This window comes from Malaclemys terrapin, chromosome 2 (genome assembly GCF_027887155.1).
Source record: "Malaclemys terrapin pileata isolate rMalTer1 chromosome 2, rMalTer1.hap1, whole genome shotgun sequence".
In the NCBI taxonomy this organism is placed as follows: Eukaryota; Metazoa; Chordata; order Testudines; family Emydidae; genus Malaclemys; species Malaclemys terrapin.
In genome coordinates this window covers 105237983-105382161 of record NC_071506.1, presented here as the reverse complement: position 1 = coordinate 105382161, position 144179 = coordinate 105237983, and the positions used below count along the sequence as shown (strand labels likewise).

The window sequence follows — 144179 nt, the reverse complement described above, 5'->3', positions numbered from 1 at the left end:
TTGGGTAAGAAATAAAGTTTATGGGACAGATGACTCCTGTTCAGTCTCAGAGAGCATGGGCAAAAGAGTTGTCCAACCCCAGCGAGGAGTGTTGCAAAAGGCTACAGTGGGTAACACTAGGAGAAATGCCAAAAGAACCACAAAAGAAAAGTGAATTGAAGGGTGGTTGGGTCACAGATTCAGAGGCTTTGTGTTGACATGGCCAGATTAAGGTATGGGCACCATAAATCCAGGCTGGGGCCCCTATGTGATCACATCAAAATTTCACCTAGAAAGAGTAGGAATGTGTAGGCCTCATGCTCGGAAGCAAAGCTTGAAAACGTGTCCCAAGGTAAGAAAGACAATGACATTTTCCCAAACCTGAAGAGAACAATAGCTATGAAGTGTGATCTTAACCTACCCATCTCTATAGAGTGTTAACTCCCAAGACGCACCTCTGGGAACCCTGCCAAACTATATCAGCAGAGCACTCTGTGTCTGGCAGGAAGAGAAAAGCACAGTGGCCCCAGTCCACCCACACACACACACATACTCCCCAGCTGCTGGAGTATCAGGGGGCACACTTGCTACTTCTAACAGGACAGGAGGCCCCTTGCCAATGGCACTCCAAGTGGAAGGCACAGGGGCAATGCCATGTGTATGAGGCCCTGATAGGCACCTTGTGTCATTGTATGCTGAGGGCCCTGGATTGCATAGATCTGACCCTGGGTGCTGGCCCTCTGCCTGTGGGTGAATTTCACCCCAAAAGATCTTACGTGAGGGTTTTGGCTGGTAGCATGGGCGTCTACAGCCCACTTCTTCGGATGCTGTAGTCCACGAAAGCTTATGCTCTAATAAATTTGTTAGTCTCTAAGGTGCCACAAGTACTCCTGTTCTTTTTGCGGATACAGACTAACACGGCTGTTACTCTGAAATCTAACTTTTTTGCTGCCCAAAGCATGACGGGCAGGCCGCCTTTGGCGGCTTGCCTGCGGGAGGTCCCTGGTCCCGCAGCTTCAGCATACCCGCCGCCAAATTGCCACCGAATCCACGGGACCGGGGCAAATTTACCTTGAAAACTCAGCTCTAAATCTTGGATTAAAAGATTTGAGATATAACATCAGAGCTCAGTGAAAGAGAGCAGACTAACACTAAACAGAATCCCTGCTATGCTATCAGAAACAACAGTATGTGTGATTTTGCCTCCTGGTTAATGCCACCGGTATGAAGACAATGGAAGAACAAGAAGATTCTACAAGGATATCTGGACAAAAATCTGAAAAGGCACCAAATAAGACCAAAAATAACCACATTTGATTCAAATAATCCTCCCCCTCTCCCCCAGAGACTGTAGTAGTAGTAATCATTTTATTGCCTAAGCAATGCTTCCCCGTTGAAAAACTATCCTTTCTGTGCTCAATCAACTGTGTCATCAGGGGATAACACACTGTAAAGTTCTCTCCTCTCCTTGACACGCCACCCTCATGCACACACTGCAATCTTTCTTCCACTAGGCAATTGATTTAAATGCAAGCAGGCTATACAAAAACGTTCTCTACCTTACTGATAGCAATGTATTACACAGGATTGAGTGTTAAAACTGTAATTCATATGTGGGCCCTTGTGCTATACCATGCACAGAGAACTCACGCTGCCTCTCCGTTTGTAAGCTCAGGCCTACCAAATTAAATTATAACCTTGCAGTTAAAATTCAGATACAAAAACATTGTTCCTCAAACAGTGGAAGTGCAAATGGAACAGACTTTATGAGAATACTATGAGACACATTAAAGAGGACACAAATCTACAAGTTGCACATCAAAACACACACACACACACACACACACACACACACACACAAAACCCAGACAGAAATTAATCTTATTCTACTTCCCTCTTCACAGAACACATGAGAAGTGTGGAATTAATGCTGGTCTTGACAGACACGTAAAGCACAGACGTAGCAGCTGAGAGTTATCCCACTTGTAAGTATCTAGGGAACTAAAGTGCTCTCACGTTTTAGACAGGGTTGGCAGCTGCTCTGCTAAAGAAAGGGAGACAAAGCACTTCATACATTTTCATTTGGGAATTTCACATATGTAACTGAAGCATCATTTAGTAAGTAAAGGAGAATGTTATTCCACTAATCAACAATTTATTCAAATACCTCGTATTTACTGAGTAAAATCAGACAAGTGAATTTACAATTTAAAAAAGAAACTTATTATGGGAGAAAACCACTACATTGACATTATTACTGTTATACAACCCCTTCTTACCCCAGATAACATCTAAGTGATGTAGCTGTAAATGTAGACATATGTGGTGCTAATTTCAATAAACAGACCTCAAAAAGCCACCTCGATAATTATAGCCCTGTTAATGAAGTCTGTTCTTTATCCCCTCCTACAGGAAGTTTAATTATCCCAGTATTATTCTGCACGCAGAAGTAATTTCCTGAAGGTGACCTTTTTCTAGGCAGTATCCATAGTAACAGATTTCCAACTGCTAACGGTGTGACACTGCTTGTACATCGCAAATGTTACAGGGAAGCTGAGGATTGATGTTTTAGCTTACCCACTAGAGACAGTGGCTGCATAAATACTCATAAATTGAAGAGTAGCATTGTTAAAAGAAATTTAAGACAACACTCACTGTTCCATTATTAGCAGTCCTTATTCCACAGGACTTTGACAATCCCCCCCCCCCCCCCCCCACAAAACTACAATAGCTAAAAACAGAACTTGAGCAGACAAATATGTGAAGGGAAAAGGAGAAACTGTCCTTTGCATCTTTCTCCAACATCTAATAGTACATCATTATGGATCAGTCTCTGATCTCACATACACTGGTGTAAATCCAAAGTAACTCCATGGATGCCAATAATTCTTTTGGATTTAGCCTGGCTGTAACAGATTAGAATATGGCATTAATGGGTCTTTACTCCCCGCATTAGCCTTAATGGGAGATATGTGAACCTGTCAAAGGAAGACTACATAGCCCTAAGATTATGTTTGTCAAAGTATGCACTAGAGCAGGGGTGGGCAAACTACGGCCATGTCCAGCCTGTCAGACGTTTTAATCCAGCCCTTGAGCTCCCGCCGGGGAGCGGGGTTGGGGGCTTGCCCCACTCCGCGTGTGCCACAGCTCCCGGAAGCAGCGACATGCCCCCCCCCCCGGCTCCTACATGTAGGAGCAGCCAGGGGGCTCCACATGCTGTCGCTGCCTCCGCCCCAAGTGCTACCTCCAAAGCTCCCATTGGATGGGAACCATGGCCAATGGGAGCTGCAGGGGCGGCGCCTGTGGACAGGGCAGCACACAGAGCCACCTGGCCACGCCTCTGTGTAGGAGCCAGGGCAGGGACATGCTGCTGCTTCCGGGAACTGCTTGAGGTAAGCGCCGCCCAGAGCCCGCACACCTGACCTCCTCCTGTGCCCCAACCCCCTACCCCAGCCCTGATCCCTCCTCCCGCCCTCCGAACCCCTCAGTCCCAGCCCGGAGCACCCTCCTGCACCTCAAACCCCCTCATCTCCAGGCCCCTAACCCCAGCCAGAGCCCTCCCTCCTTAACCCCAACCCCCTGCCCCACCCCGGAGCACCCTCCCACACCCTGCACTCCTCATATCTGGCTCCACCCCAGAGCCCGCACCCCCCAGCCGGAGCCTTTACCTCCTCCCGCATGCCAACCCCAATTTCGTGAACATTCATGGTCCGGCATACAAATTTCCATACCCAGATGTGGTCCTTGGGCCAAAAAGTTTGCCCACCCCTGCACTAGAGCTTACAACCATTCAGGAATTCTGTAAACCTACCAGGCATCCCAGCCCATCAGCCTCGCCTGAGAAAACTTCCATAAAACTCAGTGCACAGGGAAACTAGTGCCTGTTGATAGTTTAATTTCTTGCTGATGTAGTGACTCGATTTCTTAAAGAGTTGCTGAAAAACCCAAATCTCAGAATCACATGCAAGAGTGGATCAGTCACATGATCTTAAAGAGCAGACATCAAAGCTTAGGTGGGCAAGCGTCATTCTATGTAGTATCTCCAGAGTTCCTCAGCTTCCACAGCATTGATCCTTACCCACCAACGCAGGTGACTATCAGCATAGCAAAGCCAATGCAAAAAGCATAGAATCCCATTCTTCACACATTAATAAAACAGAGCTCTCAACCTTCTCTTTCTTAAGCTCATTTTTTCACAAAGGGGGGCTGAGGCCACGGTTTAATGAGCCACATATACACAAACCAAAACCCTCCACGGGTAATTTTGTGCTTTCTCTCTTCTTCTCCAGTCATCTTGGCTTAAACTGGAGTCTCCAGACACAACGTGAAGAATTTGCAGTGGACCAAAGCAGGGGGAAGCAAGTTCCCTCAGCTTGTTCACAAGCAGTTTTAATTTGTGGGTAATTTAGCACAATGTCACATACAAAGCAAAGGGTGACATTAGGGCTGTTTGAAATTTTACATATCAAGACAGATTTAAAACAGGGTGTTTTCTTCATTTTTGCGTAATTACAAATAACAGTTACCTTTTGACTGAAAAATTGCCCTGAGTTGTTCTGTTTTGTCCAAAACCAGAAAGCAGCCCAAACAAAAATCTGAACACCTCAAGCTTTGTGGAAGTTCAGATCCAGATCCTAAGTCCATGCATGGCCCATATTTAACCAATAAGCTGAACCAAAGCTATGAATCTAGTAATTTGGGAAAGTTTGGTTTTGGGTGGGAACTGTCTGGCTTGAGCCCATCTCTAGCCATAAATAAAAATCACGTGTCCCTGACAAAACTGCTTTACCATTAGAGAAAAAAATGAACTTGTGCATCACAGAGGGGCATCACAGTTGCTGTGATATTTTCCTGACCCTTGGGTATGTCTTGCCTTTATGAACAGGAACTTCTTATTAATCTCATCAGATTACTGTTTCCTCAGATGCAGAATCCTGCTTCTGACAGTGGCCAATATCTGATGCTTCAAGCAAAGATGACATTCCATGATGCACATAGAGTCTGACTCAGCAAGGTACTTAAGCACATGAGCAGGCTCAGTGAAGTCAATGGGACTTCTCATGCATTTGTGTGCTCTTAAATATCCTCTTGAATCTGTGTCCTCGTCAGTTCTTCAATTAATTCTTTCCTAACCCCTCTGGTGATCAATTTTCACCATGAAGCCGGAAATTTGATTAACCTGGTCCCTAAATGTTTGTTATCATAGAATACATAACTACAAATATCACTGCTCACGAAATTAGCCAGCTCTTCTAAAAATCCAACCACATTCCTTGACTGGTATTCGGGTAGCAATGAATTCACAAAGTTGACAGTATGCTGCAGTAAATATTATTCCCAAGGAGAGCTGAAGAAGGGAAGGAACTGAAGGAGTCTTGGAATTCAAGGGAGAAGTTAAGAAAGATATGGGGAGGGGGAAGGGCAGGGAAGTAACATCACATTTAAGGGGTTAAATTAGCACCAGCAGTAGTAGTGTTGTACATTGCTTTTCATTTTATTTTGTTCAGAAATGGCTTGAGCCAGAAAAGAGAAATAATGAGGAAACTTTTCTCAGTTGTGTTATTGTGTCTGGGGGGAGAATCTAAGGAGAATGTGAAATGGGCTGGGGGCTGTGAGAGGCTAGTGACAACAAAAACGAGAGGAGAACACATTAAAAGACAAGACGAGGGGAAAAGGCTACTGCCTTAATTCCCTTTCAATTAGCTCCAAAATGCCGCCCCAAAATGTTACTTGGTTTCCAATGAGAACATACGATGCCGGTGCATAAACAGCAGGAACAGGTAAGGAAAAGGAAACAGCGCTAGAGGCAAACTAAGCATATCCCCTGGTAGTAATGACATCAACCAAACCCAGGCGAGACCTCCCAAGGCACCAATCGCAGCTTTAGTATCCACTCATTTTCTTTCTTCACCAGCCCCAAAGCAACAAGAAAAGCAGTTTAATCTTCTTGGCATCTGAAACCAAAAAGATTGTTTTTCCTCCTTTAACATCTACCAATTTGCCGCCCAGTTCTTCTAGTACACTGCAATGTAGATGGCTGTATTGCAAGAGCCACACAAACTACCTACTGAAGTCAATGACATTGAGAGCTTCTGCCTAGTTCAGGAGAGTGTAAATCCATATTTACGACGAAAGGTGCATTCACCCATGAAAGCTTATGCTCCAATACATCTGTTAGTCTTAAAGGTGCCACAGGACCCTCTGTTGCTTTTTACAGATCCAGACTAACACGGCTACCCCTCTGATACTTAAATCCATATTAAACTTCCATAATGCTCCCAAGTTAGCCTTAGTCCCTATAGGCCACTTCTAGTCCAAATAAAACATGAAATGGTGGTGGCATAGCTGGAATTCTACAAACAGAACAGGCACTTTTTCCCCCTTGGCTATGAAGTGCTTGTGGGGCCTCTCACTCCACTCTCCAATACTTATTCTACCTTCAAGCAGCTGGAAGAACAAATCTGACAGATCAGTTCCATGATCACAGTTGCTCAAATATGGACTAGAGAGCAATAGCAGCAAAGTGGGTGAGGAAGGAAAGGGAGAGGAAAAGCAGACAGAAAGACAGCCATATTTTCCTCACCTTTCCTCTCACTGCAAGCAATGTTCCACTTCAGTGCATGGCTTTGAAGGCCCTCCATGCTCATCCTGCTCCTGCAGGTTTGGGAGCAATCACAGGATGGGAAAATGTGTTTTAAAAATGCTCTCGTCTATCCCTGCTAGTAAGCTGTACACATAGGTAGCCTATATAATTGTGTGTTCTTATTGTTACCATCCTCCTGCCTCCTCTGACATCTATTTGCCTGTAAACTCTTTGGTCCAGGGATTGTGCTTGCCTTTGTATATTTACAGCACCTTGCACAATGGGACTATATTCCTGATTGGGGCACTTTTGAGTGCCGTTGCAATAATGAACCACCACCACCATCATCTTCAGCCCTGGAGCCACAACAACATTTGCATTCAATTGCTCCTGGTGTTGTAGAAATGCATAGAGGACCCATTGTGCTAGATACTATACAAATACACAACGAAGATTATGCTTGGCCAAAAGAGCTTAGAATCAAAACAAATGCAGATGCCCTGACCCAGTGCTTTTCTGTACAGACACCAATCTGTGCAAGTGGCCCCAGACCCTGGGTCCCACATGCTTCTAAGCCATCTGTGTCTGGATAGAGCCTAGCCTCTTTCTACCTCTGATTCTAGGGCATGTTCCACTCAGAGCTCTTGTCTGAACCCTTCCTAAGGACACAGGACAACACAGTTCATCTGCCTTCGTGCCTGAAACCAGTGCCTCAGATTCCCTGAGCTCACACTCCCTCAGCAGTCTGTCTAGTTGTGTGCACCCCCAGTCCTAATTTATCCCTTTCAGGGACAAAGTGGCAACAAAGCAAGGAAAACAGGCTTAGCAAAGGAATTTCTTCATCACAGTCACTTTAGTCTTTGAAAACACTAGAGAGTTACAGAAGTTCACAAACTGACAAAATTTCCTACGTCTTACCTCCCCTAGTCTGCGAGTCTGAGGACTTGTCTGTCTTTCAAGCTAAGCAGACTCCCTCCTGACATCTCTCTCACTTTCCAGCCATTCCTGCTTACTTGTAATAATGGTCTGCCCTTACTTGCTCGAAGAAGCAGGCCCCCTTAAAATGCAGTCTCTCTCCCTTTTCCATGCACACCAGCTGAAAGACTGCAATCTACCACCTGTGCAGTCAGCCTGATGTAGAAAGTCCATTTTCCATGGGACTAGGTCAGCAGTTAAGATCAAAATTGATTCCTCTGTGATGGCTTCACAGTGACAGTCCTTGAACAAGGCATCAAGCACCTTCCCAGGACAGGGTAGCTGACTGAAATACATCATAATAGGTTTGTTTTAGGCAACATTAGTCATGCATTCACCACAATTGCACTGGAAAGAACGCAAAAAGGGGGAGGGGGACTTAGCAACCAAAATAGACCAAATTTGAGTGGCATTGTGCGATTCCTTGCACCAGGTTGCTACACCACTTACTCAAATTTGGCCCAACTAGCTCCCCACCATGATGGAAGGGTGGGTGGGCCAAATTTGAATGGCACTTGCAACCTGGTGTACAGTGGGCACTTGCAACCTGGGTCATAGTGCCACTCAAACATGGAGTTGCAACGCCATTAACTCAGATTTGGCCTGTTCACCTGCCATCATGCCAGCAGGGAAAGGGCTCCACCGCTACACCATCCAGCATTGGTCAGGGAGCAGGGAAGGGCAAGTGTTTCAAAAGTGCCCTCTCAACTCCAGTACATACCACAAAATGGAGATTTTGATACCAAAAGAGAGGTTACAGAATAAAATGGAGTTCACTATTTGGTACAGACCTATCCCATCCTCTCACAGTATCATCTTTACAAAAGCCAAGCACTCAAACACAATAAGAATATAGCTAAAGATATCGTAAATCTTTTCCACCTAGTAAACACATTCATTATTACCAAGTAGAAAGAAATCACCACAATACAGCCACTCTAACTATGAACCACTGATTGTGAGCTATTATTGTGTTATTTTTATCATTTGATTTCTAAATATTCTTTTCAAAGATATGGTGAAATGGGAAAGATCAGTAAAAATATATTAATTGATAGTGGTTTTAGTAAATTAATGTTTTATATGAATATATGTATAATTAATATATAGGAAATATGAAATTAAGGAGAAGTGTATGGTATGGTGTATGGTAAAAAAAAGTTCTGTGCGTGTTGCTTTTCTTTTAAGCAATATACATAATTAATCTGTATGAATATAACATATGCATCTTTTTCAGAAGGGTTCCAAGTACAGCTGCTTTATCATTTAAAAAAAAAATCTATTCCAAAATGGGCTAAAAATAAGAAGTTTTAAAAATTTCCCACAAAACAAAATTCCAGAAAAAAAATTCATTCTGATAAAACTGATTTTTTTTTTCTGATTTTGGCTTTTTTAAATTAAAAAAATTAAGGTCAGTCTTACATTCATCTCAGTAGGACTGGAAGGACTGCAAAAGGGGGGGGGGGGCAAGCAACCAAAAGGGGCCAAGCCTGAATGGCATTGTGCCAAGAATTTGAAATGCAGTCATTTCAAAATGGGAAATTAAAACATTCCATTCAGGAAAAAAGTCAAAGTGGATCTTTCAGCCTTATCAGAGCACTCCATTCAGTTTTTTTTTCCAAAATGATATTTAGTCAAATCAACACGTTCCCACAAAACATATCAATTTTGATTAAACAACATTTTCCTATGGAAAAATATTGTCAGAAAATTTCCTATCTGTGCTAGTTTTGAGTTGTGTTTATATTTGGAGATTTCTTAAGAAAAGTATTTGTTTTGAAACAAAGTTAAAGTTGTGAAGAAATATAACTTTCTTACATTTGATAAGGATTGTGTGGTTTTTTTTATGTAGGCAGTATAAGATTTATCACATCATTAACTGCTCATTACCTTGCTTTTAAGGGCTTGAGTTTTGTAAATGATGTGCTAGAGGTAAGTACACGCATCATTTAGCAATGTTAACGAGTTTAAGACAAAGGGTTTTTTTTGTTTTAGATTTCCTCATGGTTGCTCAACACAAATCCAACATATCTATGTTTGTTATACGTGGCCAACCATGTTCTTTCCTTTCAGCATACGATGCAATCACTGTTACTCATCCAAGCTAGTACATACACAACCTCCTCTCTGTTTCATCCTGTGCACTGAATAAGGCAGGAGTCCTATAGAAAACATGGCACATGGTCATGTAATTAAGAACTATCAGAATTCATATGCACAAGAGTGCAGAATGAAGGCTGCACTGGCATTTTTCTAACTTTTGCAACCTAAAACACTTTTTAAGGGCTTGTCTACGAACACTTAGTTCTCAGCAAGTTGGGGAGTAAATCTACTCTGCACTAGCCTGCCTGGCATTAAATGTCCTTGTGGACCCTGCTGCTGCACACTATAAGTTCCCTAATGTTTTTAATCTACTTCCAAACATACAGCAGTAGAATCTGAACCTGGAGCCCTCAGCATTTCAACACTGCTTGAGCTACAGGATTGCTATATTTGTTAGGTTTCAGAGTAGCAGCCGTGTTAGTCTGTATCCGCAAAAAGAAGAACAGGAGTACTTGTGGCACCTTAGAGACTAACAAATTTATTCGAGCATAAGCTTTCGTGGACTACAGCCCACTTGCATCCGAAGAAGTGGGCTGTAGTCCACGAAAGCTTATGCTCTAATAAATTTGTTAGTCTCTAAGGTGCCACAAGAACTCCTGTTCTTATATTTGTTAGCAGCAGGAGACAAATGTTATCTGGGTCTGGGGTCGGCCTGAACAGGTTGCTAGGGCTATGTGCTGGGTACTCTACAGGGAGAAGAGTTCATATGGGCTCTCCCCTGCTTCTCCCAGGGAATGGTCTGGTGTTGGGACTCCCAACAATGTGTGTGCTGCTGCAACACTGTGGACCCAGACTTAGATAACATTTTTCTATTCAGTTATTTTGGCATACTACTAAACTTTGACAATGCAAACAACAGAAGGAAAGTAGTAATTTTGAAAAGAAAGTTTATATCCCAAGCTAGGGTCGCTAACATTCTAGTCACACCAAACTGAACATCCTAGCCCTGCCCCTTCCCCGAGGCCCCACCCCTTCCCCGAGGCCCCACCTCTTCCCCGAGGCCCCAGCCCCCACTCACTACATTCCTTCTCCCTTGGTGCCTTGCGCTACCCACCTTCACTCACTTTCACTGGGCTGGGGAAAGGGGTTGGGTTCTGGGAGGGGGTGAGGGCTCTGGGCTGAGGCTGGGTATGAGGGGCTTGGGGTACGGGAGGGAGGTCCAGGCTGGGGCCGAGGGATTCAGAGTGCGGGAGGGGGCGGGTTGAGACAGACGGTTGGAGTGCAGGAGGGGGTGAGGACTCTGGGCTGGGGGTACTGGCTCTGGGATGGGGCCGGAGATGAGGGGTTCAGGGTGTGGGAGGGGGCTCTGGGCTGGGGCAGGGGATGAGGAGCTTAGGGTGCAGGACAGTGATCCAGGTTTCAGGGCCTCAGGGCCAGATCAGGGGGTTGGGGCTCGGGGTTGGGGCACGGGCTTACCTCAGGCGGCTCCCTGTCAGCGGCACAACAGGGGAGCTAAGGCAGGCTGCCTGCCTATCCTGGCACTGCGCTGCGTGTGCCCCGGACACAGCCAGCAGGTCTGGGTCCTAGGCAGGGGGCTGGGAGGCTCCACGCACCGCTCTCACCCGCAGGCACACACACACACCCAGTTCCCATTGGCTGGGAGTGCGGAGCCAGTGCTCGGGACAGCACGCGGAGTCCTGTGGCCCCTCTGCCTAGGAGCCGGACCTGCGGGCAGCTTCCAGGGTGCAGCGCAGTGCCAGCCAGGACAGGTAGGGACTAGCCTGCCTTAGTGCTGTAGCACTGCCGACTGGCCTTTTAACGCCCGGTCAGCGGTGCTGACTGGAGCCGCCAGGGTCCCTTTTCGACCGGATGTTCCTGGTCACCCTATCCCAGCCGCACCTGAACAGAATGTCATGGGACAAAGAAAAGACACTTCCCCAGCCTGAAACCATTCTCCCTGCCAAATTCGAAAGGCCTTCTGCAAATGATGGAGGTGTTAGAGGTGATCAAAAAAAGGTTGCAAGTGTAATTATTTCCATTATAAATGATATGATGGGGTTGCCTACAATAGAAGAGGATTGGACTATGACCAAGGAAGCCCCTCGCAGTTCTTTGTTGGAAAGTGGTAGACACCTAAATATAGTGGTTACTAGCAGGTCCTAATATAGAGAGTTTTCATTTCTCTCCTCCCCTCAAATAAAACTGTATTTGAATATGATGGATGATACACCCCTTTCTTTTCAGCTCCAAGTTTCACAGAAGTGTGAAGTCTCATGCAAATGTGGCGCTATGTGCGTTCATATAAATTAAAATATATATATTCACTGTACTCTAATGTCATGGCTAAGCTCAATATCAGAGGTATAAGCCACCCAAAAGAGAATGGAAATTCTTTTTTCCTCCCAAGTTTTCATGGGGAAAAATGTCCTTAGTTTTGCACAGCTCTCTGTATTTGTGTTACAGGAGATAGAAGTGTGTTCTTAAGGAAATCAAGCGACTAACAACATGACACCTGGACAGACCGCAGGAACCAAATGATGGGTTGACTTTGGTTTATTAATGTAATAGCAGCTAATGGCAAGAGCCCAATATTTTGGTTTTATTTTCATTTGCGTTTGAGAGAGTGTTCCAAAAATTGGTTTCCCCATAATGAAAATTGATTCACACACAATTTAATTCTATTTATTGGTCAAGGGTATTTTTTAAAAAAACAAGAAAGTGTGTGTTATAACTGCTTTGATTATTTTGGCATCACATTCTATGCCTTATCCTCACACATGAAGGAAAAAGCAGCCTTGAGAGCTGTGACCTGCATTGACCAACTTCAGCTGAAAAAGCTATGGAGAATGACGATATCATACTTCATATGTCAGGATAGGGGGTAAAAGGAATCCTTAGCCAGCTTTCCATCATGCGGAAAAGAATTCTGAGAATTACACATAGAGCATTCAATGAAAGTCACTTAATAGTTAAAGGAACCGACCCTTTAAAAATATGCATTTTCCATGTACCCATGTCTTAAAGCCACTTCAAATATCCAATAAAGGAGTATAGGACTAGTGAAATAAGATTTTCTGAACAAGGTTATGTATTTTACAGGTTTCCATAACACTTCAGACATTAGAAAGATGCACTAAGCTGTTTTAAAACTTTAGGAATAATCAAGGACACTGAATCCTCTACAAAAGCCATCAGCAAGCTGCACTATTATGAAACCAGTCTTGAAAAATATTGATTCCCTTAGTAGGACTGTAAGCCGAGAAGAGTCCCTGTTCAAATGCCCGAGGCCACCTCTTGGCGTAGTAAATTTTAAAAAAGAAAAATAAGCAGTAAAGCTTGTATTAAGTGGCTAATTAGAAGAAATATTTTGTATATTTCCCTTTCCCCCAACCCACACTCCCGCCTCAAGGTCAAAAAGTCCTCCAGGAAAGCGTCAACAAGATGTGCTGTTATGGAACTGTTCTTAACTCAGCTGTACTGTTTTGTTTTGTAAGACAATTATTCGGAGCTCTTACTGCCTAGATGACAAAGTCTTCTATTGTGCCTCTCCGGCTAACTAACAAAAAGTTGATATGTCAAGTTGTATACCAAATCGTGGAACATGGTTTCATTTGGAAAGGTTATCAACTTATTAAGTTTTGCTCTGAAAGCAAATTATGTTTCGGTCTACTTTCAACTAGGCATTTCAGCAATGTTTTTTCATAGTAACTCAGTGTTCCCAAGGTTACCAATCAATCACTGTCCCCTTGGTATGTCTGAATATATATCAGGCATACTGTCTAAGAAATACTGCTTATCACAATGAGTTAAAAGTGACTATGTATGTAATATTAGACCCCCAAAAAAGATCTGGAGACCCATTCTATGTGCTTAATATCCTTTGTTCCAAAGAATTCAGTCATGGCTCTCTCTCTAACTTCCTTTCAAAGAATTATATAGTGAAGACAACAAAATTAAAATACACTCTAAAGCAGTGGTTCTCAAAGCCGGTCCAGACCAATGGGGGCTGCGGGAAACGGCACGAGCCGAGGGATGTGCTGGCCGCTCTTCCCGCAGCCCCCATTGGCCTGGAGCGGCGAACCGCGGCGTGGGAGCCACGATCGGCCGAACCTACAGATGCGGCGGGTAAACAAACCGGCCCGGCTCACCAGGGGCTTTCCCTGAGCAAACTGCTTAATCTGAATTCTAGACTTCATATAATTTTAACAGGAGATCCACCAATTTTCCTTCTCTCTCAGACAAAATCTCATCCAATGGTCCTATCGGTCACCAAGACTGTGTATATGTATTTTATTTTGTGACCTATTGGTATCATTTTTATCTTGGTGTGTATATATATATATATATATATGGTAATGACAACCTTTTGTGGCCCCCTTAGACATAGTCTGCAGACCTCCAGGGGACCACAGGTTGAAAACCACAGCTCTGTGCCAATGGGAAGTTACCTAGATTGCAAGACAAAGTATTTCAAACTAAGGCACTTTATTCATGCCATGGTGTAGTTACAAATGTTGTAATTTATGAACGAGGTGTAAGCTGAAGGGCTCTTTGCCCTACCCCAGATCTTTGGTTTCTGTGTTACAAGTCCTGCATGTACCTTGTATTAGGGGGAAGATGGTTGTTAAAGTTATTGTGAGGCAACTCTAGTAATATCTGGAGTCCTCAGTTTTCCTGGACACAGGTCTGGGTATGGTACAGACATTGTACTTGTTGCCTATATCCATGATAACTCTTTGCAAGAGATGACCCAGGGTGCATGATGGCACTTTTAGATTTCAGAGGGGTAGCCGTGTTAGTCTGAATCTGTAAAAAGCAACAGAGGGTCCTGTGGCACCTTTGAGACTAACAGAAGTACTGGGAGCATAAGCTTTCGTGGGTCAGAACCTCACTTCTTCAGATGCATCTTCAGAAGTGAGGTTCTTACCCACGGAAGCTTATGTTCCCAGTACTTCTGTTAGTCTCAAAGGTGCCACAGGACCCTCTGTTACTTTTAGATTTGTCATCTGTCATGGGTAGCAGAAACAAACCAGATTGATTTTAACTAAAAATCTACTTTTTATTCAGCTAAATCTATTTGCCAAATTTGTTTCAAATTCACAAATCATTCTGGTGTCCCAAAACATGCATTTGGGGGCAAATTTACTATTTGTTAACTATTTATCACCCAACCCAATGCTCCTACTTACAGTCCATCCTATCCGGTGGTACATTGAGCACCAGAAGATTGGAATGTTTTATACTAACACCAGAAGGTGGCATCATAGTGGCAGCCAATAAAAGTTTGTCATTCCCAGAGTTACTGCCATTAAGAGTTCGGAGGAATTGATGGTAAATATATTATTTGGGTTTTTTTAAATCTAGAGGAGAGTGGGGAGAAGAAAGGTGAGAACAAGCAAAAGAAAGCCAGTCAGCTAGATAACAGCTTCAAGGAATATCATCTAGTCTCCCAAAGGCTCAGGAAGTGGAAACAGCAAAGTTGTTTCTGAGCCTGCATCTCTTGTCTGGCAGCTTAATTCACTATTGTTGTCTCGACACCTGCTTAACTGTCAATTGATGTTTAAACTACCATGGAGCCAATGGCTCCATCCAAGTTGATTTACCAGTAATATAGCCAATGTCCACATATTCAATTATGCTTCCAGTACCACTTGACTATTTATAAGATAAAAATGTTCTCCAATGACCAAATAATATATATCAAGTGTTATCTTTGTGGTACTATCTTTTGTGTGTGCCGCTGATTGAACCATATTTGGAATCTTCAAGCAGGGGCCTTCACTCACAGAACTGGGCCTATGCCTACCTGTGCCACACACTTGCTGTGAGACACTGTCTTAAAAGATGTAACCCCTCTCTGCCTCAGTTTCCTCACCTAAAATGGTAATAATCAGCTATGTCTCCTGGTCTTGGGAGATTTAGTTCATGAGAGTTTGTGAAGTTGTTTGCAATCTTTGGATTGAATGTGCTATCGAACTGCAGAAGAACTGACTATCGTACAATATTCATTTTAAATTAGCAGATTAATGAGTGGGGTTGCTGGGATTGGGGAAGAGAGAAACAATTTTCCAGGATGCTGCGGATCTACTGCCAATAATAATGACTTTACAATGATTTAACAGCGAAGAAGGAATGATGATTTATGAATGGAGCCTCTGGAGAAATATGACTTTCGCCCTGCTTGATAATTAATCAAACACAAAAACACCTTGCCAAAGGCTCCTGTCCTGACAGCAGGAGATTCATTAGAACAAGAGGAATCTCCATTGTGAAACCGCATTCAAAACAATTGTGTGGTGGAAGTAATATATTGGATGGGTGGCTGTGTTCTCTGCTAGTGAGACAAAAATACAGTAGTATTTTAATGATAAACAAAATATGATTAAACAAGAGTCCCCCCATTATGTGAAGTGACACTTTCATAAAATCTGGTGGGACAACTTCAGTACAGCTTTATAACACAGTAGCACTCCCTCCCCCAGGGAATACTACGAGTGCACATCTGAACATTTTCTGATGTGATCAGATCATACATGAGCTGACAAGGTACTAAAATAGTTCAGTTACTTGTTAAATTTAAATTCTCACTATAACTGGCCAACTCATGAGCACTATATCCCTCATGAAGGCTAGGTCTCTCTTTGTAGCAAACTAAAGGGCTCTGTTACCAATGGATATTAGATAGGAAGATGCCCCTCCACAGCTTGTCAGGCTGGTTTCAACTATCCTCACCCCACCCCAAATTCAGTGAGCTTGTGAGTCCCCTTCCCCTGCTCCCTCCCCCCCCCCCCCACACTTCCAAAATGCAACTGTGACCCTCCCATTTCCACCTGAGTATTCCTTCACTTTTAGATAAGTGACCGGTACTGCGCATTACAAGAACAACAAGAGATGCCCCAATCCAGCAAGGCACCTAAGCACGTGCTTAACTTTAAGCATCTGAGTAATTCCATTGTCTATGTTTAAAATATTTTGTTGGCTCAAGACTTGTACAGCTTAAAAAATGCAGTATAGTAGTTGTAAGAAGGTTTTACGGCTTTAACCATGCCAGTAAAGACTATGGGCCAAATTCTGTCCTCATTTATGCCTCTGCACTACTCACCGAAATCACTGATTTTGCAAATGTATCAATAGGTCCCACAGTTTTACACTGTATAGCCAGAAACAACACGTCTAGTAGCAGTTTCCACGTTATGTATTATAATAGCCATGTGATAAATTCAGTTCATTTATCTTTGACTGCCTCTGACTGCCCACTAGTCTGCCTCTCCAAGGATTTATTCCACCTCTTAGCACCTTAAAAGAGCAGACTTTGTTTCTTTCAAAATCAAAGAAAGATTTTCTCTTCCTGCCATCCCAAAGTAGAATTTTTCCCCTAAACTCACTTGAGTCCCAGAACAGAATATATCAATCCTGTACCAGTGGCAAAATTCTAGTCCAAGACCTCATGACCTCTTCCAGCTAGAAATAAGAACCTTAAGACCAGTGGTTCTCAGTCTTTTCAGATTACTGTATCCTTTTCAGGAGTCTGATTTGTCATGCATAACCCCAAGTTTCACCTCACTTAAAAACTACTTACTTACAAAATCAGTCATAAAAATACAAAAATGTCACGGCACACTATTACTGAAAATTTGCTTACTTTCTCATTTTTACCATATAATTATAAAATAAATCACAACCCCCAGGTTGAGAAACACTGATATAGTATATAAAGCAGTATAAACACATTATTGTCTGTATGAAATTTTAGCTTGTACTGACTTTGCTAGTGCTTTTCATGTAGCCTGTTGTAAAACTAGGCAGATATCTAGATGCGTTGTTGTACCCCCTGGAAGACCTCTGTGTACCCCCAGGGGTACACATACCCCTGGTTGAGAACCACTGTTTTACACCATTGGAAACTAAACATTTCCTAGCTTCCTAATGGACACATGGCTGGTGTTTCCAGCCTTGGAAGCTCCCAAGATATCAGAAAAATCACAATATGTCTAGAAGATGTTTTAGGCAATTTTTAGATTTTTCTAAAATCACTCTCATTCTCCTGTCTCTTTGAGGATCACACAGTGTGACAAAAGAAGCCTAGTTTTATGGGGGGAGGACAGAGATGAATAACACCACCAATAAAAATGGTCAAACTAACTTTTCATAAGAGTTCACCTTTTAAAAATGCATGGCACAGAGAAAATGGTGTGGTGTAGCATATAGTTTTTAATTATCACTACTCTGGGATTCAAAGTACCTCATTCAGGGCTTTAATATACTTGTGAGTAATATAGTCACCCTAAGTTCATACAATAAAACCTTTACATCACACCATCAACACACACAATCTCTATATGCGTACACACATGCATTATATAGAGAAAGCATTCAAAAGATGTAAACATGGAAAATGTGGGTACTGAGAAAGTTACTGAGCAGTTGTAAAATATGAATAGTCATTAAGCTTTCTGTTCTAGAGTTCAGGAATAACTGAGTAAATACCTTTGTTGGGCAAGATTTACATCTAGTGATCATTTCGGTTAAGTCATACGATTGGAAAAGGCAAATATAATGCCCATCTTTAAAAAAGGAAAGAAGGAGAATCCGAGGAACTACAGATCAGTCAGCCTCACCTCAGTCCCTGAAAAAATCATGAAGCAGGTCCTCAAGGAATCCATTTTGAAGCACTTGGAGGAGAGGAAGGTGATCAGGAACAGTCAACATGGATTCACCAAGGGCAAGTCATGCCTGACCAACCTGACTGCTTTCTACGATGAGATAACTGGCTCTGTGGATATGGGGAAAGCAGTGAACATGATATATCTTCACTTTAGCAAAGCTTTTGATATGGTCTCCAATATATTCTTGCCAGCAAGTTAAAGTATGGATTGGAGGAAAGGACTATAAGGTGGATAGAAAGCTGGCTAGATCATCGGGCTCAATGGTAGTGATCAACAGCTCGATGTCTAGTTGGCAGCCAGTATCAAGTGCAGTGCCCCAGGGGTCGGTCCTGGGGCCAGTTTTGTTCAACATCTTCATGAATGATCTAGATGGTGGGATGGATTGCACCCTCGCTAAAAGAAAGCTGATGAGGTTCAGCAAGGACAAGTGCAGAGTCCTGCACTTAGGACATAAGAATGCCATGCACTGCTACAGGCTGGGGACCGACTGGCTAAGTGGCAGTTCTGCAGAAAAGGACCTGGGGATTACAGTGGATGAGAAGCTGGATATGAGTCAACGGTGTGCCCTTGTTGCCAAGAAGGCTAACGGCATATTGAGCTGCATTAGTAGGAGAATTGCCAGCAGATCGAGGGAAGTGATTATTCCCCTCTATTCAGCTCTGGTGAGGCCACATATGGAGTATTGCATCCAGTTTTCACACACACACACACACAACTACAAAAAGGATGGGGACAAATTGGAGAGAGTCCAGCGAATGGCAACAAAAATGATTAGGGGTCTGTGGCACATGACTTACGAGTAGAGGCTCAGGGAACTGGGCTTATTTAGTCTGCAGAAGAGAAGAGTGAGGGGAGATTTGATAGCAGCCTCCAACTACCTGAAGAGGGGTTCCAAAGAGGATGGAGCTAGGCTGTTCTCAGTCGTGGCAGATGACAGAACAAGGAGCAATGGTCTCAAGTTGCATTGGGGGAGGTCTAGGTTGGATATTAGGAAAAACTATTTCACTAGGAGGGTGGTGAAGTACTGGAATAGGTTACCTAGGGAGGTGGTGGAATCTCCATCCTTAGACGTTTTTAAGGCCAGGCTTGACAAAGCCCTGGCTGGGATGATTTAGATGGTGTTGGTCCTGCTTTGAGCAGGGGGTTGAACTAGATGACCTCCTGTGGTGTCTTTCAACCCTAATTCTATGACTCTATACATTCGCTCTTTAAGTTCTGCAAGTACTCGTATAGCAGATATGACAATGGGACTCTGAAAAAGTATACCAATGAATTGTGTGTCACTATTGCTATGGGACACCAATCACATTTCTAACTGTTCTATTATAATTAACAACTCTCCACTGCCATAATATGAATTGGTATTCTTCTTTTGCCAATAAGCTGTGAAAGAGTTATGGTATTAATTACTAGTAATGAGACAGTTCTAGCCACCCACTGTCACTAATTTTCTAAATTAAGCACAATAAGATGAACCAATCATGACAGGTAATGAGTACCTGCCCAAATTCTGTAACTTTTAAAAATGAAGCTCTGGTAAGTCTAAGAAGTATCAATAATTAGAAAACTACATTCCTTTCCACTGAAAAGTGTAGCATTTCCATGTTATGTATGGGAGTTTCTTCTGAGTGTTTACATTTAAGTAGAAACATGTCCCCACATTACAAGAAAGCAGCCAGTCTATAAACCCAGAAAGGCAGTTAGATTTTGAGTTAAAGCTATTACAGCAGCCATCTCTTAGCCCTAATGGGCCTATGTATGGAAGCATCCCTGGTCCTTTATAAGGACACACAAAGGCATTAGCCTTTGTTAATTCAGTAAGAGGAATAATTTAAATAGCATTTTTCACAGGGAAAGGGTAATTAGCAACATTCCTTTAAAGAACAGATCAGGATGTTTATAAGAGGAGGATGCATTTTTCTTACAAATGCTTTTCCAGTTGAATTCTGCAGGATGGAGCAAATCCTTTTAAGCAACAACTTTTTAGAGTCTCTACTTCAGACCTAACTTGAACCAGAGACCTAGGACAATGGAAGTATGTGTGCTGCATCAGTGTAATTAATGTGCTTAGATATATGTCAATCTCAGATATTAAAACAGCATGTGCTCCCCTTAGGGGACGTGCTGAAAGTGGCTCTGAACATGTATACCAATCATTTGTGGGTCACAATTGCTATTGGGCAACCATATACTTGTGACCAAGATTGTCTCAAGGTATTATTAGTACTTTGCTGCCTTGAATATCTCTTTATGCAATGAATTCAAAGGGAAAGCAGAAGAATATCTTCAGGATCTCCCAACTTTAATTACAGTAAGATATTGCAACTGATTACTCTGTATACATCAAATACTGATTCCTGTACAAGAGAGTGATGTTTTTTTAATTGCAGCAATTTTCTGATTTTCTGCCCTGCACAGCTCCAGCCCTAGCTCCAGAGCAAGACCGCTCACCAGCTGATAATTGCTGGAGTGCTGCTGTGGTCCAGCCATGCCTTGCTGACCCCAGCATGCCAGAGTTGGGGTCAGGTGGCACAGAAGTCAACTACACTGTTTGTTTCCCAGGTGAGGGCTCCCTTTGTCTGGTACCAGAGGAATTCTCAGCTAGCCTGCGACACAGCCAGACTCAGTCTCTCACGTGAGAATGGAGAAGTGGAAAAGGAAGCGAGATCAGGGGTGGGGAATCTGTTTGAACATTGTCACAGTGCAGACATAGTTCAAGCCATAAAACTAGGGTCAGGATCTCAAATATCCCAAAGTTTGGGGTGGGGGAGGGCGGTTCCGATCTAAGGGTTTGATTTGGTTCATCTGTGATACTTTATTATAAAGATAGGCATCATTTATCAAATCCAAATCGGAGCAAGGTTTGGATTTCAGACCTCCCCTACCTCCAACCCATACCCCACCTCAAAACACACACACACACACACACACACACACACACCAGGATTGGTCTGAAACCATTCTAATAAGGTGGGGGGGGGTTAAGGCTGACATAATAGGTGTGCAAGTCAAATATACACTTTGTTTTTGTTAATATCCTAAAGTATCACCAACCTATGTACAGTAAATCAAGTTTGGCATATACTTATGTGCACAGTGAAATATGGGGTAAAGCATGTATAGGATGACTTGATAATGCACTTTTGGAAACAAGCAATCTGAAATTGCCACTATAATCCTTTCATTAAATATCTAGGGGAGTTAAGTGAATTCAAGAGAGCTGTCACTTTATTGCAGATCGTCACTGTGATCACTGACGAGATGATTCTGCAACAGTAGTGAGGAAAAGGGAAATACATCTGACAGACTCAGCTCACTCCCGCATTGCCACACATTCAGCATAGCCTACTAAAAGCAGGCAGATGACTCACCACTGTGCTGAGGGAAATGATCGCAGGGACAAAATGCGTCTTCAACACTCATCTGTGGTCAATTGAAAGGAGGCTTTAGTTTTATTTGTAGAACCATATGAGAAAACTGACGCAGTGTGTTTGTGCATGGAGGGCTTTTGTGAAGTTAGCCCAGGTAAATAATCAAAAGGCAGCTTTCCATATATCCTCAGTCATAGAATCATAGGGTTAGAAGGGACCACAAGGGTCATCTCGTCTAACCCCTTGCCCAAGATGCAGGATTTGTTGTGTCTAAACCATCCAAGACAGATTGTTATCCAGCCTCCTTTTGAAAACCTCCAGTGAAGGAGCTTCTAAAACCACCCCCCTAGGCGGTCTGTTCCATTCTCCTACTGTTCTTACAGTTAGGAAGTGTTTCCTGAGCTTTAATCTAAATCTGCTGTGCTGTAGTTTGAACCCATTGCCTCTTGTCCTGCTCTCTGTGGCAAGAGAAAACAACTTTTTTCCACCTGTATTATGGCAGCAAAGACAAAAGTAAGGTGCTACACTTAGGGAAGAAAAACCAAATGCACAAATACAGAATGGGGGATAACTGGATTGGCAGCAGCACAGCTGATAAAGATCTGGGAGTTGTGGTGGATAACAGCCTCAACATGAGTCAGCAATACAATGCTGTTGCAAAAAAAGCAAATGCAAATTTGGGTAGCTTTAACAGAGGCATAGCGTGCAAGTCACGAAAGGTAATAGTACTGCTCTACTTGACACTGGTTAGGCCTCAGCTGACGTACTGTGTCCAATTTTGGTCACCTATGTACAATAACTCCTCACTTAACGTTGCAGTTATGTTCCTGAAAAATGCTACTTTAAGTGAAACAATGTTAAGCGAATCCAATTTCCCCATACGAAGTAATGTAAATGGGGGGGTTAGATTCCAGGGAAATTTTTTTCACCAGACAAAAGACTAATATATATATATATACACATACATACACACATATACACACACATATATCCATACACAGTATAAGTTTTAAACAAACAATTTAATACTGTACACAGCGATGATGATTGTGAAGCTTGGTTGAGGTGGTGAAGTCAGAGGGTGGAAGAGGGTGGGATATTTCCCAGGGAACGTCTTACTGTTAAATGATGAACTAGCACTCGGCTGAGCCCTCAAGGGTTAACACATTGTTGTTAATGTAGCCTCACACTCTACAAGGCAGCAGGAATGGAGGGGAGGGGAGACAGCACAGCAGACAGAGACAGACATACACCTTGTGTGTGGGAGACAGAGATGCACACTGCCCCTTTAAGTACGCTGACCCCACTCTAAGTCCATTGCCTTTAAAAAAATCAGGAAGTTGAGACAACAGCTGCAGCCAGCAAGCTCTCTCCATCCTGAGCCCAGTCCTGTCCCCACCCTTCTCTATATGGAGAAGGGGCAAGTGGGGAGCAGGAGTAGAGGGGAGGGGAACACCCTGACATTAGCCCCCTTTCTCCCCCCTCCCCTGCACAGCAAGCAGGAGGCTCCCGAGAGCAGCTCCAAGGCAGAGGGCAAGAGCAGCACATGGCAGTGGGGGGAGGGCCAGCTGAACTGCTGGCAATTGGTAGCCTGCTGGGCAGCTGCTGCACAGGGAACTTAGGGGAGTGGGGAGCTGACAGGGGGGCTGCTGGTCCACCCTGGTTCCAAGCCAGTGGCTAAAGCAGGCGGCTGCCAAACGACGTTAGAAGGGAGCATTGCGCAACTTTAAACAATCATGTTCTCTAATTGATCAGCAACGTAACAACGAAACAACGTTAACCAGGACGACTTTAAGTGAGGAGTTACTGTATAGAAAGGATGTAGAGAAACTGGAAAGGATCCAGAGGCGAGTGGCAAAGATGATCAAATCCATCTCCTTTCACAAGCAATTCACCATTTTTAATGTAGACACAAAATTTGTGCTGCCAACAGCATTCTGGGTCTAATTTTCTATAGTGGGAGAAGGAAATAAAGTTGATTCACCGTAATACAACTGAGAAGGTGTTCATCAGGCCAAAAAAGAAAGAACTACTTGTTTCCTATGCGCAACATGATTGGTAAGAGAATGACCACAACCAGCATGTAACAATCGATCACACTCTCTATTTCAATTAATCCGTGTACACTTAACACAAGTGAATTTATATATAATCTTCTACAATCATATTGTGTTATAAAAATGCAAATAAAAGCAAGCTCATACTCCTGGCTTGCATCTATATTTGTGATAAAATTCTGTTCTCAGATCTGCAATGTACACTTCACCTTCAAACATGCGGCTCTTCCACCACAGCATCTTTTGCAGCAGGGTGAAATTCACCCCAAAGCAAAAGGCCCACCCAAGACTCTCTATACCACTTCAGTCTTTAAGGCATCTAAGAAAATTAAAATACCCAACAGATCTTGACTGTGATCAGTCTGACCGCAGATTTCCGCACCCCCCAGCCCCGTTGCTCTACCAATTAAACAAGGCCTGATTTTGCAGCATTCACTCATGTTCGGTAGTTCTGTACCTTATTTTGTGAATAAGTCGAACTGTTCCCATAGTAGAGTACTACTCAATACCAGTAAGAGTTGCATAATCCAGCCCAGATTAAAATATCTGAGTGTGTTATTTGAGATGTTCACTTGCTTTTCTAAATTATATCTGCATTTCTTAAGCTTATATGGGGGGGCATATATTTGTAATCCATGCAATTACACTATGCATTTTAAAAATGTGCTACAGTCCTACCCACTTAAGACTCTTTTCTTCACAACTTAATCTAGTATTTACACTTTTGATTTGAGTTTTTAAAAATCTATTTTCACATTTCATAAAGCAAAGTTGAAGTAGATGGCACCTCCAGGAGTACATATCTTGGCTCATCACCCAGAATGTAATCAAGAATATCATGGGAGCAGTCAGAAGTCAGAAACACATTTGTGGTCTCTGTGACACTTCAAGGAAGATTTGAACCACAATCTTTCTCTTTCATCCCACAGCATATCTGTAGACAGAGGGAGCACTGTCTCCATTCATTCTTGTCCATAGCTGGTTGTTCCATTAAGCCCAGCGTTTTCATATCCTTGTGTCTGATGTCCCACCATTTAATCTGGGGTCAGGCTGACCTTGGTTGTGTTTGTATTATTTTCTTTGGTATCCTATCATCTGTTTGTCTTCTACCGTGTCCCCACCATCTTAATATTTTGACTATTGCCAATCCCATGCCTTGATTTCACACACTACTATAACTTATTAATTTTTCTGAAAATCATTCCACTTTATACCTGCCATCTTTTGACGAACTCTCATCTCTATTGCCTCCAGGCTTCTGATGTCTGTTTCGTTCAATGCACCTGCTTTCAGACCATGCAGTAATACACTGGTTTGATATATTTTCACTTTGGAACCAAACAATAATTTTATCAGTCCATAATTTCATCAGTTTCTGTGCAGCACTTATCACTAAGGCACATCTCCTTTTAACTTCAAACTTTAAGGCCAGAAGGGACCATCATGATCATCTCATCTGGCCACCTGCATATTGCAGGCCACAGAACCTCACCCACCCACTCGTGTAATAGGTCCATTACCTCATCCTTGGTGGAACCACTGATCAAGCTGTCTAAGTAAATATAAGATTCTACTTGTTCTATGATTTCACTGCTGCTGTATTTCAACACTATCTATTGCCCCTCTTCCAAGATACAATAAATGCCAAGATGATAAAGTGGTACAAGTCAACTACACCAGTTTTCCAAGGTAGTGAAGAGTATCATGGTTAATTTAAATGCATCTGGTAGTTGTACGATGACATCTGCATAAGCGAAGGAGCTTAACTCTAGATCATCCAATGTCATGCCTCCAACTCATGTAAATATGCTTAATATCCAATTTAAGAACATGACAAAGAGCAACAGTGATACCATGCCTCCTTGTCTTACATCAGAGTTTGACTTGAACCAGTTGCTTAAATTTGCACCAATTTTTATGGTATTGTAGGAGTGACCATACACAGCTTTAATAATTGCTATTATCCTATCTGGAAATCTATATGATCTTACTACTTTGCATCCTTCCAAACCAAATGCCTTCATAAAGTCTATGAAAACAACAAACATCTTTAATCCCCATTCTCACTTTTTATCTAATCAATGCAACTTCGGCCTGGTCTCAAGCAGCACTGTTCCTCGCCTACTACTTCTAAAACTGCCCTTAATCTATTGACAGTTAATTTCATCATGATTTTTCCCAGCGCTGACAATAAGCCAATACCTCTTTAAATATTCAGGTAAGAAGTATCTCCTTTCTTCAAGACTGGTACAATTATTGCGTTTAGCCAGTTTTCTAATGCTCTGACAGCACTTGTCCACCCAGCCTTTAGCAGTCCAGCAGTTACATTGTCTATTCCTACAGCTCTCACATTTTTAACTACTTCACTGTTCTTTCTATTTCTTCTTCTGATGGTGGTTCAGTGCTGATATCCATTCTGCCTTGCAAGCTGCCCTGTTTATCTAGCATGACTAGAATGCTTGCATCTGGATGAACTGCAGATGAACCACAACAATACAAAGATGATGTATTTATTGTGCAAGCACTTTCAGAAATCCTATAACAGTGGATTAGCAGCTGCAACAATGCTTTGGATACAAAGCTTATTTATTCAGCCACAAAAGATGCTGTTGCACCTGCAACTTGAAGGCACAAGTTCGCCTTCACAATTATTTGACGTTCAAATTGAAGGCCACTTAAATAACAGCTAACTACACCTGCAAGTAGAGATGGATGAAATTTTTTGGCGGAAACATTTTTGGTGAAAAATGCAGATTCAGTGACACTGAAACATTTCATGAATTTGCGTCAGTTTCACCAAATTGCTTGTGTCGAAAAAACAAAAAATTCCCCCGAAGAGTCTAAATGTTTCATTCTGACCTTTTCGAAATGAAGTGTTTTGATTTTTGGTTCTAAACAACTTTTAGTTTTTCAATTTTCTTCAAATTTAATTTAAAAATGTAATAATGTTCAAAAACATTTGAAATCAAAATGTTTCGTTTGACCTGAAGCAAATTGTTTACCAACTTTTCAATTCACTGAAAATTTAGAACAATTTCATTTTTGGTTCAACAAAAAAAAATTTTTTCCCCAAGTTTTCAGAATGGTCAGCAAACTGAAAATTGTTACACACATAACATTACCTTAGGCATCTCTGGATGCTAAATGGCACCTCCCAGGTTTTTTGCTTGCCATGTTGTGAACCCCACAACAGAGGCTTGCGTTACAAGGCTCACCATCCCAGAGCATTCCCTTACAGGGAGGCACTTCTGCCTCAGTTTTCCCACAACTATCTTTGGCCTACTCCCTTCATAGAGGTGACTTGGCCCTCCTGCCAAGTCACTTTGAACCATTCAACCATTTTTGGTGCAACAGGCTCCTTTAGTCCAAGTCCAAAAACAACATCAACAACATCAGCACTGGTCTCAGCCATCAACCCCCTTCCTTACAGTCAGGGTCCCAGTGGCCACAGTCTGTCTCACTGACTAATCACCAGCTCTTAGGCTCCAATCAACTCAACCCTCCAAGACAGGTCAACCCTCCTACCAAGGGTCTCTGGCAGGCTGTAGGCCTCAGCAAGTTCGTAGCTTAAGCCCAACTTCTTGCCTTACAGCTGCTCCAATTTGAGGAGACTCCCATGGCTCTTTTCCTTAGCTGGTCTATCCTGCATCCTCCCTCCAGGAGATCCTGGCAGCCTTCCCCAGGGAACTCCCCTTCTAAAAAGGGGTAGCAGGCATAGGCACCAACTTCTACTGGTGCCGGTGGGTGCTCGACCCCCCTCTGCCCCCGGCCCCGCCCCAACTCCACCCCTGCCCCTCTCCCTCACGCCCCCATTCCAACCCCTTCCCCAAAGTCCCCATTCCTACTCCTTCTCCAACCCTATGAGCTTGGGGATAAAACTGCTGGTTGGAGCCAGTTAGAAACTCAGCCATCCAGAGCAGATGTAGCATAACTTCAGATAGTGCTATCATCATCTGTGCCCCCACTATTTTTTATATATTTTTTTTAATTCTGGGCTTCTGATTGACTGCTTGCTCCAGCTCCCTCCTGCCCATACCTCAGTCTCCACTTCAGCCACATAGACACCGATTCTCCCAGAGCCGGGGGTCTCCCCTGAAGCATTCTGGGGGACATGTCTGTTGGACAGTCAGGAGTGGGGTGAGAAACTGAAGGGTCAGTGCTAAGGGTTGCAGTGATAAGCAGAGTTCTAAAACTAGAAAAATAACAGGTAGCTACTAAACTGACCATTTATTTTTTCTATTAATTTACCTCCCGATGATTTTATCTACTGGGAGAGTAAAGCCTTGAAAACTGTTAATACCATACTTACCTGAGTAGCATCATTCACGATACTGGTGATTGCATTTTTGATGTAAAGTCTAGAATAGGTAAAGCAAGTTCTGTTTTTCAAAAACTTAACACAGTATGGAAGTCAAATAAGATAAGTTTGGTATTTTTGCTAAAGATCTTTAGAAGCAACATCCTAAGTGTCTTCCTATATGGAACAGAGTCCTGGAAAAATAATAAAAAGTCCATCCAAAGCAAACTGAACAGCTTTCAATGCAGCTTTCTAATATTCTTACTTAGAATATTCTGTGTATTGAATATTCTAAGTAAAATGGACTGATAGAATAAGTAATGAAGAGGTCCTAGAATGGGCACAACTACCAATGACAATACAAGTAGTATGGAGGAAAAGATGGACATATCTGGGAAATTTTAAGAATGCCTGATAATGAGCTACCTAAACAAGCATTTATATGGCAATCTGAGGGCAAGAGACAGAGGACAACCTAGAGACCCCCTCCATAGCAAAATGATGGTTTAAGTGGCATTATTTCATCTTAATATAGTACTCCTGAGGGAATTCTGTGCCAAAATAAAAATTCTGCATACAATACTTTAAAATAGTGCAAAACTCTGCAAATTTTATTTGTCAGTAAATAAGTATGGAGGCTCCAGCATGGCAGTGGGGAACACAGATCACTGACTGCACAGAGGTGCAGTTCCTTAATGTATTAGGCTTAGACTTGCGTGTTTTGTTTTATTTTGCTTGGTAAGTTATTTTGTTCTGTCTGTTATTACTTGGAACCACTTAAATCCCACTTTTTATGCTTAATAAAATCACTTTTGCTTATTAATTAACCCGGAGTAAGTAATTAATACCTGGGGAAGCAAACAGCTGCGCATATCTCTCTATCAGTGTTATAGAGGGTGGACAATTCATGAGTTTACCCTATATAAGCTTTATACAGAGTAAAACAGATTAATTGGGGTTTGGATCCCATTGGGAGTTGGGTGTCTGGGTGCTAGAGACAGGAGCACTTCTTAAGCTGTTTTCAGCTAAGTCTACAGCTTTGGGGCGCGTGGTTCAGACCCTGGGTCTGCGTTGGAGCACACTGGCATGTCTGGCTCAACAAGGCAGGGTTCTGGAGGCCCAAACTGGCAGAGAAAACAGGCTCAGAGGTAGTCTCAGCACATCAGGTGACAGTCCCAAGGGGGTCTCTGTGACCGAACCTGTCACAAGGGTTCTGTGTGGGGCAATCTGGATGTGAATGCCTTGGTGGGGGGGTATCTGGATGAACAGGGGTGTAGACAAAATGGGACTCTACAGGGGGGTCCAGGTGAAGGTGGTTGGGGATCAGCAGTGGGTGTGGAGTGCTCAGCAGGAGGGGTCCAGGTGTTGGCTTGGTGGGGTTCAGTGGGGTGGGGATCTGGGTGCAGGGGGCTAGTCAGGGTGGTCCAGGTGCAGGTGGGATGAGGTTTGTTGGGGTGGCGGTTTGAGTGTGAGGGGTGGTCTCAGTGCAGGGGTCTGGGTGCAGGGGGGCTCCAAATGCAGAAAGTGAGTCTTGTTAGGGTGTGGGTTTGGGTTCAGGGGTGTCAGTGGGGAGGATCTGGATCCAGGGGTGAGGCTTGGCAGGGTGATCTGGGTATGAGATGGGTCCAGATGAATGGGGGTTTGGCAGATGGGGGAGCAGCTCCCTGTACACTGACCCCTGACCCTCCCCCACAGCTGAGGAGCGATGGAGGGCAGGAAGTGGGGGGATGATGCAGAGCTTCCTGCAGCCAGAGAGGTTTCTGGGGGTGGGTCTGACCCAGCCCTGGCTGCTCCTTGCAGGGGAAGAGGAAGTCCTGTTCTCCCCAGCCCAGCTGGGACTAGCAGCTTTGCCTGGCACAGGGTAGGAGCCACTGGGCCGGGGCATCCCCAGCCCTGTCTCCCCTCCTCCCCCACCCCCATTCCCAGTGATTTACCTCTCTGCTGGCTGCTCTGGGTGCCCAAAACAATGCACCCGTGCTGCTCGGGAGTGGCACATGAACACTCTTGTGGCTTCCCTTTGCTTCCCGATCAGAAAGTCATTTTTCTGTGGGAAGCAAAGAAATCTGCGGGGGACATGAATTCTGTGCGTGCCCAATAGCACAGAATTCCCCCAGGAGTAATATAGGAAACCTGGAAAAACAAGCCCAAGAGAGGAGCTACTGGTACTCTTTGACTTCTGCCTTATGCATCTAATGGTGCAGGTAGAATGAGGATGACTAAATAGAGATGTCCCTTTTCTTCAGTCTTACTGCTATTCTTTTCCAAGCCTATTTGCAGTTGCTTCTTCTTCCTAGCATATGTGCAACATGCCTCATGTGGCACGTGACCAGGATTCAGCACCGAATCCGCTGGTTGGATCATTAGCTTCCCCAGGCTGGGCCGAGATAGTGTTAACATAAAACAAACCACTTTTTTTGCAGGAAGTTGTGAGTCTGTCAGTCAGAACACTGAAGTTAGTGGCACATTTTTTGATATCTGCTGAAAGACTCTGGTAGCTACCTGTTTGAGGGCAAGCAGTACAAGTCTCTCTCACTTGAAAGGTTTCAATCAAGTGTGCATGTCTTCTGGAAAGATAAGTTCCCAGAAGTTCCACCCAATACAGGAATTACTAGATGAAATTCTATGACCTGGGTAAGAGGAGATCAGACTAGATGGCCAGAAGGGTCCCCTCTGGACTTAGTTTTTGAGGCCATGAAAAAGCAACCTGGTAAAAAGTGCCAGAAATTCAGTGCTTAATGGCCATTTTTTCCATTGGTTCATCTATGTTTAACGTCAGGGTCAGGGGAGTGAGAGGCCTCCTGACGTTCAATTCATCTTGTTTCCTAATGTAGCTGTCACATAAATGTGGGCTCTTGCCCTGCAGATTTGCTGGTTTTGGTCAATGTTTCTTGACTCACATCTTATTTCTCTCACACCAGTGTCACAATCACACAAGAGACAGGTCTTTCGCAATTATTTTCTAGTCCCATTTCTCTGGAAAAATTGGGCAGCCATCCTAAATTCTTATTCTCTAAATCATATTCAATCTCTCTCTCCCCTAGAAACTGCCAACATCTGAACTTTACTCACTGTAGTCTATTTATTGTAATTTATTAGTTCTAGCAAAATGGGTGCTTCAGTAGAGAATTTGAAAAGAGGGACAAATGAGTACTGATATATGGACCTTCTTGTGAGGGAATCTATCATCCCTGGTCTAAGTTTTGTCTCTTATTAGTGGTTGGGGACTAATTAATTTGCAGTTGATGGCAGAATTGGCTATTTTGGGGGAATTTCATTTTACCCGACCCACACACACACACACACACACACACACACATTCCCCAGTATAAGTAAAGTCCTAGCATTACACGGTGAACAAATGTACCCCATGACATCAGAGAGCCATGTTTCCGTACACTGGTATTACAGGACATTTTTAAGTGCAGTGATTTTCAAAGCACAAGGCTGGATGAAAATGGGATTATTTCAGTAAAAAGATACGGTCAGAGCGTACACATGTGGGTGTCAGTGAGTAGCTGCTTCTGATTTCTCTGCAAAAGCACCCATTTCAGCCACAAGGTCATATCTCAGAACAAGGTGACCATGACAAAAGAAACTTTAAGTACCTCATTGAAAGATATATCCTAACAGAGATTTGAACGTTTTCTTTAATATCAGACTCCAAATATCATTTCAGACAAGTACCTTAATTCCCTTTTTATTACTCAAGGCAATTTTAAGTGCATGCAGGTTAGTGAAACCAAGCCAGGTTCTGTGAATCTAATATATTGTGACTGCAAACAAGAATGAACATCCCAACCAATACATTTCAGTATAACAGATTTTCATTCCAGACAGTCAACAGTATATTTAACCGCTGCTGGACTTCCACTGAAAGGGACATCTTTTCTAAAGCAACGAATTTTAAACTTAGTTGTATGTCAAAAGTGACTGAAGATCACTGTATTATCATTCACAAAGCGTTTCTCAATTAGTGCATGAAAAAAGGATCAGAAAAGGAAACTGACTGTTCAAAAATGTGAAGTCATCTAATCTTAAACAAACAACTGGGTACAATACAGAGGATATAATAGGTGTGCCACAAAAAACAGGCATTTATGTGAGCAACACTATTAATTCTGCATACAAGAGGGCATTGATATGCTTAGTTTCCCCAAGTGGCCACAAATAGCACACACTTTTTGAAGCCTTCCTTGAAAAAAATCTTGCCCTAAGCCACTTTGGTTTGCTACCTAAGGTGGCTTTACAAGACTGGTACATAACATTTTACCTACAGTACATGACATTCTTTTGTTCTTTCTCAAGCAAAACCATCCATTGATATCTATGGAATTTTTGGTTAATTAAAGGATTGCAGGATTTGTCCAACTATTCATTGAACTTAAATATTTACTATGGTCAGCAAATCACCACACTGACTGTGTTAGGGTGACCATATTTCTCAAAGTGAAAACAGGACACTGCATGGGGCTGGTCCCAACTGCTCCCCCAAGCCCTGCCGTGAGGGGGCTGGCGTCATCACTCACCCCCCTCGAATGTTCCTATGTACTCCATTAGGGAGGCGCACCCCACTTTTTTGGCAAAACTGAGCATTTGTCCCATTTGCTCTTGCTAATTGATGATCAGTTGGCATGAGCAAACAGGACAAATGCCCAGTTCTGCCAAAAAAAAATGGGGACATCCGGGACACAGCTTAAAAAGGGGACAAACCCAGCCAAAATGGGACATACAGTCACCCTATATGTGCTGGGATGCAAAGTGGCATTTTCTGAAACAAACACACACAACTTTTTCTTCAGTTGAACTGCAAGAAGGTTAGTGAAGGTTCTGGGTTTTTTAGTCTGTGAATGAATTTATTATTTCTCATGGAAGCAAGAGATAACAGATCATAGAATATCAGAGTTGGAAGGGACCTCAGGAAGTCCTCTAGTCCAACCCCTGCTCAAAGCAGGACCAATCCCCAAAATCCCTAAATGGCCCCCTGAAGGATTGAAGTCACAACCCTGGGTTTAGCAGGCCAATGCTAAGCTATCCCTCCCCCAAAAAACATACCCTTGCATTGGCTGGGAATTGAACACAGGTCAACTTTTTGGAAGGCAGCTATGCTCACCACTATACCACCAATGGATTAAAGTAGGTATGATCACAGGGTGGCACTATGTAAACCTTACAAACACATAGTTCTCCCCTGGAACAACACTACTATTCCACTCAACAGCTAGTCCAGAGACAAGACTGCAGTTATGTCAATGTGGCTAAAATTAATGCTACCCCAAATCTCACGCCATAAAGCATCTGTGTAAATAGATAGGCACAATTAGTGCCATCAGTGGCATTGTGACTGTGACACTGAAAAAAAGTGCTAGATGAATTCTCAAAATTGCCTGAATTAAGATTCCTCGGAGAGGAAATTGGATAATTTCCCAGAAAATATTCTGAGTTTCTCCTATTATTGTGGCATGGAAATCAGAAGGAAGAAGTTACCATATTAAAGTATACTTGTGCTCGGTTGTAGGCTAGGTAATGATATATCTAAAATGGCTAGCAAGGAAAAACAAATCCTGTCCCTACGTCCGTGTTGAGATGAAGTAACACAGCACATCAATCAAAACAGCAAGGAAATATATACTGAAGAGCTAAATTAACATATGAAAGGTATGGGTTTTCTTCCTTCTATTATTTGGGTGCTAATAGTACCTAAAGGACTCAGCTGAGATTGAAGTCACTGTGATAGGTACTAAAAATACATAAACAGTCTCTTCCCTGAAGCTCTTACAATCTAAATAGGCAACAAACACAAAGGAAGAGTTTTACAGACTGGGAGTGACACACAGACAGACTACATGATTTGTCCAACGTCACACAGGAAGTCACATTTCCAATATATCATTTTAGTTTCTTAGCCACTAGACCAATCTTCCTGTCATCTTTAAGTTCAGGATCTGTTATGCTTGAATTTTAATTAAATCCACTGAATTTGTTCAATTTTTAGGTAGCATAATGCATCACCTCTAAGTAGAGCCTCTGTTGGAGTCAAATTAGTACTTCCCTCAGACAAAATGCCAACGAAGATCAGACATCAAGAGATATCTGGAAATTACTGTACAGCACCAACCAAATCAAAATATTGCATTGTTGCCTTAACGGCTACTGAGAGATTGCAACTATGTCACAATAAATCTTACAATCCCCTATATTATTCCAGAAGAGAAGAACATAATATGAACTGCAAAGCTGGAACCACAATGAAGGACGGTGTTTTGTTTTTTTAATTAGGAGTTACAGAATTCTAGGCTTTACAGCTGGTGGCTGGCGAAGAAAAAGAATCAATACTTGTGTTTTAAATGTAAAGCTTCTAGTTGCAGCTGTTAGATTCAGATCAATGTTTGTATCTGATCCAAATCAAACTAAGACTTCCCTCCTGGCATTTTGTATTTACTGGGTAATATAGAAAGATCCTCAGTGAATCTGCAAGCAGAACTGGAATTCTCTACTCCAGTTGCTACTTATAACATTTGACCTTGCTATTTTTTAAAAGAATTAGCCATCTAGTCATTTAAATAGAATAAAAATATTGATAGATAATAAGAATGAAAATGTAGCTCTTCTTTACCAGTTACATTTTAAAGCGATTTCATATGCTCATTATCATTGATACTGACTTCTCCATGGCACAAATCCTGGAGGTCTTTACTCAGGTAAAGTTCTCATTTACTTCGGTGGTAATTGTATCCACGTAAGAACTTCAGGACTTATCCCCATAAGAATACATGCATAGAGAGGAACTGAGGAGGTCCACATTGTGATTGAACTAGGGTTCAGAAAGGAACTCCTATACCTCTTCCTAACTTGAGGTATGCAATGCATCTCCTTAACTAGTGCTGTAAGAGTTTCCCATCGTTAGGGATCTAGTTCAAAGGAGCCACAACCTTACAAACTGTTTTCCCAGGATTATAGCACAAAACTGCAGAGAACGCATTACATTTCTATCTTCATGAATGATAAAAATCTCATGATATATGTTGTTGCAACAGATAAACCATCCTGGGCTGTATCCAGACTGGATCTGGAATTAGACCCTTTCTTGTTTTGAGCCCAACAGAGAACCAAAACAATAGGGGTAGATGAATCTGAACGAGCCTCCAAATTTCAGTGGAATGCAAAGTTTCATTTTGGGTGCATTTATTAAGACAATTATGTATATTATCCATGTATATTGGGACAACACATGTATGTTAATGCACCAGACTATCCAATTTCAATTAAAAAACCCACATATCCAGATGGGTAGGGGATTTGGGCCAAGAATTCCAAAATGGATGCCTCAAAACTGAGATACCCTAACTTGAGACATCTTAAAGGCCCAATTTTCAGAAAATGCTGAGCATCTGTCCTCAAAAAAAATCAGGCTCCTTTAAGTCACAAGCACTTCAGAAATATTGGCCTTTCGGGGTCAGCGGTTATATAAAATAAAGCTTTTTGTCTATTTGAAAGGAATGAAAAGTAAAGGCCAAATACAAACACATAGAAAGGAAGAGCCAACAATATTTGGGGAGACATTTTTTATCAAAAGATTTTCAGTGAAAGATTGCTATTCTCTTAGAATTTTAACAGTGGTTTTGTCAGTGATCCCAACAAAATGTCAAACTTCACATTTACATGGAAATAGTATAGCACACAGGTGCTTGTTAGAAGTAGTTTGGCACAGAAAACCAACACTGTACTCCATATATATAGTATTAGAACTGTCAGACTCCCTCGAGAGGTCATAGAGTCCAGTCCCCTGCCCGCATGGCAGGACCAAATACTGTCTAATCCTATGGGTAGACAGTGGGATTCTGCCTGTCCCTAGAGGTGGAGAACGAAGGCGAGACAGGATGATGATCAACAGATGGCTCAGGCAGTGGTGCAATAAGAAGGGCTTTGGGATGTTTGACCACTGGGAGGCATTCATGGATAGAGGACTGTTCTCATGGGATGGACTCCACCAGAGTATGGAGGTTGGCACAACTCATTAAAAGAGCTTTAAACTAGGAAGTCGGGAGAGACTGTTGGGAGATGTTCACGTAATCTCCTCCCTGATTTTAACATTGAGAGGGAGGAAAATCAAGTAAGAAAGGATACAGCAATGAAAAAAGGATCAGCGGGTAGGAGAATGGTCATTAAGAGGAAGAATAGTGCTGATAACAGTCAGACATGCAACACTGTATGTACAGAATGACTGTACCCAAACGGGCAAGGAATGTGGGTGAAGCCAAGCAGCAACAGCTAAGATGTTTGTACACCAATGCAAAAAGCCTGCGTAACAAAATGGAGGAACTAGAACTACTGGTGCAGGAACTGAAACCAGATATTATAGGGATAACAGAAACATGGTGGAATAGTAGGCATGACTGACGTACAAGCATTGAAGGGTATGTGCTGTTCAGGAAAGACAGAAATAAAGGCAAAGGTGGTGGAGCAGCATTGTATATTAATGATGAAGTAGATTATAAAGAAATTAGAAGTGAGGGAATGGATAAGACAAAACCTGTTTGGACCAAAATCACTTCGGGGAAGAAAACTACTAGATGTTCCCCTGATATAGTGCTTGGTGTGTACTACAGACCACCAGGATCCAATTTGTATATGGACAGAGACCTCTTTAATGTTGCTAATGAAATAAATATTACTGGGAATTGTTTGATTATGGGAGACTTTAACTTCCCTGATATATATGGGAGGACAAGTATTACCAATAATAGTAGGGCCTAGATTTTCCTGGATGTGATAGCTGACAGATTTCTTCACCAAATAGTTGCTGAACCAACAAGAGGTGATGCCATTTTAGATTTGATATTGGTGAGTAGTAAGGACCTCATAGAAGAACTGGTTGTAAACAAAAACCTTGGTTCAAGTGATCATTAGCTAATTCAGTTTAAACTAAATGGAAGGATAAACAAAAATAGATCTGCAATAAGGGTCCTTGATTTCAAAAAGAGCTAACTTTAAAAAATGAAGGGAATTGGTTAGGGAAGTGGACTAGACTGAAGAACTCAGGATCTGAATGTGGAAAAGGCTGGGAATTACTTTAAGTCAAAGTTGAAGAAACTATCTGAAGTCTGCATCCCAAGCCAGGGGGAAAAAATCATAGGAATGGGTTGCAGACTAAGCTGGATGAGCAAGCATCTCAAACGGATGATTAAGAGAAAGCAGAAAGCCTACAAGGAATGGAAGATGGGATGGATCAGCAAGGAAAGCTACCTCTTGGAGGTCAGAAAGTCTACGCATAAAGTGAGAACTGCCAAAAAGGAAGCAGAATTGGACCTTGCAAAGGGAATTAAAACTAATAGTAAAAAAGACTCTATAGCCATATAAATAAGAAGAAAAGAAGGAAAGAAGAAGTGAAACCACTAAGCACTGAGGATGGGATGGAGATTAAAGCTTATCTAGACCTGGTCCCACAGCTAAACAAATACTTTGCCTCCGTTTTTAATGAAGAGCTTACGGGTAGTGGCAGGGAGTCTAATGGAAATGAGGCTATGGAGGTCAAAATTATGGAGGTCAAACTCAAACAGCTTAATGGGACTAAATTGGGGGGCCCAGATAATCTCCAGCCAAGAATATTAAAGGAACTGGCATATGAAATTGCAAGCCAAATAGCAAGGATTTTTAATGAATCTATAAACTTGAGTGCCGTACCCTATGACTGGAGAATTGCTAATATCGTTCTTATTTTTAAGAAAGGGAAAAAATGTGATCCAGGAAACTACATGCCTGTTAGTTTGACGTTAATTGTATGCAAGGTGTTGGAACAAATTTTGAAAGAGAAAGTAATTCAAGACATAGAGGTGAACAGAAATCAGGATAAAATACAACATGATTTTACAAAAAGTAGATCATGCCAGACCAACTTGATCACCTTCTTTGAGAAAATAACTGATTTTTTAGACAGAGGAAATGCAGTAGATCTAATCTACCTGGATTTCAGTAAGCCATTTGATATAGTTCCATATGGGAAATTATTAGTTAAATTGGAGAAAATGAGGATTAATATAAGAATTGAAAGGTAGATAAGGAACTGGTTAAAGGGGTGACTACAACAGGTCATACTGAAAGGTGAACAGTCAGGCTGGAAGGAGGTTACTAGTAGAGTTCCTCAGAGATTGGTCTTGGGACCAAATTTTATTTAACATTTTTATTACTGATCTTGGCACAAAAAGTGGGAATGTGCTAATAAAATGTGCAGATGACAAAAAGTTGGGAGGTATTGCCAATACAAAGGAGGACTGGAATATCATACAAGAAGATCTGGATGACCTTGTAAACTGGAATAATAGAAATGGGATGAAATTTAATAGTGCAAAGTTATGCATTTAGGGACTAACAACAAGAATTTTTGCAATAAGCTGAGGAATTATCAGTCGGAAGTGATGGAGGAGGAGAAAGATGTGGGTGTATTGGTTGATCACAGGATGAATCAAACTGGAATAGGTGCAGAGAAGGGCTACTAGGGTGATCCAAGGGATGGAAAACATACCTTATGAGCAGAGACTCAAAGAGCTTGGCTTGTTTAGCCTAACCAAAAGATAGTTGAGGAGAGATATGATTGCTCTCTATAAATACATCAGAGGGATAAATACCAGGGAGGCAGAGGAGTTATTTAAGTTAAGCACCCATGTGTGCACAAGGACGAATAGCTATAAACTGGCCATCAACAAGTTTAGGCTTGAAATTAGGTGAAGGTTTCTAACCATCAGAGGAGTGAAGTTCTGGAACAGCCTCCCAAGAGGAGCAGTGGGAGAACCTAACTGGCTTCAAGACTGAGCTTGATAAGTTTATGGAGGGGATGGTATGATGGGACTGTCTACGATGGCATGTGGCCCATTGGCGACTACCAGTAGCAAAAATCCCCAACTGCTGGAGACCGGACACTAGCTGGGGTAGGCTTGGAGTTAGTACAGCAAATTCTTTCCCAGGTATCTGCCTAGTGAGTCTTGCCTTGATGCTCAGGTTCTAATGATCATCATATTTAGGGTCCGGAAAGAATTTTCCCCTGGGTTAGATTGGCAGAAATCAGGGGGCGGAGGGGGTGCCTTCCTCTGCAGCATGGGACATGGGTCACTTGCAGGTTTAAACTAGTGTAAATGATGAATTCTCTGTAACTTGACCTCTTTAAACCATGATTTCAGGACTTCAGTACCTCAGCCAGAGGTTAGGGTGTATTTCAGGAGTGGGTAGGTGAGGTTCTGTGGCCTGCAATGTGCAGGTCAGACTAGATGATAATGATGGTCCCTTCTGACCTTAAAGTCTATGAGTCTATGAGGTCTGGGAAATTTACTCAGTGCCACAGCTAAATACAAGACAGAACAGTTTAACTTAAAATTAAGTGTAATCTTAACTTTTTCAATTCCATCTGTTCCAACTTGTGTTTAGCTGTGCCACTGAATAAGTTTCCCAGACCTGAAGAAGAGTTCTGTGTAAGCTTGAAACCTTGTCTCTCTTACTAACAGAAGTTGGTCCAATAAAAAAAAATATTACCTTACCCACCTTGTTTTCGTTTTGCTGTAATAAAGCTACACTCCGGTTTGATCTTTGGTTAGTTGTTCAAGACAGCTGGATAGACATTGCTGCAACTTTGGGATAGGGAAAGATCTGTCACTTTAAAGAACCAGAAAATATAGGGAATGGGACACATGACCTCTAAAGGACCCTGGCATGACCAGTCTGCTACTGACTGATTTAAAGATCAGATAATTTAAAAAAAAAATCTAGGAATAGGAAACAAAAGGAAATTTTTAAAAGCACAGTTTAAGGTGGAAGAACATATGAAATCTGCAAAGATCTGTATTTGGGCCACATTTTTTTGGTACACAAATGCCCTTTTTGAAAGTACATATTTATAGCCTGATACATATCCAGATTTGGTAAAAGAATTGTCCAAGTCTGGACAACCATAAATACAGAAGGCTAAAGTAACAAATTAGGAATTCTGGTAGGTGGATCATACAGAGTATGCCATGCAATGTAAACAAATGAGATAATGAAACCAAAGGCAAAAATATATACATGCATGCACACTCACATGCATACACACTCACACAAGCAGTTGGAGTTGCTTCCACGGAAATACAAAACAGATTACAGACCAGAAAAGAGACCTCAGAGGATGAGAGGTGATCAAAATATTAGATTACATGTGCACAGAATATGCAGGTAATAAAAAAAAGGCAAAGAAGATCTTGAAACGTGCAATATCTGAAAGCATTTTGAATAAGAATCAGGCAAAAACTGATTTGACAATATGAGTCATTAAGGATCCAGACAGAATAAAACACTGTATGTGAAACACTATAGGCAGTTCATGTTATGACATCAGTGTTGTTAGAGCAAATTACGAGAGCAGCTTGTTGTATGTAATCTTAGCTTTATAAATCTATTAGTGTACTATTTCTTATTATGCAACCCTTGGAAATAACCCAATTTCTTTTCAACATCAGTCCTCTTCTCCTTCCTTTGAGCATACGTGATGACAAAGCAATCACAGTACCAAGCCTGTACCAAAACAAAAATCATGGCCTGATTATCCCCACAAGGAGACCAGTGTAAAGTGAATCCTCCACACACATCTATGCATCTCAGAGGCGTGTTTGGGGGCAGCAGGAGTGGGAGAATCAACCACATCTGTGGCAATGCACTTCTAGCTCAGATGTACTCGTCTAATACATCTTGGTAGACTAAAGAAATGAACCCTTTGGTGGTCTTCCACTTCTTATCGTTGCTCCTATATTTTTATCCAAATAGACGAATAGCCATGCAAATCAGTATGCAGAATGTTTTATAACTCTATCCTGTGAGCAATTTTTTGCTCAGACATTTCATGGCATTTGATGATTCATTTGAAATATCTGATTATGCACATTTTGATGAGCTTTAGTCACTGAATAGACTTGGAAAAACACCCACCAAGCAAGTAAATAGCTTCCCTCATTCTTCAGCGACAATATTATGCTAATTCTCCAAAACCACTCTATTTTTGGGAGAAAAACACTTGTTTTGATGATGATTTTCAACTTCTCTAAAACCTAAGTTGCAGTCAGTTCACCTGCACAAAATAACCAAAATAGACTATACATAAGAGATTTACTCCATGCAAAAACAGCCTCCTTGCATTAATCCAACATTAAATTTGTGAAGTCAAGCACATTAAAGTCAGGAAATACAGTGTGAAGGTTGAAAGCTCCACCTTAATTCTGTAATCCTGGGCTAGTGTTCTCTTATAAAGCATTTGTTAATTAGCATAATACAATACTAACTTCTCAAGGTAAAATCCTGGCTCTCTGCACACAAAACCTAATAAAAAGGTAAAACAGAGACACTGTTGGAGGGGAATGGAATCTTCTTCACAACCCTGGGGCAGGGCATGGGGTAATTGGAGATTCTGCAGTCACTGCCCATCAGGGCAGAACCATTGAGCATACTCTACCTCTCCCCAGGCCTATCCACATACAGTGCTACGGCTCTCAGGAAGCTACAGAGTCCACTGTGTGGCCTTTTTCCTAAACACTTGTGATGGGGTGTACTCCCCACACCAGCCATGAAAAAGATGAAGTGGGCCAGGTGGGCCAAATCAGCCAATTAAGCTGCAAATTGGGAAGATTTGGGCTGTGTGGAGGGAGATAATTAGAAAGAAGCTCACTTGTGAGGGAACAAGTGGGGCTTCTATAAAGCCAGGAGGCTGGCAACAGAGCTGGCAATGGGCGTGGGGGGGCGGGGCGGAGGAAGCTTGCAGTCTCTCTCCCTAACTAAGTGAGAAAGAAGGGGGATAGGAACCCATGAGGAAGGGTTTACCTAGTAGGCCTAAGAGAGAGGTAGTCCAGGGAAGAGAGCAATAAGGTTGGTGAGGACCCAGACCTTAACTGCTTGCTATAGGGCCCTAGATTGGAACCCAGTGCAGAGGGCAGGCCTGGGTTCCCCTGACATCCACTGCAGAGTGGTACTGCTTGGGGGCAGTGAATGGGAAGACTGTGGAGTGACATAGTCAGGGCAGCGGGCATGAGGACTGCCTGATGCTGCTTGTGTAGAGAGACTTGGAAAGACTCCCCCTGAAGGGGAAACACAGTGTGACCTGGCCGGTGGGCTGTACTGCGACTCTGTGAGCAGGAGAAGAGTGCAATGGTGGAAGAGAAGAGAGGGGCCATTGAACTGAGCAGATGTCATTGCCAGAATTGGGCGCCATCCAGCAGCAAGTACACCCTGACAATGCCTCAACCCAGTGGAAATGTGGTGTTATTGCTCAGTGTTGGACCTTCCACAGCTGCTGGATTTGGCTCCAAATATATTGGAGAAATTAAAACAAAACTGCCTGATTGTTTAACACTTGCTTATTCCTGCAGGTATCATCTTTGACACAGTGAAGAATATGGCCATTTAATAAAGTATGAAAAGTGTATTTGCCTCTTGTTGCGCAATGCAAAGTTACTGAAGTTCAGTCAAGCCCCATGGGAAAGACTTGCGTGCTATCCTGAAACTGTGCCAGAGTCATTTCAAGTTGCTTCTGTACACAGCACACTTGTTTCTGGCACAAACACTGTTGACCGACAGAGTAAGGTATTTGCTGGACATGTGAGGAACAATGCAGAAAGACTAGTTAAAGCACTGGGCTGGGTCTCAGGAGATCTAAATTCAAATCACAACTCTGCCACACACTGAGTACATGATTTTGAACAGAATCTTCCTATCCCTCAGTTTAATCATCTAAAATGGGGCTAAACACCCCCAAAAGGGATCAAAACAATACATCCATTCTACATTTACTGATTCCCAATTCAAAGACACTATGCTTTTTCTCTGGAGTAGACGGACCTAGAATGCTACAGAAAGTTTCTCTTAGACATTGTCAGTAACATGTCACTGAGGATTATTGAGAACATAAAGTTCCTTTTATTGACATTAGGCTTCAGGTGACAAAAAAAAAAAGGCACAGAAGTGTCTGTACAAGCAAAAATAAAGAAAACACCCATCACACCTTGAAAACATGATGGTGAATAATAATACCCATCAAGAAGGACAGGAAAGAGCATCTATCCTCTTGATCTTAGTCTCACACTACATTTTTAATTGCAGAAATGAAAGAAATGTCCTTTCACAGGGAAAAAACAAAACTACACATGAATAGAAACCTACCGAATTACAGCCCACTAACATTATATCCGGCAACCGCAGAAGAGTTATTAAAGAAGCCAAACAACACCTACAGAAAATTAAAAAACAAAAACACATTAGGGTGAACTAAGGTCACCTCAGCTGTGACAGTGTGCATGCCTAGTTGGGCAGGTAGTCAGCTTCCAGAGAGAATGAGAAGGAGCACAGAATACAAAATAATGAGATGTTCAGCTTTCAGGTGCTTTGAGGAAAAGGGCTTTTTGTTAACAATCAACATTTGAGTATTTTTTTTAAACTTTTGCAAGTGCAGCAAAGCACTGCATTTCCAAAGTGCTTTTTCACCCAACATTAAGCAATCATTTCTATGGGCAGACTATCCATGAAAACTTAAAAATGAATAATTGATGATTTTACAATCGGAGGCAATGGAGTCCTTTTAGAACAGGGGTCGGCAACCTGCAGCACGTGTGCCAAAGGCGGCACATGAGCTGATTTTTGTGGCACTCTGCTGCCAGCCGGGGTCCTGGCCGCTGGCCCCGCTCAGCCCTCTGCCGGCCTCGATGGATGGAACTCCGGACCGGCAGCGGGCTGAGCGGGGCCAGTGGCCAGGACCCCACCTGCTTCCGGTCTGGGGTTCCATCTGCCAACCCCGCTGCCGATCTGGGGTTCCATTCACCGGCCCCTGTAAATGTAAAATGTATTACTGGCATGCAAAATCATTTATTTACTGTAAAATAAGAAGACTTGGCACACCAATTCTCCAAGGTTGCCGACCCCTGTTTTAGAATTTCACGTGGACTAGCAGAACAGCATCGTGAGCTTAGATGGCACAAATGGCTAGAAAACCCCAGCTTCTCCAGCAGTTGGAGTCTTTATTGACTTGTTCCATTTTTAGGTGGATAAAACAAAGATGAATTCTTGAAGTGAGCTGTTGCCAAGTCTATGAGAAGTTCCTTCTCTGAGACAATATGAGCTAAGTTATGGCAGCTTCTGAATAGGGGCAATAGGAAGGAGAGGGAAGAAGGAGCCTCCTTTCCCAATCTGTACCAGAGGCAACCAAATTACTGCTGCCTGCACTCCAGAGGCTTAATGCGTGAGTGCTCTGAAGCCAACAACACTGCACACCGCTCCAAAGAGATTACCTCTGGTAGGGTTGTGCACCAGCATGCAGGACTGTACTAGAGTGGCACTGCCCAACTAATGAAGCCAGATTTCTAATTGGTGCAACATGAAGTATGGAAAAAAATTCTGCTACATACATCGCCCCATGCTGTGCACAATGGGAGTTGTGTGTACAGCAACAGGGCAGCAATAATGAACCAAGTTTTGCTCTGCTTCTATAGAAAGAAAACACAGCCATTACTTCACCATTGTAAGGTTCTTCCAAAACTTTAGTATTTAGCATAAAAGTGAGCTATTTCCTATTCACAGATATCTGGGGACTGGTCTAGACTAGAAACTTTTACTAGTATATTAAGGCTGCTTAGGGATGTGATTTTGGTCACATTTTTATTCTGAGAAAAGCCCTTGTGTAGACACAGGCCAAAAAAAAAGTCACTTTGCCAATATGGCTTCTTTCCTTTGGGGAACTAGCATAAGCTATACTGGCAAAAGCACTTTCATACCAGTATAAACTGTGACTATAGTAGCAGGGTTTGATGTTATAGCTATACCAGCAAACCTTTTCTAGTGTAGACTTGGCCTAAGATGACACCAGACAACAAAGTATTTGATCAGCTAAGTCACTGAACTGACAACTTACAGAATAAAAGTCACATAGCTACAAGTACCATGCACTGAAGAGGACTATTCTGACAACCATCTACAGTATCCTTCCCTAGAATGGCAGCCACCTGGAGTCCCACCATTTCCAGTTTCCCATATCTTTCTACTTATGTTCACTTTTCATTATGATCATCGTCTCCCTGGGAGTGCCACAATGAGAATGACAAAGATGCTACGGAATGTAGTAGCATGACTTTTAGTTCCCTGGCTTGTTACTGAATGTGTGCTCTTCTCACGGGAATGCATAAAAGTTGTTAGCTAGGAAGAGGCGGAGAGAACCTTTAGTTCTAAAAGCCTGATTTTAAATGCAGTTGTTACGTCCCTTTGAAAGAGACTCGCTCTATCATTTAGAAGCTTCTCATTATTTGTAGGGCCCAATCACAAAGGGCTTGATCCTGCAAACACAAGTATATGAATAACTTAGCTAAGTGAATAGCCCTAATGGAGTTAATAGGGCTTTTCACATGCTTGATTGGTTGCAGGATCAGGATCATAGTTGTTCCACATGCAGAATTTCCATTCTCTGAGTACCTGTATATGGCCTTCATAATGTCTGAGCAACTCATTGAGTTCCATTCACAGATCAGCTGTGGGATAGAACTCATACAAAGTTGTGGGGGTGGGAATCATAGAAATCTAGCACTGGAAGGGACCTCAATAGATCATCAAGTCCAATTCCCTGTACTGAAGCAGGACTAAGTATTATCTAGACCATCATTGACAGGTATTTTTCTAACCTGTTCTTAAAAACCTCCAGTGTCAGAGATTCCACAACCTCCCTAGCTAATTTGTTCTAGTGCTTAACTACCCTTACAAGTTAGGCAGTTTTTCCTAATGTCTAACCTAAATCTCCCTTGCTGCAATTTAAGCCCATTGCTTCTTGCCCCATCCTCAGTGATTAAGGAGAACAATTTAGCACGCTCATCTTTATTACAAACTTTTATGTACTTGAAGATCATTATCATGTCCCCACTCAGTCTTGTCTTCTCAGTCTCCCAGGTTTTTTCAATCATTCCTCGTAGGTCATGTTTCTTTACTAATTTTTGTTGTTCTTGGACTTTCTTCAGTTTGTCCTTCCCGAAGTGTGGTGCACAGTACTGTACACAGTACTCCAGTTGAGGCCTCATCATTGCTCGGTACAGCAGAAGAATTACTTCTCGTGTCTTGATTACAGCACTCCTGCTAATACATCCCAGAATGATATTTGCTTTTTTTTTTTTGGCGGCAACAGTATTGCATTGTGGACTCATTTCATTTGTGATCCACAAGAGCACCCCTTCCAAAGCAGTCATTCCCCATTTTGTATTTGTGCAATTGGTTATTCCTTCCCAAATGTAGCACTTTGCACTTGTCCTTATTGAATTTCATCCTATTTATTTCAGACCATTTCATCAAAATCATTTTGAATTCTAATCCTGTCCTCCAAAGCCCTTGCAACCCCTCTCATCTTGGTATCATCTGCATATTTTATGTGTACTGTCTACACCATTATCTAAATACTTTATGAAGATACTGACTAGAACCAGATCCAGGACAGATCTCTGCAGGCCCCCTCTCAAGATGCCCTTCCAGCTTCACTGTGAATCATTGGAAAACCATACTTCCAGAGAAGTTATCAATCAGTTGTGCACCCATATTTTAGTAGGTTCATCTAGGCTATATTTCCCTAGATCATTAATGAAAAGGTCATGTGAGACTATCACAAGCCTTACTAAAGTCGAGATATATGACATCTACTGCTTTCCTCCTATTCACAAGGCTTGTTACCCTGTCAGAAAAAAATATTAGGTTGGTTTGGTGTGATTTGTTCTTGACAAATCCATGTTGACTATTACTTATCATCTTATCTTCTGGGGTAGCAATGACCACTTCTGTTCCAATCAGAGTCAGTGGCTACTTCAGTGTGAGCAGGATTGGGCCCTAAGTGAATTTGTGGGCCAATCTAAAGTCCACTGAAATCAATGGAAAGATCCCTGATGAACTTCAATAGACACTAAGACCCCAAAGAGTGCAAAGAGTGAAAAACACTTTTAAAAAGTCTCCAATGCACAATGCCCACTAATCAAATAAACACCCCCCTCCCTCCCCAAAAAGTCTGTAATTAGAGCTGGTCCAAAAAAAAAAAAAAAACAGTAAGTATATTCCACAAAACATTTGAACTTTCTTGAATTCTGTTTAAAAGAAGTGTTTATGGGAGAAAGACAAAACAAAACACCACCACACAAAACACACTTTCCCCCTTTTTCCATCAGTGAGGAAGGAAAAAGAAAGAAAGCTGGAGTCCCCACCGAAACTAAAAGAAATGTAAGGGAAAAAATGAAAAATACACTGAAAATGTCTAACAAAACTAACTCATTTTATCATGAAAAAAAATATTTTCTCAAAGGCCTTTTCCATTAAAAAAGAAATTTGGCTATGTCCTAACAGATAAAGGACAAGATCGGGTATTAGTGTGTGTCAGACACAGACCACAAAATCACAGTTTTTAAATAAGGTGACTGACTTCTTACATACCTATCAATAATTTGTAGGGTGGGGGTAAAGTGTGAGATCATGGGGAACTTCAAATTGAGTGATATATGCTGAACACCTCATGCTACCAGTAATAAATCATTCTTGGAATTTCTAATTATAGATGACAATTTCCTAACCCCAAAAGTGTTGCATCCACCTCATCTTGACAGGTAATGAGGAACTGATCATAGAACTAAAAATTAATGGTAGCTTAGGTACAAGTGATCATTGCTTGATCACACTTATAATGTGCAAACTGAATAAAAGTCCAGACCATAATATATATATATATATATACTTGGAGCTTTAAAAGGGCTAGTTTCACAAAGCTGAAAAGAATTATGAGCCAAATCAGGTGGGAAGAAGAATTTTAATCAGAAAAATGTGAATGCTACTTGGGATTTGTTTAAGAATACTTTGCTATGTGCCAAAAAGCCACCATCACACAATCAAGGAAGGCCATATTGGTTAAAATATCAACCTGGTTTAGAGGGGAAGTGAACACAGCTATAAAATATTTTTATATATATAAACAAATGGAGGAAGGAGAAGTTGATAACAATATAAACAGAAGCCAGGCATTGTAGAAAATTTATAAGGAAAGCAAAGGGTCACAAGGAGAACTCTATGGCCAGCAGAGTTAAGGACAACAAGGAGGATGTTTTTTAAGTATATTAAGAACAAAAAGAATCCTAGCAATGGTATTAGTCCATTGCTAAATGGAAATGGCAGAATTAATCATAATGCAGAAGAGGCAGAAGTGATCAGCAAATATTTCTGTTTTGAGGGGGGAGAACAGATGATGTGCTGCCATGTGTTGATAACACTCTTTCCATTCCATTAGTATCTCAGGAGGATGTTAAAACAAGAGTTATTGAGTTAGACATTTTTAAATCAGCAGGTCCAGAGAACTTGCATTCAAGAGTTTTAAAAGAGCTGGCTGAGGTGACCCCTGGACGATTAATGTTGATATTCTACAAGGCGTGGAACACTGGGAAAGTTCCAATAGATTGGAAGAAAGCTAATGTTGTGCCAATATTTAAAAAGAGAAAATGGGATGACCTGAGTAGTTATAGGCCTGTCAATCTGACACTGATCGTGGCAAGATAATAGAGCAGCTGATCTGAGACTTGATTAATAAAGAATTAAAGGAGGGTATTAAATTAATGCCAGTCATCATGGGTTCATGGAAAATAGATCCTGTCATATTAACTGGATATCTTTCTGATGAGATTACAAGTTATGTTGATAAAGACAAGTGTTGATGTAATATACTTAGACTTTGTAAGGCATTTGACTTGGTACCACAGGAACTATATAAAAATTATATAAAATTAACATGGCACATATTAAATGGATTGAAGGCTGGCTACCTGATGGGTCTCATAATGTAATCTTAAACAGGGAACCATCATCAAGCAGGTGGGTTTCAAGTAGGGTCCCGCAGGGTTCAGTTCATGGCCCTATGATATTTAACATTTTGATCAATGATCTGGAAGAAAACAAAATCAAGACTGATAAGATCTGCAGATGACACAAAGATTGGGGAAGTAGTAAATAATGAAGAGGACAGATCACTGATACAGAGTGATCTGGATCACTTGGTAAGCTGGGCACAAGCAAACAATATGCATTTTACTATGGATAAATGTAAATATATACACCTGGGAACAAAGAATGTAGGCCATAATTACAGGATGGGGGACTCTATCCTGGGAAGCGATGACTCAAAAATATTTTGGGATCATCATGGATAATCAGGTGAACACAAGCTCCTATTTGTGGCCAAAAGGGCTAATGCGATCCTTAGATGCATAAACAGAGGAATCTCAAGTAGGAGTAGAGACCTTATTTAACCACTGTAGTTGGTATGGGTGCGACCGCTGCTGGAATACTGTGTCCAGTTCTGGTGTCCGCAATTAGAGAAGGATGTTGATAATTTGGAGAGGGTTCAGAGAAGTGCCACAAGAATAATTACAGGATTAGAAAACAAGTCCTTTATAGTGATAGACTCAAGGAGCTCCTTCTATTTAGTTTAAAGAAAAGGATAAGGGATAACCTGATTATAAACTGTAAGTACCTACATAGGGAACAAATATTTGATAATGGGCTCTTCAATCTAGCAGAGAAAGGTATAACATGAGCCAATCGCTGGAAGTTAAAATCAGACAAAGTCAGATTGGAAATAAAGCATAAATTTTTAACAGTGAGAATAAGTATGCATCTGAAGAAGTGAGGTTTTTACCCACGAACGTTTATGCCCAAATAAATCTGTTAGTCTTTGAGGTGCCACCAGACTCCTTGTTGGTTTTGTAGATACAGACTAACACGGCTACCCCCTGATATTGGAACAATTTACACCAAGGGTTGTAGTGGATTCGCCATCACTGACAATTTTTAAATCAATTTACATTTCTAAAAGATATGATCTAGGAATTATTTTGGGGGAGTTCTATGGCTCGCAGGCGATCAGACTAAATGATCACAGTGGCCCCTTCTGGCCCTGGAACCTATGAAGCATAACCAGCTCTACCTAAAGTTCATACAGAATAGGAGTCAGGTCCAAAAATCCAAATCACTATCAAATCACTAGGCTAGCACCGAGAAAGCCAAATAGATTTTTCATGTTTACACTTTTGAGTAAGTAGCACAATCTGAGCTTGATTGACATCTTCAAAATGTAGAAAAATATTAACAGAGTGAAAAAGATTACAAATGGGACAACATTTATTCCTGCTGTAAGGAACCTCACACTTTATTTATGCGTACAAATGAGAGCTACTAAAAGGATGATTTATAGATGACATTAAATTGGGAGGAAGAAAAAGTTAAAAAGCCACCTGACAAAGGGTTTGGATCATTATACACTGTAGGAGGGCCTAGAAGACAGACAATGCAGATAAGTAAATGAATGTCAAATAATATGATGAGTATAGGAGGACTTATCACAATGTCATTGACTGAAACACCAATCTTCAGAGGTGTGCTCTTAGAGGAGATAAGAGACAATCTCCTAACATACAGGCCAATGGCAGAAAAACGTTTCCATTTTTAAGTGGTCTGATGGCCTGAATTTTGGCCAGATACCCACTAAAAATCACTATTAAGAACACAGTTGCATTAACAGAGGTCAGAATACTGGAGTATATACATTAAATGGACTATAAAACATATAGGGAGTGTCAACATATCAGTGCTTAGACCTCACATATGGTGACTAGAGCGGGGGTAGTAATTTATGAATAATTTAGCCTTTTTCTGTTTGCAAAATACCAACAAGCAGGATCACGATTTCCTGACATTTACTGTATTCATCATTTGAAGTAACAAAAATTTGTTATTGCAATTTAGGTCTATAGATGGATCACAACCATTTCTCTGCACGTATTCAATATCCAATGGTAATTAGATGGGATTATCCTCCTAAATCAGGTCTTTCTTTGGTTTCTTTGACTGGATAAGTGTGTGAGCAATTCTACCAAATACTTGCCCATGTAACTCAAAATTAACTAATTTTTCATGAATGTTTGTGGTAATAAAACTAGATTACATTAATATGTTGATAATCAACATTAAAAGAGACACTAGAACAGCCAATCCAAATTAATATATAGACTACAGCAAATAGTTGCAGAAAATTTTAGTGTTAGCATATATATAATGCTGATAGAGATTGCCATAATAAAGGTAACAATGCTCTACTTGAATAGGAATTAATAGTACAAACATTGGGGTATTTGGAACTCTGAGAACCCTAACATTGGATAATATTTTCCATACACATTTCTAATATTTTTATGGAAAGAGATAGATGCCGTGATATTAACCTAATTGAAGTTTTCAAAATTGTAGAAGAGGATCAGATAAAGCCTGTCCATATTCAGACAAATGATAGCAAAGGAAACACTTGGGCAAACATGTTATTTCATGGTAAGTATGATCAAGATACGTACAATTATGGAAAAACATTTTGCAGCTAACAGCTATTGATGAACATCAGGGTGAGGGAAGTGTTTAAAATTCGGCTTTAGTGAGTAAGAGGTATAATAAGGAAAGGTGAATGTGGCAACCAGTAAAGAGAGAGGATTTCCTAACATTGGATAATATTTTCCATACACATTTCTAATATTTTTATGGAAAGAGATAGATGCCGTGATATTAACCTAATTGAAGTTTTCAAAATTGTAGAAGAGGATCAGATAAAGCCTGTCCATATTCAGACAAATGATAGCAAAGGAAACACTTGGGCAAACATGTTATTTCATGGTAAGTATGATCAAGATACGTACAATTATGGAAAAACATTTTGCAGCTAACAGCTATTGATGAACATCAGGGTGAGGGAAGTGTTTAAAATTCGGCTTTAGTGAGTAAGAGGTATAATAAGGAAAGGTGAATGTGGCAACCAGTAAAGAGAGAGGATTTCATTTACACCAAATATTTAGTTTAGTTAAGTAGCAATCCTGGGGGACTGTTTGATTTACAGAAGCATCCTCCGGCTGCCCTATGGGCCACAGAACTGCAAAGAATCTCGACAGTGCAGAGATATGCATTCAGCACGCCACTCCCACCTCAGCCCTACCCCCTACACCAGGGTTTGTGAACAGGGTCATTGGAAGGCAACTTTCCAGCATCTTTTACAATGCCTATGCTGGGAGAACTCTACCTCAGCTGAATCTGGAAGTTTCCGGATCCCTTTATGCCCCTCTGCGCTTTCACCTGGCATGAAGGTGTTGGAGCAGGGGTGAAGATTTTACCAGTTAGCTTTATTTTTCTTTTTTGAAAAAAGGAAAAGGTTAGATGATTAGAGATGAAATAAAAGACTACATACATCTGCATTAGTACACATTTGTATTGCTGAAAGTTACCAGCAAGTTACCACAACCCTCCTGGTACCAAAGAAAGAACACATCTGTTTTAGCTATTCGCACTTTTTACTCATGAAAAGTCAGAATGAACGAAAATTAAATAGCAAACATCTGATGCAGAAAGACTTAGTAATCTTTAGTAAATTTAATTCATTCTTATGCCTCCTACACTCCTAGTTATTTCACTTGCTCTAAAAAGGCCTTATGTGAAGAGACAGAGGTGACAAATGAGTAATATGCAAGAGATATTCAGATGTGTCATGGCACATAGGGAATAAATGTACTATGATACAGAACTGCAGTTACATTCACAATCATACTGTCACCTGATCTGTGATGCCTAAGACATGAGATATTTAAAGAACCATCAGTCATAAGCATATAATCCTCTCTACAGTTACAAAATATTTAACCACAAAACAGAGTAACAAAGAAGTCTTGAGTTAGCCATAACTTTTTATATTACAGCCTCATATACTGACTAGACCATTACAGAGATAGGAGGATACAAATTCATAGTCAAACACTGAATTCTCCTAAAATGGGCACGCATATGACATGTTAAATATTTTTGTGCTGAACCACTCTGAATATTTAGTATTTTAAATCCCTTAAAATCTCCCATGCCTTACTTGGACAGGAAGAAGGTTTGGTGAATGCACCCTGGGTTGCAATATACCATAAACATGTTATCTCGGAGAACACTTGCTTTTACACTATCTGAAGGTTGTACACCCATTTCTCAAATTAGTCTATTTATTCATTTCTGTGTTTCACCTTTGAAATGGAATTGGAGCGTGCCACTGCTACAAAACAGCACAGACATCATGCCAAGAATGAAAAGTAAAATTTGGCAAAGATTGGGGAGCAAAAGCATAATGCTAATTTTGAAGCTGGAGGGAGGGTGGTTTCTCATATTTTGAAGTCAACATGCATTTCCAGCAAGCGACTGCTGTTGTACCACATGTGAAGTTGAAAGTATGACTGGAAGAGACATATTCACAGTTCTGAACCTATAATGGCTTTTTCCCCCAGATGTGTACTTGTGAATACCAAGTATTTAGTCATTTCAGTAGTACACTGGGAAGATATGTCAGTAGAGGACCATCAACACCTCTGAGACTATTAAAGTGTAAAAAGAATTATTAGAGAGTGAAGAGACAAGAGTCATGAAGGTTACTCATCCCAAGCAAAGGGCAGAACATTATAAGTCATCAATAAAATAGAAGTTGGATGTACACAGGCTTATTTCTTCGCTCCCCTCGTTTGAAAGTCATCTTGTCTTAAGTTCAGAAAAGAAAACAATGTGAGCCCTGTGAAACAGGAAGGAAGTGTCTGGATACCCAGTCTTTTCCAAACTGGCTCATTTTGTGTCTGTGGGAAAGAGACTAATACCTTAAAAAACTTGAGATCTTTACGAATTAAGGGAATATGAAGTTATTCCTCCAGGTTATAACCAATGAAAGCAGCAATTTTTATATGTGCTGATCTATAAATAGTTCAGCACATTCAGTACGGACATGATGTACAGGATAAAAACAGACAGCTGTAGCTGGCTCGGAAGCAAGACTATGGAGACAAAAATTGGGACCACTTAAGATGTAATTAGGTGCTGTCTTGGGGAAAATACTGTATTAATAAAAGTTAGATTCCATCTTCCCATAGTCTTTTCTTGTGCCCTGATGTTCTTCAGTGCTAAATGTGCTATTGAAGGAGCCAACCTACTATGGCTATCTGGTAAAGTTCCACAGGCAATGCTGCTGATGGCAGAAGATATCTTTATTACAGCATGATAACAGTCCAAAGTAATCTGTCTATGATGGACATGAAATGCTCCTAAGTATAATTCAATTCTTCTGCTATCTGAAATTCCTGCAATATTACCAGCTTTTGGCAGGAGGCAAGAGAAGATGAATCCTATTCTGACCAAGAAATGCCAAAGAAGCCATAGGCAATAACACAAAGGAGAGAGAGAGAGAGAGAGAGAGATAAATACAATGAAATACACTCTAACCAATATTAGAGTGTGTTTTCTGAAGAAGGGGAGCTAAAATGATGAAATGCAGATTTGTATTTTCACTGACCATGTTGACATTGCAATATATTGGAGAGTTCTTGCAATGCTGTGCATCAGTCTTGTGTTTAGAGATCAGATGACAAAGCTTTTATCACCCATAGCCTGATTAAAAATCAGTTCCTATGGTGATTCCAAATGTTAACTGAGGAGGTTCTCTGAATTTATAATTTTTCAGAGGCATTCTTTCTTATAACTGTTATATATATTTCCATATGACCCACCTACATGTAACCACACTGAATTCAATTACAAAAGAAAAGATCTCAAGGATCAGAGAATGTAATTTCCAAGTTAGCTTTTGTGTGGTGAACAGATTAATGGTTTTACTGAAAAGTCTTACATTATCTGCACAGGGAAGAGTGGGCATAGCACTACTACAAGAAACCAATCTGCTTATGGAAAATAAATGCACAAGAGAGAAACAAACTGTCTTTGTTGCTTAACATGATCCTGTTAGCACCAAAAAAATGTGCAGCGATGGAATATTTGCTCATGCCTTTGCTAAAATATGGCCAAGGCAGTTTATGCAACCAAACATTTGCAGTAACATCTCACTGTATTAAAAAGCACCACATCACAATTACGGGAGAGAATCCAAATCCAGAAAAGTATAGGATTCTGGATAAATGTAATGAAACACATAATCAAGTGGAAAAGTTCTCTCTATGGATGTGTGAAGATCATAATCTAAAGGCCAGCTGGAGATTTTGTAATATTATGTAGCGGGATTATACACAGTCTACTTCCTGCTCCCCTCCTGCAGCAACTCACACATATACACACTTCAGTAATTACCTATATTGTTAAAAAAAAGCCATACATAGGGTTCTCCCATGGGTGTAGGTAATCTATCTCCCTGAGAGACATGAGCTAGGTCGACAGAAAAATTCTTCTGTCAACCTAGAAGCATCTACACCCGGAGTAAGGTCGGGATAGCTACATCAGTTGGGGGTGTGGATTTCTCACACCCAAGATATGTAGCTATGCCAAGGTACATTCCCAGTATAAACCAACCCTGAAATTCCAGTTTTAGTCTATTCTAAAGTCGCTGCTCTACAGCATCTCTCCAGTCCTTTGTGAAGAAAAGAAGAAAAACCACCAGACAGATAATTTACTTTAGAAAGAACAGGTCTTGACTTAACAAATCTGAAGGCCATTTGAATCCATCATAAAAGAGCAATAAAGGACCCAACTTCCCACCACCCCGTCTTCAAATAAAAACTTTCATCTCTTTATTTGGTATGTCAAGACTTCCAAGAACTCAAAGATTTGCTAGCTGGTTGAATTAATTGAAAAACTGTACAAAATTAAAAAAGAAAAGAAATGAGGAATATTTTTGTAAGTTAATTATGCAGGTATAAGGTATGCAGAGATAGATTAACGGAGTCAGAGATTAAGGACAGAAGGGACCACTAGATCATCTAGTGTGACCTCCTATCTATCACAGGCCACCAACATCACCCAGCACCTGCCCACTAAACCCAACAACCAAAATGAGACCAAAGTATTACAGCCCACAGGAGACCTGACTATTATGTGCCATGGGCAGCGAACTGGAGGGCCCAAGGTGAGTCAATGCTTGAGGCCCCCACAATGGCAGGGGAATGATTAAGTGAGATACCCAGATAACCTTGGCAGGTAATCTACACCCACTCTCTGCACAGGAAGGCAAAAGAACCCCAAGGTGGCTGATCTGAGGGGAAATTCCTTCCCAGCTCCACACATGGCGATCAGTTAGACACTGAGCATATGAGCAAGTACCAGCCAGCCAGGCACCGGAGAGAGAGAATAATCAATATCATCTCAGAGTCCTGACCCTCCCCACCCAATGTTCCATCTCCCTCCGGGGCCATCCCTGATGCTTCAGAGGAAGGAGATAAAAAACCCTTCCAGAATACTTGGGTGGGGGGAGGGGAGAATCCTTTCCTGACACCTTGATGGTGGCCATCTGAAACACTGAAGCGTGAGCTTCTAGGAACACAAGACATAAACTGGAAGTGAGCCCCAGGGCTGTTGAGCCCTGCCCCCTACCATAACAAACAACCCCATCGTACAACTGCACTCATAAATTTGCCTTATTCTCTCTTAAACCTAATTAAGTTGTTTGCCCCCACAACTACTACTGGGAGGCTGTTCCAGAACCTCACCCCTCTGATGGTCAGAAACCTACTTCTAATTTCCAGCCTGAATTCATTCAAGGCCAATTTATATCCATTTGTTCTTGTGCCAACATTGTCCTTCAGCTTAAATAGCTCTTCATCCTTCCTTGGTATTTACCTCTCAAATGTATTTATAGAGAGCAAACATATCCCTTCTCAGCCTTCTTTTTGATAAGCTAAACAAGCTAAACTCTTCCAGTCTCCCCTCAGAAGATAGGCCCTTCATTCTCCTGACCATCCTAGTAACTTTGCTGTGCACCTGGTCCAGTTTAAATTTATCTTTCTTGAACATGGGTGACCAGAGTTGAACACAGTGTTCCAAATGAGGTTCTACAAATATCTTTGTACAGTGGCATTAATACTTTTCTAACCTTACTGGAAATGCCTTGCCTGATACATCCTAGGACCCCATTTGCCTTTTTCACAGCTGCATCACATTGGTGGCTCATAGTCATACTGTGATCAACCCACACATCCATGTCTCTCTCCGCCTCTGACCTTTCCAACTGATGAGCCCCTAGATTGTTGCAGAAATTATTATTACTAGACTCTAAGTGCATGATCTTAAACACTGTACTATTGAATTTCCTCTCACTCCAATCTTCAAGGGCATTCAGATCTTCCTATATAATATTCCGATCTTCCTCTATATTGAGGATGCCTTCCATCTTTGTATTGTCAGCAAATTTCCTTAGCACTACTTTTTCTGACAAGTTCATTAATAAAAATGTTGAATAAGATTGGCCCCAAGACCAATCCTTGAAGAATTCCATTAGTAACATCCCTCCAGTCTGATTATTCACCCCTCAGCACAACCCACTGTCTTCTCCCCTTTCACCAATTCCTTATCCATCTTACAATGCTTGTACAGATGCCCATCTTTCCTAATTTAACTAATAATTTTCCAGGTGGTACCATGTCAAATGCTTTACTGAAGTCCAAGTATATTAGACCTACTGCACTTCCCTTACGTTTAAAAAAAATCAGTTATTTTCTCAAAGAAGGAAATCAGGTTAGTCTGTCATGGTCTACCTTTGGTAAACCCGTGTTGCATTACATCCCCCTTATCATTTATCTCTGCAAATCTGATTATTCTTTCCTTCACAATTTTCTCTAAAACCTTGCATACTACTAAGGTCAGACTAGCAGGTCTGTAACTTCCCAGATCACTTTTCCCCATCCCTCTTCTTAAATATAGGTACACCATTCATACTCTCCATACTCTCCAGTCATATGGTACTGCCCCCATATAGTTTTATTTAAAATCCTTGCTACTGGACTAGCAATTTCACGTGTTAGTTCTTTCAGTATACAAGAATGGAAATGCACTCACAGTGGGGGGACCAGATAATTAAGATCTTTACGTTCCTCTTCCACGTTAGCCATGGTGATGTCCATCTCTAGACACTCATTTCCATCAGCCATACTGCCTTCATGCACAAGTTCCACGTTATCATCATTATTGAAAACAAAGGCAAAGTATTCATTTAGTTTTTGGACCATATCTAAATTATTTTTCATCTTCTTCCTATCCATATTGCATAGCAGCCCAACCTCATTCTTCCATCTACTTTTTATTTATATAAACTAAAAATCCTCTTCCTGCTTATCTGACAAGAACTAGTTCAGCTTGACTTTTAGCAATTCTCACTTTATTCCTACATTTTCTAACCTCCATGATGTAGCTTTCTTTGTTGATCAACTCCTTTTTCCAATCCCTGTAGGCTTGACGCTTACTCATAATAACCTTTTTGAGATGATTATTCATCCAGCTGCATCTGGAGCCTTTCCCTACAAGTTTTTTCCTCTTTCTTGGGATGAAAATTTCAGATAATTTTGTATAGTTAATGACCTGCCATTTCCATTTCATTCAATATACTTTAATCCAAGGACATATGTACGTGGAGATCTAAAGGAAGCCATCTGTATGCATTTTAATGCAGAATATGTCTCATAACTTTGTAGCATCATATTTCACATAATACCTAGCTCTTATGTAGTGTTTTCCATCAGTAGATGTCAAAGCACTCTACAAATGGAGACTTGTATCATTATCCCCATTTTATATATGGGGAAACTCAGAAGCAAAGGAGATGTGAGTCTCCTGAGATCACACAGCAGGTCAGTGGCAGAACCAGAAATCCCAAGTTGCAGTCTCGTGGTCTATCCACTAGGACCCACTGCCTCCAATTAATCAATTCATAATTTTTTTTAAAACACAGGAAGCTAGAAACTAAAGTTTAGGGGACTGATCCTGTGGTATTTCCCTAGGTAAATGTGCACTACGTTCTTCTGTATTCTTTTCTTAGGGCACACATTCCATGTAGTTAGTAATTTCCTCAGAAAAACATAGTGTGGGGAACCAAAGAGGAAAGGTATTCAGTAAAACTTGATAAACTTGGGTGAAACTCAATCCAATGCCAGGATGTCCTATCCCTTCTATAAACCATTATGCATTCTGTTTCTTGATTGAACTAGCACTGCTGTAACCTGGTGCAAATAAACTCGAGATTCAGCATACAGTGAATGCCATGAAAGAGTCAACATTTACCCAACACAGAAATATCCAAACTTTTTAATCGTTTTTGCAGCGCTGTTGCAGAGGCTGCCTGACTTGACTTTCCAGGATGCTACAGTGGGCAATGAAATAACCCACCAATCCTCTGGGCTGTGACAAAGTGTGCAGAAAGAGACTGCTCCGGTAGTATCCCCTTCATTCCTTATGGTTAGGCCTGGAGACTAGTGCCAAGTCCCCATACCCTGAGGAAGTGCACATAATCCTTAGTGTATCATGATCCCACACATGCAGTGTAGCACATAGATGAACATGTCCTATATCAGTCACCTTTGCCACAGCGTCCCTACAGACAAAGCCACATATAAACAAATGTGTGATCATTCCAGGGATTCATTTGTGCCATTGCTTACATCATTACAAGGTTTAATACACTTGGAAAAAGGAGCTTTAATATTGGTTTGAGGTTAGAGAATGAATTAGATGCTATAAAATACAATTGCCAGGATGACTGCTGAGGAGCTTGGTCTGACAATATTTCTTGCCTGTATAAGCAAGAATGTGGTGCTCTTGCAGGAGATTTTCAAGTATAAACATCACAGATCTATTTACATTTGATATATAACATGAGTCAGTCACCAGTCACAACTACTCAAATACAGACTTTTATATGGGGGGGAAGAGAGGGGAGAGAAGAGGGAGGAATTTATCACACAATACTGTAGTTGTTTTAACATTAAAGATAGATGTATAACATATCGTGTACTGCTAGAAAACAATATTAAGAGGCAAAATAGGCATCTTGATGCCATCAAGCTATATTGGGCCTGATTCTGAACTCAGACTGTTTGTAATTCCATTGACATCCATTAGCTATTTTATCCATTTTAAATTATACTAGTAGCACATACTGCTGGGGGAAAATATTTTAATTCTTATGTTCAGCCAGTCATAGTACTTAAAACAGTACTAGTAAGGACATAACGTTCAGTAGTAGTCTGATGCTAACCAACTATATAGCACTACAAAATTCCCAAATCTGGTTGTGTGACCAGCATGCTCTCTGACCTTCCTTACATCTCTTTACATCTGTCAAGTATGCTTATAAAAAAAAAAGTACAAAATAGGACCTACCCGAAACCCACATTCTGCAAATGAGCTGAGTCTTCCTGCAAAACTACATGGCAGCGGTAAACTTGTTTTTAAATAAAAAAAATGTTTTGTGGATAGAAAACCCCCCAGCTGCTATCACACCTTCTAATGAATTTAATTTACTGGCATATAATAAAATTTATGGGTGAACCAAAACTGAAATATTGGATCTCAGAACAGGTTCTGATGCAGCCTATATTTCTTAAAACAAAACAGTGAAAAGGCAATGTTATTTCAGCAGGATCTGAAGGGGACTACAGAATCAGTTGGTGAGCTGAATGCTAAATTTAGCACTGCACATAGGAAAGCCATCACCTCAGAAACAAAAAATGCTAAATCTTGCAGTGATTAAGTGGTGGATTAGCAGCCTGAATGCTTCATCAATTATAACCTTGTTTTGCAAACATTACATAAAGAGAGCCTCCGTGTGCAGTTTCTGCCTTCCAGAGATGCCTTGAATATCAACTCTACACTAATAAGCAGAGTACAAATTAGGATCCATGTAATTTCTCTGTGGAATCTGACAAATAGGATTTTAAGTGTCAAGATATTAACGTAAAATGTTGCCATATATTTCTCTTCACTGGACGACTATCAACTAGACAGTAGGCAAGCCCTCACCCAATCTGATCTCTTCTATTTCAGTTATGGAAAGGTAATTTGTGGCTGTCAGTTCCATTGATCCTTTTCAAACCAGAAATGAAAAATGAAGTGTATAAATAATGGAGCCCTAATAACACAATTAGTTGACCCTGTGACAGTAGTTTCCATGAGATTAGCCAAAACCCACAGGATTAGTCCCCAAGGAAAACATAAGGATGAGGCAATAAACACAGACTTCAGAGACTCACTGACTAGTCAAATGAATAATTACCTTATGTTAAGGTAATTAACTGGTCTTGCAGGAGTGGATGATGCATGCTCTTACTGAGAGCAGAAATTGGTTCATTCAGCCCTGGATTAGGAAGGCACACTTGCAGGGACGTCAATCCCACAAAGGCACATTTTTGCTCAATTTCACATTATAAGTGTACATGCCCATTCCACAGGAGCTGCAAGATTTCAGAATACTTCTATGGTAGAAGCCTGATTATACCCCCTGGTGTGGGAGGTAATTGCCAGGCCCACCAACCTCTCTTATCAGCACTTCCTACTCTGATTAGTCATGTTGGGGGCATAAATAGCTTCCACCACCAAACCCATTGGGGAGCTGCTAGAGATATTTTACTAGGCAAGCACCTAAAGGTAGAGCTATACCACTGCTAACCTAATAAAACTTGAGAAGAGCCATTTCTTCTTGAAGAGCAGTCGAGAGCAGTAGAGCATCGCAATAAAACAGTGCGGGGGGATTTTATTTGAATACTATTCCACTAGCCTCAAAGGGAGTTGCTCAGCTAAAAAAAAAAAAAAAAACCTACGCAATCCTGTACGCCTTGTGTAGAAGCTAGTGATAAAACCTTCTGTTTAAAGGGTGTGTATGTGTACACGTCTGTGGCAGTTGCAAGGTTAGGGAGTAAAGACAGGAACCCACACAGCACAAGCCTGATTCCCCACGGCCTGGCACTTCATATGAGTCATTTTACACATGCTGATTTTACACTCACTGTTCACAGTCAAGTGACTACACGCAGGGCAAGACAGTGGAGCCTGCAGCCTTTTTGTTTTATTTGCACCTACAAGATATTGTGACAGATTCTGGTGAAGTTCTGTGCCTTGATGGGGAACCAGTATTCCCCTGCATTACAACTGGGCTTTATCTTCTTGTACCTATGGGTGGGGAGGAAGAAAGTCAAAATTAAAACATGGCAGCAAATAGAAAGCCATGGAGATCCTCACAGAGCACAAAAACAAGACAAGATGTATGTACTGTTATGTGAGGACAGCTTTTCACCCAGCAGTGAAGCACTTTTAAAGGCTCTTTAAAAGCAAAATCCAATAACTCAATTTTACTAGGCAGTAACCTCTCAAAAGAGGATAAGAGTTCCTCTTCTCCCTGCTATTTTTACTTTTTACAGTATTTTGGAAAACAGCATGAGAGGTTGCTTAGAAGAGAAAACTTGTTTGCAGGATCATTGCTCGGCTAATGGCCACTCTCCCCCAGCAGGGCTATTTAAACAAGTGAGCTGTATGTTGTATCATGAGACAGAATTCAATCTGAATGCACCTCAGCACTGTATCAGATGGCAAGAACTAAGTCACCTCCCATTCCAGGCTGCTCTTTTCCAACAAGCTCATTTCACAGTACGGTTAACATAGCCGTTCATGTTAAGGATGATTGCTCACAGCACTTAGGGCAATGTTGTCTTAACACAGTATCTATAGCGAGATGGAATGTAGTTCCTAGGAGGAGAATGGTTTATAAAGGTTAGTGCTGTGGAACAAAAACATCAAACCTTATATCAACACTTTTCTGTAGCTGAAAGTTCCAATTATGTCTCTTCATGTATCAGACATATCCCAAAAAGATGATGCTTGCACATTGCATTTTATTTATGGAACATATAATCACTTTTTACAGGCTAATTCCCAGTATAACGGTTTCATATGACAGATCAGCAGACTTTCTTATTTCAATTCCTCAGCTATCTAAATACTGTTGATGTTTTCTACCCATTTTTAATCTGGTAGCACTGCTAGCTCATTTTCATTCCCTTGCAAATGAATCCAGTTGAGATTAGCTCCCAGAAAAAAAGACAAAAAACCCACCACATATCAATTCACTTGATTGAATCAGTGTATTTTAAAAGAAGAAAATTAGATAGAAAACATTATTAAAACACAGATTTCTCTAAAAACAAAATATTCTAGAATAAAAAGGAGCATTCTACTTTCATTTCCTAGAAGCACATTGTGCCGCAAGTCATAAAATTTGAAACTAGATTATGTCCCCCTTACCCATTTCAAGTAGCACCTTATTTCTCCAGTAGACAAAGAATTAGATTTTTTTAAGAGCATCTAAGTGACCTTTGAACACAAGACCCACTGATTCTCAATGAAACCTGTACTCAAAGTCATATAGCCACTTCTGAAAAATCCCACTTCCATCAAACTATAATGACACACTAGGTTTACTGCCTTGTGGATCCACTGACCTCTTTGCAGGTCATTACTTCAGTGATCCTGCAAGAAACCAAATGAAGCAGATCTCATCATGTACATATTCGTTCTTTAAATACTGCACTGGGCAGAATATAATCAAGAAACAATGTGTATTTTGGTGGCTTGATTCATTAGCTACATTTCTTTCATAATGTCAAATAAATATGAACTCACTATATTTGTCTATGTACTTACTTATCCTTCCATGCCATTTATTTTATGTCATCCGTCCTGCTCCATATTTCTTTGTAAATTTAAAATCAAGCATTTCCTATTATGTTATTCATATTTTCACCCTCTGGTTGTTAAAGTCAGAAGCACATAGCAATGCACACTATTAAAAAATGTAAGCGTATGAATTGTATTTGAAGTCAAGAATCATCTTAGCTCATGTGTAGTTATTTGTTGGTGACAGTTATTGAACTGTAGCCTTGAATAAGATACCTGGATGTATCAAGTGGAAATGTACATTGAGATGTCCAGATTGCTTCGGTCAATACTATCTTATTGTGTCAATGAGTACTATAAATTTTACAGAGGTTCCCTATCGCCATGTAAGAGGGGGGGGATGTGAACATCAGAGAGGATGTTGGATGGAAACACCTGCTATAGTACTGTGTTCCACCCACATGGGGGGGAAAAATTGCTTTAATCTCAAAACAGTTATTTGGTTCTAATGTTTTCCCCCATCTTTTAAGAGAACCTGAACACTTTATGATGGGCAAACATCCACAGGTTTGAAAGGATCAAAAGTTGTGTCTAGTAAACACCCAGTGGTTCAGATGCCTATAGTGAGATTCCATTCTGAAAAGGGACACCAAAAATGGCCTTGTCTGGATATATGTTTGTCACTCAAGGATTTCCACATCTTTTACCGTAAAAGAGATGTGGGGCAGTGGGGAAGAATTCTAACTGCCACCCCAGAAAACTCACCCTGGACTCTTTGGATCACTAATGCCTAATTCAATGCTTGACACAAGAGACAGATGCCTGTACTTAGGCACTTCAGCATAGTTTATTTACAAGGTCATAGTGCCTACAAGCAAACATTGGATCTCTATGTAAAATGTGCAGTTTCTTCTAACTGTTAACTCAGTAATGACTAAGTGAGGAGTTTTTGTGTGGTTTATTCCCCATAAGAAGAGGCTACTTTAAATCATTGTTCTGGGTTTTGTCAGTGTCTTTATAAGGCGAATGAAAAAAATAAAAATAAAGAGAGAAAAGATGTTTACAAAAGAACATAAATTGGTCTTGTTATTAGTTATTAGATTGCGGCTGTCTATTCAGTTTATCTATGTGGTAAGCTATTTTGCACACACGCACACACAAAATGGGCAAAGAAAATGGAATAGTAGAGTAGATGCACTGAATGTCAGAAGCAAAATAAAAAATACTGTTGGAAAATATAAATTCAGAAGAGGTAGTGTAGAAGAACTCATTTACAAGTCTCTTTAAATGGTCAAACAAGTTTATATTTTTTGCTCTTAAGTTTTTATTTAAAGAATTAAAGATTGTCTTGCTTGGGTCATAATCAAGCTGGAAGAGGAATCCCTGCATTGGAGTCCCACTAGAATTAAAGTAACTGTGCTGGACAGCTACTCAACAAGTTCTACTATTTCAATTACTCCAACAAGGAAGACATGCTCATGTCTAAATAATCACTTAACTTTAATTGCTTTTGATTATTAACATGGTGATAATTTGGAGTTTCTTTCACAGTTACGTCAATGCAATGATATAAACTGAATCATGAAGTTTCCAGAGGAAACGGAAGTCCTACAAAAGCCTATGTGATTCATTCCATAATGTCTTGCTATTTCTGGGAATTCAAATACTGCTATTGACATTCATGGGTAGTGAACAAGTCTGACTTGTCAACTTGAGTTTGTCAACCCACTAAGCTCAAAAACAATGTAATTTTCTGTCATTCATTTTTGCACTGCTCATTGGCTGAGAGGTTGTTAGGTAGGAAACTAATGAAATTTTGCAACATTTTTCTCTTTGTAAGTTACTGAGGCATCTTCTGTGTTGTTTACTGTTCTCTAGATTTCTGCATTGTATGGCTGGCTGGATCCAGTGTCCACTGAAATCAATGGGACCTTTTTCCCTCATGTAGTAGGTTTGGATAAGGCCCATCCTTAAAGATCTAAATACTCATGCCTAAATGGCAGCTCTTTCTCTCCTCTGTGTTTCTCAGCTTATAGATGAAGCTACCTTTTTTTCCTGGCAATCACATTTGCAGGAAATGCAGCTACTGTTACATGGAGTATTTATAGAGAATGCACCAAAAATGTTCCAGACTGAGAAGAAAAAAGGTTTTATGAATACAAAAATCTAAGCAGTATAAGCACCTACCCGTACCGTGTTCAGAAGGGAGTATTGATATTAATATTTCAGAACAAATTAAGAGATCAAAAGTAAAACTTATGTTCTTGAATGTAAAAAGAACAGGAGTACTTGTGGCACCTTAGAGACTAACAAATTTAAATTTAAGGTGCCACAAGTACTCCTGTTCTTTTTGCGGATACAGACTAACACGGCTGCTACTCTGAAACCTGTTCTTGAATGTGTGTATCTTATAATTTGAACTCAAATGGATACAAAGGACTACATTTACTCACACTTGTGTAACACAGAAACTAGTGTTTTACCATCCCACACTCATGCCAATAACCCCATCACATTTTATGTAGATTTATTTACACAGTACATTACAAACATATTATGGTTGACATTGAAGCACAAGTCCAATGCCAATGTGAGTGTCAGGTTTTACTCTTACTTAATTGGAGAGCTTTCTATGGCTGATGTAAGATGAGTGATAGATAACAGAGGTGGTTTCAAAGTGTAATGGGGAGCTCTTTAAATCAATGTACTGAGACTCAACTGGTTACATAATCTTTGAGCTTTACTGAGCAGGCCTGTACTATATGAGTGCACACAAAGCAACAGCTAAATCTCTTACCCTGCTATTTGTGTAGCCATTTGCTCTCAGCACCAAATCAGAAAAGTAGTACTTTATATCACTTTACACAGGTGTATGTGACTACACAAAGTGGAAAGCAATGAAGAATTAGGCCCTCAAAGTTTTCTCCAAGTGGTTGAAAACTGGGATGGATTCTCTGGAGGTAGTATCCTATTTGGTCATCCAAAAATAAGGGTGGGAATCTAGAGAGGATGTTTCTGTTCTATTTGGGTTCTGTTACCACCCTCATCACAGTATAGCTGAGTACCTTCTGCGAAAGTAGAATGAATTCTATTGTTAAAATAGAATGGATTAAAGACATGCTGTATGTTCCTTTAAACAGGAATAAGGAATGTTGAAATATAGTTGTCAGGAAGAGAAACATTAAGGTATGAAACAATGGGTCCATTTAAGCTAATGGTGGGACATTAACAGGAGATTGGTAATAGTTAGTAAGGAAATAAGTTTACCTGAGGCTAGGCATACATATCTTATCAGGTTTCAGAGTAGCAGCCGTGTTAATCTGTATCCACAAAAAGAACAGGAGTACTTGTGGCACCTTAGAGACTAACAAATTTATTAGAGCATAAGCTTTCGTGGGCTACTGCCCACTTCTTCGGATCTTATCAGTTCTGCTTCCTTTTGTTATCTTGTTAAGTTCGGGCCCTTTTATCTGTATAAATAAGATTGTTTGAGTCTTGCATGGTGCTCACATTATCTGGGTGTATTAGCAGAGCGCTTTGCTAATAAACAGAGTGGTCTGACAAATTGTGAGTCCTGAGTCTGACTTTGACACTTTCTATAGTGTATTAAGCAACATGACAAACATCCATTATATATACTTAATTTCTTTGTTGGGACAGTTTGCTGTATGTGTAGAAATTGCATTACCCCCTTTCTCCCCCCCATGAATGAGTCACAATGACTTTCCTGGTCATCTTAAAGTATTCCCTTAGCATTACCGTAGGGTTCCCCTGTCCTGGGGAGAGAGAAAGCAATGGACGGGAGAGTTTCTCTCTCTCAGGTAACACACATGGCTGCAGACTGTAGTTGAAGATAATACAATTTCAATCATCACCAGTTGCATTTTCATTTGTTCTACTTGACTCCAATGGAAGTTGAAATCAGCAGCTTGTAAGACCTGATTCTGAAATTCTTGACAAAAACCAAGTCAAATAAGATATTCTATTTCCATGATTTGGATTCTGGTACAAGTGCATTCCCTGCTTTTTTCAAGCCCCTGCTGATTTCCATTCTCCTTTCTCTAGTCCCCCTTTGGCTTCTATTACAGGGCAATATACAAACCAGTAAAATCAAAGAATCATGGGATTAGAAGGGACTGCAAGAGTCATCTAGTCTAACCCACTGCTAAGGTGCAGGATTTGAGGTGTCTAAGGCATCCAGGACAGATGGCTATCCAGCCTCCTTTTGAAAACTTCCAGTGAAGGAGCTTCTACCACCTCCCCAGGCAGTCTGTTCCATTGTCCTTCTGTTCTTACAGTTATAATGTTTATTCTGAGATTTAATCTAAATCTGCTGTGCTGTAGTATGCTGAACACATTGCCTCTTGTCCTGCCCTCTGTGGCAAGAAATAACTAATTTGGCAAAATTTAAGTGAGTTAAATGTTACATTTCTCTGCTCAGCCAATTATAGCAAATCTATTTCCAGCTCATTGTTAGAATATGACTGTACACGAGGTTCATTGATTGATGAAAAAACGTGAATAAGAACAAAAGCAACACATACCATAGAAATATGCTCAGGGAAACTTGATAGATCATAAGAATGTTGAGATGTGACTGGAGAAAGTCTTTGAGAAAACAAGCACAGAAAAGACAAGATAAGTGACCCTTGAGGGAAAAAAACCTGAAACCAATTAATTATAAACACAAAAGAGGTCAGTAAGAGGACAGCATGTTTGCAGCAATATTAAATTAATTCATAAATGCGATGATACCCATAAATGGTGTTCAGATGATTTTCATCATGGCAAGCAGAAATAAATGGGAGCCAAGGCTGAAGTCAGTAAATCAGATAAAAAGCACAGAAGTCTTGGGTTTGTTCATGTTACTCCTTAAAATTATTACAACCTGGAAACCATGGAAGAACAACAACAACAAAAGAACACAGTACAGAACTTCCCTACATTCACATTTTTCTGAAACAGATCAGAGCATCCATACTGGGTCAGATCAATGATCCATCTAGCCCAGTATCCTGTCTTCCAACAGTGGCCAATGCCAGGTGCTTCAGAGGGAATGAACAGAACAGATAGTCATCAAGTGATCCGTCCCATCGCCCATTTCCAGCTTCTGATAATTATGAACTGCTAGGATAAAGAAAAGGGTATATTGAAGTGTATGAAGTCTTTAGGTATACATCTGCCTTCATATAGAGGGAGGGATGGAAATGATGACTAGATCTGAAACTCCAGCTAAATAGTTGAAAAACAACTTTCAGAAAAAAGAAGAACAGGAGTACTTGTGGCACCTTAGAGACTAACAAATTTATTAGAGCATAAGCTTTCGTGGACTACAGCCCACTTCTTCGGATGCATATAATTTAAGAAGTGGGCTGTAGTCCACGAAAGCTTATGCTCTAATAAATTTGTTAGTCTCTAAGGTGCCACAAGTACTCCTGTTCTTCTTTTTTGCGGATACAGACTAACACGGCTGTTACTCTGAAAGCTTTCAGAAAGAAAGATTTCAAGTAAATAATGACAAATAAACACAGGCTGGCACATTATCTCTTAAGTGCCTGTGACTATTGGGTGGCTGTTGAGTGGCCTCCATGAAGTTAATCAAACTGCTAATGGATAAGCTATACACCTAATAATAGCTACCATTACAACTAGCATGAATTGGAACCATTAGGCACCTTAGCAGAAAGCTAGACCAAAGATTTTCACTCTTACAGGGGAGATTTCCACATAGCAAAGAGAAGCTTGAATTACTGGCTGCATCTAGTCCAGGGATACAGAAAGGCCTTCATTTTTCAAGGCCATTGATACCGTACCACTCACTAGCATCCAGAGAAGAGCTATACAGTTAAAAAAAAGTGTTTACAGCTTATCCTGAATGGTTAAAAAGTTAATTTCTCATAGACTAAAAGGTATTGATTTCTTCCTATTATTTTGTAGAAGGAGAGTGATGGTCTTTGGCTATTGGGTCAAAATAACAGACCAAACTTATCGGAGGGAATGATATAAAAACACTATATAAGCTGTGGAAATGAAATGTGTCTACCTGTGTTCCAGACATCACTTACTAAAATGCAGATTAACCCCCAGAGATATAAAAAAGGTGCCAGTCGCACCACTTCATATCTGGGGTAAAAGGAACAGAAACTGGCAGGACTGAAGGCAGCATTCATTCCCAGGATAAAGCAGACACCAATTACCTCAACATCTCCTGAAGACATTCCACCTGAGAAATCAGCTTTAAATTTTGACTGGAGCTCCATAAGAGAGAGACAAAAATTAATGCATCTCCCAGCCAGCCCAGCCTCTCCCACTTTTGGAGCTACACAGATTAACTGTGGGCCACTAATTGGCTGATGGTTGTAAATAGTATCTGTGTAGCCTCCTCTTCAGGCAGAGTTTTTGCTACTGGGGACACTCGGATTGGATTCTGTCCCCTTGCACAGGCAGAGCCCAATGGATACAGCCAATTATCTCCAGAAAACACAGCAAGCATGTACGTGCATCTCGGCCCACCACTTTTCTCTAGCAACAACAGCCAAGATGTGACCTTACTGCTGCCTTCTGCTTTCTAATTATTAATTTGAAAGAGTACAAGTAAATCCACTAAACTTAGAGAAGAAACTAGAAATGGATTCATACTGTGAAGTTTAAATCCAAACTTCCCCACAGTTTGGGAGAGGCTGGATCTGGGATTTTGAGCTTGGGCCCCCATCTTCAGGGACAATGTCAAGGAACAAGCATATGACAGGTTTATGCTTAATAATATGCCTTGTTTTAAAGAGCTTAGAATTAAATTAAAATAGAATGGGCCATAGAAGAAAATATAGGTCTTCCAAAGAGAAGTGGATATAGCCTGCCTGCTCTTTGTAATTTTGTCTGTCACTGTAGATGCAGCTGCTTTTCCACAGTTTTTAAACTGTGCCTGAATTGACTTGCTCGGTTGCCAGGGAAACTGACAGGATGATGCTAATAGACACTACTTAGGACACACTGTAAGAAGCTTAACAAAATTGTCTGACATGAAAAAACTCTGTGTCAGAGGCAATGCAACTTAGTTAATGGCTACTGTGACTCTTAGTGCAGAAGTGGGAGCTGGCTGGGATTGTTAGGTTTTAAACTAATCTACATTAATATATGGAGTATACCTATCTCATAGAACTGGAGGGGACCTTGAAAGGTCATTGAGTCCAGCCCCCTGCCTTCACTAGCAGGACCAAGTACTGATTTTTGCCCCAAATCCTTAAGTGGCCCCCTCAAGAATTGAACTCACAACCCTGTATTTAGCAGGCCAATGCTCAAACCACTGAGCTATCTCCCCCTTTTAAAGTGTTGTTTCATCTTCACATAGGCTTATGATTCCCTGCATTCAATGGGTTGACAAGGTATAGAATCCTAACTCTTTAATAAATGGAGATATACCTATTTCATAGAACTGGAAGGGATCCTGAAAGGTCATTGAGGCCAACTACTGAGCTATCCCTTCCTCTTCTTCCCCCTGACATTTCTTATGTAAGGTGTTTATTGGTATACATACTTGGACTGTCAGGATCACTTTGCAGCAATTTTTCTAGCCTGAGTTAGAAACACACCTATCCCAACCATCAAGAATGACCTTGGACCTATAAACTGGCTTCTAGGATTTTTAAGCAATAAATCTTGTTCCGAGTCACAAGTAAGTCTGTGAATGTTCTCCAGATTTCGGAGAGATTTTAATTAAAAAACATATTTGATTTAAAATGTACCACCCATTTTGCTCTCAAACTATAAATTATGGAGGAGGGATCACGGGATGAGTGGCAATTTGCTATGGAAGATTTGATTTATTGCTTCAGAAAGCATTTTATACCAGATGTGGCAGTACTTGTAAATTAAACCCTAGATGTTATGTATTATTATGCTTTCAGGAACACGAGTTTGTCAAAAGTGTTATGCAGGTGGAATCATAAACTCTCCTGGCAATTTTTAAAGGGCACATTAAAGCTGTTCAGTAAAATCAGGTACAAAATAATCTAGACAGGGCTCACATATCTTTACAAAATGCCACTCTTTTGTAATAGCCCTTTTATGTACTCAGAACAAAGCAATTTTTTACATGAAGAAAATCTCCATGAAGTGTAAAATCATTTTGCCCTTTTCACATTATTATATTCAAACAGCAACCTCCCTCCACCTCTTTCTCCACATTACTTCAAAGAATTTCTGTTACATATCTGGCGCCAAATTCTAGTCTCAGTTACATTGGTGTAAATCAAGAAGAACTGCATCAATCTGAAGCTATTCTGAAAATACAGCAGAGTAAAGTGTGATTAATCTGTGAACAAAAGTATTGTCAAGCTTGAAATGAACAAAGGTATTGTCAATGTTAGGCCTCAAACTTCTGCTTTGCAGAGGTAAAAAGGGCACGCTTTGCAGAGGTGAAGAGGGCAAGCTTTGCAGAAGTAAGCTAAGACTTGGGTCAAAACGCGCTGCAACCAGATAACACATTCTATCTCCTATAAAAGGAGATAAATTGTGCCCCCAGGCACAGCTTGTCTAACCCACATTTAAAACAATTGGCTACAAGGAAATAAGTAAGCATAAATTATACAGTCAAAGCGATGCAAGGAGATAAGTAAGCATAAATTATACAGCCAAAGCGACAACGCTAACCACATTAAAAATTTGGCTGACCCTAATTGATTGGCCTGTTTTAAGACACGGCCGACAGATCAGATAAAAAGTACAAAGGCATGGGAGTGTGTGTGTGTTTCGGTCATAAGGGAAACCTGACCCACATCCCCTGAACCGAAGGGATGTGCACTTGTCGACTGTCTGTACCTGGCCAGTGCAGAAAATGGCCAACTGAAGGATAAAGTATTTTCGGACGAATTCAGGGTAAGTTAATGGAGTAAAGAAGTCTGGTTGCTCAAGATGAATTGATCTCAAGTTGTATAGATACTATAGTGTTAAGAATAGTAGTAAGTAGCTGATGAATAACAACTTTACATGTACTTGTGCTTGTCTTCAGTATAACTTGCCATTTATATTCATCCTTATTCAGTGTTGTTCTTTATGCTTGCTTTTCTTATTTTGTCTGTGTTGCCTTTATAGTCAAAAGTCATTAAAAACCTTTTTTGAGGAATAATCAGTAGTTTTAATTTTTCTTATATGGGCACTACTCAACCTCATTACATCTGTGTTGGGTGGTGGGAAGTAGTGATCACCCAGGGCCCAGTTAGGGTCCTGACGCCTGCCTCCTTCTTCCTTTATCTCTGCATAAAGGAGCAAGTCTGAGGAATGCGTTTACAGACTGAGGGCCTTAGTAGATATTTCCACACTGGAGTTGTTGATGCTAAACAGTCACCAGACCATATTCCCATATAATCTTATATCATGCAAAAAAAATTTCACTCAAGTGTAGCTGCAGGATGCTCCTAAAAACTCACTGCTTGGCTTGTTGAACTTGGCTGAAGACTACATTGCCCCCTGACACATACAGGGTGCACTGACCTTAAATACACTGCTTGCCATGTCTTATTGCTTAATAAGTATTAAGTAGAGGCACCAAACTTAAGCTAGTAACTATCAACATTTGCTGGGGAGGGTCAGCGAGATGGAAGGGAATTCCAAGCAGTTTATAAGAAACAATGATTTTTTCAAACTCAAAGTCTCATTAAAAGTGAAAATATATCCTGGGTTCTCTTTCTCATGTCAACACATGGGACTACGCTCACTTGTGCATACAAATCAGGGATGGGAGTTTAAATACAGTGAAACAAAGTTCAGTGAACTTTTTTCCATCCTAGGGTATGTCTATACTGCAATCAGAGGTGTGACTGCAGCACATGCAGACATACCTGAGCTAGTTTTGATCTAGCTAGCTTGAATAAAAATAGCAGTGAAGCCAGGGGAAACCAGGCTTTACCTGTGACTCTAGGTGGGTCCTTGAGCGGCTAGCCTGTGCTGCTGTGGCTTCACTGTGACTGTTATTCAAGTTAGCTAGATCAAAGCTAGCACAGATACATCTACACATGCTGCAGTGTAGGCATACCCCCATGTTAGGGGGAGGGGTAATTTCGTTTAGCAGGGAGGGAGTTTTTTGTCTCTTCTATTTGCAAATCCTAGTCAGACTGGAAATGTAAACACCGAAGAATCATGGGAATTACTGGAAATACACTGAATCGAAGCACGAAGTACCTGAACTCTCCTCAGTTTTCCAGCTCAGTTTGAAGAGGACCTGAACTTCTGAGCGCTTCTCTGAACTTAGGCCCAAGTCCACAAAAGGACTTGGGTGTTATGACACTTAACATTCCAATCCCCTGGCCCAGACTGGATCCCCTCCCACACCCTGAACCTCATTTCTAGCCCCACCCCAGAGCCCATACCCCATCCCATAGCCCAACCCCCTGCCTCAGCCCAGAGTCCCCTCCCACACACTGAACCCCTTAACCCGGAGTTTACTCCTGCACCAAAGCCCTCGACCCCACCACCCAGCCTGGAACCCCCTCCTACACCCCAAACCCCTCATCCCCAGCCCCACCCCAGCTGACACCCTCACCCCCTCCTACATCCCAAACCCCTGCCCCAGCCCAGTGAAAATGAGCTAGTGAGTGAGGGTGGGGAAGAGCGAGCAACGGAGGGAGCGGGGATGGAGTGAGCAGGGGTGGAGCCTCGGAGAAGGTGCAGGGCAGGGCCTCAGGGAAGGGGCAGGGAAAAGGGTGGTCGGTTTTGTACAATTAGAAAGTTGGCAACCCTAGAGCTAGGCACTCCCTTATTCTCTGGGGTTTGAGCCACTGTGTATAAATACTTAGAGAGAGTCACGTGGGGGGAGGGGGAGAAGAGAGACAGAGAAATGACTCTGTAGCCTGATGTTCAGAGCATCCACCTGGGACGTGGGAGACCCAGTGTACAGTCCTCCTGCTCCAATGACTATTTAAATATTTATCCAAAATGGAACAGCTTCAGTGGGAGAGACTGAAGGAGCCCCACATCAGAATATGCCAAAGCTCAGTGGTTATAATATCCCTTAGCTCTTAAGAGGTAGGATTTTAATAGGGGTCCAAGGCAGAGGATTGTCTGTCTTCCCCTGCTTTGTGGATCGTTCTGGAGCATCAGCAGGAGACAGGCATCCAGATGCCTAAAATGAAGCAGCAGTGTGCATGCCCAGAGGCAGAAACTTAGCTACTTAGGGAACTTTTACAACCAAAACATAGGTGTTAAGTGAGTTTTGGCACTTATGAGGTTAGGTGGTAGCTGAGCCGGAGTTGTGGATTGGAGTGGTGCCTAGAACGGGACTTAGGCTATGTCTAGACTACACAACTTTCAGCAACACGGCTGTGCCGCTACAGCCAGGCCATTAGAAAGGCACCCAGTGTAGCCGCTGTTTGTCGGCAGGAGAGAGCTCTCCTGCCGACAAGGAACTTCCTCCCCTCAACAAGCAGTTAGCATTGTTGGCAGGGGAGCCCTCCTGCTGACAAAGCGTGTTCACACCAGCACTTGTCGTCGACAAAACTTTTATCTTTTGGAGGGCGGGAGGGGAGAGGGCGTTAACATCTCTGAACAACAAAAGTTTTGTCTCTCAATTGTCAGTTTAGACAAAGCCTTAAACACCTAAGTACCTTTATGGATCTGGGCTTTACTACTTAAAGTTTGTTCATCACATCACACCCCCATCTGGCATAAATTAAGACAAGGCACGTTCAGATAACCCTAGAGGACTTCAGACTTTTCAGTTCCAGGTGATTTTCTGCCATCCTTCCATTTCTCCTCCACCTACTATCCCTTCCGAATACTAGCAACTCTAAAGGGCTGTTCCAACTTGCTGAGGCAGCAATAGCTTTCTAAGGGCCATTCTGTCTGATCATATTTTATTGCACCCCTTAATCTACATTACGTGCTATTTATTCTGAAATTATGTAGTGGTCCTGTGTGTATGGAAAATGTTACACCTTCTTAATAACCCAACCTGAAACAAGGCTCAGGATGATGTTTAGAAATTAAGGGATAAAACAAATTAAAGAAAAATAAATACTAAACTACGGGACTATTGCATATCAAGCAAACATGAAGACTGTAGACTATCTTCATTCCATGCTCCTTTTCCAACCCATTTACAGACATTCTTTCTCTTGTGTTGTTCCAAAATATAGAGACCAAGCCTACTTAACACATACTAGTTAATCATCTTTGAAGCACAAATTTAATTCCATGGCTGGTATGATATTTCTGTTATACCTAGCCCACAAGTAATAAAGGTTGCTCACCTTCTATGTTGCGGTAACATTCCACCACAAAATGATTCACGCAAACTCAGGCCACACCATAGTAGTTTGCTACATAAGAACAGCCGTACCGGATCAGACCAAAGGTTCATCTAGCCCAGTATCCTATCTACCGACAGTGGCCAATCCCAGGTGTCCCAGAGGGAGTGGACCTAATAGGCAATGATCAAGTGATCTCTCTCCTGCCGTCCATCTCCACCCTCTGACAAACAGAGACTAGGGACACCATTCCTTACCCATCCTGGCTAATAGCCATTAATGGACTTAATCACCATGAATTTATCCAGTTCTCTTCTAAACGCTGTTATAGCCCTAGCCTTCACAACCTCCTCAGGTAAGGAGTTCCACAAGTTGACTGTGCGCTGCGTGAAGAAGAACTTCCTTTTATTTGTTTTAAACCTGCTGCCTATTAATTTCATTTGGTGACCCCTAGTTCGTGTATCATGGGAATAAACAAATAACTTTTCTTTATCCACTTTCTCCTCATCACTCATGATTTTATATACCTCTATCATATCCCCCCTTACTCTCCTCTTTTCCAAGCTGAAGAGTCCTAGCCTCTTTAATCTCTCCTCATATGGGACCCATTCCAAACCCCTAATCATTTTAGTTGCCCTTTTCTGAACCTTTTCTAGTGCCAGTATATCTTTTTTGAGATGAGGAGAGCACATCTGTATGCAGTATTCGAAATGTGGGCATACCATCAATTTATATAAGGGCAATAACATATTCTCAGTCTTATTCTCTATCCCCTTTTTAATGATTCCTAACATCCTGTTTGCTTTTTTGACAGCCTCTGCACACTGCATGGACATCTTCAGAGAACTATCCACGATGACTCCAAGATCTTTTTCCTGACTTGTTGTAGCTAAATTAGCCCCCATCATATTGTATGTATAGTTGGGGTTATTTTTTCCAATGTGCATTACTTTACATTTATCCATATTAAATTTCATTTGCCATTTTGTTGCCCAATCACTTAGTTTTGTGAGATCTTTTTGAAGTTCATCACAGTCTGCTTTGATCTTAACTACCTTGAACAGTTTAGTATCATCTGCAAACTTTGCCACCTCACTGTTTATCCCTTTCTCCAGATCATTTATGATAAGTTGAATAGGACTGACCCCTGGGGAACACCACTAGTTACCCCGCTCCATTCTGAGAATTTACCATTAATTCCTACCCTTTGTTCCCAACCTTCTAAGCAGTTCTCAATCCATGAAAGGACCTTCCCTTTTATCCCATGGCAGCTTAATTTACATAAGAGCCTTTGATGAGGGACCTTGTCAAAGGTTTTCTGGAAATCTATGTACACTATGTCCACTGGATCCCCCTTGTCCATGTTTGTTGACCCCTTCAAAGAATTCTAATAGATTAGTAAAACACAATTTCCCTTTACAGAAACCATGTTGACTATTGCTCAACAGTTTATGGTTTTCTATGTGTCGGACAATTTTATTCTTAACTATTGTTTCAACTAATTTGCACGGTACCGACGTTAGACTTACTGGTCTGTAATTGCCGGGATCACCTCTAGAGCCCTTTTTAAATATTGGCATTATATTAGCTAACTTCCAGTCATTGGGTACAGAAACCAATTTAAAGGACAGGTTACAAACCTTAGTTAATAGTTCTGCAACTTCACATTTGAGTTCTTTCAGAACTCTTGGGTGAATGCCATCTGGTCCCGGTGACTTGTTAATGTTAAGTTTATCAATTAATTCCAAAACCTCCTCTAGTGACACTTCAATCTGTGACAGTTCCTCAGATTTGTCACCTACAAAAGCCGGCTCAGGTTTGGAATCTCCCTAACATCCTCAGCCGTGACTACTGAAGCCAAGAATCCATTTAGTTTCTCCGCAATGACTTTATCATCTTTAAGCGCTCCTTTTGTATCTCGATAATCAAGGGGCCCACTGGTTGTTTCCTGCTTCTGATGTACTTAAACATTTTGTTATTACCTTTGGAGTTTTTGGCTAGCCGTTCTTCAAACTCCTCTTTGGCTTTTCTTATATTACATTCTTGCACTTAATTTGGCAGTGTTTATGCTCCTTTCTATTTGCCTCACTAGGATTTGACTTAAACTTTTTAAAGGAAGTCTGCTTCTTTTACATGGTTGTTAAGCCACGGTGGCTCTTTTTTATTTCTTTTACTGTGTTTCTTAATTTGGGGTATACATTGAAGTTGGGCCTCTATTATGGTGTCTTTAAAAAGCGCCCTTGCAGCTTGCAGGGATTTCACTTTAGTCACTGTAGTTTTTAATGTCTGTTTAACTAACCCCTCATTTTTGCATAGTTCCCCCTTTTGAAATTAAATGCCACAGTGTTGGGCTGTTGAGATGTTCTTCCCACCACAGGGATGTTGAATGCTATTGTATTATGGTCACTATTTCCAAGTGGTTCTCTTATAATTACCTCTTAGACCAGCTCCTGCACTCCACTCAGGACTAAATCTAGAGTTGCCTCTCCCCTTGTGGGTTCCCGTACCAGCTGCTCCATGAAGCAGTCATTTAAAGTATCGAGAAATTTTATCTCTGCATTTCGTCCTGAAGTGAAATGTTCCCAGTCAATATCGGAATAACTGAAATCCCCCACTATTATTGTGTTCTTAATTTTGATAGCCTCTCTAATTTCCCTTAGCATTTCATCGTCACTATCACTGTCCTGGTCAGGTGGTCTATAATAGATCCCTAATGTTATATTCTTATTAGAGCATGAAATTTCTATCCATAGAGATTCTATGGAACATGTGTATTCACTTAAAATTTTTACTTCATTTGATTCTACATTTTCTTTCACATATAGTGCCACTCCCCCCCGCATGACCTGTTCTGTCCTTCCGATATATTTTGTACCCCGGAATGATTGTGTCCCATTGATTGCTCTCAGTCCACCAGGTTTCTGTGATGCCTATTATATCAATATCCTCCTTTATCACAAGGCACTCTAGTTCACCCATCTTATTATTTAGACTTCTAGCATTTGTGTACAAGCACTTTAAAAACTTGTCACTGTTTATTTGTCTGCCCTTTTCTGATTGTCAGATTCTTTTTTATGTGAATGTTTATCATCTGATCTGGCCCTTACATTATCCTCCTCCATCTGACTATAACCTGGAGATTCTCTATCATTAGACTTTCCCCTAAGAGAAGTCTCTGTCTGATCCACATGCTCCTCTGCAGCAGTCAGCTTTCCCCCATCTCCTAGTTTAAAAACTGCTCTACAACCTTTTTAATGTTTAGTGCCAGCAGTCTGGTTCCACTTTGGTTTAGGTGGAGCCCATCTCTCCTGTATAGGCTCCCCCCATCCCAAAAGTTTCCCCAGTTCCTAATGAATGTAAACCCCTCTGCTCTACACCATCGTCTCATCCACGCATTGAGACTCTGAAGCTCTGCCTGCCTACCTGGCCCTGCGTGTGGAACTGGGAGCATTTCTGAGAATACCACCATAGAGGTCTTGGATTTCAGTCTCTTCTCTAGCAGCCTAAATTTGGCATCCAGGACATCTCTCCTACCCTTCCCTATGTCATTGGTACCTACATGTACCACGACCAGCGGCTCCTCCCCAGCACTACACATAAGTCTATCCAGATGCCTCGAGAGATCCGCAACCTTCGCACCAGGCAGGCAAGTCACCATACGGTTCTCCTGGTCATCACAAACCCAGCTATCTACGTTTCTAATGATCGAATCTCCCATTACTAACACCTGCCTTTTCCTAGTGACTGGAGTTCCCTCCCCCGGAGATGTAACCTCAGTGTGAGAGGCAACCCCAGCACCATCTGGAAGGAGGGTCCCAACTATGGGAAGGTTTCCCTCTGCTCCCATTGACTGCTCTGCTTCCCTGGGCCTTTCATCCTCCTCAACAGTGCAGGGGCTGTCTGACCGGATGTGGGACAATTCTACAGTGTCCTGAAAAGCCTCATCAACATACCTCTCTGCCTCCCTTAGCTCCTCCAGTTCCGCTACCCTGGCCTCCAAAGTCCGTACATGGTCTCTGAGGGCCAGGAGCTCCTTGCACCGAATGCACACATACGCCACCCGCCCATGGGGCAGGTAATCATACATGCTGCACTCAGCGCAATACACTGGATAGCCCCCACTCTGCAGCTGGGCTTCTGCCTGCATTGTCTCCTAGTTAATGAAAGGGTTGTTTAAGCAAGAAGTTTTGAATGTAGTTTGGTTTTTGGGTTTTAAGGGGAATAAAGGGAAACAGATAGAACCAGCAAGGGACCCCCGCTCCCTTCCCACTCCCCTGCAAAATCCCTGTTAGCAGCCTCTGTTCGCAAAAGCTCCCTGGTCATTTGTGCGCTGCTTTATAAAGTCCTGGCCTGTGTGAATGCCCCGCCCACTAATTAAGGCTCAGCCAATTACCAGAGGCTCCTTTGAAGCTCACAGCTTCCAACTGCCAGCCACAGCACACAGTCCTTCAAACAACCAACCAAACAAACAGACTGACAAACACAAGCTCAGCACACAGCAAATAACCCCCAAACACTAGCTAGCATCACTTTCTAACCATAAAGGAAAATTAAATTTGTGAAATGGTCCAGATTAAGTATTTTACTTAGAGCCAGAATTAGACATTAAAAACCCTCTCTTCTCACGTCTACCCTGGTCATCTTTCAATCTCTTTTGTAGTCTCTAGAGAGAGTCCTAAAAATGAGTGATGGATGTGACATTTGTATGGCCTATGAAGTTTAACTGGCTCTCTTCTTTGTCAAGAGTGAAGATTGTTTTTATTCCTCCTATCACTAAAAGTTAGTTCACTCCAATTATGGCTTCAGCAGAAGTAATGTTGCCCTTCAGGGAATACATTGACATTTCAAATTAAAAAACATTCCTACTAACAAGCCTATAAATCTTTCCAATTAACTGTGTTTTTCACTAGTTTATGAGTCTGTTTTCCAACTGACAATCCTAATCTCCAGGGGTGGGTGGAGAACATCTTTGGAGGGATCTTTCCTTTTCTTGCAGCAGAAGAGAGAACTGAGTCCATCAGTAATAAGCCATTTATTTCATGCAAGCAGGCTAAACTGCACATCAATTGGAGAGAAAGACCTATTAAAACTAGGTAAGTGTCCTCTTTGCTGGTTAGGGGGTCTGTAGGAAAGTTTGAGATCAGAGTCAGCCTGGAAAGAGCCAGCATAGAGCAAAGTGGGGTGAGTTGTGCCTCATTGCCTTAGGGGCTAGCTTGCTTTTTCTCCTTCTCTTTTTGGCTACTGTGTGTGACTGTTCTGGTTTCTAAGAATAAAAGTAGTGTTATGTTGCAACCTTCCAGCAAGAGTACTGTATGTTTTTATCTAACTTCTCTGTTGGTATCTTGTGAACATAACACATGTTCTTATTCCAGAATAAGAGTCCCTTGTCTATACAAACCCTTAGGGTATGTCTACACTGGCAGAGTTACAGTGCTGGCAGTTACAGCGCTGTTCAGAGAGCGCTGAAGGGAAACACTGTCAGCTGCCACTGGAGCGGTGATTTGCCTCCCACATCTTGTGGTAGGCATTCCGCAGCTCCTTCACTTTGACCCTGCACTGCAGTGTGTCCCAGTTATGGTCCCTTTCTGTCATGCATCATGAAATCTGTCCATAGGTATCATAATTCCTATGGCTGGAGCGCAGCTGGGACTGCACAGCCTCCTCTCCCCAAATGCTGATGAGGTCCAGCAGCTCGGCATTGCTCCAAGCGGGGGATCACCTGGTGCGTGGAGCAGGCATGGTCACCTGGAAAGATGCGCTGAGACTACTGCACACCTCACCAAGCAAACAGGAAGGGGACTTTCAAAATTCCCAAGGAATTTATGGGGTGGGGCTCACAGTTGGTCACCTGAGGGCAGGGCAGTAGAGTTGAAACCGATGACCAGAGAGGCGAGAACAGGCATTGTGGGACACCTCCCAGCGGCCAGTCGCAGCGCTGTAATCGACCAGGAGGTCTACTCTGGCACCACGGTGCTGTAGCCCCAGGGCAGAAAGCTGTACGCCTCTCATCGGGGTGGTTTTTTTTACAGTGCTGCAACCAGGGACGGCTCCAGGCACCAGCCGAGCAAGCTCGTGCTTGGGGCGGCAGATTCTACGGGGCGGCATTCTGCCCAATCCTAGGGTGGCACGGCTGCTTTTTTGTTTGTTTGTTTTTTGTTTTTGTTTTTGTTTTTTTGTTTGCCGATCTGACCACCCTGTAGAGGGTGGCGGCGCGGAGGAGGGGAGCGCCCTGCTGGGAGCGGGCTGCGCGCTTTGTCTGCCCCAGCTGGTGCCACGTCTGTAGCAAGCCCGGCAGGGCAGCCAACATCCTTCCCTCCCCGCTGACTGGAGCAGCCTGGAGCCCTCCCGGCAGGCGGCGCAGTGGTCGGGGCTGCGTGGCGAGCGCCCCGCTGAAGCCCTGGACGCTCCACTTCTCTCTCTCCCCCCGCTCCCCCCCCCCCCCGTTTTGCCGCTCCGGATGCGCCACAGGTTTTTTGGGGTTTTTTTGCTTTGCCGTTCTGGCCGCCCAGATTTTTTTTTTTTTTTTTTACTTGGGGCGGCAAAAAAGCCAGAGCCGACCCTGGCTGCAACTGTGCCGTTTCTGTGCACTAAGTGGCTTGGCAGTGTGTACACCTCAGGAGTTACAACACAGAAAGCGGCTTTCTTGCACAGAAACTTGCCAGTGTAGACAAGGCCTTAGTTTGCAACAAACTGGGTTGTTTACCTTCCCCGCAGTAGCCTGCTGCAGATCAACTGGGTGGACCCTGCTGACACACACTAACAGTTCATTAATGTGCACTGATCTAGTCCTCTTTGAAACAGGACTAACAAAATGAAGTAACATAGGAATGTGCATCAGCATGGTCCACAAAGACATCCGAAGAAGTGGGCAGTAGCCCTCGAAAGCTTATGCTCTAATAAATTTGTTAGTCTCTAAGGTGCCACAAGTACTCCTGTGTTTTTAAAGACAGATAAATCACCACAGATTAGTGCCAGGTAGATGCACACCCCAGCTTGCAGCAAACTAAATGTTCATGTATACAAGCCCCAAACTAGCTTAAACCACTTTGGAAGTGGACTCAAATGGTAAATACTTAATCCACTTTAAATTCATACCCTATCTTATTACAGATTAACTTTCATGTGTAGACAAACCCTAAAATGCAGGGCCACCAGGCCCATAAAGTTAAAGCAATTTCAGCCTGCTGAGAATATGGAATAACTGGGAGCCAATATGGTTTTGTGGAACATTTTGCATGATTCCTCAGAGCGAAAAACTAAAGCTTTTAGAAACACTAGCTTTGATTACAAGATTAGTGATCCTCCGTTGGGATTGGCTAATGCTCTTCTTACTCTGGCACAGGGCCCAATTCACGAAAAGCCTAACAGCTTGGTGCCTGGTCCTGTCGTGGAAAAAGTCATCGACGCATTGATTTTAGTTCACAGACTCAATCTTGAGGCCAGTTTATTGCAATACATTCCAACGCGTTGGGATAACAGTCCGAAAACTGTCACAAATAGCACAGCACGCAGGCTGCTTTTATTCCGTCTAACCGCAAGCGTAGTACAAATTATATGTCATTTGCGTGAAATAAGAGTTGGGGTCTGTCCCCTGTTCCCAGTACCTTCCTCATTATTTACGAGAATTGGGTGCCTATTGGGTGAGGGGTTTCTTGGTGGTTTTTGACATGGGTGGTACTTGGCACCAGCGGGGGTGTTGTTTTTCATCAGGGTACATATTGTTTTCCGGGGGGGGTTATTACAGGATGCCCAAAGATGATATATGATTGGCTGGTGGCAGGTAGCTGGAACTATAGGAGGAGCTGGCCTTTACTAGAAGCAATTTCTTCATATAAGCCGTTACTATGTTTCATCAATAAGCAGTTATCATGTTTTTCCATCAACAAGCAGTTATCATGTTGCTAAGGCCTTTCGCATGGCTTCCTTGCCCTCCCTCCTCTGGTCATGGCCCATGACCGTATTTGGCAGGGGATTGCATAGCCTAGTTTTGTTCAGGTTCTGGCCTGTACTGTTTTATGTAAAGGCCGTTTGTGTAGTCCGCTTCTGTCAGAGGGCCTGAATTTGGGCCTTCGGTGTTACTTTGGTTGTCATTAAGAAGGCTACCTACCCTGTTTCCCTGAAAATAAGACATCCTCCGAAAATAAGGCCTACTTACAGTTTTGCCTCTCGTTGTAATATAAGGCATCCCCCCGATAATAAGACCTCCCCGATAATAAGGCATCCACCGATAATAAGGCATTTTTCATTTCTGAAAAATAAGACATCCCCTGAAAATAAGACCTAGCGCATCTTTGGGAGCAAAAATTAATATAAGACACTATCTTATTTTCGGGGAAACAGGGTAGTTCTTTTTCCCCACAGTCCTAAAACCCTTACTACACAAGCTGCATTCCAGGAACAAAGTACTGGATCCTGAAGATGTCCGATCTGCAGAGCTAAACAGTGATAGACAAGTAGAGTGAGGCCAAGTAGAACAAGATCTTGTCTACTCTAGGCTTTGTCCAGCTCGTGTCCAGAGCAGTGGTGATAGGCATAAAGGATAGACAAGGAGTGGGCAGCCACTAGCACATATGTTCTGTAGATCTGCACTGAAAAGGTTTAGATGGCACCATGATTAACATGCTGCCTGGAGCCCTGCCTATGCTGCAATCTCACTGCTCCTTCCACCTATGGAGCTGCACTAGTGTCTGCAACAGCAGGAAGTGGTTCAGAGAAAAAACTGGTGTAAACACCCCCTGAAAGAAGAGACAGAAACAGGCTAAGAAAGGATCCTCGAATCCTCCGTGTCCAAAACTAGTAATCTGAAGGCGAATGACACAAAACAAGGAAAAACCAAGTACCTGGTTCTCAGCTGCCACGGGAAAGTGGAGGAGAACTGAAAGAAAAAGTGTTCCTGGAATCGATGGGGAAAGAACATTAAGAAGTTTCCACAGATGGCCGTTAGAGAGACCGAGTGTTTGGGGGAGAAGGAGTTTTGGAAGGGGCATAGGGAACAGTTTTGGAGGTAAGGATCCAAGACTCAGACTTGAGAGTGTAGAAAGAAACATGGCAAAAGCCACTGTGCTTCAAATGAAGCAGTTAAACCCTTGTTAGAACCATTACAACATCCCCTACAATGAAAGACAGGAACAAGATTGGTCTGTAGTTGTATGGTGGCACAAAATGGGGGTTGAGCTGCAATGGAATACGGTACAAGAAGCAATATCTGACATGAGTCCACCCAAAATTTTCATTTCTCACACACACACAGAAATAGGCTGAAGACCCAACCCGACAAAAACACTATTGATGGCCTTCTCCCATTCTTAAAGAACATTCACCTGATGCAACAAAACTAAACCCCCTAAAACATGCTGCTGTACTATAGGGCTGTGGAATCTCTGAGAAAGAGAAGAGATTACACCAATTAAGTGTCTGCCTCCCATATATTGCCATGCTATACGCTGAATATGAATATTTTATTGACACCCTCCTCCCCCACCCATCCTCAGGGACGCACACAAATCTAGCTAATTTAATACAGCTAACGGGAACACTTGAATCTGATGTTACAGTCAGATTAACAGGCTTTTGCCAGGAGGAAGCAGCCCTTTAGGTCTATGGTGCATTTTTGGAGGACATCTGCCAGTCTGCATCAAGGCTCTCTACTATAAAAACAAGAAAAGTCCTAGTACCACAAGCACGTTTGCAGACCAGGAGCAACGGCAATGCAGCTGCTGGCTCTGCAAGAAATCTAGAGATCTCTCAATGAGCACAGAGAGAACCTGAAATTAGAAACATTCATCATCTTTTTCCCCTCCCATATTTGTCCTTATTAGAAACCATGACTAACATTATTTCATTAAGTACAAAAATAGAATGCATTATCTGAATATAGACTAGTAACAAAAGACGAATCTCATGGTCCCTAAAGAAAATTGAGACAATAGCGTAGGGTTGCCCTTACTACCTACAGTAGTAGAACACTGGCAAAGGTGCCACTCAGCTTCTTTGCAAAGATTGGCAACCAGCTCTTCTCTTTTATCTAATGGGAGGTCATGTGTCTAGTAGTTAGAGCAGCAACCTAGGATTCAGAGATCCTGAGACCTAAGGGCCCTGATATAAATTCACCATGTGACCTTGGACAGAGTCTCTTAACCTCTCCAGGCCTCACTTTTCTTATTATGCCCACTTTACAGATCAATATTCTCTACTTCAGAGTTACTGTGAAAGTTAATTGATTAACATTTAATACAGTGCTTCTAAATTTGGCTCAGAGATGCTATTTCTGTACAAGCATGATAACCTGCCCTGCCCTGGTTACTCACAGCAGCTAATCCATGCTCCAGTCTGATGGACAGAAGGATATAAATGGGTGAGCAAGACTCAATTTCAAACAGTATTTTTAATGAATAAAAATGATTTTAAAAAGAGATTAGAAACAGCGAGTGCACCAGTACTACACAACTGATACAACAACAAATTAAAATAATGTATTGCTTAAAATTGGAAAATAAAATAGGATAAAATAAAGGGAATGAATTAAAACAACAGAGTAAAACAATAAGGCAGGGAATTGTGGAAAGCTGCCATTATGAAGCAGTACTGGGACCTTTACACAGCATGGATAACAACGCAAGCAAATTAGATGGTTAAGAGCAACAGTAGGATGGCCCGAAGCCATTACCTCAACAAGCAGGCTGTTTATCAGGGTGTTAATTCCCTGCTGAGTGGGTGTCAAATGGAAGCACAGAGGGTATTTGGAGAATGGAACTGTGGAAATACTGAACTACCCACCAACCTCTGAATAATAGTGCTCTTCACGCTTGAATCTCAAAAGTGCTTTACAAAAGGAGGTAAGTATTATGCCCGTGTCACAAACAAGAAAATCGAGGCATAGATGTGAAATTACTTGCCCAAGGTTATACAATTGGTCAGTGGCAGAACTAGGAATAAAACCCAGATTCCCCACCACCGCAAGACTCAGTTTAGTGCCTTATCCACTGGACCTCACTACCTCTCTTAAATAAAGGCAAAGCACAGTTTTCTGTCATCCAATCCTTGTAAAATAGCAGAAGAGGGTTAAATTACACTGACCACCATCATACAGAAGGAGAGGGCTGTGCTTCCAATGCTATGAGTGTTATAGTTTTGGGACTGTTCAGTGGCCAAAGATTAAGAACTGGGAAGGAGAAGTCCCCTTACATAAGGAGTTTGGGTTACTAGGGAGGCTCATAGTAATGAAGTGAGCCCTTCTGTCTCTTAAACCTGAACGGCAATCCCTTAAAGCAGGCAGATGCTAGCTTCAAACATGCCCAAGCAGACAGTTAAGCAGCACCCTCATCTTGACCACGCTCCCCTTCTCCCTCAGCTCTGCACTACTGGAGTATGCAAGAGGGATGGTAGGGCACAAAAGGATGATTTATTAGGGGGAGAGACGTAGGATTTTGGTTACTCAGGACTCCCCCAATTTTGACACAAGCTTTCCTCCCTCTATAGCAATCTCATTAATGGTGCCCCTCTTCTGTCCTGACCCAGCAGTATTTTTGCTATGGATCCCAATGCACTGCTCCTTTTCAGTGCTGCTCACTATGGCCCCAGTTCAGGAAAGCACCATCCCAGTTCAGCAAAGCCCTCGAGCACGTGCTAATCCCCACTGACTTCAATAAAAGGGCTTTTCCCTATAGCCCTCTTTCCTGGGGTCTTCGAAATGCAGAGAATTATACAGTCACCACTGAAATCCCAGTCAAGTGACAACAGATACACTCTTCAGCAAGAGGGTGCCGAGTTTAGAAAGCCTCCATTGTTTAGTGTGGCTTATTGGCCATATGGGGTAGTCAATAATGCTGCAGCAGCTACTTTTCTCACTGTACAGAAACCTGCAGAGCAATAAGAGCCCTTCCAGAGATGAACCAAAATGAGAGCGTGTCTGCCTCATTAACTGGGAAACAATATCACGCTCTAATTGGTTCAGAAGAGGAGGCAAAAATAGACAACATATGTCTTCACTCTTACAGAATCATTCAGTTTTAAAAAAAAAACATATTTGCTTATGTTTCCACTACTGTCTAGCAAAGTCTGTAAGCATTAGATGCCTCACAGAACATTCACCGTCTCCTTCTGGAGCCATAGCTCACAGAGACAGTTCGCGCTCTAAAAGATGTTAGAAGTGACAAAGCCTCTCAGACACATGGCAGAGGTGTCAACTGTTGCCAGGAAAAGCTAGACGAGATCTTGTTGGCTATCTGGAAGGAGTGGTAGCCACAAACATCTGTGCACTTTGACAAGGAGCCCCCTTAATGGGTGTAAAAGAGAAGAGCCACACAGAACATAGAAACATAACTGCCATAATGTATTAAGAACATAAGAATGGCCATACTGGGTCAGACCAAAGGTCCACCTAGCTCAGTAGCCTGTCTTCCGACAGTGCCAAAGCCAAGTGCTTCAAAGGGAATGAACAGAACAGATAATCATCAAGTGATTCATCCCCTATCACCCATTCCCAGCTTCTGGCAAACAGAGGCTAGGGACACCATCCCTGCCCATCCTGACTAATAGCCATTGTTGGACATATTAGACCAATGGTTCATCTACTCCAATATTCTGCTGTCACCAGCACTCTCCAATACCAGATATTTCACAAGATAGACAATTATGGGATAACCTGTCCAGACAGGTTCCTTTCTAGCTTCAGGCAGATAATTGTGGTTTACACCCTGAAGCAAGACAGTTATGTATCTTAGTGCTATGTAAAGTAACTGTGATGGTTGTTTTTCTGACAGAAGGAAAAGCAGACATGCAAAACACTGGTTTTAGTTAGTGCACTGATTGTAATTTGAGCAGTTTTTCCCCACTCACTAAGTACAATGCAAGTATTAAATGTTGTTAATGGCAAACGTTTTGGAATGATGTTAACTCTTAAACAAAATTGATAAACTAGCATCCAGTAACCATTTCAGAACATCCTTGGTTCTGGATTAAAAAACTAGCAAGTGTAGTTTTCAAAGCTCTAAGTATACAGACAGGACCTTACAAGGCCCAGTTTTGCACTTCCCACAGTCAACAGAGAATGCAGGATCAGACACACAAGGCCCAGGTTTGATCTCACATCACTGTAAGATACCAGTAACTCCACATAATGGATTTACATCAATTTAAAACCTATGGCTATGTCTACACTACAAATTACTTCAGCATAATTTACATGGCTCAGGGGTGTGAATAATCCACACCCCTGAGCGACATAAATTACACCGACCTAAGAGATGCTGGTGTGGACAGTGCTATGCCAGCTGGAGAGCTTCTCCCACCGACATAGCTACCGCCACTCGTGGAAGTGGAGTTATTAAGCCAACGGGAGAGTGATTGGCAGTCAACTAGACCCATTAAATCGACCCCCGGTGGATCGATTGCCGAGCGTCGATCCTCCCATAAGTGGAGACAAGCCCTTGGAGTATCTTCACCAGAAGCGTTACAGCTGCATCAGTACAGCTGCACCGCTCTAACTGCTGTAGCGATAGTAAGTGACAGGAGGTTACACTTTGCAAAATACATTTTTAAATCTTAAGCCAATAGAAATACTTCCATGATTAGTGTGTGAGAATCCCAAAGGAAACATTTTAAAATAAACAAAGACATTCACTTGTCTGAAATCTAAGCATTGTGATGGTGTATGAGAGCCTAAAAGTAAAATGCTAGAAGATTGCTGTGTCCCCAAACATGAAAATTACTAACTTATTTTCTTTGTCCAGGATGAACTGCAAAAAGTGAAACAAAATAAATAGTAGGCAGTAAATTGGTAAAATAATTGGTAAAATTCTGTTTTAGAAGATTTTTAAAGTCCTTTATGTAACAAATCACATGCATAACCTGTCCTTTTAATCCAGCCACTAACTATGTGGGAAAATACACCTTTTCCAATATAAATGGCATTAGTATTAGAAGAGCAGCTAGTGTACATTAGTCCGTAACAGTTTATGCCCTGATCCTGTAATAAGCACCATGCAGACAGACCCCTGTGCTCACGTGGAGCTCATTGCAAGGTCAAGATGTCATTGCTGAGCTTGCATTGAAGTAAGTCTTGCACTGAAATAAAGAGGCTCAAATCAGCAATAAAATGAAGTGAATTCAATAATGATATCCTCATGGAACTTAATACGGGGTTATTAGCTATGTATTCCTTTCAACATGATTGTGATAACTATGAAATCCTCTAGGAATCTCTTAGCCATCTCTTTTTGTGCAGCTGTATCACCCTGCTTTCTACCTCGACCCCTGCCTCATCAGTGTACTGCCTAACACCTTTTTAGTTTAAATGCCATACATATGACTCCCCTTGGAAATCTAAGTATTGTACAAATCTTTTAATATGCAGGTTTGAGTAGAACCATCCAGAACTACAACAGATGGGAAATATTGCACCTATGGATTAGAGATTTTACTTGGCCGGGTAATTGTGTGATAATTATACTTTTAGGTGCTCAGAAATTAATATATCTAGGGCAATTTGCTGATATAAATCCAAAAATGAGCAGGAGAGAAGAGCAACATTCCCACTCTGAAAACACTTTTCCATCATTTTATTACACCTGCACTTAAATGAACAGAATTGTAAAGACTAGTCCATCAGCACTGAAATAAGGGGGATTCAATTACTACAGCAATTTGACCAAATAAATCCAACAGGGAAAAAGCCCGTTGTGCCTCCAGCAACACAGAAAACACAAACCAACCAGTAAGCTCAAAAAGAAATAAGAAGATACTGACCCTGCCCTGAAACATGTCCGTGTGAGGGTTTAAAGACTAGAGGCCTGACTTCCATTTATAAGAAGGCCCCTTTAACACTGTAAGGCCCTTTTACACTGCCAGAGCAGGGCAAAGGGGCCTTAATGTAAACAAGAATCAGAGTGTTGTCAATTCTTGACATTTTATTGTGAATCTCACAGTATTTGGTGGGTTTTTTTAAAGTGCCAGCTCCTGGAGGCATGTGTTTAGACAAGAGTCTCAGCTTTAATAAAAAGAAAAGTTTCTACCACTCAGGATTATAAAGAAAACTCAGCATACAGGACTAGCCAGGTTGAGCCCTGGCACCTCTAGTCTTGACAATTCATAGCCCCTGCACCTTTGGGCTTGCCGCATCAATTATGATAATAAAAAAATTGCTTGAGCACCAGCACCTCTTTCATTATAAAGTAAGCACTGAGTGTACCCTAAAGACTCCAAAGCCAGAGGACCAATAAAACCCCTAAAACTTGTTATATTTCATGTTCTCTGTATGTGTATATATATCTCCTTACTATATGTTCCATTCTATGCATCAGATGAAGTGGGCTGTAGCCCACAAAAGCTTATGCTCAAATAAATGTGTAAGTCTCTAAGACCTGGTCCACACTAACCCCCCACTTCGGACTAAGGTATGCAAATTCAGCTACGTTAATAACGTAGCTGAATTCGAAGTACCTTAGTCCGAACTTACCGCGGGTCCAGACGCGGCAGGCAGGCTCCCCCGTCGATGCCGCGTACTCCTCTCGCTGAGCCGGAGTACCGGCGTCAACGGCAAGCACTTCCGGGATCGATCCCAGAAGATCAATCACTTACATCCAGACCAGGAAGTAAGTATAGACGTACCCTAAGGTGCCACAAGTACTCTTATTCTTTTTGTGGATACAGATTAACATGGCTGCTACTCTGAAATCTGTTATTTTAAAAGTTACTATGATTTTTAAGACAATCTCATGATTTGAGCACTGTGGACAGCAATACTGAAATCAACCCCCTCTTTTTATATATGATAAGCACATCCCTCTAGGGCTATGTTATAGACGCTATAAAGTTGCTGTTTACAATGCTTTATTTTGTAGTGCTTTCTCCATGGTACCTTAGGTTCTGGAAACTGTTTACTTTGAATTTATGCACTACAGTATTTCCCAAGAGCAGCAATAGTTCATCATTATCGTTCTAAACTGGAACCTATCTACAAACAGCTCTCTCATAAAAAAGGGATTTTTAAAGATGATCAGACATGCATAAAGATCTCTCTCTAGTTCTATCCACAAAAAGAAGAACAGGAGTACTTGTGGCACCTTAGAGACTAACAAATTTATCCAGGCTTTTGCCATGGCAATGTCGCACCAGGCCTCCACAGGTCACAAAACCATTCTAGATGTAGCTGGAACCTGTTTTTAGAATCCTTTAAGTTTTTATAATTGGCTTGTTACATGTTTCCTCAAAGCCGCCCTCACCTCTCCTCCCTTTTACAAATTATAAGCTAAGAAAGCCAGAAGGAGCAGACCTGTCTTTGTGTTCAGAAAAACTGCCATTTGTTTGCATTGCAGGAGCTATGGGTGGAATTTTCAAAGCACTCCCCACTGAGATAACTCTGCTGCCATTGAAGTCAAGAGTAAAAGTCCACTGGCTCCAATGGGAGCAGAGTTAGGCCAACACTGAGTGCTTTTGAAAGTCCTATTGCACATGCTTCCTTTCCCTTACCCAGCATGGAAGGAAACAGAGGACCCTCAATTTTGAGAAGGGCCTACAACAACTGCATGGAGAATAGGGTGGTTATGCAGTATCATTCCCCCCACACACACAGCTTTGTCCCCCAAAAGCCACTCCATGCTCAGTTCCAGCAACGGTCACACCGTAGCAGAGGCTGGAAAGGAAAGTCAGTGAGAGGGAGAGGGGAGTTAGAACAGCCACCCTGCACAGCATGTTTCCCCTCCAAACAGATGTAGAGTAAGAAATACAGTTACTTTTACTGCTACTCTGAGGAGCTGCAAATCCCCCATAGCATGATCACACCTTTGACAGGGAAAAGGAAGCAACTCATGGTAGCTGGCAATGAAGGATGCAAGCTAGGAGCAGCTCAGAGCTGCTGGATCTCCTGGTATGTGCCAAGGGAACTTACAGGACTTGGCAAGTGTTTCCATTCACCACAGATCTACACTAATAACTATCCTAGCTATACCCTCCTGGTGTGCTCAAAATAAAACATGACAATAGTGGCAAGCATCCCACACACCAGCACCGCAGCTGGCTTGGACATTCGTTTCCTCTTGTAGGACTACTAGTGGCTCAGCCCCCTCTTTTTCTCCTTTCTTTTCTCCCTCATCTCCATTTACACATCAACTCCTATTTTCTAAGCTCCACACTGAGTTTGGTGGGTGCAAGTGCAGGATCTTTCAACTCTGCCCAACCTTATGTGAGAACTGAGAGTTAGTTAAGTGTGGGGGAGGGTGTTTGTTTTGGGTTTTGCTTGTTTATTTTGGGGTTTTTTCCCTCCCCTGCAAGTCCCAGGACCATTCCAATTCTCACACTAGCCCAGGGCAAGCTGGGACAGCCTCAAGATATTTTGAAAGGCAAGCAAGCCACAGGGTTGTCACAGCTACATTGCCAAAGAAGCCATCAAGCATGCTTGTTTTTCCACAATCATTCCCACCTGTGCAGGACTGAAGCTCCTGCCTTTCCCTATTCCTCAACTTGGCAAACAAGCCAGGAGACATCAATGGCCCCCTGAAGACAAGTGCCTTACCACTTTAGGTCAGGGAATGGCTGCTGCCTCAGTTTCCCTCTGGCTGTGCTGTGGTTCCCTTTCATAAGTAGAGTTTTTTGGCTCTCTGACCAAAATGAAAAGAGTCCTCCTCGCGTGGGGTATGCCAGAGTGATGAAAGGAGAGCACCTTGGTGTTTCCTGCAGCCCAGCTCCAAGTAAAAAAAGAATAGAAATGGAGGCTTACTCCAGCCAGTCATTCCCCAAAGAAACAAAATAAACCAGCCACTCCTAGCTCAGCCACTTGCAAAGTCCTGCAGCTTCCATAGCCTTAAACCCTCTCCATCAGCACTCCCAGAAGGAGCTTTCATCTCTCCACTTTGAGTGAGTGAATGTTCTCTGATAGTGTGTCACAACAAAGGTGCTCCACTTCCTGGTTCCTCCCGGCCTGTATTAACCCCTTGGTTTCCCTTAGCCCAGGTTAACCTGCTCTCCAGCTTCATGTGTTTTGGTTTTTTACACCTCATCACGGGTCCGCTCCACTTCCTTCAAACACAGCAAGAGCCATCAAAGACAGCAGTGTGAGTGAGTGTGTGGCGGGAACTTGGATAGGACACACCCAATATATTTGCCTAGTTTGAGTGTTGGGCATCCATGCCCTACCACTAGTCCCCAGCTTTAAAGAGGAGAAAAATACAGTTTACAAAGAACATCTCCAAAGGTTCAGGTACTTAAAGTATGTTATGTCTGAACAGGGACTGTCAAAAAGGTCACTTTCTTACTCCAAAGACCTAGGTGTATTCAGAGCCAGAAAAGACTCCCTTTATTTTCCACACATTTTTATATGGTTAAGGAAAACTGCAACTTTATCTCAGAGATCATTTTTATACGATAGCCTGTGAGCATATCACAAAGATGAAAGGAAAAACAAGCAACAAGTGAGTGAAAGGCTGGGGGTGAGAGCAGAGCTGTGTGAAGTTACCAGTTTTCATGTGAGAATTCTGCGATTTTCATGAAGCCATCACTGTATCATTTTACAGCAGCAAACACACCTTTTGCTGCAACTGCAACAACTTTTCACACCTCCACAGGAAAAAGTTGTGAACTTTCCCTGATTTGCCTCAGGATGGAATGTAGCCCGTTTGGAGCAAGACAGGTTTCCCCCACCCCAGCCCCCAAGCTGGAACTGCATTTGTTTTTGTTTCACGGAGGAAAAAGTCAGAAAATCCATACAATATTTTGATAATTACAACCCAGGCAATCCCCTTCTTTGGTCTGTTAGGATTCCATTATGCAGTGACCATCAAGAGGAGAAATCTCTCTATTCCTTGAAATAGATTAGAGAACGAACCATAGAAAGCAGGGAAAAGAAATGAGACAATGTGATTGATTGCAGCAGGAAAGCATTGTACTCATCAGGACAGATTGGAAATTTTAATAAAAAAGAGAGATGGGGTAACAGGGATTAGCCAGTGTCACAAATACTCCTTGACAGGATTTAGAAGACAAAAAAAGAACAGATGTTGGACACTTTACGATGAAGGGTACAAAAGACACTTACTTTAACAATTTCAAGATAAAATAATATTCGTTAAAGCAAAACATGCAGTGTAATTGTTTAATCCACCTGGCCCCTGCGGAGTCATTGACACCACTGCAAGGTGAGTGTGATGTTTGGTAGCATTCTTGCTCTCACTTTGTGCTGTTATGAATGACGCATAAGGTCCAAGGTAGTGGAGAATCAGGCCCACTCTAGCTAGGCTATCAAGAGATATTCCATAATCTGATCTGGAAACCCTTTACCATGGGCTAAAGAAGGCTGTGGGGTGTTTTTGGTTGACTTTTTTTTTTAAAGGTTGAGTTGAAGTATAGGGAGGATTGAACCAATCTTGCTTTTAAGAAGAGACAAACCTTTGCCCCAGACTTAAACCAAACTTTTTTTGAGGTTCAGAAATGTCTGATTAGCTTTCTTGTTGTAACTGTAAATGTTGTGCCTCAATGCATCCTTTTGTAGGGAAGCAGAAGTACTGATAGACTGTGAGAAAAGTTTATTTTTGTCAAACCTAGAGAACTGGTAGAACTGTGAATATCACAAGCACGTGTGACCTGGCAAGATTTGCAACCCTAAGAAGCTCAGAAACATTTGTTCCTTTTTTCAGGATGCTTAAACTAAATTGTCACTGGCGTGTGTCTGTTGTGGTTCAATGAAAACTCCAGGGGCTGTCCCTCACTGGACTTTACCTTGAGATAGAAGTTCAGACTCAGCCATGCAAGATCAATACAGTACCTCACACTTACAAATCTACCCATTACTGTAATGTGCCCTGCTTTTTCATGCTGGAAGAGGGGAAGGTAGATACAAGTGGATGGGTGTGGACTGAGGAGGAGTGGCGGCATCTGTCTTTCCACTTTTCCACATACACCTTCCTGAACGCCATCACAACTTTTCCCCACATACTCCTTCCTTCCCCACCACAGATCCCTCAGTTTTTCTCCTTTGCAATGTGGTCAACCTCACAGGCAAATTACCCATGTTTTGAGTTGATTCGGGTGAGAGAACAAGTAAACAAGGCATCCAAATGGGAAAACAGTAACAAAATAACCTCCTGTTTCACCCTAAGCACATGGTGAGAGAACCATCCATTCCTGAGGGTGGGACGGCTGAACAGGGCAGAGGAAACTTGGAATGGGTTACCCCAGAAGAGAACCCAATGGTATCAGACCTTTTCCTCAAGCTCAAATATGAAAATCCTGGATGCAGAGTTGGAATATATAAAGGACCTACTGCCTACTACACTAGAGAAATAAAAGTCAGGCCACTCTCTTACTTCAGGTAAGCTATCTCCTAAAGAGGATGCATGAACCAGTGTTCTAAGTCCCCTTAGGATCCAAGGGCACCCCAGAGTCTGCTTACTGCGCAGGGAGCTGCCATGTTAATCAAAGTACTTGCTCTTTGTAACCTCGCACAGCACCACCTAGGGACAGATATGCAGTTCTGCAACCTCTCATTAAAAAGGATGGGAAACCACACTACCTGCTGGTGTTTAGTCTATGGTTTAAAAAATATCATTTCCCTTGAGGTTTTTTGTTTGTTTGTTTTGGTTGGTTGGCTGGCTGTTGTTTGTTTTAGGTTTTTCCTTCTCTTCTGCCTTCATTGGTCCAGGTTGCTAGTGTCCCCTTCTGCCCCACTAACAGGAGGGGCTTCTGGAGGCAGGTTGTTTTTAAGGTGGTTTTAGAAAGGAAAAAGAGAACGCTCATGGTAAGGAGAGAGGGACTGACCAGCTGAAACTAAATGGAGGTGGAGAGCCACCCAGCACAACTCCAACATTGGGTGAGCCTGGCAAGCCTTGCAATGTGCTGTTTGATGCATCGTCTGTGCGACTTCCAATGCTGATTTTCTATGGCACCAGCCACAAGTAAAATCATCCTTCCCCTGGCATGAATCCTCATCCCCTCCTTGGCACAGCTGCTTCTGTGGGCACTGTGTGGAAGGGATATGATTTTGCCTCTCAGAGCCAGCCTGGCCCATGGAATCCAGCTTGGATCTACATAGGGATTCGAAATAAAAGACTGTTTGGCTCCACTTCCCCCCATTTCTCTCTAAAAGTGGTCCCTAGCCCATACTGTACTTAAGCCAGTTCAGGCCAGGTCTTAAAGGGCCAGCATTCCTGAGCAACAATCTTCCTGTAAAGGAATCTGTAGGAGAAATAGTTGCTGCACCCTATTACCTGAAGTTAGACTGGTGTGTAGTTATTCAGGCAGTTTCCCCTTCTCTTCACCCTTTTCTGTTAGTAGAAATCTAAATAAAAGCACTAGTTTCCATTTTTAAATCTCAGAATCCTAATTACTCTTCACAGTTCCCATGCTATGGGCTAAGTGCCAATTCCTGCAAGTCAATATCAGCACACCTGAGCAACTTTACTCAGTGGCCTAGATTCTCCCAACAGAGCTGGCTAAGCGAGCACCAACCCAGGGCAAGGGAATCCTTGATGATGTACAGCCAACATTACAGCTCCACACAGCCGTGGCTGCTGGCACAGGCATTGTGGCCAGAGCATCATTACACCCTGGCTATCACCAGCTGCCATAAGAGCTCCTTGGGTGTACATGAGAGTGGCTTAATGCCACCTTTACACCCTCTTCCCAAGTTGGTCTGTTTGCTCCTCAGCCAATGCGACGAATCATGAGTAAAGCTGCCCTTATGAGTAGGTGTTGCAGGACTGGGCCCTCAGTGTGGCATATATACTTGCCTCTTTATATAAAAATCATTTGTCAAAAGGACGGAATTTATGCCTTTTTTTAAAAATTACAGCACCACAAGACTTTAATATTTCCAGCGCCTAGACTTCGTTATCAAGCTTATTCCCTCTTCCCCTCCTCCTCTGCCTTCTCTCTTTGGTAAGCACTGCTTTCCATCTGGGCGTTACCATGGGCACTGAACTAAAGCAGCAGGCTAGAACGTGGCTCTGAAAACCTCTCTACCCATGGAATCCTGCCAGCATTTGTCAGCAATATAATGGCATGTACCACCCAAACAATGTAACATTATAGCTCATTCTTTCCCTTTCATTTTCTATACACTTAGTGGTAGCCAGAGCAATTTGTGAAAATTGTGAAATTCCTGCCTGGCCCATTTACTTTCATAAACATAACGATGCATCTTTTGGTAATGTGTTCAAAACAGCTTGGACAATAAATTCCACTCAATTGAAACCTATGCAGTAACCATCAACTAATATTTGAGCCACTGGACTGTCCGTAAATGATGTTAATACTGAGACGTATAGCTGAGTGTTTGCCTCACACTGAAGGGGCCATTTAAACAGTTTCAAGCTGGAGAGTTTTCAAAACAGAAATTGAATATTTAATTAAATCCTCACCAACTGCCTCCTCCTTCTAAGCTTTGGTTTTTTTTTTAGTCAGGACTTGAATAATTAACAATGTAAATACGGAATCCTGCAGTGATTTAAGACACCACTGATTGCATCCTCAAGTGTCTTGTTTACTTAGACTGTCGAATTACAGTGTTGAATCAGAATGAGCTGCAGACCCACAACCATTTGGCAAACAGCCAAACTATATTTAGAATGCAAGGTGTGTACAATTTCTAAACACAATTATGCCTGTAGTGAGAGGTTCCAGCATAAGAACACAGATCAGTGGTCCATCTACTCCAGTGTCCGGTTTCCAAAACTGCCTAGTACAGATGCTTCAGAGGAAGGAGTAAAAAAACCTACAGCTGACAGTTATGAATACTCTGCCTACAGGAAAAGCTTCCTCTTAGCACCCATCAGTTAGAGGTTAATTTATGCCCTGAAGCATAAGTGTTCATATCCCTTCTCAAACAACTGAGGTCAGATCCTTAGCTGGTGTAAATTAGCCTTCAATTTTAGCTTATATATTTTCATTTTTAATCCCTGCTACTATAATCCTAGGTGTTTGTCAGCCATATAAACATCCAGTCATTTTTTTTTTAATCCTGCTAACAATTTGTAGCCTATAACTAAGTGCATTACTAAACTAATCCCTTCTCAAATGTGTTTTTCTAGTAGGCTTTAAAAGGTAGGTATTTGGTGTGACTTGATACAGGAATGATTAGGTTATGGAGAATTAAAAGACACTAGGCCATTTCTAATCATAATTATTTATTAATGTATAGTACCCAAAGTATGTGTACGTTAGGCCTCGTCTACATGGGAAGCTTGTTCGGTATAACCTACGGCAAATTTAAACCAATATAGTTATGCCAGTATAACACGCACAACCCATGTAGACACTCATGTTACAATGTAAATCTGGCCACAAGGGAGTGGGGGAATCATATGCATATGATTACATCTGCATAACTATATCTATATAAATAGTAAAACTCTGCCATGTAGACAAAGCCTTAAGTGCTTTACAGAAAACATGGAACAATGCTGCTCCAGGTTCTTCCTTGCCCTGTACTAATTTACAACAATGCAAAATGGGTGGGAAGTGGATGTAAAATGTTATCATCCTGATCTGGTAGCATTTAACATCCACTTTGAAGTGGTGTACAGTAAATGATTACACAAGGTGTTGGGCAACAGAGAATCAAGCCTACAGTCTCTGCTGCCAACTCACTAGTGCTTGATTCTGCACCTTTGAAGTCAATGAGAGTTTTGCGATAGACTTAAATGGGGGCAGGATAAGAGCCTTATATTCTAAGCATCTTAGGGCTTGGCTACACTTGCGAGTTAGTGCGCATTAAAGCAGCCCCGGGCACCCTAGTTCACTACCTGTCCACACTGGCAAGGCACATAGAGCACTCTGACTCCAGGGCTAAAGCGCTCCTGGTACTCCACCTCGGCGAGAAGATTAACATTTGGTGTGCATTGGCTGAAACGTCTGGACATCAGGGTGAACGAGATGTTGCACTACTGCGCTCTGATCAACCTCCGGAAACATCCCATAATCCCCTTAAGTCAAGTGGCCACTCTTGTCATTGTTTTGTAATCTCTCGAGGAATGCGGATATGCCCTTTGAAAGCTCCATTTCTGACAGCCGGCATGCTTATCTGCTCCGAGACAAAGCAACCATTACTGTGGAATGCTGTGTGAGAGAGAGAGGCGGGGGTGAGGGGGAGTCTGCTGCTGTCTGAACTTACAGGACAGCATGCTGACATGTTCTCAGCCCCCCAAAAACCCACTCTCTCTCCCCCCACATACACACAACACACTCTCTGTCACACTCCACCCCACCCCACCCCATTTGAAAAGCACATTGCAGCCACTTGCATGCTGGGATAGCTACCACAATGCACTGCTCTCTGTGGCTGTTGCAAGAGCTCCTAAGGTGGCAATGCCAGTGTGCTTCCAGCTGTTAGTGTGGACAGATTACAGCGCTTTCCCTACAGCACTCTACGAAGGCTGGTTTAACTCAAAGCACTCTACATCTGCAACTCTAGCCATGCCCTCATACTATTGTAGTTATAGTAATAATTTGTCTATTAGGTATATAAACTGGCTATCAGCAAGTTTAGGCTTGAAATTAGGAGTGAAGTTCTGGAACAGCCTTCCAAGGAGAGTGGGAGGAAACCTAATTGGCTTCAGGATTGAGCTTGATAAATTTGTGGAGGGGATAATATGAGAAAACTGCCTACAGTGGCACATGGCCCATCCACAACTGTTAGTAGCAAATATCCCCAACAGCCAGAGATGGGACACTCGATGGGGAGGGCTCTGAGTTACTACAGAGAATTCTTTCCCAGGTGTCTGGCTGATGGATCTTGCCAAAATACTCGGGTCCAATTGACTGCCCTATTTGCAGTCAGGAAGGAATTTTCCCCCACGTCAGATTGGCAGAGACCCTGGGGGGTTGCCCTTCTCTGCAGCATAGGGCACAGGTCACTTGCAGGTTTGAACTAATGTAGATGGTGGATTCTCTGTAACTTGAAGTCTTTAAATCATGATTTCAGGACTTCAGTAACTCAGCCAGATGTTAGGGGTCTATTACAGGAATTGGTGGGTGAGGTTCAGTGGCCTGCCATGTGCAGGAGATCAGACTAGATAATCATATTGGTCCCTTCGGGCCTCTAAGTCTGTAAATAATGTTTGTAATGTTTGCCTCTTTTAGAACCTGATCCCTCTGAGACCTTCCTATGTGCCTTCCTCCAGACTTATGAAAGTGCAAGGAGTCCACTCCGGGCCATCAGCAAGTCACATACTCAGTAAGTGGTACCTGAATAAACGTGTTCCTACAGTTACTGCTGTGTGGATCTACTTTGTGACTGCTCCCTTTCTTCTGATACCACAATATAGTTGAATATCCTTAGTTTCCTCTGTAGCAGAGTCTACTAACTGGAGAATTTGGAATTGGAAAATTGAATAAGTATTGTACTGAAAAGGTTTAGACTTTCCAGCTATGATTTTAAGTTTTGGGAGGTGCCCAAAGCTCTGGCTTTGTGCCTTAAATAAAAACTAAATTAAATTAAATAAATACACAATGAGTGCACAAGTAGAGTCTTCCATTCACTTTAAGGGGTACAGGATTGGGTCCTGATTGAAGGTGACGAGGCAAGGAAGGATCAGGGCAACCAGCAAAAAAAAAAAAAAAAAACCACCCAACCATACATTAACTCAGTATAAGTCATGAGCATAGTGTGGTGGTTCTGTTTCTTCTTTGTTCTGCATTTTAACATACAGCAAACAAAAAAAAGTGAGGAAAACAATATGACAGTGAATATTGCCAAATTGCTGGGGCATCATGGAAGAACTGTCTTTTTCAGGAAGCATCTGAATGAAGAGAAGTCAGTAACTTGGAGCAATAGAGTAACAAGGCCAGTGTATGCACTGGAGCAGCATGAAAAAAAAGTGCATATATGTACTTGTGGGAGATACAGATGAATGTAACATCGACCCTGGCATCATGGGTGGCATGGAGGAGGCAGGGCAACACAACAAGGGATGAGGCAGTTGGTGCAAACCTGAATATGTACAAAGAAAAAAGTCCAGCTAGAGTTAGAACCACAAGTCCCTGTATATTATTCTATTTATCAGTTTTTTGTAGAACCCACCACCTTAGTATCTAAGCCCCAATATTGTACTCACAAAGACAGAAATAGCTAATTTGCACTAGCTAAACCTAACAATTTAGGCTGAAGCTACGTTCTCAGTAAGAAAAGCAACAAATGCTCAGAGATATAACAGTGGGGCTTCCTTTAGAAAGCCCTCCATCACTTCTCCAGCAAAAAACAATCAAAATTCAGAATCTCTGAATTTCTTTTCAGACCTTCCTGTCCACTTGGTAAATTTTCTATTTGCTCTTTCCCATTCACTCTCACATCTGCTTATCAAGCTTCCAAAACTCATCATAATAGAAGGGTATGGAACTGGTATCAATTGGTGTAGCTCCATAGACTTGAGAGTTGCACTGATTTACACTAGCTGAGATCCTGGACTGGTTTGTTTTCCTCCCCAACCAAACAATCCACAGGCAACTGAACAGTCAGACAGCTGCTCCCGTATTAGAAATATAAAATAGATTCCCTTGCACCTTTAATCATTGCTTGATTTGCTCAGCCTGTGAAATTGAAGTCTGTTTGGATTTTGGGGATTCTATGTTTTGTGGATGGTCCACCATTATCTGGTGTGTTTTTCTCTTTAATTCCCCCCTTCCCCCCCTGACAGCAAGCCCTAAATCTGACCATGGAGGGCAATGTGCAACTTCCCCCTTAGCTCATCACCATCATCTGTGGGGCTCAAGAGCAATGCAAGTTGCTTTCTCCATCATTTCTGAGCACACTGGGCCCAATTCCTATTTGCCTTAATAACTTGCAGCTGTGCACTGCCAAATGAATGTAAGATACTTATTTTGCCCTGGTAAAGATAGTGAATCAGGCCCATTCGTCTGCACAGTTCTCCTGAGTGCTAGTGGGCTTGCAACTTTAATTTTTGAATTCAGATTCCTCTTGTGGTATTCCAGCATTACGTTACTTAGCCAGCTGCTCAGCTGTGTGTCTCAGTGTCTTTATTCCATTGAACAGCAGAGCCCATTTACCTACGTGAAACAATATGTAGCCCCTCTTTTAATTCCTTGGATTTTACTTATTCTAGTGAAAAACAAAACACATTACAAGTGTAGTTTATACAATGCCTCTATTCCCCTGTAAGTGTCCAAAGAAATGAAAACAGTGAAGACACTAGATGCACTTGTAGGCTAGATCAAAAAGAAAAAGCAACGCTTATAACTTTGAAGCTTTTTATACAGTACACCTTGGATTTTTGCCCTTTTTACCAAGACCGGCCTGCACTTTTCCTAATGATTGATTAAGTCGCCATCCTAGAAATAGCTGTAGAAACACTAATGTCAAGTGAACTGCAAAGAATGGTGTGTGTAGTTTCCAGTACTTTGCTAATTATTGTCTGGGTAATGGAGCTGAATCCTTGCACAGCACTTGATGTTTCTGTAGCAATTTGCCCTGAGGACTCAAAAGAGAACATGATACTTCTTTAGGAGTAAAGAGTACAGTTTAAAGGATCTAATTAAAATCTGTTTCATGGTATTCTAATAAACTGGCCTCTAAGGATTTGGAAGAACATAACCCAGTCCAGCAGATAGGAAAGAGAATTTTACTAAGTAACAAAACATAGGAATTTAGAAACAGAAATTAATTCTGTACTATCCTACTCCTGAGAACCTGAAATAGAAGTAAAGGGAATGCGAAGATATGACTGCATTTTCAAAAACCTAAAGCAGAATGTAGTATGATATTTAAAAAAACAACATTAGCAATGTAATTAAGATAAAGTATCAGGATATCTCTAACTGTTGCAGCCACTATCTGGATTCTTTAACATCACTATAAACACCACCATTGTAAAACTGAAATAGACTTGCATTGCTTATGGAAGATGGATATTCCTTATTGAAACTACATGGGAATGCAATTTCTTGTACTGCTTTACACCTTACAAACATGTACAGCTGCAAGACAGACAGAGAAATTTATGGTGCTGGATTCAGGTCCTGCAGGTTAAAAAAACCAAAAAACTAGACTTCAATTTACATGTAAAATGTATTTCTTTCAAATTTTGGGGGTGGTGCCTGTGTATTCTCTTAGGGATTTGGCCCCTGAAACAGTTTTGGAATGCATTTATTTTAATTTTAGAAAGCTGTTCATTTAACCTTGAATTCCTTGAACGGCCATCAAATGAATAATTACTTTTGGTCACTCTTAATTTTCTTTCCAATGCTTGCAGCAGGAGTGCCTGCACCTTTGAAATGCAAAATTGCAAGGTTCTGAGGTCCCTGCCTATGCCATTAAAAGCACCTTCACTGGAAGCAGTCAGGAGTTGTGGCTGACTCAGATTCACTTAAGAAGATTGATGATTCACCTTTTAAGTGTATAGAGGTTACCAGCACAAATGACTTTGATGGAGGATTTGGGTGATTCTTGCAATGCAGCTGTGCTGGGCTGAAATCTGCTGGGGAAGAAGATGGAATGACATAGCTTGTGCTAGTGGAGTGAGATTATTCCTGTGTTAGATGTAGATTTAGGGCCTGATCCCAAGTCCGTTGATGTTATTTGTAATGCGTCTCCATTTATTTCAAAGGGCTTTTGATCGGGCCCTTAGGAAGAGATGCAGGTACTGTATAACTTGAAGTCATTGCCACGTCTATTCCTGCCTTTTATTGCTACTTTCCTTCTTTACACTGAAGGAAGGCTAGGTGGTGAAAATCTGCTTGTGCCCATTCAAGTGATATTATTTCTCTCCTTTGAGAGTATTGCCCCATATCCATCCTTTGTCTTCCGCTCCTTGTATTTTTGTTCTCCATTTTGATTTTGTCAGCTGCCCTGACTTCACTTACTTTCTCTAATTCACAAAATAGATAAAACGAAGTGTATTCTTCTGCATCTAAAAAGAAACTAAGAAAAAAATCCTAACCTACAGCTAGAATTGTCACCAGTTTTAGCACACAGCATATAATTCAGTCCCTCCATAGTAGTGTTTTCTGTTGTGCAGGGGATGAGTCTGACCCATGTTATTTTAAAGCCTCTCTCCCCTTTTATCTTTTCCATTGGCACTTATACTCATAAAGGACGTGATTCTTCCCCCTCAAGTTACAGGTTGATTCCCATTGGTATCTCGTATGAGGAAGGTGGAGGAGAAATGGATCCACTTTCTCTCCATCTTCTCCAGATGCACTGCCTAGTTTGGATGCAGGACCAGAGTCTTAACTAAAAACATACTGCAACAAGCTGAATTTAGCTTTGTATCTATTCTCTGCTTCTACTAACTTCCCTCTATCTCATCTCTTCGGGAAACCAATGAAAAGCCCATAATCTACCACCTAAAAGACAGGCAAGCAACTAGTCAGATTTGCCAGAGTTTGCAATGGGGTCCTCAGAAGGCAGCTTTATGTCTGTCTTCGACAGTGCTTATGCCAGGGGAATCCTCTCACAGCTAGAACCAGGATTTTTATGCCACTCCAGCCTTTTACGCAGCATTAAAGGAGCCAAAATGTGTGGGGGGTGTACTTGTGGGGGTAAAATATTCTGCTGTGTCTGGGATTTGTTGGGTTCTTATTCAGTCCTGTTCTGACATCATGAAGTGATTACAGAGACCCTACACACCGTGGGTGGGGTAAATGCTGCTAAACTGTCTTTGTTCTAGACTATCACAACTTACACCACACACCTCATCCTTAGTTTCCAGACAGAGACATCAGGAACTCCTACAATAGACCACAGAAAGTAAACTGCATGCAGTTTAATGTCTTTATGCTGGGGGTCAGGCCTGGAGAAAGCCATTTGGGGATTGAAATCAGATTCCAGAAAAATCTCAGTATTTTAGGACTATAAAGCCCCCTTTCCATATCACTGGCAGAGACAAAAAGATTTTAAAAAAAAATTCCTAGGAAGTTTGGCAAGTACTTTAATGCAAGTAAAACAGTTATTTGCAATAGGCTTGTCTTTAACATAAAAGAAGACTCGAGGTCAGCCTAAAATCTGTGGATGCATAGATAACAGAGCTGAGAAAGGGAGTAAAGTCCTACGAGTCTGAGCAGCTGCATGCTGCTTTTTATTCATGCCAAATAGTTTGCACATTTCCAATACAAAGCTCATCATTTCTTATTCTGCAATCTCTAGCTACAGAGTCAAATTCACAGTCAAATGCTGAATGAGTTGTATCCAGCCCTGACTAAACCTGTTTTTACCCATAAAAAACAAATGGAGCCACATCACCCACATTTTGTCAGAAAGGAAATCTACAAGCTAACCTAAATAGAAAGCACCGTTGTGGAATAAAAAGGGAGCATTTTTAAATGCCACGGGCATGGATAAAGATTTGGACAACATCTTTAGCTGCATTATTTTGTCCAAATCTGTCACAAAGCATGTATAGAAATGCAGAATTGATCTTGTGCTAACTAGGGATGCAGGTGACACTTATTTTGGTTGTTTATGCAGTGGATGTCTTGTAAAAAATCTGAGAGCATTGAGTGTAGATCTGGAACTTGTAAATGCAAAACCAAAGGCTAAATTAGATAAAGGACCATAAGCACTATGGCATAGTAGTGTGATGTATTAGAAGAACCCCTGAAACCTAAAGTGAAACTAAATTTATTTCTTACTGTAAGAAACAGCACATCCTCAGAAAAGAAAGCTACATTGGTTGCATATCTACAGCTCACTGCCAAACTGAATATGCAGTGTTAGTGTAGCCATGTTTGTCCCAGGATACCCGAGAGACAAGGTGGGTGAGGGAATATCTTTTATTGGACCAGGTGCTGAAGAAGAACTCTAAGTTTCTCTCTCTCACCAACTGAAGTTGTTCCAAACTGAATACGCTGGAGTAGATGCACGTGTAAATATCAGACTTTTAACTACTAAGACGTTTGGACATTATTCTGCTTAAGAGAATCTATGCAGTAAATTACTTCACTCCAAAAGAAAATTAGAAGAGGACTGAAACAGCAGAGCAGGATGATGTTTTTAAAGGACAGACTAAAAGGTAAGCTTCATAGAACCACATATTCAGTCTGACCTTCCAGTAAGCACAGCATAGAATGATAGACAATCAGAAGTGTAAAAACGGAATAGAAAGAAATAAAATAAAAAGTAGAACAGAAAGAAAAATAATATATATATATATATATATATATATATATATATATATATAGGCTAGGGCAGTTCCATCCTAGTAGTTATTTGGTAAATTTACTGAAATGTATCTAAACTACAATCCAAGAGAAATTAAAAAAAGATTACCCCCATAAGAATGGGTATGGAGAAATTATGTCGATCAAGGACAATATCACAGAATACCTTTCCCCAGCCCCTACATTTGAAAAAAAATCAGCCCAATAATAAAAAAATCCTGCAATAACTATTATAGAAGGTTCCTTCATCCCTCAGTTTCTCCTCCCCCTGTGAAATTTTTTCAGCTGCTGTCCCTGAATCCCAAAAAGAGATTCTGGGATCCTGGCAGTGTATTCTGCATCTTTCTGTCTGGCTCCACAGCTCATCAATCTGCCTGATTTGTGTTACTTTTGTTCTCCTCTACATCCTCCTCATTCCTCACCAATGCACTGCATGTTCCCTCTATTGTCCAGAAAGCATATTGGGCTGAATGGAAGGATGAATCCCAAGGATTTGGTCCAGCTCTTTGTAAAATGGGCACATTTTCTGCTCTGAGCTGGCTGACTTGTGGTGTCCAGTGCTTTACTGCACTGGACCTTGCAGCCTTTGATTTTCCTGTGACAATGGCTGCATCTCCTTGTGATACCTATCTCAGCCACCTGGTCAGACACTATTGTACTGAACATGACCTATTTCAGCTGGCCCTGGATCTTGTCCTCTCCTCACAAAGATATCAGATCATACCTGTTGACTTCTGCCCATTTGAGAAAATGCTCTTTTCCTTTTGAGACTCAGATGAAGCTAAAGAAGTCAAATAAAAAAGTAGTTTTCTGTGAAAATAGCGTGCAACTCCATTCCACAGTGTGTACACTTAAGTAGCTTTCATCCAACCTGGCCCCTATGCAGCAGAGTGCAGAAAGCGGACAATAACAGGTCACTTAGGCAGTGTCCAGTACACTGTGGAACAGTAGCGGGAAGACTATTTGGACCATAATTTTTGTACAGTTATGTACATGAGTACTATTATGTTAATGATCTCCATGCATGTTGGTACTGCACCAATATGAACTGGCAAGATGGAGGACCACAGTTCCTCAAAACCAGTCTAGTCAAAGCAACATTTGTAATGCCTATGCACCATGAATGCAAGGTATGTGCTGGAGGGTGGGGGGGACAGACCTTGATAAGCATGCAGGGTTAAATCACATAGGTACCTTTGAAAAATGTATGAGTCTAAGTCCTATTTTCAAAAGTGACAGGCACTTGGACCCAGATTTTTAGGGTACTGTCTACACTACAATCTAGGGTGGATATACCTACCCAAGCTGCAATCACACCTCCAACTGCAGCATAGATATACCCTGAAAGTCATAGACCTTGCAACGCTGAGCAAAAAGACTTAGATGGCTAAGTCCCATTTTCAAAAGTAACTTGGGAACTTTGAAACTCAGTGGGATTCTGTTACCTATGAGAATCAAGGGCCTAACTTGCTTAGGTGCTTTTGAAAAATCCCGCTAACACAGCCTGAAAAAGAAGAGTGTGGAAATTAGAAAGGAAATACCTACAGCAGTAGTCACAAGCTTCAAGTTTCACCATTGTGCCTATAGGCAATGGTGAATAAGTGAATGGGTCTGTAGAGCAATCAGATATTTGCAACATATTATAAGTCTTTTAAATCAGCAGCTCTTGTAAATAAGTTTGACTATGTCCTCGGAGCACGTAAGAATATAAGAACGGCCATACCGGGTCAGACCAAAGGTCCATCTAGCCCAGTATCCTGTCTACCGACAGTGGCCAATGCCAGGTGCCCCAGAGGGAGTGGACCACACCAAATTGCAAAGACAAGTAAAGTATTGTGAATTGGGGACAGATACTGAGAAAAAGATGCTGTAAAGGGTGATGAGAAATGCATAGTTTGTGGCCTTAACACCCAGTGAGGTGTTTAATGCCCATCAGGAGAGATCTCTGTAATAATCCAGTTAGCTTTTAAAGCATAATTATCACGTCACAGCAGAGTCTGGATTAGATAATTGAAAACTTCAATGCTTCTAAGACTCAAATAGACTTTGTGCAATTAAGCAATTATTTCCTGATTAGCAATGATTTTAACAGACACAGGTGACATAGAAGGAAATATGAAGAAGCTTGAGCTTTTGCAGAGTGACTTAATTAAGTAGCTGATTATTTTATCCATTTATGTAATTAGGTGGGCTCAGCTGTACTGAGTCAGACCATTAGCTCTTCACAAGCCTGTTTAAGGAGACAGGTGTACCCACACCCCTAAGAATACAAAGGAGAATACCAAAAATAGAAATATATGTGATGGTCCACTCTCTTGCTTGGCTGCGGGTTGCCTATAGCAGACGTCACTTCAAAGAAAGAGAAGCATGTGACTTTCAGAGATTAAAAGAAAAGCAAATTCAAAAGACTCTGAGAGACATATCTACCCGTAAGTAGAAGAGAACTAACATATAAAGAGAAAAAAACAAAAAATATATCCTAGGCTCAGTAATCCAATTGAACACAATTCTTTTTTATCTTTTGTCCTCAGCAGAGTACCTCTGCCACTACTCATATACCCCTCAACATTTCACTTGACAGCAACTTCCATTGGTCCAGAAAGATTTGACGGGACTTGATTTGGAGTCACATAATGCTGCTCCCACAGGAGCTTCTCCCTCCCTTCATTCTCCTGGGCCCAGTACTTCAAGGCTCAGATACAGGAACTCAATGTCACTGTCTCCTATGGCGATACAGCATGTTAACCATAGGACCACTGAACAGATGTACAGTATGTGCTTAAGGCACAATCATCCCACATTGAAGTCAATAGGAACTTTGCCACTGACATGAATGGAGCCCTTCTGGGGTATTTTTTTCTGAAGTTTAGGAGTGCTGGAATGACAGAGATAATGGTCCCCATTTCCAAGAGATAAGCGCTATTAAAAAAAAGTTTCCTTGGCCTAGAAAAAAAAATTATTTTGGACACGAGTGAGTCAGCAGATAGAGAACACAATCCCCAAATAAAGCACTGGTAACTTATGCAAGAGGACACAGAAAGAAGAATATGTGAGGAGTCTTCCTCTCACAGCGGCCATAGCAAAGTGTTGTTTCTGATTGGCTGGAGTGTGATAAGGATGACTAGCTGACCACCGCCGCTGATTATTGGTCACTATTTCAGAGTCAGATACAAGCAGCATCACTGACAAAAATGAAACAGTTTGCAAGATACCTGAAAATTTGAAACTGAGCATTTGAAGAGATTGACACCTCTGATGGCTGAGCTGGCAGCCTCATGACCCTAGTGCCTCAAGAGATACAGAAGATGCTGTCTAGACATTCTGGTGACATCTTGGATCACAGACATCTCAGTGATCAAATAGCTGGTGCAGTGCAGTGACACCAGCATATTCTAGACGTTTTAAGATCTGATGAAATGCCCTATATAACTATTGATTTCTCCCATAGCATTCTCTTTTGGATCATTTCATGCCCTCTTAAGTCCTCCTTGGCAATGATTTCTTGAAGAGAAGCTTCTTAGCCAAGAGATATTGCTTTTTAACTATTCCTTTCCCTTGGCTTGCCATCTTGTTCTGGACTGATTCTCCTAAAACTCCAGTCAGTCACCTTGAAATACAGAGCACTACATTAGGTCAAACACATCAATGAGAATTAACATTCTTTAGGCGATACAAAGTTTTAGAGGAGTCTAAACGTAGGGCCGGATGATGAAAATCAGCATAGCTTCGTTGATTTCAGTGCAGCTATTTCAATGTACTCCAGCTGGACTTTGACGCTAAACTAATATTTCTAGCATTGTTGCCAACTTTATTTGACATGCCACTGCTGACGTGCCCATGCAAAACATGTAATGAGGCTTGTGAGACCTAACTGCTAAGCTCGTAGGGTCATGCTTCCTACTGCATACATTGGCCCTGTTCAACAGAGAACATCACAACTTGCAGATCTTTAAAGAGACTTCAGTTTTAAAAACCACGCTTCTGTTGAAGAGAGACATTATCCTCTAATCTCTTTTAGAGTTCTAGTACTCTTAGATGTGTTACTTGTAACAATAAGTACAAAATTCAGTTGGTTTACTTTGTACATTTGACAGCACTTTGTGCATAGTGAGTTTCATTGTTTCCCTGTATAATCAGTTTTCCATTTTGTTCATGTGAGCTTCGGATACAGCAACAGAAGAGAGAAATGGTTTTTTAAATATAACTGCAAAAATCACAAAAATTGTCTTAGGACTCAGAAGGAACAAAAATGGACACCGTGTAGAATCAAGCACATGGGTTTATTACGCGCAGCACTGGCGGAGTGCCACTTAGCTTATTAGGCTCAGAGACACTGCCAAGCAATTGATTACAATGGATTATATGGAATCTTCATGGGCGGAAGGAAGTGACGGGGTGAGAGGTCCCAAGCCCCTGGATAGGTCTTGCAGCAAGACAAGATAAGCACAGTAAACCAGTAGGTTAAAGATTACATAATGTTTCCGCCCATGGTTTCAGATTAACATATAACATATTGTTAGTACACCGGTGTTTTCCTTTAAACAATGCATAAAGTGTATAAGTATAAAATATATATGTTGAATTCTGATTGGGGTACATAGGAATGAGGTAGCTCCTCTGATTGTCCAACAGGTACATTCCTGGGGATTAAAGCAAAAAGACACTGAAAAGTACATGGCAATAGAAATTGTTTTTCAGGTTGCTCATTGTGTTTCTAAAGGCTAACATTCGCATCTGGGAGGAAAGAGGTGTACCAATTAGAAGGGGGGATGTCATATCTCATACTGACATGCTTGAGCCTCTCCATGAAGTGACGGTTGTATATGGGGAGGGTATGGCTCTCTCTTCCCGCAGAAGGCGTGGACATAGATATTTTGGTTTGTTTGTAGCTTCTGATAAAGACACCAATTACTGCTTGCCATCTGGCGTTTTGCTGACCATGCTTATCTTAGTAAAAAAGAAGGTTGTCTCTTGTTTGTTCAGCTTCTCTCAATTAATATTGTTCACTGTTTGCTAGGCCTCTAGGCCTCTTTGACCAAGCTTTGGACTTTGGGCCTGTGAAAAGTTGCTAACATAGGCTGTGTCAGGATTTTACATATACAGCACATGGATTTTGGCCCTTCAACTCCTTTTAACTCATCTTTTAAAATGGATTAGATGTCAGGTTAATGCTGTCCCTTTATTGCTGTCAATAAAATGAAAATAATATTCTACATTTATAGAGCACCTTTTGACCTGAAGATCTAAAGATGCTTTGCAAGCATTCTATGTACAGCACCACTGAAATGCAGCCACCTCTGAGATAGAGGCACCACTCAACCAGTACCCTGCACAGCAATGAAAGGAAAGAGAAATTTGATCAAAACACTTTAATATGGTGACTGAAACCGGAGAAAGACGGACAGGTTTCAGGAGGAGCTTACCGTAGTACATTGTGGCATTAAGGGGCTCAGGAATGGAAGATGGCCCACTGAACTGCTTACATATAAAAACTCAGCTGTAGCAAGTAATATTGGCATCTGTGCATGCTCTCTAATGACGATATCTGGTTTTATAATCACATGGTCACTCCTTACTATAAACAGTGCGGTGGCTTGTTCTGCCATTGATGAGGCTCCACCACCTAAATCCATTTTTGCTTCTCCTTGTGGTTTTCATTGTTAATGCCTGAATTGGGTGTACATTACTGCTATCAGCACAGTTGGATGTCCTCAAGAAACAGTAAGCTAGTATCCTCCTTTGTATGTATTCTTTGATTATACATCTTCTGTTCCTCCTTTAGGATTGATTCTCAGGGATACAGAGCCTCCCCGGGTTACCCAAACCCGACTTACACAAATCCGCACTTACGGAAAAAGTTCCATAAGCTTTTTTTTTTTGCATAATTGTCGGGTATACATTCCCGACTTATGCAAAATTCGACTTACGCAAGGCATTACGGAACGGAACACTTGCATAAGTCAGGGAGCATCTGAAGTTATGACAGGACATAGCTGTTACCTTGACAGATTGCCAGCCATTTTCTGAACATTTTTATCATAGTATTTTTAATTCCTGGCACATCGCTCTTTTGTAAAGGTTAATTATCTCTGGCTCAAGCATCTTGGTAGGTAATGACACTCAGATTTTTGTCCTTCTGCCCACCAGTCTCTGAACTAGTTATACTAATGAAGCTTTGTGAGATGCACTGCAATACCCTAAAATGCTGTGTGCGCATCCCTGGAGCCCACCAAGACTTTTTTTTTTTTAAATCAAACTCTTGGTTATTTGAACTGACTTTTCAGTTAAACCATTTGTCAAGCCCATGCCAGACACAGACAAGATGTGCCTGAATTGATATATCAAAGAAAACTGCAGAAAGGAGCCACTTGTGAGTTGTGGGGCATTACTATTAATTCATTTGAAATACCCTGGCAAGTGAAATGCCATTTGCAGTGTGTTATTACATTGTTATTCAACATATTGTGCTACAGCTCTTTTTTTTTTTTTTGGCTCTTTGCTTTTTTGAGGGGTGGGGGAGAGCAGGGACTGTGTCTTCCTATGTGTCTCTGTAGTGCCTAGCACATTTTGGTGCTACTATAATAGATTACTAAATCAGTCCATTTGCCTCTCTTTTCCACTAGATCTCCTACAGGTCAGCAGAAAATTACAAATTGGTGTCCTCATATGCAATACCTTGTCTCATTCAAATCCTATTGAAGACCCTAATTTACTTATAGTTATATTCTGAATGATTGCTGCAATAGCTAAAAAGATATGATTTACAAAGATTAAAGAATCAAGAATCTTAGCACACAAGACTAAGAAATAAGCTCTGATAACTCTATCTTTTCAGTTTTATATCCCTGGTTACATTATCTCTAGTCATTTGTTTAATTAATTGTCTGAGGTGAAGGAGAGAATTTGTTTTCATACCTGTGTTTGAAAAGACATCTTCCTCTTTCTGAGAGAAAATTAACTGCCTCACTGCCTCTGGAGCTGAACATTGTTTAATGAAAGAACAGTGGGTACAAAGTATTTACTACTTCAAAAATGTGTCCATAAATGAAGTGATAAAACATTCATTTCACCATGCGCCAAGGAAAGAGTTTATTTTTCATCATCTTCACCAAGAATAAGAGCATAATTCCCAATATTGCCTGCAAGATGCACTTAAGGCATCACATGTGGAAGAAGTGAAGTAACAGGAACCAGGGCTGCATTAACTTTTTGTGGGCCCGGCCCCAAACATATTTGTTGGCTCCCATGGGGCAAGGTGCAAGGGGGCGGGATGGTCAGTCTCCAGAGTGAAGGGCGGGCTGAGGGCAATGAGGCGCAGTGCGGCAGCAGAACACAGGTAGAACCTGCAGCTTCCAGATGCACACTGGCCTGCCCAGCCCTGTGATACCAGCATATCCCTTTCCCTCGAGGACAGGCCTGCACCACACCGCTCCCTTGTCCAGTGCCCCCTCGCCCAGAGACCTCCACCACAGTTCTCTATGCCCAGCCCCCACCCCGCCCAGAGACCTCCCCCCACAACTGCACAGCACCCTGCACACCACACCACTTACCCAGCACCCTCCGCCCATAGACCTCCTCACTGCCCACCGCCTTCCTCACGGTCCCACCATCACAGCTGCACAGCACCCCATATTCCTGAGGGGATTCTGCACCAAAAAATTAAAAATTCTATGCACAATATTTTAAAATTCTGCAAATTTTATTTGTCAATAAACAAACGTGGAGGCTCCAACATGGCAGTGGGGAGCACAAGCCACTGGTTGCATGGAGGTGGGAGATTACCCTGCAGCCTCGCCCCACCCCACCCTGGGACAGGGACTCGGCAGTGAGGCTGCACCCGACCCTGACACAGTGCAAGGGCCAGGCCTGTCCCAGAAACACCCTGGGGCCCTGCCCCCCCCCCCCCCCCCGTGCCAGGTGCACCAGATATGTGTGAGCAGGCTCAGCCCAGCAGCAGGATCCAAGCGCCAAGGGACTTAGTGTGGGGGGGGATCCAGGTGGGGGTAAGAGTTCTCTGTGGGGCAGTCTGGATGCGGGTGGCTCAGTGGAAGATCTAGATGCACAGAAGCTCATTGGGGGGTTCCAGATGCAGGGGCAATGGGACTCTGCATGGATCCAGGTGAAGGTATTTGAGGGTGCAGGTGGGTGGAGTTCAGTGGGGAGGGTGTCTGGGGGGGCTCATCGGCGTGGTACAGATGCAGGAGAGGTGGAGCTTGTCAGGATGAGGGTTCAATAGGCCTGCTTAACAGGCGAGCCCCAGCTTCTGCCAGGGGAATGCCACATGCTGGGCTCCAGCTTCCCCCTGCCCCTGCTTCCCCCATCCCCTTCTCTTCCCCATCCCATGTCCCTTCCTCGCTGCTCCATCTCCTCCCCAGGCTCGGGGGGCAGTGGGGAAACCGCCCCCACCACAAGCCGGCAGCGTGGAGCCAGGTCACTCCACTTCCTGCCGCCTGGTCGCTCCACTTCCTGCCTCCCGGTGACTGCAGGGCAGGCCCGACCCTGCACTCACGAGGCGGTAGGGTAAGCAAACAGCAAACGTGAAAAATCAGGATGGGGGTAGAGGGTAATAGGAGCCTATATAAGAAAAAGACCCAAAAATCAGGACTGTCCCTATAAAATCGGGACAGCTGGTCACCCTATGAGGCAGTGGGAAGTGGAGTGACCTGGCCCCAGCCTGCTCTGCTCTGCTCCCCTGGCTCCCAGCCATAGGACTTGGGGGGTCAGGGGGAACAGTCCCCCAGCACTCACCGGCAGCGAGGCTGGGTGCCGGCAGCGTGGAGCGGGTTGGAGCCGGGTCGCTCCACTTCCCGCTGCCCAGTGAGTGCAGGGTGTGCCTGACCCCTGCTGCAGTCCCCCAGGACATGTAGCTCAGGGGAGGGGATTTGGGGGGGGGGGTAGGGGCGGAGGCAGCTTTCCTGTCCAGTTCAGCCGGCTGAGGGATCGGGCTGGCCGGAGCCAGGGCTGCCCAGAGGATTCAGGGGGCTTGGGGCAAAGCAATTTTGCGGGCCCCTTTCTTTAAAAAAAAAGTTGCAATACTATAGAATACTATATTCTCGTGGGGGCCCCTGTGGGGCCAGGGCAAATTGCCCCACTTGCCCCCCCTCCCCCCCCCCCTGGGCGGCCCTGGCTGGGGCCCCTTCTGACTCTGCACCCGTGCCATGGTAAACCCAGTACTGCCAGGAACAGAGAATCTGTTCTAAAGAAAAAACACACAAGAAGCTTGTAAAATTTTTGCTCTGAATGTAAATCAAATTCATGGACCCAACTTACGTTCTGACTTACTTGTTTTATGCCAATTGATTTAATTGGAATTACTCCTGAATTACATTGGTGTCTCTGAGATGAGAGCTGAAGAAAAAAGGCCTGAGGGTTTTTTAAAATAAACATTTATCTTGGGGGTTGCAGTGTTTCATTTCATTTGTCAGAAAATATGGATAGTACAGAGCATCAAATAAAAGGAAAATGCAACAAATGTAGGATAAGAAAAGAATTCCCATCTAGTTTACAAATACATTTGTTACAATATACAGATATTGGTAAAGAGGTGTAAAATTCTTGTTGGTCTTTTCGTAATGGATTTTGTTCATTAACAGAGTGTAATGTGGTTATTGCTCAGTGTCTAACGCTCAAGAGAATAAAAGTAATAAAAAGCTGAATGTTGAAGAGAAGAGAGTAGGGACTGTAGTGGGAGAAGATGGACAAGGTTAAAGCAAGAGGAGTTAGTGCTAAAGGTGTTTGAATGCAAGAGTCTTCCCTTGGCATGGATTTCTGGGAAGACTATTCTTTCGGGACTCTGACTATATCTGTAAAATGGTAGCAAACTCTAGGGTCTTGCATTGCAGGTGTTCTTGAGTCATTCTGTTAGCAGTTGTTTGAACCCTGTGTGAAGGTGCAGTTATTATTGCTGACTCATACTAGTACTATTGTACGTGGCTACAACTAGCTCCAACAAGGATGGAGAAATTAGAGCCTCTCTCCTAAGCCAAGGGAGGTCAAGGACAGAAGTACAGCAAGGAAATCCCCAGGAACAACTGAACTTGGGGAGAAAGCTTAGTCTGAAGTTGATGCTTTGTTTGATTGTTCATTGGAATGGGCAGCTCAAATTCATGCTGGGGAGGACTACTGAATATTGTTACTCTCCAGATACAGTTAGAGAAGAAAGGGAAAGTGTTGCCTTGCCAACTCCACCTCCATCCCATCCCAACTGCTGACTTTGCTAAGTAGAAGCACACCGCAGGCAATAGGTTTGACTAAGTAGCATTATACAGGGCTTCTGAATTTGGGTTTAGATGGCATAATATTTAATACCTATTAACGGAAAGTCAAAGGCTGTAGCAATGTTAATCATCCATTGAAGAGGCCTTGAGCTACCATGGTAGCCTGTTTTAATTGGGTTTTCTATTAAGCCAGTTTTTCCTTTGTGATTTATCATACAGAAATGAAACATTTATTATTTAGTGTGGTCTTAAGGGGAAAATAAAGTGATACAACCCCTGGAGAAACACTGAAAGCCCTGAAGAAACCCAGCTAACAATATATAAATTACTCTGCCTAAAATGCAAGCTCTGGGATAGCTCTCCACATCATTTATTTACCACTGGCAGCTCTACAAGTACCCTGTGGTAGCCCATCTGGCTGGTAAAGTACCTAGCATCATGCATCAGATGGATTGAGGCGTACTTCTGTGCCAGGCCTGGGAACGCTGAGGATCAGGTGCTGAACGAATCTCACTTCACTCAGCTGCTTTAACTGTGTAAACAAACCCCAGCCCTGCAGCAATCTTACAGAGAGCTGAACCTTTAACCACGTCATTTTTAGCCCCTCATGAGTAATTTGTCTTCAGGCAAAAGTAAACTCAGCTCTTATTCCACACAATTACCTTAGTATAACAAGCAGTTACCATTGAGGCAGTGGATGCAATTGTGGCCCTATTGACGCCAATGGGTGTTTTGTCATTGACTTCACTGGAGCCAGGATTTCACATAGAATGAAAGAGTTTTAGGTTTTAAGGCCAGGAAGAGCCATTATAATAACATCGTCTGACCTCCTGCATGACACAGGCCAGAGAACCCCAGCTCGTAACTTCTGCATCAAGCCCATAACTTATCTGAGCTAGAGCATATCTTCTAGGAAAAAAGCAATAGGGTGGAATTCACAAAGGGACTTGTAATTCTGCTATGCTGTGTCTCACAGCACTGACCTTTTAGGCACCTAAAAAAAAATCACCACAGGAACAGCACTGTGATCCAGAAAGCCAAGTTAGGTGCCTATTTCTCCCCACTCAATGTAAGGAGCCCCAGTGCCTGAGAACATGATCCATAAAAGGCACAGTGCTAGGTAGGGAGCCACCTCAGCTAGCCAATGGGAGAGGCTGACCAGAGGGTGTGTGCTAAGTCCCTCCCCTCTCTCAGAAATAGACACCCAAGTCCAGGCTGCAGAGAGGCACTTATTTCTGCTAGAGAGACACTAATGGGAACCAGCCACCTGCAGTCAGGCAACTTGGGCACCTACAGTGCTTCTTGCAGGAAAGAGTTAGGTGCCTGCCTTGCTTCATGCAAAACAGCTGAAAAAGGAGCCCACATCATTACTTCTAGCCCAGTGGGTTGAGCACTCACCTGAAATGTGGGAGAAAGGAGGCTGGGAGAGAGGATTTGAACAGAGGTCTTCCACATCCAGGTGAGTGCTCTACACACTGGACTAAGAGTCATTGGGCCAGAGGAGGGAGAGAGAATTATTCTGTAGTCCAGTGATTAGGGCACCCACCTAGAAGGTGGGTGACTCTGGGTCCAGTCACCCTGCTCCAGCAATTCTTCCATTATTCATCCAGAGTGGAACAGCATGAATGGGAGCGACTGAAAAAGCCCCATTGGAATGCCTCTTAGCTCTGTGGTTAGAGAAGTGGGATGCAATCTGGTAGGCAGCCTCTGAGCACATCTACCAGATCGGGCCCAGCACACGACTGAGGCGGACAAACATTTATCTTCCCTGGGTCTTTAACGGCTCTGGAGCTTCAGAAGGAGAGGGGCACCTGGGCATCTAGAGGCAGGCAACAGCATGCATGCCCCATCTCTAAAATATAATCACCTAGGGAATTTTTATAGTGGAAAGTTAAGTACTGAGTGAGTTTAGGCACCTATAAGCCAAGTGAGTCTCTCATAGATTGCAGAGGCCACACACAGGGGCTTAGGCACCTAGCTCTGGAGATGAGACACCCAAGTTGCTTTTTGGATCACACCCATAGTCTTGATTAAAAGACTTCAAGCAGAAGTAGTTCTAGTGGTTAGTTACCCTGGATTAAAAATGTGTGCCTTATGTGTAGCCTTCACTTCCAGCCATTGGACTTCTGTTATGGTGTGCACTCACCTCAGAGTACTCCCTGGAGTCCAGATACAACACTGAAGGGGTCTTCCACTCTAGCACCTCATTGCTCATCCTAGTTTGGGGGAAGTAAGCCACTTGTTGCCTACCTTTCTAGCAAGGTCACCTCTCAGTCCACTCCCCTTCCAGGGTTAACAGTAAAGTCCACAAACAGGAAAACCCAAAGTCTATTGGTCTTTGGCTCCCATCTGAGATTCATCATTCTTGGCCTCTTTCCCTCTTGAAACCAATACCTCCCCCTCCGGATTGATCTTGTGGGGAGGCAGGGAACCTAGGCTCACCTTTACCTCTGGGTTCCAGCCCAGAGACCCTGTTTTAGGTGGCTAAGGACTCCTGCTTCAATCCCTTTCCACTTCCATGGGCTGCTCCTACCTCTCCCCACTTGTCAGCATTTTCACTGAGTCTCTACAGACTTAGCTATTCCCACCCTAGGTTTGTGGCTCCTTCCCAGCTAGCTGCTGAAGAGCTCCTCGGAGACACTCCAAACCTCTATGGCAGCAGCTGGGCTGTATTTCAAGCAGTCCTTCTAGTTTCCTTCCTTAAGACGAGGTCTGTCCCAACCCTCTTTCTGGAGCTGTGGATGGATTTCAGACAGTCCGTCTGTCTCTCTCCTTAAGGCAGGAGCCCCACACCTCTTCTTGGAGCTGGAGTTGTAACTTAGGCTAGCTGTAGGACCTTAACCAGCTTCGCCTTCAGCTGGCCCTCCCTGCCATTAAGCCCTTGAGGGTTCAGCAAGTCACACTTCTCTTGATGGCTACTTTGCTATGAGGGAGGAGGAGGCATATATGCTTGTCCCTTTCCTAAAACTCATCCCTGAGCGGGGGACAGGAGGAGGGACCTTGTCCCACCAACTCTGTGAGGTTCCTGTCCTAATCCCAGGCCCTTAAGGAAACCATAAGGGGATTCCCCCCTTCCCCAAGCACTACTTACTCCCTGGACGGTTTCCTCTTTCCCAATGCTTCATAGGTCCTGGTATATTAGGCATACCAAAATCTTAAAATGGCTACATCACAGGATGGGGTGGGCTGACCCGTAGGCACCATTACCATTAAAATATACATGCTCCAAGTCCTTCACTTAAAGTCCAACAGAAAATAGGGGAAAAAAACAACTGAATCTTCAACCCAGCTGGTAGCCATATTCCTTGCAGGCTAGCCCCAGCTTCACACTGGGTCCTAGGCTGCACAACACCTCCCTCCATCCTGAGTCTGTCAGACTTCCCAGGGTTTCAGGCAGGTTAAATGTCCTGATCAGCCCCACTCTCCCATCAGGCTCCCAGGGTTCTCTCAGCTCCCAGCCCCAGGGGCAAAGCTCCAAGCTATCTCTCACCGGAGTCTCCTCCCTGGCCCTCTTCTAGGGCCTGTGGTAGCTGCTGCTTGCAGGCTTCTCCCTTTCAGTAAGGGCTTCTGCTATGCCCTTACTCAGGCATTCTCGCATGCAATAGGTCAGTCTTCCCCTTCTGAGCTGTCTGGCTCCCTTTTAGGCTCCTCTTCCAAGAAGAGCAGCTTCTGCAGGTGCAGTGGGGTGGAGTCAGCTGGGCCCAGAATGGCTCCATAACCCTTCTGTCCCAGTGTGGAGTTTATACACTGCATTATAGGTGTCTAGAGAATGTAGGTACCTATGGGGTTAGGCAGAAGCTGAACAGTTTTGTGAATGCCATTGGTGCCTAAATGTTGGACTTAGCCACTGAAAGGGTCTGTTAGGCACCAAAGTCCCCCTTGTGAGTCCAGTCCTTGGTCTTTAGCCTCATGACTCAGAAAACCTGAGATAAGTAGAACTCATGAGATAACCTCAACGTAGTGCTGCTAAATAGGTATGTGAATAAGGAATTACTCTCCAAGTCCAAAGCAAGATCTGTGGCAACACAAAGAACCTGATTCTCCTTACACTTATATTAATGTAAAATTAGTTATTCCACCACTGACTTCAATAGAGTTACTCCTGATTCACATCAGCATAAGTGAGATGAGAAACTGGTTCATAATACCCTGTGGATGAGGGAAAGGGAAAGGAAAAGCAGCAAAGAACCAGAGATTTTATTTGGGAGGACAGTCTCCAGATGAGGCCTGTATGCATCCATTACATTTCTCAATCCAAAGACATTTTTAGTGTTGCATACCTTAGCAGTAAATGAAAAAAATATAATTCAGGCTAAACTGGAGAAAATTCATCTTCTGGGAGCAATATGGAGAAATCAATGATATTTTCTTTCTTCAAGAGGATTTAAAGAAAACATCAGAAAAGAATCTCCAGTGAATTTAGCTCTGTTGACTGTACCAGTCATTTGACATATGGTTAAGGACAAACCTCAAAAGGGAGGTTTTTAAACTCTGCAGGCACAGGCATAAGATTTACATCAGCCAGTTCATCCCCATGACATCTTCTCAAAAAAGTGAGCAATGTTTTAAATGGCAACCGGAGACAATGTCAGCAGGATGATAGTCTAATTGGAATCTCACTGTTTAATAAGCCAGACAGTGGGTTGGAGGAGGGGGGAGATGGAAGGAGGACTTGTGCCCATTTACTGTATGAATGAAATGATACAGCTTATAATTGCTATGTATTTGTCTTTGAACAGCATCAATTAATTAAGGGTGATAATTCTAGTACAGAACTTCAGTTATTCTTTTAATACAGAAATAAGATATTAAATTCTCCTCTGCTTACTTTTATCGGTGTGCAATAAAAGGCCAATGCCTTCAGAAAGTCTATTGGGATAAAGGCTGAACAAAATTTTTACTATGCAGAATCAAAAGAAATATTGTTTCTCTCATCTCTTTGTTCAGACACCAGAGAGACATTTATTTTGTCATAACATCTATAAATCACATGAACTATTGGCATGTGCTTTCTTCAGCTGACAATACTTTTGAACAGAGGTTAAGTTAAAAAAAGTCCCTTAATGTTACCTGCACTGTCTTTTTTGTTTGTAATTTGACATGTTCTCTAGGAAGTAACCTGGTGTGTTGCGTCAAGGACTCATGCACTTTGTTCTGAGAGGAATTTTTCAAAAAACAAGAAGGAAAGACAAAAACAATCACACACTCCAGCTACAGAAATTCAGTGGTATTATTGAACATGATGTGTGTAATTAACAAAGGACTAATCAGTTATGGTACTGCAATTATACTGTAGTTGATATTACAATTGTAGTATCATTACATCAATATGGCTATGCTTTTTAATCACTAAATATCAATAATTTGAACTAGAAGGCACTCTTTGGAGCAGGGACTGGCATTCTATAGATTTGTACAGAACCTAACATAATGGGACCCCAGCCTGGTTAGCCTATAGATGCTATCACAACATAAATGTTGATAATAATGACAGAACTGGAGTGCATTATTTTGTATTACCTTTTTGGTTTCATAATTAAGATATGTTTTTTAGAATCCATTAACATTAATTAAATTGTATTTGCACTGTATTTCACTCAGTTATGGAGGTAACCTTCTAGTTATAGGTAACTATAGGTATGAAAAAGCATAACCACAATATAATTACATTGCAGTTGCACTGTATTATAAAGTGTGGCCAGTTTATCAAAAGTTGCTAGGTAATAGCATGCTGACTTCTGGAATGCTGATTAGCCAAAGAGTGTTCCGATTATGTAACATTTTGATGATTGTCACTAATGGCCAGGCTCTCAGCATTCACAGTTGGGACCAAATTTTCAAGAGCTCAGCTACCATTTAGGCACCAAAATAAGTGGACAGATTTTCAAGAGTTCTCAGCACATTATGTGTTGAGCTCCTTTGAAAATCCCACCTGAGAGCTACAGTGGCAGTTGCTGAGCACTTTTGAAGATCTGGCCCTAATTAGGTGCCTAAAGGGGAGCTGAGTTCTTTTGAAAATCCATTGCTCATTGTGTCCCTTATTGGGGGGAGGGGGACTTGCCGAGGCACACAACTCTGAAGACATTGTCACTGTGAAGCTGACCTGGAAAAACAAAAAAGGTTTCGTTTGACTGATTATCTTCTGCCTGAATTCAGCAAACCCAAGGGCCATGACTAACCAGCCGCTGTGCACAGTCACATCACTGAAATACTTCTTGTGCTCCTTTCTCAAGGCCCATTTGCATCAAGTCTAGCTCTCAGATGCTAACTCTCCTCCTTTCACAGGAGCTTACTGCTGTCCTAGATTCTGTTGTTTTTGTTTTTGTTATTAAATGAAACAGCTCAGCTGTGCAAGTTGTCTATCAATTTCTTAGATTGGTTATGCCACAAAATATTGCATAGGATCAGAATAGTTCAAATCCATTAGCACCAAAAACGGTTTCTGAAAGGACTTGAACCTAGCCATCTTTATAATGCATAAAATGGATTCAGAGAATATGGGAAACCAATGATTCCTACTCCATATACTTTCAAGGCAGGATGGAAAAATGCTTGAACTTAGGATTTTGAATTGGCAGGAAAGAAAAGGCCGACTGTACTCTTAGCTCAGGAGTCACTATACACAGTGAAAAAGATGCCCTGGTACTACAAATTATTGTACTAAGTACAAAGCTAAGTCATGTTTAACTTAATTTTTGCTAGCTAGAAATTTGTCAAGAAAGTGCCAACAGTCTCAGTGATATTTAAATAACATGCAGCCAAACTCAGATTTTAGTTAAAACTGCAGCTTATGCTATCAGTGATAGACTAGCAAGGGAGTCATTGGCAGTAATGCTCCCAGAGTTTGAGAAAATATCCTCCATTCATAAGTCACCTTTCATCCCAAAATGCTTTATAAACTAAATACTCTAAAGAAGACTAATTTAATGCACTGAAGTGAAACCACCATTGGAGTAGAACACTGACTGTCCAATGAAAGCTCTGCACTTTCCTTAGGAAAAGGAGGTTGATACAGTCCTGGCACCATGAAGTCAGACAGATACAACCTTAACATTGCAGGTCATATGCAACCCAAGAATATGCAGGCCCACATAGATGGGAAGTGATGTGCAACCACTGGCACATATATATTGTATAAACAGTATCATTCAAAACCATCTACAGAGGTGCACAATAACAAAAGGAGCCTCACAACACCAATGAAACAGAAATATTGTGGTTACTATGCAGGACTAGACCCCCATATCTAAATAGAGTGGATCAGATTCTCCTTTGTATGGCAGCTTGTAGAGTGATTTTACCTAGGCAAACTTGAGGGCAAAGTGGGTGTAAAGTGCAGCTACTGATGTCAGGGAATGGAGAATTCTGATTTGGTAGCATTCTACAGCCCCACCCCCACCCAGCATTCACTTAGCCCAGCTGTAAAATAACTACACAAGGTACAACGCAGTGGCAAATCAGGCCATTACAGTATGAAAAGATTTAGTGTAGAAAAAATGCAGAAGAGGGGATCACTTTGCAAAAGTCAGCATTGTGGATCTGAACCAAACGAAGTTACTCATATTACTGACCACCACATACCAAACAAATATCTCTGAGACTACAAAGAGGGACGTGATCTATTAGGGCAATGGTCAGAGATGTCATGTGGAAGACAAGCACATGTTGATACTTTCTCATGTTGACTCCCCCACACACCTGGTCAAGCTCCTCCTACTGTACTCTCATCAGGCTGCTAGGCTCAGATTGGGCATGCTTTTGATCTCAGGTGGGTCTCAGCAGACTTTAGCCACAGTCTCTGGCCTCTCAGGCACAACTTCCTGGGAACAAACTCTCTTGTAGCACTTCTAGGGAATGGAACCCTGTGGTCCAACTGCATTAGTCCCCCCAGGTCCAGTGTTGACTTCCCTCCCGCCACCCCAAGACACTACTGTCAGTCAAGGACACCCTCCCCAGAGCTCCTCCCTCATGGGTCCTCTGGCTTATGTTTAACCCTTCAGGGACACCTGACAGTTGAAGCAGGAACTTTGCAAAAGAAATTTTAAACAGATCACTCTTTACTCACAGCCAGCACAAGCTATAAACAGATCTATGGAAAAATAATAAAACCTGTACTCAACTCCCTGCTGCTGGTTCCTCACCAGGCCAAGAATCCTTTGGGATTTGGTCAACGTCTGTTCAGGAAGCCCAGGATTCTATTATATCTCTTTCCTCTTTCATTCCTTCTGCCTTGCCTTTGTTTCCTGATCAATGACAGAGAGCAATGCAGACAGGCCTTGTCCTTTCTCAATGTCCAGTCCCCTCTCTCAGGTGACCTCTCTGGTTAGCCCAAGCCCCTTTCAGGTGATCAAAATCTCCCATCAGGAGATCCATTGCTTGGTTACTAGCTCACCTGGGAGAGATGGTTACCTTGAGCAGCAGCCAGCTCTTTGTCCAAGGGTGCTTTGAATGATAGGTCATCAGGGTTTAACAACCCTCCATTTTTAGCTTTCTGCTAAGTGCAAGAATGTCTCCTGACACATCCTAAGTGTTCCAGCTCAATTTGGAGCGTACAGAGCCAAGGTGAAGGTGCAGAACAAGTTTACAATCAAAATGTCCTTCACAAAACAAAATGGAGTTTGATGGATTAATATATGTCTGCATGTCTCTCTATCACAGACATTTCAGTTAGGAAGCTGGAACAAATAAAGTATCAGAGCGTGCAGTCCCAGCATGTTCTAAAACCAGCTTATAAAAATCTAATGGAGCAACAAGTGACTACAAAGGTTTACAATGTGGAGTGCTTGATCAAACTGGAGTGGCTGACAAAAAAATACCACACTGATCTGAGAATCTTGGGAATGCTCAGATGCCATTGCTAAGGGCCCAGACAAGTTTCACCAGCATTTCAGGTCTCAAGAAAGCCACCAGGCATATAGAAATGGGCCATCCAGCTGACCACACACTCTTGGACTGTAGAATACCTCTCAGCATGGTAGCCAGCTCAAGCTATTGTTATTTAATATTACAATAGCAGCACCCAGAAAGCCCCAGTCAGATTTAGGACTTCATTGTGCTGAGGTCTCTACAAGCACATAGTAAAAGACAGTCCGTCCCCCCGACCCCCAACGCACACACACACCTTGAAGACCTTGTGATCCAAAGAGAAAGACACGAAGGATTGGAAAGGAAGAGTGACAGATAAGCAAAGTGGTCCAAGTTGTTAGGTCCACTTCTTAGTTCTAGGTTGTTGTTTTGCTTTGTTTTAACTATTCCCCCGGCCCCTTCCTCATGCTCAGCAAGGTTGGCAGTGTCCACTTCATCCACCTACATTTCTTCTTCCTCCAAAACCTACTCTCTCACCATGGCCAAGGAGCAGGGAATGAAGGAGGTAGAGGCCAGAATGATCAATAAAAAACCATCCTCAAAATATTGAAAAGAAAATCAAAACCAAACATTTCTCCCCTACTTGGAGTTCTCCATTCCAGTGGGTGGGACTGTAGTGGTGGAGGTCTCCTGCATAGCCACCCTGCCTCCACTGGGTCTAAATAACTCCCCACTTTGCAGGAGGGTAGAGCTCTCATTTCTGGTTGCAGGGGACAGGGAGAAGCTTTCTGTATAACTGCCCACCAGTTCTGAACAATTTCTGCTGCTGCTCCCCTGCTTGTGTGAGGAAGTCACTCAATTTCAGCTGGGGAAATGGATGGGGAGGACTCGGAGCTCAGAGAGTGCTCAGAGTCCTGCACAAAGGGAGCTGAACCCTACACCAAGCTACCTCTGTGTTAGACTAGTCAAAATGTAGACCATATTCTGCTAGGTATTTGAGAACTTAAAGCATTTCCGTTCATTTTTCTTTTGTAAAGGGATCCTCTGAGAACATGCTGGAATTTTTCAGAAAGCTGGACTATTATGGGCCGAATGTATTTCTACATTCACCTTCATCTAGAGAGCAAGGCGCATCAGAAAATCAAACATCAGTGCCAAAAATATTATTATGGCTGAACTGCTAATCCCTGGTGTGCCTGTTGAAATGGGATAATGGTCATTGGAAGCTTGCCATTGTCATTAAGCAGCAAATACTGACAGACATCTGCAATTCAGTGAACATGAATTTCATACTAATTGCAGCCTCTTGCTTAAGAAAGAAAGATGTTTTCAGGACCTGATGCTCCTGCTTATTGAACACAAGAAGGAACATAGGTTCACAGAAGTTAATAGGCTTCATTCACCAAGCCAGCAGTTGCAATCCCGTCACCTCTCAATACCAGAGACAGGCTTATAAATGCCAAAACAGCAAATGCCAGTGGATCTAGCAGCAGTAGCTGCAGGGAAAACACTGCCTATAGATTTCTAAAGCCTTGACTACACTTGGGATTTACCCCAGTACAAACATTGGTGGCCAGGACAAATCCCTAGCGTAGACAGGCAAAATTGCTATAAGCTGCAAGTTGCACTGGTGTAGTTTACTCCAGTTTCAAGCAAGGGAAAATTGAAGTGATGATAATTGTAGCCTGTTTGTAGTAGAGATTTGCATCTGTTCAGCTACACCATTGATGGGTGAATTCCCCAGTGTAACCAAGGTCTAAGCCTCAATGCTCAGTTAAAACTGAAGCCAGGAAAGGCTTGGCATTATAAAGTATTTTGTATAGCAATCAGCTTCCTTAAGTCATATCATGAATCAGACCATGGGTTTGGTTCTCATCGCCCGTTAGTTTTACACTGGTGTACTCCACTGAGTTCATTTTGTAAACAGTAAGGATATGTGGAGTTGCTTCTGAATTATACTGGCATTACTGAGAGCTGAAATTGACCTTGTATGTACCTACGCTTAATAATAGCTGATTTTATAATTCTCCCATTTGATACAATTCCAATAGCTGTCTTGGTTCACTGAGTATTATTCATGTGTCAGAAAACAAATTAGTACTGCTAGTGACATAAGAATGGCCATAATGGGTCAGACCAATGGTCCAGCTAGCCAATATCCATCTACCAACCATGGCTAATGTCAGGTGCTTTAAAGGGAATGAACAGAACAGGGCAATCATCAAGAGATCCATCCCTGTCACTCAGTCACAGGATCTGGCAGTCAGAGGCTTAGGGACACTCAGAGCATGGGGTTGCATCCCTGACCATCTTGGCTAATAGCCATTGATGGACCTATCCTCCATGAACTGACCTAATTCTTTTTTGAATCCAGTGATAGTTTTGCTATTCACAGTATCCCCGGCAATGAGTTCCACAGGTTGACGCTGCATTGTGTGAAGAAGTACTTCCTTTTGTTTGTTTTAAACCTAAAGCCTATTAATTTCATTGGGTGACCCCTAGTTCTTGTGTTATGTGAAGGGGTTAATAACATTCCTAATTCACTTTCTCCACACCATTCATCATTTTATAGACTTGTATCAGAACCCCTCTGTAGCAGGTTGCAGACTCACCCCCGCAGCACCTCCTGCTGGTCGCTCCAAGAAGTAGCTCTGTCCTAGCTGCAGAGCGCCCACTGCAGGTGGTGTCCCACCCATTGCCTGCTCAGCTGTGCTGTCTGAGACCCGCATTGCTCCCTAGCTTGCAGTGTCCTCTTCTGGACACACCCCTTTCCAGGGGTAACGGCAGCCCTTTGGCTTGTACCTGCCTCAGTGGCCAACCACAACTGAAAGTCTAGCCCCTCACTTCAGGGCAAGTTGCAGTCTGTATCAGCCACACTCCTCCATGTCAGGTGCAGTACAAGGGGAACCCAGGCCCACCCACTACTCTAGGTCCTGGCCCAGGGACCTTCTGGCAGCAGCCATGTCCTGCCCTCCTTCTCTCCCCTCTACTGCTCATGCTCCCATTTGGCCCTTACACCTTCTCAGCCCTTTCTTTCAGGGGCATCACCCTGACAGGTATCAGGCTGGAGCTTTCCCTCTACTCCCCTAAGCCTGCCCAACACTGCTCTATCTAAGGTGCTATCCCTGGGAGCCAATCCTCCTCCCTTGCTTGTCAAGGAGAGACTCCTATCTCTTCTGCTTTGCAGCCTTTATATAGGGCTAAGCCTGGCCCTGACTGGCTGCCTTTCTGCCCTTCACTGATTGGCTGGGCTGTGCACAGCCGCTCCAAGGGCTGCTATTAACCCCTCTTCTGCCAAAGTGGGGCAACTGCCCCACTACACCCTCTTAGCAGTCTCTCTTCCAAGCTGAAAAGTCCCAGTCTTTTTAATCTCTCCTCATATAGAAGCTGTTCCATACCCCCTAATCATTTTTATAGACCTTCTCTGTATCTTTGCCATTTCTAATATATCTTTTTTGAGGCGGGATGACCAGAACTCCATGCAATATTCAAGGTGTGGGCATATTATGTATTTATATAGTGACATTATGATTGTTGATGTGCAGTCACGGGTATTGCATATTTTCCTCTATTTATTCCCTTTTGTCAATAAAGTGAATGAGCAGAAATAGCTTGTTTTGTGAAAGTAGCATATGTACTTATTTATAGAGGACTAGATGACTCATAAGGTTGGGAATGGAATAGAACATCTTTCATTCCTAGGTCCAGAAAGGTTGGTAGTGAATGAAAGTCAGATTTTAGACCTACAGGACAAATAACCAGGAACTCTCTTCTTCTCTTATTTTGAAGATTAGTACTCTATTTGCTTTTTCTCCTATTTGCCACCTTCCCAGATCTCCATGATTTTTCACAAATAATTGTCAACGGTGCAGAAATTTCATTAGGTAATTCTCTTAGGGTCAGATTGTGATACCATTACTCATGCCGAGTAGCACCTTGTTCTACCTGTAGCCCTGTTGTCTTCAATGTAACCATGAAAGGCATCACACTGATTTACAACTCATGACATCTAGGCCAGCTCATTTTTATACATTCAAATGTTCATTCCCTTATTTGCACATAATCAATAGCTATTTTAACAAGGACTTCCTTATTTCCAAACTATCCAAACTTCTTTTATCTTTCTTTGCGAAGACAGATTTTTAGAAAAGGAGTTTGGTGTACCAGCTATTTTAAACTCATCATTAATCTCATTTTATTCCTCATTTATTAAAAGTGCTTAAATATTTATAAAATCTTCCTGCTTTCCCCTTGGCTAGCATTAATTCATTCTGTTTTAGTGTCCTTATATTTTTCCTAAAAGCCTTGGCTCACGCTCTGCATTCTTGTTTGGTTGACTACTCCCCCATTCTCCTGTTTCAGTATAGGTGGGCTTTTATAAACCTCAGATCCTTTAGCAGTCTTTTGTGACACTATATTGTCTGTTCTTTTTCTTTACGTTCTCATTTTTTCCCAGAGGAATGGTTAGTTGTATCTTAATTATGGCACATTTTTAAAATCCCTGGCTACCCATAGGTTTTAATGCTTCCTCTCTAACAGCTCATTCACTAGATTACTTAATCCCCCCAGATTTCCTCTCCTGAAATCCTTTTGCTGTCAGATAATCCACTTCTTTTTGGGGTCACAGGTGCAAAGCTTCCCACAAATTTTCACAGCCTCATTCCTTTTCTCCTTATCTGTAAGATAGTTATTTCAGAATGGATTCTCCATTAGTTGCAGCCTTCTTTTTCTGACTCTCAAAGCTATCTGCAATGTAATTTAGGAACCACAATGATGCTGCCCTTCTAGTGTTCTAGAAAAATGTTGTAAGGCATCAAGTTACAGCACTTTTAAAATATTACATTTGTGTTTTAAGTGCAGACTGTACATTCTCAGACAGGACTAAAGAACCTAGACCTTGCACATTCAGGCTGAGACAGCAGTACCTCCATTTAAACCAGAGAATGCTTCCCCATCCACACCACATGGTGACAGACCAACAGAAACACCAGAGACAAGATCTTCAGCAGGTGTAAACTGGTGTCATGCCCCCGAAATCAATGGACTTGTGCTATTTGCACTGATGGAGGGAGCAAGCAGAGGCCAAAAAGGATTATCAGGTATGAAAGGTGCTGTACAGGTGGTGAACTGGCACACTACTGTTCTCCTTTGCTTTGTCAATGCCATTCTACAGAAGTTATCTGCCAACCAACCTGAAGACATGAAATCCAGACTAGGATTCTAATTAGTTGCCCCTGACAAATTCATTGCCACTATGGCACTACTAAGTCCTACGTCTGAGGTAGTGGCAGCTGGTGAACTCTTGGGCAAGTGGGGTGTAGCAGACAATAAAAATCATGGCCACTTACCCCTATGGCACCATCCCCAACCCTAGAGAAAGGGAGGATCAGCCCTAGGAAAGTTGCCTTCCTATGCTGGCTAGGGCCCTGGCTTAGCTGGGCCAGTCCTGGGACTGCCTGGACCACCTTCATGGGAACCTCCTCCTCTTCTCCCTCTTGTCACATCCCCCCTCTCCACTGCTGCCTCCTCCTACCCTGCCTGGTGAAGCCTCCTTCAGCAGCATCTCCACCTTCATTGCAGGGGCAAGGCCTCCCTCCAGTAGCTCTGCTGCCTTCAGTGCAGCAGTGAGCCACACAACCCCAGCCAGCAGACTCTGAGAGAATGAGCAAGAACCTATCACCAGAGTCAGTCCTAGCACACAGTGCTTCCCTGTCATTGCAGCCTGTGGCTTGGATGGTGAAGCCAGAGGCCGAAATCCCAATACAGATTGCCACAGCTTTGCCTCCTATCAGGCCTTGACGGCATGTGCCACAGGGGTTGTGGAGAAGAATGCCCTACTACTACATATGATTCACACACAGCAAATCTATAGCAAGCTGTGATTCATATTTAAACACACACAGGTGGGGCAGTGCCCCAGCACCCTGTATACACGAGATACCATTGGTCTGGGATCATTATTATAAAGACACATGATACAATTTCCTCTTGCTCACAATATGGAAGCAGCCCTGCAAGCTTGGGCGTTGCTGAGCGTGGATTCCTTTGGGTTTAACACACCATAAGTGGACAATGAGATGGACAGATACACAACTTAATCATTTATTATTTATATTGCAGCAGTGCCTAGATATCCCCCCCTCCCCGACGGGGACCCCATTGTTGTAGGCAGGCTATAAACTATAAGATCGTGAGAGCTAGTCCTGGCCCTGCAGATTTTACAGTCTAAGAAGACCGGCGGGACAAAGGAAGTGAAATAGGTGCACAAAAGGGAAGTGACTGGGCCAACATCACACAGTGGGGTAGAGACAGAAGCCAGGATTGGAACTCAAGTCTGCTGATTCCCAGTCCACCAAGGAGCAGGCCCCTGATCTTGCATTTCCCACTGAGCCCTAGCGGCTGGCTGGTGGCACAGGATGCTGAGTGACAGAGTTTGTCGGCGAGGGCTCCAGGCGAGCAGCCCCTCTTCTCCAGGCCCGGGGAGCACCTTTAAGGGCCCTAGCCAAAGCCAGACATCTTGTGTTTCAAATCCATGACCTGTGATCCCTCTGCACGGGAGGGAGAAGGGGGGAATCTCTGGCTTAGTGCCCCTCGTGCACCCTCCCAGGGGACGGGGCTTTGCCCGGTTAGTTCTCACGCCTGCCGGGTTGTGAGGCGCTGTGAACAATGGGAAAGGAAGTTACAGCGCCTGTGGGGCAATGGCAGGGATGGGGAGGGGACAGCCCACGCGCCGGGGAGCGGGTCTCCAGCAGCGGGCTAGGTTAAGCGAGCCGCTCGCTCAGCCCCGGCTGCGCCCGCCCTCTCCGCCGCGGCAGCGCCCGGGAGCGGCGGCTGAGTGCGCAGGCCCAGGGCGAGCCGGGCTCGGCGGGAGGGGACACATGAGACGCGGTGTCTGAGCGCGGAGCGGCTCAGAGCGGAGATGGGAGCCGCGCGAGAGATCTGCAGCTAGCCCAGCTGCACTTGCTCAGCCGGCAGCAGGGAGGCTCAGGTAACCAGCGCCGAGCGCGGGCAGTGCTGGGGGGCCGGGGGTGCGGAAGGGGGGGGGACTCCTCTGTGCCCAGGCTCTGTTGGGCCGGGCTTGTGCGGACGCACTTGCCCCTGGCAGTTTTGCAAGGGGGGAGGCTGAGCCGAGGCGGCGGCACGTTTCTGTGCTAGTAACCGGCGGGTCAGACCGCAGATCCCGCCGCCGGCTTTTACAGGACGGTATTGAACTTCCAGATTAGCCCCCTTCTCCCTGCCCCCGGAGAGAGGGCAGCTGCAAAACGCTTCGGCGTCGTTGCTAACCTAGGCGCCACGGCAGCCCTGCGATGGGAAAGGGGCTCTTGGGTTGGTTCCACAGCTGGGACTGGAGACCGCGCCGGCTAAAGTGCAGGACAAGCCCAGGGCGTTTTCGTTTCATATTTTGGTCTTTGGGAGCAGACCGTATTGGGGGAAGGGTGCGTCGGTAAATTACCCCCCGCAGAACAAAGTGAAAACGAATCACCAGTTGCTGGGAGCCGGCTGCTTCGCGAGATGCTTTGGAAGCGCTTGACAGCAAATGGTGAGGCCGGCTCGCCTCCCGGGAGTCGCTGCTGGGTTTCAGCACCATGGAGAGCGCGCTCCAGGCAGCAGTGAAGGGCACTGAAGGCCACTTCCTCCTGCAGATCCGAAGCGTGCAAGGAAACCAGTTGCTCTGGGGGTTGCACTGCTTCCTTCCTTGTTGGTGCCATCGGTGGCACTGGGAGATTTACTCCTCTCCCTGCTCCAAAAACAAGTAGTAATTCAGGCGTTGTTTATGTCTTCTGTAGAGTAACCTGAAGAGGAAAATATGGTCTTCTCCATTGTTGGAGGGCGTTCTGCAGCTGGAATGTTTATCAGCTAATCAAAATAAAACTAAACCTCAGCCATCTCTGAGATTCTGCTGATACCTTAGTGAATATAATTATGGAAGGTGGAGAAAGTAGTAACTGAAATGTAAACAAATCTCTTTAAAGAGGGGCTAACCTGCCTTCCTGGGGCAGACGAAGGGTAATGAGTGGGGATTGTTGATGTGATTAGAATGGGGGGTTGAATTCCTTTGCAACAGATATTCAGAGGCGCTATACTATATACAGTAAGTACATTGGACGTTTATCTGGGGGGATGCCATCGACCTTGTTTAACAAAGAAAACGTAAAAAATGGCCTTCCTTACTTGTTCCTAAAGGCGTGTAAGTATAGGAAACTTGAAATCATGATTACTTTCATTTACAGTATGGTGCATCATATTGTAATTACTCACCCGGATAAAATAGATTTAACCTGTTGCAAGAAGCATTATTTAAAAGTTGTGATGCACTAAGTGTGAGACTGTGGCATTACCATGAGCCCTTAGTAAAGAGTACTGCCTAGTTGCACTGATCTCAGAGCAGACCAGGGGCCTCACATAATCACAATATGGTCTTTGCTTCCCCCTTCTTGACTAAGGGAAGTAATTTGTGCCATTTCTCTCGCTGGTGTAGTTTACTTCCTCCTTTGTGCTGCCTTAGCTGAAGTCAGGCTCCACCCACCTGCACAGACTGGGGAATAGCAGCTGTTCAATCCCCTGAGCACAAAAGGGTGTAGCCCATGCAGGAAATTAATGGGGTGCCTTATTTCCACATTCCCCTCTGTATGGCTGTGTGACAGAGCTCACAATTGACTCCTCAACAAGAAAAGAAGCTTGCACATAAAAGGCATGATGCAAAGCCCACTAAAGTCAATGGAAAGACTCCCACTGATTTCAATGAACTTTGGATCAGGCCCAGCCTGCCTTGCTTTGGTTTCTATCCTAAGGGAACATTAGGTATGGATATTAGATTTTGTAAGCATCAAGATTATCCCATGAATTATTATCCGGTATCTATGTTATTTACTCCAGAATTCACTATTTCTAGGGGGGGGGTCTCTTTTTCCTGTAGGTAAAGATTGGAAAGATGAGCCTTTAAAAAGAAAGGTCAGAGTGTCTAACATCAGAAAGAAGAGAAGGACTTAAAACGTAAGAACCCATTTTAATTTGTGTTTTACATTTGCAGGGTCATTTTCTTCAGTTTTAGCATAGCTTTCAAATTCAGTTTTCTAAAAGGTAAACATTTAATACTTAAAACAATTAATTTATCATGAAGCAGTTTGAAAATTCATTCAGTAGTTTCTCCTGAAATATGCTCAATGTTTTACCCATCTATTCACAAAACTGATCACTACCCTCATACCCCCTCGCCTGCTGTATCCGTGCAATGTAATAAAGCGCAAAATAAACACAGGATAGTCTTTCCCCATGGAATAAAGTTGCTAGGGGATTGCTACACTGCAGTTGCATGTTCTGAAGTTCTGATTGTAACTTCTCTGTATTTCTAGAGATGGATAATGATTACACTGGTCTGCTGTTATGCTGTGAATAATTCTAAAGATGAACAGCTGTCCCTTGGCTTTATACAAGCTCTAAGCTCAGACCAAAACACTGATATAGGGTAACAATGTTTACCCCACTTTTGGGCCAAAGATCCCCAAGCATAGGCTTTTAGGCCCAGATCCTTCAGGGTATTTAGGCACCTCAATGGGAGTGAGGTGCCCAAGTACCTTTAAGGATCTGGCCCTTCATACCCACATCCACAAAAGTGAAGCCTATGCCAATACATTCAACACCCCAACACAGTAACTGTCATTTACATGGATCTGGTACAAATGGGTGCTTTTGAACACTCCCCCACCTATTTATTGTGGACTCCTTTACCTCACCTCCCTTCAGCACTCTGTTCAATTCCACTGCCTCATTCTCATATAGCAAGAGCCACATTCATGTTGCAGCTCAGAAGACAGACTACACCACTCCAAATCACCATTGGGGACTGAAAATTTCTGCAACCTCTCCTTCCTCTGTCTAGGAACTGATAGTATCTCTACATGAAGAACCAGAGGCCAGGATAGATTTGCCCACATGTAACAGCTTATTTGTCTGTGTGTTTGAGCAGTGATTAGGGTGAGTGGGGGGGAGGGGCAGGGGTTATAAAGGTGTTCATGAAAGCATCCAGTAGCACTGGCTAAATTGAATCAGATGTTTATTTCTTTTCATTCTAAAAAAAGATCATGATTTGATGAACTAGCTGTCACAACAGTAACACTATGTTCCACTCTTTTGACTAAAATTTTCTTTTTTGTCTGCTACCCTTCATTCTGTGATACACTTATCTACATTTTAACTCATAAATAATCAAATGCAATTATAAACATTCTAGATTTCCACTCTAAACTTGTTTTAGTATAGAAAACAATCTACATATAAAATAAGTAATCCCAGATTGTGTGGTTATCATGGGTTAATCCCACAGTGAGGAATTAGATTTTACAACATATCTCCTGATACACAATGTGGTTAGTGCAAAATAACTATACAGTACCTTTTTTAATGTGGTACATAGTTAATTTATGCTGATCTTTACAAATTAGTCAATCTGTGCCATATTACCTTATGTTTTCTTGAATTAATTACAGTAAATTACAGAGGAGAATGAAGAGCACTAGAGATATTGGGCCAGATTCACTGATATGCTCCAGTTGCTTTGCATGATTCTGCTGATGCAAAGCAATTATCAGCCTAGCTTAACTTCCCCAGGAGACTGCTGTGCACAAACAGAGCAACACAAAGCAGCCAGACACACTAATCAAACTGACCCATTAGGCCTCATTCTCCCCTACCACTGACCTTGTGTTGTCCTTTACATCTGTGTAAAGTGCAAGTAAAATACTTCCATTCTGATCTCACTATGCACAAATTAAAAATGGTTGTACAAGTTGCAAGTCAGTGGAGACTCACACATACAGTTTATATGAGGATACAGTTTTGTCCTGCGAGATATGGGACTTGACTGGGAATCAGAAGATTATTTGGTATTGGAGGGATGGCAATCTACTTCCTGCTCTGCCACTGATGCTCTATATTGACCTTAGTCAATCCCTTAATTTGTGTGTGTGCACTTCAATTCTTTTGGCACACCCTCAGGTGATCTCAAGACACTTTACAAATACTAATTAAGCCTCATAATAATTTGCGCATGCCTCGATTTTCCACATCTGATAATTGGGGATAATAATGCTTACCCCTCATTGCAAGGCAGTTTGAGGTATATTATAAGATATTATTGTGTCATATCTTTGAAGGAATATATCACAGTATGAATCTAGCTATGAAAGGGCTGTGCAGATAAGGAAGCTATGGTAATTCATACAGCCACTTTATAGTCTAGTGCGGTACACAGTCAAGTGCAGAGGATTAGAGGCCATGATTCCTGGGTCCATGTTGGATTCTACCATTAACTTATTCCTGCCCATTCTGGCTAATAGCCATTGAGGGAACCTATCTTCCATGAATCTATCTAGCTCCCTTGTGAACCCCGTTATAGTATTGGCCTTCACAACACCCTCTGGCAAGGAGTTCCAGAGGTTGACAGTGCATTGCGTGAAAAAATTATCCTATTTGCAATGTCTGTCTAATAATGCTTTGCAGTTGCCCAAAAGGTTTGTAAGAAGAGATCTTGATATCCTTGCAACTCTATCACCAGAGAAAGGCATGTACCTGTGTACCAGCTAATTTGCTTTCTGTGTTTCAGATGTGTAGTTCTCCCTTGAATCAGACAGGCAGGATAATGACCAATAATCATATAGAATTGTCTTGCTTTCTGGGGGCTGCCTCCAGCTTTATTATGTCTGATTTAAAGACATCTACCTTCCTCTTTAACTAAGGGGAGTCTCTTGTTGAAGACCGTTAGGCTGGGAGTCTGTGCCATCTCAACTAATCAACAGAAAGAAAATCAGTCAGAAAAATGAGAATATTATTTCTTTGGCTTGGTCTGTGAGGAAACACCCTAGGGAGGAAGAACAAGAGTCTTGAGGCTGAAGGGAAAAAAAGAGAATGGGAATCTTTGGACTCCCATCCCACTCCCCACAGGGAGAGCTTCTCACAGAAGCGCTGCTCTAAGCACTCTGAAGTCAAGGGCTGCATCTACAGACATCCGGATGCTTAACAGAGAGGATCTAGGAATGCTGGGTGGCAGCTTTGCAAAGCTTGTTCACCAGCACCTCCACTCTCCAGTGCAGGAGGTGGTCATGGAGTGGGCTCCAAATCTCATTGGACAAAGAACTTCCACATGCTTGCAGGCCTCCTGGATACTGGATTTGATCCATTTGGCCTTGATATATCAGAATGCTTTGAGGCCTTTCCACAGAAATTCTTATGAAACTAGAATGGCAGGAATACATTAATACCCGGGGAATAGAAAAGCTACTACTATCAGAGAAAAGTGCATAAGATTCCTCAACACTGAGCCATGAAAACAACCAGGGATGAAAGCAACCAGTGGATTACAGGATTAGTGTCATAGCGATGCCAATTTCTGTACCTACCAAGAGCCAAATTTTGCCATTGGTTTTAATTAGCATGCTCCAGATTTTTACATAATTTCAGTGAGTGATGCAGTATTTGTCCATCTCATTTAACATAGAGGGAGCTGGTATTCTATAGTGAGTGAAATCATGTGCATTTGGGATATTGCACTAGTTACTGAAGGGGATAGAAGCCTATAAAATGCAAGAAAGGGGGGGTGGAGTGGGAGAACCTTGTTAAAACAAACAGGTTAGGTATGCTTGCATTGCACTGTTTTAAGAAGTCAGGTGTGTTACTTGAAGCTGCTGATAGGTCTCATTCATACCTTTTGGTTCATATAATCCTACTAAATCCATAACAAAAGCATTATAATACTTCTAAAATACTCATCTACAGATGTCATATTAAAGTGGCATACACATTTTTAAAAGGCCTGATTGATTTCACTTACACTCATTTTACACTACTGCAACTCTGCTGAATTCAGTGGAGTTACACCTGTATAAGTGAGGTCAGAGTCAGGCCCTGGATATTTAAAACAGAAAATCTTTGTTTTACTAGTACTTTATTACAATGGAAAGAATTTAGAACACTGCATTTACTTTTTGCAGTGGGTGAAATCCTAATCCTTGTGCAGTCAATGGGGCCAGACTTTACTTCACAAATTTACTGTCTGCATCTAGTAAATTAAAATAGGCTTGTTAGTTTGTAATAATTTTCATTTTCTGATTTATAGATAATAGAACAAATGTTCCATCCTTGAGTGTATTTTTATTCAGAAAAACTAATTTTAAGGCTAGTCTTCATGACCAGGTCCCCCGTGGCTATTTATGTCACAGTTATATATAATCCCACCGTTATGTCTCTGTTTTACAGGCTTAAGAAAAAATGAAGCCATCGAGAAGAGTTTGTGAAATGTTCCAAATTAGCAGATAAAGCTAGCAAGCGATGCCTAACATGACTAATAGTAATGGCATTTGTATCAGAGATCGAGGCACTCAGCCCCGCAGTCATGCAACGTCTCTAAATTTACATGAAATTAAATGATGTTCCATCATGAATTATGGCATGGAAATGCTACGTGTAAAAAACAACTTTGTTGAGTGTTCACGGATCCATCTTTAGGGTGTAATCCTGCAAGGTGTCAAGGGCTCTCAGCGCCTACTGACTTCAATAGGAGTTGAGGGCCCCCACACCTGCCAGGAGTGCTCAGCACTTAGCAGGATTGAGCCCTTAGTTTGGGAGTGTGGGATGGAGATTACTCTACAGGGCTTCTTCTCTTTCTAGAGCTCATATCAAGGGATTATTTGCAGCCCATTTTGATTGAGTCTGTCTTGTGTGAAATCTCTCATTGCAGGTGAGAAGGATGAGCTCATATGCGGATATCTGCAGCTCCAAGCAAGCGCAGAGCGGCACGGAGGGAAGTTATCAACGCTATGGAGTTCGATCCTATCTGCATCAATTTTATGAGGACTGCACAGCTTCAATTTGGGAGCATGAGGAGGATTTTCAGATCCAGAGGTCACCTAGCAGGTGGAGCTCTGCATTCTGGAAGGTACAACTCATCACTCTACAGAAACTATTATTTGGTACAGGCCCAGTTTTCAGTAATTGCTGAGCATCCACCCTTTGAAAATGAGGCCCTTTTAACATATATATCCCGTTAAGCATCAAAAATTGAAGCACACAAACTCAAGTCACTTTTGAAATCTTAGCTGTAATTTGTAAAAGTGTAGAGAAATGACTCTCTCAACACATTCACACATAGCTTTCATTGACATTCATAAAAGCATAGGTGGGTGTATGATCAAACTATCAGGGAAACAATAAGGGCTGGGGTTACTAAAAAGTTAGGGATCCTGTGGAAATCAATCTTTGCACTTATTATTTAAACTGGGAAGGAAATGCAACATTGTGACTTATTTCTACCACACCATCCTTTTAACCTCTGCAAGATAAAACATTTCATGGACAGAAAACAGGAGGTGGTCATACGTAATGACCCCACCATGGGTCCTCAGCAGGGTTTGAATCCAAGACTTTCAGTGCCAAAGCTCAGACCTCCACTACCTGCGCTAAAGAAGGAGCTTTGTCACGTAGTAGCAGTAATAGGTTAAGAACATAAGAACGCCCCTACTGGGTCAGACCAATGGTTCATCTAGCCCCGTATCCGGTCTTCAGACAGTGGCCAATGCCAGGTGTTTTACAGGGAATAAACAGAACGGGTAATCATCCAGTGATGATACATGCTTACAGCCTCTACCCATGCTTATTTCTTTTTCCTGAAAGCTCCCATATATATGTTGATTTAAACAAAGATCAGTTGTAGAAACGATTCCAACATGGCAATTCATCCACATATTTGAATTCTATGAATCAGGGCTCAGAAGACAACGTCTGCTTCCTGGTAGGATTAACAAATATTTGTGTAGACAATGAAAATGTTACAAACGATGAGGCCACATTCATTTTTAACCCTGTTTGTTTTCCAGGTCGGACTCATCTCTGGGGTGGTTTTTATGCTGATCGGGTTAACAGTTCTTGTAGTAGGTTTTCTTGTGCCACCGAAAATCGAAGCCCTTGAGGAAGATGATTTCGTTGTTGTGGATAACCATGCCATTCAGTTTAACGGAGCCCTTGATATATGTAAGCTGGCAGGAGCGATCTTATTTTGTATTGGCGGGACCACAATGGCAGCATGCCTGTTGATGTCTGCTTTTGCTAAAAGCTACTCCAAAGAAGAAAAGTATCTTCAGCAAAGGTTTAAAGAGAGAATAGCAGACATAAAAGCCCATGCACACCCAGTCACAAAAGCACCAGCACCAGGAGAATCGAAGATACCTGTCACTTTGTCCAAAGTTCAAAACGTCCAACCTTTATCAGAAACCTGACATTTCCCTTTTTAATTTATACATCATTTAATTTGAAAAGGTCAGCCTTTGTGAGCATATGAATTTGTATTTACAGTACAGCTTCAAGTACTCTGCTCTGTAAGAGGGGAACTGATTGGAAACCTTATCTAGCAGAATTTAAATGTTGGCAAATGAGGGAAGTTTAGGTGATTAGTGCTTTGAATAATGTATACACGTTCAAATATATGAATTGTGTAAACAAGTGCTCACCTATGTTGATCTAGGTCAGCCTACCAACATGGTTACAACAACACTGGAGGGGGGAAAAAAAAGATTTTTAATTTCTTATCAGTTTGTGTCATTTGAGAAAAATGGGCATTTTTATACCAATTGTATCATGGCCATCCAAAATTATGCTCTGTTTAAAGTAAATGTGGTGTGTTCTTTTTTTTAGCTATGGTAGTTTTCAAAACTTTTTTTAGACTTGGTGTTCTTTCACTTTCCAGTCCTGCTGTACAGGGGGTAATATCCTGCCCTCTTTACCCATGTTTGTAGTCCTGTCATTTTCAATAGTCTCTATAAAAATAAGAGTGTACATGTACACATTCTAGGTCTCTCACACAGAAGAACTTATGCTGCCCCAATTTTGATTAAGGCACATCAGCCAACAGCGTTTCCATATGGGAAACAAACATAATTTTAGGCCCAAATTTGTCACCATCCCTCCTTTTTAAAATCACCAAATTTTATTAACAAATACAAAATAAGGAAAGCAAGATTATGAAACATCCTATTTCAATTAAGAAAAAGAACTCCACATTTCCCCATTGGTTGTTTGGTGTGGTGTCCCTCATCATGAGTCTTTGCCAAACATTCTTAAAACTCATAACGCACATTTGGGCCTTGGCAGGATGGGAATTAGACTATGGTTTAAAGCAGTGGTCACCAACTGGTCAATCGCGATTTCCGGTGGCAGCACAGTATGGCTGCTTAAAGCTACCCTGCCCCCACACCGCTCCTGGAAGCGGCCACTGTGGCCCCGGGGGCGGGAGGGCAGGGGTCTCCCTCCCTGTGTGCTGCTTCTGCCTGCGAGCACCGCCCTTGCAGCTCCCATTAGCTGGGAGAGCTGTGGGGGGCGGTGCTTGCAGAGAAGGGCAGGGCGCGGAGCCACATGTCCTCTGCCCTCCACACCCCAGGGGCAGCAGGGGCGCATTGGCCCCTTCCGGGAGCAGCGGGGGGGCGGGGTACGCATGGAGCCTGCCTTAGCTTCGCTGTGCCCACTGCTGACTGGGAGCCACTGGAGGCAAGTGCTGCCCGGCGGGAGGCCACACCCCAACCCCCATCCCTGAGCCCCCTCCCAGAGCCAGCACCCTGTACCCTCTCCTGCACCCCAACACTCTGCCCCAGCCTGGAGCCCCCTCCTGCACCCAAACTCCCTCCTGGAGCCTGCACCCCAACACTCCCTCCTAGAGTTTGGACCCCTCACACCTTCCTGCACCCCAACCCCCTGCCCCAGGCTCAGCTCAGAGCCCCCTCTCACACCACGAACCGCTCAGCCCCAGCCCAGAGCCCACATCCCCTCCTGAATCCCAACCCCCTGCCCCAGCCCGGTGAAAGTGAGTGAGGATTGGGGAGAGTGAGCGACAGGGAGAGGGGGGAATGGAGTGGGGTAGATCTTGAGTTGTCCTTAGATTCAAAAAAGTGATCTTGGGGGTAAAAAGGTTGGAGACCACTGGTTTAAAGTGAAATTCCTAGCCTGCTGTGTCCTGTCTCTACTTAATCCCATTAGTTGACCTTAAAGAATCTATCTAAAGAAATTTTAAAATGTTGTTCTATTTTTATAGATAGTAGAGTAAGCTCTCCTTAACCGGAATACATTTGTCTGGCTGCTTACCTGAATATTTGTCCTTTCACTAAAGAAACTTAATTTTGTTCTCATATGAGGTAAATAGCTCATCCTCTTAATCTATGGATTTAAATTAATGATGTGTAAAGAATGATGTGACCTTTGTATTCTCTGACAATTCATTCCACCTTATAGTTCTGTTTATTTTTTGAATGGATTCAGTAAAATTATATGAACAAGCCAAACATGAATTTTGTGGCGAGTCCTTTCAAGTAACTATTTTCCTTTCAAAACATAAAATATCAGTTTCAAAGATGAATCAGCAAATGAAGTCATATAGCTGCATAGCACAAGCGAACCTGTTTGTGTTGATGCCCTTTGTGCATGAAGCGCATTGCCAGTTTCATGCATAGTGTGGAAATTGGTGACAATGACATTGAATCAGATTCAGGATGGAAAACTCTGGCTACCCAGATTAAGTCTGGAGGTGGCTGTGCTCCATGCCTTGCTCATTCAAAAGTTCTGGATCTGCAAAGCCTTTCATGGACTTTGGAGGTGCAGAAACCAGAAGGAGGGTTTTGGGGAGTTTTCTTTGAGTTGAAACTGGAATAATTGTTATGAATGGTGATAGAAGTAAGAAAATTGTACTTGATGATGCTAAGAAAAATTTCAGCCAGACACAGCAAGGTAGATTACCATAGCAACACATATTTGAAATGCCTAAGGACCAACACTATGTAAGATGGACAATGATGACACCATCACAAACAAGAAATTGCACAGACTGAAACAGAATAAAATTCTGTGTACAACTGACAATTTATTGGCACCCACAACTTGGAGTGCAAAAGCACATAGCAACCCATGTTCAAAACAAGAGTAGTTCACAGGGAGGAGAGGATGAGTGGGTAATAGGTGTGGGACACAAGGGCAGGAATCAGATGTATGTACCAGATGCAGTTTGGGTGCCACACTTTAAGAAAGATGTGGTCAAACTGAGAAGAATCCGGAGAAGAGCAAAAAAAAAAGAAGATAAAATATTTAGAAAACCTGACCTATGAGGAAAGGTTTGTTTACTCTTGAAAAAGACAACTGAGTCTTCATATAGGTTAATGGCTGCTATAAAGAGAAGATTAACAATTTTCCATGCCCACGAAAGGTAAGATGAGAAATAATGGGTTTAATCTGCAGCAAGGGAGATTTAGGTTAATATTAGGAAAAAAACTTTAACTATAAGGCATGTTAAGCACTGGAATAGGCTTCCAAGGAGATTGGGGAATCTCTGTTAGGTTTTTAAG

General features: G+C 42.3%; 1 protein-coding gene across 2 annotated transcripts; it reads left to right on the top strand.

The window, feature by feature from the left end:
* The first annotated feature begins 80696 nt into the window (after window positions 1-80696).
* Window positions 80697-143126, top strand: NRSN1 (neurensin 1). Of its 2 annotated transcripts, XM_054018310.1 has the most exons (5): window positions 80697-80784; window positions 100757-100850; window positions 134726-134802; window positions 139541-139738; window positions 140676-143126. In XM_054018310.1, the coding sequence occupies exons 4-5, from the start codon at window positions 139550-139552 to the stop codon at window positions 141072-141074; spliced, it is 588 nt and encodes a 195-aa protein (XP_053874285.1). In that variant the 5' UTR covers window positions 80697-80784; window positions 100757-100850; window positions 134726-134802; window positions 139541-139549; the 3' UTR covers window positions 141075-143126. The 2 variants fall into 2 exon arrangements, with proteins under 2 accessions (XP_053874285.1, XP_053874284.1); XM_054018309.1 differs by lacking the exons at window positions 80697-80784; window positions 100757-100850 and adding an exon at window positions 132663-132796.
* Window positions 143127-144179: the final 1053 nt, after the last annotated feature.

What these genes read in the sequence shown, in the direction of transcription:
- NRSN1 (XM_054018310.1), top strand. Translation starts at nt 139,550, where the DNA reads ATGAGCTCATATGCGGATATCTGCAGCTCCAAGCAAGCGCAGAGCGGC. An exon ending in GGAGCTCTGCATTCTGGAAG is followed by an intron (nt 139,739 to 140,675) that starts GTACAACTCATC and finishes TTTGTTTTCCAG; the next exon opens with GTCGGACTCATCTCTGGGGT.